This window comes from Schistocerca piceifrons, chromosome X (assembly GCF_021461385.2).
Source record: "Schistocerca piceifrons isolate TAMUIC-IGC-003096 chromosome X, iqSchPice1.1, whole genome shotgun sequence".
NCBI lineage: Eukaryota > Metazoa > Arthropoda > Insecta > Orthoptera > Acrididae > Schistocerca > Schistocerca piceifrons.
Window position 1 is genome coordinate 904,880,061 of NC_060149.1, and position 144,179 is coordinate 905,024,239.

The following is a 144,179-nucleotide window of genomic DNA, read 5'->3' on the forward strand; positions in this document are numbered from 1 at the left end:
TGAAATACATCTTATTAATGTCATTCATGTTCTGGTCTTCGCAATATGACAGCGATTTTTATGAGTATGAAGTGATTACGGATGGAAGTGGTAACAGTTTTTATTTAGTTCTTTAATAACTTTTATGGTATTTGGTATAAAACATTCTTAACATACGTACAAGAAAACAATACATTTATGTACCAAGCCACTTCACTAAAGCTGTGAATAATGCCAGATACGTTTATTAGGTACACTAAAGAGCATATTTATGATAGTCACAAACAATGGTCATATACATATTACATAAATAGTATGGAATATCAATGCCTAATTTAAGTATTGCTTACCTGTGAACACTATTTGCTTTCCCTCTTGCAGAAATTATATTACATTGCCTAATGCAGAGAGAAATGTAAAATACAATGATAGTTTGACATTGCATGAAAAAAACTTTTACACATTGTATCTCTGAAAACATGATACAGATAAAAGAAACAGATATTTAAGCATAGTTATGTATGAGTGTAAGGCTTCTTGTGTTGTTTATTTCAGATATGTAATGTATGACTTTTACTTTGTTACTGCAGTAGAAATGATGACAGTAGATTACCGTGCCTGTTACACAAAATGAAAAAATAACTAAATAAGTGCCATGAATTTATTTACCTTGCACAGCAAACATCAGCTTCTGATAACTTAACTGTCTAATATTTTCTTCATCACTTTGCTACTTTATTTATTGTTGACCCAGAGAGAAATATTAGTACTAAATTCCTGAGTACATGAGTTGTACACAGTCACCCTGGGGAAAAGAAGAACCTCTAGACTGGGATTGCTTTCGACAATTATTTTAAATAAAAACACTATCCCTTTCTTAAATCAAATGTAACAAATACCATATTACTATTTATGGCCTGTTAGACAATCTGTGGGATTGCAGTTTGTTATTAGCAGTCTATACATTGTCTTTCATGTATTACATTTAATGAATACATGTTATGGGTATGCATAAAACTGGAAAGAGAGTAACATATTTTCAGTTACTACCTTTGTGAATACTGTTACTGGAATAGTAACTGTCCAGAGAAAATAGCTTCATAATTATTACTTCAGTACCTAAAAATAAAAACCTACTTTAAAAATAGATGGTTGGATTATTCTCATGGTATCTCCAATGATACAATGCATGAAACTTTGGTAGTGCATCAAAAAGTGGTTTCACATAAAATCGAAGAAAACTGAGATTTCTTTTTAATTTCTATATTTAATTTAGTAGTTATACTTCTCATTGTTAGTGTGGCTGTATTATAATATTGTTTGTGTTCTTGTTGTCTTTAGCAAAGTATAAATGTTGAATTATTTCATATGTTGTCTGAGAGAATTTTTATCTTGTTAAAAAATGTTGTCATTAACCCATTTTGCATGGAAGGTTCATAAGTCATCTGTATTTGATACCCGTAAGGTTATATTATACATACAAATATTATAAGAATGTCCTTTTTATTTATTTTAGCTTCTTTGATTTTTTAAGAAACAAAGTTTTATTAACATCATTTTACAAATTTATTATTCTTTTTTTGTTTTCCTTTAATATAATAATATGGAGTAAATATTACAAAAAGTTGTACCTAATGTGCGTCGTTCATGTATTTTTTATTCTATTTCTTTGAATACACACTGAACTATCATATAAATGGTTCCCAAGTTTTGCTTCAAAACCCAGGACTTGTAAAACAGTACAGCAAACTCTAAATACCACAGTGAAATTGATTTTACACGTTTTCCAGGAAGAACATTCACACATCATTCCCTTTTTTTCTTATTTTGTCTCCCTATCACTCTCTCATACCAACATAATCCGCATTCAGGCGATTTCACAAACACACCATATTCAACATCCTTTTGAAAAGTAATATAGCTTATATTGTTTAAACAGGTAACAGCCACACAAGTTACACCTGCTGAGGAACTGATATTTGGTTGAATAGTCATGACTTCATATAGAAAAGGGAACTGTGAACAAAATGTAAATGGCAAACAACAAAATGTAATTAGTACCTTAGCCATCTTTGACTTACAGAATGGGTGTTAATAGTGATAACACACCATCGTTTCCCTGTGTGCAGGCAAATGTTTTTACATACTTCACAATTCAAAGATGGCTATTCAGTGTTACAATGTATTTGACAGTGAATCAAAATGCAAATGTCTTACTTGCTAATAACACAAAAAGTCAACTTGCAGAATTTTAGTATATTCACATATGCAAAATAATTAATATAGAATAATTTTGTCAAAGTGCTTTCCATATGCTTTATAGTAGTAGAAGAACATCAGTTTTTAAAACTAAAATGAAATAAGTTTATCTCTCAGACAAAAAGGGAAACATAATTATTTAATTTTTGAACAACAGGCACTCCAGGTTGTGGAATATCAACAATATTAGGAAAGCAAAAGATCACTAAACGCTGTGTTGCAGATAGGCAACAAAAACACAGTTACACATTTAGTTATCAGCTAAACCTTTCCTCAGAAAAAAACACACATACTCATACAAGCAAGAACTCTTCACACATGACCGCCATCTCCAGCAGCTCAGACTGGTCCTAAATGCCAGAGGTGGGGCAATGTGTGTGTGAGGTGTGCTTGTTTGTGTGAATGTCTGTGCATTCTCTTTTCTGAAGAAGGCTTTGACCAAAAACTAAATGTATAACAGTCTTTTGACACTGAATGTCTGTAACTCAGCATGCCATCATTACTATAAGAAGTGGTCTATCCCTTCCCTAATATCGTTTATTTAATTTTTATACTGATAATGAAATGAAAAACACTTTTTTTCACATTTTTGATGTAAGGAAAACTGAGCACAAATGGAAATTGAGAAAAACATTTCTCACAAACATGTCTTCGATAAAAATTACAGTGTACACAATGAATACACAGTTACCTCTTTCAATAAAGGCATGCCTGATTAATAGTTGATTTGCATATAACATTAAATCAACACCTACAGTATAGTTAATTTACTTAATCAAGACAGACTACAATACAATGTATAAGATAAACTTATGCAATTTTTAAGGGATCCCAAATAGTCTGGCTAGACTTATCTGTAACTCTTTCATGTTCTGTATATCACTCAGACACCCGAATTTTTTTCTCAAATGAGTAAAAGAAATCTATGAATAATGCATGAGAATATGTGGATACTGACTGCTGGGTAAATGTGGTTTACAATAGTTATAGGTACATGAATGAAATACAGAAAACGTCTGCCAGTGAAACACAATATAAATTTGGCAGATTCATCCATAAAACAGAATTCACCCAACTGTATATCTGTTCATACTGGCTGACTACCTACTATAAAGAAAATAGGAATTTTATCTGCTTTTAGGAAGTGTGCTATAAATAAAATCAAAGAAATGTTTTAACCTGTATGTTCCACTAGTGCTTAAAATCATGTATGAGTTTTCTCAGGTGCTTGATATTTTAATTGTTAGACAGTTTCTTTTCCTTTACTGCTGCAGTCAAGAGTGTTTAGTAATTTATGAAACATGATAGTCTGCAGCATGTAAGATTTCGTGCACGAAACACAAAATGCTGAGGTCACCTGCAAGATAATGTTTTTGTCTAAGTAGAGGGATTTATTACGATAAAGAGTACTTAGTCCAACTGGACAACTGAAGTTGCGTATTAAAACTGAAGTCATTAACAACAAAAATAACCATTGTAGATTAGAGGAATTAATAGCATTATGTGATGCAGAGAGATGTCATCCACACATTTTACTGCTTATTTATGTTGTTGGAGACTTAGAAACATATTTCAGATATCTGAGTCGTAGCCCAAATCTACAAATGTGGCTAAGACTGACCATAGGACTTGAGTCTGTTGATATAAACAAATAATAAATATGTCTTTTTTTGAAGACAAACAGAAGATATTCAGACATTACAGAAATAAGGTATGTTACACTACTTTTTCTGTATGACTAGCAGAATTCATGTTGGTATTGATATAAATAATTATGAAAGCCATGTTGTGAGCCAGTTTGTGATCCATTTGGAATGATGGGGACTGAAGTTCTGTTTCGAATTTTTTATATTCATCCATAATAAATGTAATCTTTTCCAAGGAAATGCAGATTAATAACTATTTAAAATGTCATATGAATGAAGTAGAATGTGCAGCTTGTCAAAAAATATAAAAATTGTTTCTTATCTTGTATGTGCCCAGTAAAAAATGTCATTTATGTACCCAATAAATAATTACATGAGGTATACTAAAAGTTGAAATTGCAATCCTTCAAAATATCCCAAATACATTGGCATGATTTTAAGGAAATCTGACTATATACCTGCTGCTATCATTACAATCATTATGATCTGAATAAAATATTCTGACATATTCTCAAATTAGAAAAAACAAATTCATTACAGTAATTTTATTTATCATAAGGGCGGAGAAGTTTGGTTATATTTTATGTAATTGTCAAAACCAGTACTCCTTACACATGAAAAACAGTGAAATAGTGTGTCTCCAAGAATTTGTTCATGTTTTCACATTTTTTGTGCAGAATTTCGAGAGAGAATTTCGAGCAGCATTAATAATTTTCCCTAATTTTAGGTGGCATTAACTGTAAGTAGATTCCTGCAACTCTGATAAACATTACATAATATTTTTAGTATAAGCAAATTAAGTAGTAACAGAAAAATAATAAGCAGATTTCTATGAATGGAATCTTAGTAAATATTGAAACTGATAAGCTTTATGGAGGAATATGAGATCTGTCAATGAGGAATTTGTGAACATGTGTGATGGACCACTTGAAACAATATAGTCTTCTACTTTCATTATACAGAAAAGGACATTTTGTAGTAAAAAAGTATTGTTAAGTGATTTTATGAGCTGTGGAACACTTCTCTACAGGTATATGCATCCCAGGTTTGAGTAATAAAAAACACTTTCCGTAAATTCACAGCTGCACAGCTGTTAGAGATGGTCATAATTCACAGAAATATGAAATGTTACAAGCTGACGATTGTATTGTATTCTTTTGAATGCAAAGTACTCGGTCTTGTTAGTTATGGAGGCTACAGAGAAACTTACATAGTGTAGCACTATTAACTTGCCAATTTCGGCTTCAGTGATTATGAGGACATAACAGAATAATACAAAAACTTCATAATGAAAATGATTAATATGTAATGTTAGTCTTAATATAAACTTCTAGTCCAGCCAAAAAGAAACAAATGCACAAGTCTTGGTATGATAATCTTTACTATATTTCATTTCCTTTTCTCCACTCTAATAATGGCCACTTCTGCACTAAATGAATCCAGCAGTAGTACAGGTTTCAGGCAACTTAAAAATTCTTGAGGTAGTATTTAAATAATGTTAATGATGTTGCACGGAGACAGACAGAGAGAGAGAGAGAGAGAGAGAGACAGGCAGACAGATAGACAGAGAGACTGAGAGAACGAGATAACATATGGATTTCAGCCTACATGTTGGAGCACATTTTCTCATTCCAAATGATGGAAATTATTTTATTTTAATGGGCAATGAGTAAGGAAAAAATGAGAATACAAATTAACAGAGACAAATTTATATAAGTATGAAAATCTGCTTTATGCTGAGAACAGCCTACAGAAATACAGATAAATTGATAAAATTATATAGATATTTGTTGAATCTCATGAAATGAAACTAAATATTAGTTAATACTTTGAATGGAGTTTAATAATAATAGGTCATCAGAAGTGTGTTCATATTTCAAACATTGTATCATAGCTTGTGGACAGTCATGTTCAGTTCCCTCTCCCTCCCCCCCCCCCCTCTCTCTCTCTCTCTCTCTCTGCCCCCCTCCATCTCCACACACAAATGTGTTCACACACACACACTCATTCTCACATTACATTTTATGCAGACACAGTGGTTCAGTAAAATGGAGAAGTATGCACATATAAAAGAACAGATGTTTAAAACTCTACCGCTTGTAGTTTCTTCTTTAGACTGAACACTAATACCTCATTCTTATATTTCAATATAACATGTTCTGAGTTGGTGAATCACTAGAGCAAACAAGTTTCTTATGAAAACACCATCTTAATGACACTGAGAACATTGAAAAAAATTTCAAAGTACTGATGTCTGATAATTGCTGTTTTCCCTTAGAACTGTTCTTTAATGAGTCTTAGCCCAGTCACAGGAAAAAAGTAAGAGGGTTATATGATCCTAGGTCACATTAACTATACACTTTTAATATGTTTTTACTGAAATGCGTTATGAAACATTATACATCCCTGATAACCTTCACCTCAAATTTAAAAAAATCGTTGAAATTAGTGGGAAATAATTATTATCTTTGCAGGTGATACATGCAGAAGTGGAATGAACACATCAGAGTGTTTCAAACAGATATAAAGTGAGCAATAATCACTTTCTACTCTTTTATGGATGAATACATTGCCATAAATTACGATATAAAATACGATGTTTGTATGGAAACTGACAAACGGGGGTGTCAAATGAATTGAGATCGTAAAAGAAAAAAAAAATCATAATCTGATGGCTAGATAGTGTAATACCCAATATAAATAAGACAAAATCTACAGCTTCAGTAACATCAGAAAAGTGACTTACATGTTTCTTAGATCAAACTTATCTTCACCCAGAAAATGGTATTTATTGTTTCCCTATGAGCATCAAAAACCCAGTCTCATAGGGTGTTTGGTTATTTGTTTTGCTTAGGAATTTTCCAGAATATAATTATGAAAACTTAAGTATATTAATTGAGGCATTGACATAGGAAAGATAGTAACTGCCACTAGTTGTTTTTTTATTCGTGCATATGGTACCAACAGCGAAGGCCAATTGGAATTAGAGCAGCTTGGAAAGGTTCCAGCTAAATAGCTCCGGTACCATGATGTGGAAAAGGTTGGAAGTCCACTTCACCCAAAACAAGTTGCCACGTGTGTTGCTCGGATATGGTAGTGAACTACACCTTCACAGTGCCTAAAAGGCTACAAGCAATCTGAACAGTGGCAACATCAAATCATGTATGCCCTCAAGTGCATCATCCACTTTGAATATCGACATGCAACAAGTTATTTTCATTCGTACACTAACACACTCCAACATATTTTACTTTCGGAAACTTTCAAATTATAACTTTTGATCTCAAAGTCTTCACGCAGGGTGCAGTATGATGTGCTTGTGGCACAAGGGCAATGGTGGACATGGTGGAACCAGGTCGCTTCTTGTGTGCTGAAAGTTCTTTCCTCCTGTACCACAACAAAACGAAAATTGCAAATATGGTTAGACAACTGTGGAGAGAAGAACAAAAATCGGATTATGTTACTGGTTAAGACTGATGCAGTTGCAAAAATATATGTCGATACTGCAGAATTAAAATTCTTGGTTTCTGGTGTCAGAATAAGTAGCTGAAACGATTTGCAGTGTTGAAGTCTTCCGCCCTGTGAAGTACTTATCATGAAACGTAAAGACTTTTTTCACTTAACTGCAAAAACTGATAAATTTTTGTATGTGATTTCTCTTAAAATAAGCACCCTCAGCTGGATTCGAACTTCAAGAGATTTCCCTATGATAAAAACCAGTTGTTCAGTCAGTCTGGAAGAAATATAAATACATTCAAAAGACATCACCCACTCAAAGCCATTATCAATCTTCGCAGTTTGTAGCCGCAGAAGGAAGACTGAGTGTCAATGAGGCAAAAAAGTGCATCAGTGATGGACTTTTGTGGATGAAAAGTTTAATATATTTTAGAGGGAAGCTTCAGTTTAGGAAAAAAGAGTTTTATGTAGGAGTATTGAGTGTGTTGAGCTTTCTATTTTGGTACTGTACAAACTAGTAATTTACCAACCACACTATGACTAATCGTTAAAAACTCAGGTTACGGTATATTAAGTAATTGGACTTCTTGAGTTGGGAAATAATAAACTGAGTGTCATAGTCACTACAAATAGTTTTTGTTCTTCCCGAAAAATTTCATTTTTGGTACATACTACCTTTCCCAAGTAAGTGCCTCAGCCACCAAAGAGAAATTTATTGATTAAATGTTACTTGTGTGGCAAAACTAACAAGAGAGACAACAATGACATCGGTTTCAAATGGATAATACAAATACAATATATTATATGATGATAAGGGATCATAGAATTTTAAATGACATTTAATAAATATATATTACAAATGTCTGAAAACATCATGAATTTATTGGTTATGACATATGAAAGACAATGTAAAATACAATGACATTATTATGATACTGAAAGTAATATTACAAAAATCCTTCAGGTCTGCATATCAATGACGTGTGGTCCTTATATTATGCAGGGCATTGGATCATAATATGTATATATTCAGATTTTCTTTACAGTACTTCAACATATGTTTACAACCTGTACTTACTGACACTCAGGCATGCACCCCTTCATGACATGGGCATTATGTTAATGTTTTATGATTATGAGGAACACCTATGTTATAAGACACATCCAATTTAATCCTAGCCAAAATATAAACATGCTCAAAAGTAAGGAAATTGTTCATGGGATGTTACAAATGCAACCACTGAATACATCTGTGCACATGTTTAGCCAAAGTTTATCGAACTGTTATAGGTGAGTATTAATTCACACTTCTCAATCTAAGACTGTTTCTTCAATGTTCCAGTAGAAGAGTTTAGATAGTTTTTAATACCACAACATCTATAAATTCCCATTTGACTGATGGTGAAAAATACTGAATAAGAATACTTGTTAACTTTTTCATATAAGGTTTTGTGTGGTTATGGTTCTGTGGCTGTTTAATTTCTTGTCTAATTTGGTGATGTGCATATGCTCTAATGGACATGTTGGTACATTGATTCAAGGATCTTTGTAAATGTAAGAATGAAATTTTATGGGGTAATTCATATGGTATTTGATATATGCACATAGTTTTCTATTTTTTAAATATGTTTTCATATAATTACAGGAATTTTGATCATGGTCACATTAGTTCTGTACAATTTCCTTATTTTCACATGATTTATTAGACATATACCAGTTTACATCTATATATGTCACTTTATATTGTATCATAAATGCTATATATTATTAATATGACCCGTCATGCTTTTGAAGACTTAATTTGTTGCTTATAGCACTTGTACACAGCAAAATGGCTCACACACTGGTCTGAATTACTTTAGAACAATTATAAAGTAAATTATAATACATCAATTGTTAACAGCTTGTAACTTTTGAGTTACCCTATTACATATCAATTGCCTTTTTTTCTAAAATTTGATTAATAAATGAATTTTAAAATAGCTGGGAACATTTACTATGTATTTCATATTCAGACCACCAAGAAAGCATGCCTACTTTTGACATCAACAGGCTCTCCTACATAATAAGAGGCACATGTATACACATTCAAAATTCTTTGTTTTTAATCGATCTTTATCTTCCAGGTTTTAGTATATTAAAGTTTGTAAATAAAAGACAATGTGCACATCTAAAGCTTTGTTAGTAAATAAGACACACCAAAACTGAGTGGAAGCTCATACGGGACATTTCTCCATAATGACTGAATTGTTGAAAAAGAAACAAGAATTTCAATTAAAAAAAAGGTTTCAGTGAATCCCTTAGTGATGGATACACAGAATCTGTTGAGATATCTCAGTCTGACAATTGTTTATTAAAGCTGTGTTTCGTTTGTGTTTATGGGAGGGAAAAATCTCCTAACGTCTTGTCAAAAACAAGGACAAGGAAACTGTCTCACACACCAGTGTCTTTACTCGTAATTCTCTTCGCAAACACTCTGTTCAACTCTGTTTATTAATGCACAGATTTTCTCTTCACTTTGGTAAACGTAACTGAGTCCACATTATTGCATCCACACTGTTAGACTACGTTAATAATAACAACATACCAATATTCGCATTGTGTGCTGCAATCTTGAAGTATGGGTTATCAATACACAATACACATCGTTCAGGAGAAAATCTCCGGTCACAGTACAGTCATCGATTTTATATTAGAAAATAATAGCGCATTTTTAATTTAAAAAATTACTCGATGTATTTAGCACAAATTCAGTAAACTGGTTTAGAGGTAAGCACTAAACTACAGGGCTAAAATCTGTTGAAAATGAAATTACAACAATGAAATGCACTTTTCGAAAATTATAACTTCGTGGCGAGAAGATCTGACTGGATAGACTGGTGTTTTAATTTCGCAGTAGAAGTATGGTATTCTATTGTCTCGAATAGGATTTTTTTTTCATTTGCAGTCTAAAACATGTATATGCACGATGCATCACTTACTGCTCTGAAATAATATTCGTATCTACTTGAAACATGTTTTGTAAAACGATTTCACAAGGATCAGATTTTCAACGTTCGTAAGCTGAGCTTACTGATCTCGCAGAGTGTGCTAAAAGAGCTCTATCTTTATGTTCAATACATAGTTTTGCCATCGTTAGTTTTGTTACAAAAATTCGACGTACTACGTTGAGTCTAAATCTAAAAGTATTGTCTTAACCACGACAAGGCAGATGACGAGCGGTAATATCTAAAGTTGATCGGATCGAAATTCAAACAACACAGAACGTATAAAGGATTTTTTTTACGTAGGGTCTGTAGGTATGTGGAGCGCTCCTTTTACTATTCTGCGAATGTCCGGATAAAATACCACACTTCTAATATGCAACTACTGCAGAAAGCTTTTCTGATGACCAGCTCCCTTCGGACATGTACCACGACCGTGCTTCCGCGTCACGGGAGTTTGTCCGTATGCGCATTTGTGTGACACGGTGTAACTTCCGCAGCGTACAATTTGGTCGTACTAAGATAACTGGTGTCACTTTCGGTAACTGCTCAATGAAAACCATTCGCAGATAATACGAGCGAGTGGGTAAGTCGGAGGCGTTCTCCACTCTTATTATCCGTCTCGGTGGGAACAGATCACACGGCCGATGCCTTCACGGAAAATGTCTGTTGGTAACGGGAGTGCGCATCTGGAGCGCCTCCCTGTTCGGCTCCTATCAGTTGTAGAATCCGCGATTCATTGCGCACCGGTTGCGGTTGTGCCATTTACACGTCAGAATACGGACGTAGGTGCGCCGGAAGGACGCGTTGCAGAGAGCGTAGCACACGGGGTTGATGGTGCTGTTGATGTAACACAAGTAGTAGAAAAAATCCCACAATTCTTCCGGTATGCACCCGGTGCAAGCGGTCAGAGGCTTGAGCAGGACTAGAATGTTGTACGGCGTCCACGTGATGATGAAGGTGAGCAGGATGGCGGAGAGCGTCTTGGCCGCCTTCTTGTCGGCCTTCTTCTCCTGCGTCTTCTTCTTCTTCTTGGGGTGCTGCTGCAGCTTTGGGCCCGCGTTGGTGAGCAGCGCCTTGGAGCCGGGCGCCAGCTGCTTGGGGATGATCTTGGCGTTGAGCGGAATGCGGATGTCGGGCATGTGCGAGGGGCGGCGCGCCGCGGCGGGCGACGGGAAGGCCGTGGGCGCGCCCGCGGGGTGCAGGCTCAGCGAGTAGTCGCCGCTGTCGGCGCGCGCCGCCGCCGCCCGCCCCCGCAGCGGCGTCAGCGTCGCCGCCGCCGCCGCCGCTCCGCCCGCCCCCGCCGCCCCCGGCGCGCCGGCCGCCCCCGCGCCGCCCAGGCCGCTCGCCGCCGCCGCCGCCGCCGCGCCGCTGCCGTCGTCCGCGATCATCTTGATGGACGGCTGGTCCGCCGTCGAGTCGCAGCTCGCCGAGTCCGGCGGCAGCCGTATCAAGATCGTGTAAACCTGCAACATATGTCCCGCCTCTTAAGTAATACCCTCTTTGACAACAGGTACATCAGCAACAGCTTTCGACAGCTATTTATTTTATATTTATTCGGCTGGGAAGCTTCGACCTATAGAATCCGTCGAAAGGAGAAAAACAGGAAAAACACGAATCTATGAAATGTATGGGATGAAAATAATACTGCAAAAATAGTAACGGTAAAAATAAGGAAGTAACGGAACAAGAATTTATTTACTTTTAGAAACTTCAGCAACAGGTAAGAAAAGGCGAATAAATTGATGTTGGGCTGTTAGTAGACAACGTTCACGAGCAATGATTTATTTATGGAACCAGGTATCGGCACACAATCACATAAACTGAGGAGACAAAAGTTATGGGATAGCGATATGGACATATACAGATGTCGTTGGTTACCACGTGCACGTGGTATAAAAGGGCAGTGTATTGGCGAAGGTGTCATTTGTGCTCAGGTGATAAATGAGGTAAGGTTTCCGACGTGATTATAGCAACACGACGGGAATTAACAAGGACATTCTGTTTCGGAAATCGTTAAGAAATTCAATATTCCACCATCCACAGTGTCAATAGTGTGTCGAGAATATCACATTTTAGGCATTACCACTCACCACGGACAACGCTGTGGCCGAAGGCCTTCACTTGGCGTCCAAGAGCAGCTACGTTTACCTAGAGATGTCAGAGATAACAGACATGCAACACTGCGCGAAATAACTACAGAAATGAATGTGGGACATATGACGAACGTATCCGTTAGGGCAGTGGGCAGTGCTGAGAAATTTAGCGTTAATGGGCTATGGTAGCAGACCGACGAGAGTGGTCTTGCTAACAGCACGACGACTGCAGAGCCTCTCCTGCGCTCGTAATCATATCGGTTGAACCCTAGACGACTAGAAAACCTTGGCCTGGTCACACGAGTCCCGATTTCAGTTGGTTAGAGGTGGCGCAGAACCCACGAAGCCATGGAGCTAAGTTGTCAGCAAGGCACTGTGCAAGCTGGTGGTGGCTGTGTTTACATGTAATGGACTGTGTCCTCTGGATGTTCGGCCACTTGGAGACCATTTGGAACCATTCGTGGACGTCATGTTCCCAAACAACAATGGATTTCTTATGGCCGGCCGAAGTGGCCGTGCGGTTAAAGGCGCTGCAGTCTGGAACCGCAAGACCGCTATGGTCGCAGGTTCGAATCCTGCCTCGGGCATGGATGTTTGTGATGTCCTTAGGTTAGTTAGGTTTAACTAGTTCTAAGTTCTAGGGGACTAATGACCTCAGCAGTTGAGTCCCATAGTGCTCAGAGCCATTTGAACCATTTGAACCATTTCTTATGGATGACAATGCGGCTTGCCACTGGGCTACAACTGTTCGCGATTGGTTTGAACAAATCTGTGATGGTCCACTGGACATTACAAGTGGCGGGTCACTGTTATGTGTTTATCACAGACGGCAATGCGTGCTCTGCAACGTGCTCCCATTCTGTCCATAAGCTAGTAGGGAGCTGTTGTGGTACGGCGTTCCATTCCTTCAGCAGTACGATTGACAACTACTGGATGATTGTTGGTACAATGGACGTGCTGAAATACGCCTACCCAAAACATCCAGCGCGTGCTCTATGAGATTTAAGTCGGGGGAAGGGGCAGGCAAGTCCTTTCGCCGAATATCCTTCCATTCTCTCATCTGGCGAGAGTTGGGGACACGTAAGGCACCTAGGAACATCGTCGAATTTGATCATTTTGATGGTACAGGCATTGTGGTGGTGGTGGTGGTGGGGGGGGGGGCATAATGTCGAATGGCCTTCTGAGCTTCACATTTTTGCCGGCCTGAGTGGCCGAGCGGTTCTAGGCGCTACAATCTGGAACTGCGCGATCGCTACCGTCTCAGGTTCGAATCCTGCCTCGGGCATGCCTGTGTGTGATGTCCTTATGTTAGTTAGGTTTAAGTAGTTCTAAGTTCTGGGGGACTGATTACCTCAGAAGTTAAGTTCCATAGTGCTCAGAGCCGTTTGAACCATTTTAACTCCACATTCCTTAATACGGTACACTCGCAGGTCGACGTTATTTTGACACTGTGCTCCACATGCGTCTTTCCACGTGAGTATTCGTCCGTGACTTTGTATGAATGACGATGCGTGGCGGCATCGACCTGCTCAGGTGGAGTAACTCTTGGAAAGAGAGTATATTCGGTCGGCAAATGGACTTGCTTGCAAGTTCCTCCGAGTTAAATCGCATCGAACAAGTGTGGCCTGTGTTGGGGAGATGTACTACGGCACACCCACATGCACCAATGACCATCCAGCAGTTCTCAGTAGTGCTAATAAAGGAATGGAAACCTCTACCTCAAGAACTCGTTATCAGCCTGCTGCCAGCGTGGGAGCACGTTGCAGAGTATCCACTGCCGTCCGTGGTGATCACACACTATATCGAGGACTGTTTCGCGCCTTTTTTAATGTCCGGGCGACCATCATAAATCGGCGTGACTTCGGTGTGATTATTGTCTTTGAAGAAAAATGTCATTTCTGTTCATCTTGTTGCACGTTTCTGTCAGACGCCTTCTGTGCTTTACTGTAGCAGCTCTTTTTATGTATGGTCCAAGTTGCATCGAACTATGCTGCTTGGCAGTGACATTATCCCAAATCTACTTTCGTCTTTAAGTTTTGCTCATCATTGTACCCGGGTACGGTTTTACGAGGACAGGACAGGCGGCTGGCCGTGGCCTTGCTGACGGAATCGTCCAGGCATTGTGCGACACGATTTCGCAAAACCACGGAAAATATGAACAAGGATCGCTGTACAGAACAAACTCCATTCTTCTGAATACGAGGTCGGTGTCTTAACAGCTGCACACTTCATCTTTTTATTGTTCCCCCCGGTTATAAAGTTTCTGTCATTTTGCACTATTTGCACACGATAATTACTATTTATTCCCGCACACAGACGCTGGTGAACCCAGGACCACAAACATCCTGCTTTGCCTCTTGCACTCCCTTCAGTCTCTAAAGAAAACAATCTCTGGGCCCGTAAACATGCTGCCATGCCCCATACACGTCTTCGTGTCTTCCCTTCGGTCTATCTGAAAAACTGAGTCAACATCCTCCTTTTACTAGTGAGAAGTTGAGCACAGGAGAATGACGTGACGTGACTATCACGCATTATAGGTCTTAGCACATGATTTTCTTATAAAAGCAATTCGTCGTGATAGTGAATTGTAATGCGACATGGTGTTGCAGCTATCATCTTTCGTTGTTAATCATTATTCTGAGTCTAAGTAATATTTATTCATGAAGTATGCATTACTTATGAAGTACATTTTACCTGTCTGTTTAAAAAGACGTATTTTAGAAACCTTTTTCCTTTACTTGGGGAACTTACTATACTTTATTCCCTGATAAAAACTACTGTTTTGAGTTTTTCTTCGTTTCCATTGGTAAATACACTGAAGTGACGAAAGTCATGGGATAGCGATAGACACATATACAAACTGAAGTAGTATCGCGAACACAATATATAAAAGGGTACTGCATTGGCGGATCTGTCATTGGTACTCAGGTGATTCATGTGAAAAGGTTTCCGACGTGATAATGGCAGCACAATTTGAGAAATTCCATTTCTGAAATCTTTAGGGAATTCAAAATTCCGAGTTTCACAGTGTCAGGAGTATGCCGAGAGTACCAAACTTTTGGCGTTACCACACATCACGGACAACGTAGTGGCTGACGGTCTTCACTTAACGACTGACAGCAGGGTCATTTGCGTAATGCTAACAGACAAGCAACACAACGTGAAATAATCGTAGAAATCAATGTGGGACGTACGGCGGACGTATCCTTAAGGACAGTGCGGCGAAATTTGGCAGACGACCGACATGAGTGTCTTTCTAATAGCACGACATTGCCTGCAGCGCCTCTCCTGGGCAAGCGAGCGTATCGGTTGGAACCTGAACGACTGGAAAACCGTGGTCCGGTCAGATGAGTTCCGATTTCAGTTGGTAGGAGCTGATGGTAGGGTACAGTGTGGTACAGATCCCACGAAACCATGGACCAAAGCTGTCAGCAAGGTACTGGTGGTGTCTCCATTATGGTGTGTACTGTAGTTGCATGGAATGGACTGGGTCCTCTGGCCTAACTAAGCCGATCGCTTACTGGAAATGGTCACGTTCGGCTACTCGAAGACCATTTGCAGCCATGTTCCCAAACAGCTATTTCATATCACTGGGCCACAATTGCTCACGATTGGTTTGAAGAATGTTCTGAACAATCCGAGCGAAAGATTTGACCAGACAAATCGCTCGACATGAATCCCATTGAACAGTTATGGGACATAATCGATAGATCAGTTCGTGCACAAAATCCTGCAACACTTTCGCAGTTATGAACGGCTATAGGGGCAGCATGGATCAGTGTTTCTGCAGGGGGATTCCAACGACTTGTTGAGTCAATGCAACACTGAGCTGCTGCACCATGCTGGGAAAAAGGAGGTCCGACACGATATTAGGAGGTATACAATGAATTTTGCCACCTCAGTGTAAATTCAAACTGGCTGTTGTTCCATGATTATGTATAACACTATTAGCGAGATATTAATTTTTTCCCTGATGTGCACAACAGATTGATAGGCATACTCGCTTGGTGCAACAAGGATAACCAGTTTTTAAATAGTTTTAGTACTAGCTCGACTACTACATTTACTTGTACTATTACGGCTCTTTTTTGTAGCTGGACCCCCAAAAAGGAACAGAAAAGGTAAGTCTGAAAGACTGCAAGCTTGTATGTTCTCTATATGCATAGCTTTCATTCTTTAAAATGCTTTTTAGTCATGTGATATTTCAGTTTTTCCCGACGTGGTTCATTAGTAGTGCGCATACGCATTTCAGGCGAACTGTTCGTTCCGTATTTCTTACTCGTGTGCTGCCTGGGCTGCAACCAGACTGTCAAGTTTTATCTAAAATGATGAGCCTCGCCTAAGAATTATTCACCTATGAATAGGAATGGGTAATCGGGTCGACAAACTGAGCCGGCGCTGCAGTCAAAACCAACAATTTCGGACGAAGAGGTTGAAACTGAGAAAGAAACAGAAAACCATGGATCGATTATCTGTCCTACAGCGGCAAAATTTCCAGAAAGATCGATAGACTTCTATGTAGTTAAGAAAGATAAATGTCTTCTTTGCAGTGTGGTGGTGGTGGTTAGTGTTCAACGTCCCGTCGACAACGAGGTCATTAGAGACGGAGCGCAAGTTCGGGTTAGGGAAGGATTGGGAAGGAAATCGGCCGTGCCCTTTCAAAGGAACCATCCTGGCATTTGCCTGAAACGATTTAGGGAAATCACGGAAAACCTAAAGCAGGATCGCCGGAGACGGGGTTGAACCGTCGTCCTCCCGAATGCGACTTTGCAGTGTCTCCAGAAGTCAGGTGAGTACCTCACTCAGCCGTTAAGGGGGTGAAACATCCCCTCGAAAATACCTGAGTTAAATATTTCTGAACGAGTACCGTTGAAAGGGTAACAGATGAAAAAATATTCAAATAGTTCTGTCGTTTCTAATGTACGTTACAACGGTGCACCCAGATCTGTTGAAATCGTAATTTTTTTTTTTTTTTAATTTCCCTGTTCTCGTTGCCGGCTATTGTGGCGGAGCGGTTCTAGGCGCTACAGTCTGGAACCGCGCGACCGCTACGGTCGCAGGTTCGAATCCTTCCTCGGGCATGGATGTATGTGATGTCCGTAGGTTAGTTAGGTTTAATTAGTTCTAAGTTCTAGGGGACTGATGACCTCGGATGTTAAGTCTCATAGTGCACAGAGACATTTGAACCTGTGCTCGTTGCGCAAAATCGAAGTGCATTCAGGTCTTTTTGGTCCAAGCAATTCTACAATATTTCAAAGTTGCTACAATAACGTAAAAAGAATTTCAAATATAAAATAATTTAATCTGAAAATGTTACAACTGGAAAAAATATGGAAAATGTAAAAAGGAAACACAAATAAAACACAAGATTGAAAGACAAACAAAATTAAAAGAAAAAAATATGTATAGAAAAATATATGTGCAGTATACATTTAGAATATATTTATCTGGAAAATACTTATTAAACAATCCAACACAACAAATGGCATTGAAGTATATACATACGAGCAGAGATGTAGAGATATTTCTGGCTGACTTCTGCCAAATGCGTCTTTGGACCACCACTTCACCATATATGACTAAACTTGGTATTAACGATGCTATACGTCTTGCTTCTTGTCAAATGTCGAAATGAGAAACAAAATAGTGGGCGGGGGGGGGGGGGCGGGGCGGTGAACTATCAAAAAATGGCTATTTCGACAAATATTGGTGCACCGCTTTTAACGTACATTAAAAGCAATAGAACTTCTATTTGAAATTTTTTGAAGTGGGTGTTTCAGCCCGTTAACGGCCGTATGGGAAGGTATAAAAAATATTTTGTCTTTTATTTTGCTCTACACTACAACAAATTCGAAACCGACCAAAATCGAAGTGTATCCTTTGGGTATGTTTGCCTGTCAGAATGCCAAGGGGAGCATGCCTACTCCTCATAACCGATTTCATTAGAATGTGTGGTGTATGAAGGGCTTGGCCAGAAATGAAAGTGACGGAAGTGGGAGCTCCAGGTTGCCGAGAGTTTAGAGAAAACAGCATTTCTGACGCGTGTCGGGCCGTGTATCAACTGTTTATATTAGCGTAGATTCCAGACAGCGGTTGGCGCAGTGTGAAGCGTACAGAACGGTATGTGGAAATAGGTGGGGTCGAGTCCCTATATGGTACTGTTTTTTCATTTTCAATTTGTTACCTGCACTGCAAATAAACTAAACTAATGTTCAGTCTATTGCATTTATTAATATTTTCACTAAAGACATGATAAGGAAAGGCAAAGGAAAATCTGAGTCGGAAGTAAGTTACCAGGGAGGGATCAAACGCCTGTACGAGCACTTCGTATACAGGGTGTTCGGAAATTTCACTACAAACTTGTACGACTTGTATAGGGAAGTGAGTACGTAATATTTTGAATAGGAACCCGTGAACGGATTGATTACGCGTTTGCAGAGTACACCAACATGATCCTCCTGAATGGCGAGGCTCACGGTGATCGAAGACCTGCTCGTCGCGTTCATCAAGATCGTTCTCCACAACGTCCGACTCCATTGCATACCCGTTTCACCACAATTACGCAACGGCTTCCAGGAAGGGTACCTTCGCCGTCAGCAGACGTGACTGTGGTGCTCCAAGGAGATGCCGTGCTCCCGAACTGCATCACGTTGAAGAGAACCCGGTAACAGGTACAGGAGCAATTCCTTTGGCTGTTGATGAGTGGAACTGTAAAACATGTGATGTGCTGGATCACGCCGAATTAACTACTTTTAAAAATGTTCGCGTTACCAACATGTTATCAAATGGTTGTAGTATGGAAATGGTACGTTTCCGGACGTGGGATCGAATTCAAAATATTAGCTACTCACTCCTCTTTCCGAATTCTAGGAGTTTTCGGGAATTTCCGAAAATCCTGTATAAAACTGGATAATTTTGTTACTTTGAAGTTGATGATTTACACGTGTTAGGGTGATATTCATCGTCTAGACAGGGAAAGCGCTTTCGAGGCAACGGTTGAAGCAGCGGAAAGAGTACAGAACGGTTGTCGGAGGGTCTTGGGATCCGGTCCCTATATCGAAACTTTTTTTATTTTCAGTTTTTTACATTACATTGCAAATGAGCCGATATATGAACAAAGTAATCATAACTTACACAGTGCAATATGTTGTAAGTCTTCTTGGGAAATTATTGCCAACACTCAGCGTATGTCTATGTCTACATGATATTACCGGTCCTTTGGACCCGAGGATTCAGAAAACGGTCGATGACTTCGCGGCAAAATATAGAAATACTTACATTACTTCGTCAGAATCGGAGAACTTGAAACAGCTTTACACAAAAAAATTGAGTTATGTGATGAATCACTACGTGTAAGAGAACAAGTTCCTTCTGCTACTTGACTGGTGGGCGAAGACAAACAATACCCAACTATACGACTTACATCTTTGTGGCATCGCTATTAGGACATATCAAAACACATATCTTTCGTTCATGATGAAAAGTCATCCATGATAAATTTTAGAACATGTTGCTACCAATATCCAGAAATGGTATACTTGTCTTGATGCATGAATACACTGAAACGGTAAAACGCATCTAGCCATAAAAAAAAGGTGTTATAATGGTTACTACATTTGAGGTAATTAGTAGCGAAGATTTTTTTTTCAGAAGAAGAAGAAAATAGCTGTATGCGAGCAGACCTCAAAAAGTGAGTAACACACGTCGTCGCACGGAAAGACCATTCCGTAATGACAGTGGTGCTTTGCCGGATGAGAGTACGTATTCTCGATCTCCCGCAGAGACGATTCTGCTGCCGTACGTGTAAGAAGTGCATTACAATGTGGTAGTCAAATGGCGCGGCAAATTGAGACATACCCCAAACATGAGTACGTGGAACAATGTGATCCTTGCGGACGAAAAATCTAAATTGCACGAAGATTCACGGTGATGCACTAAATGCAGTGTCCAATCGTAGTGAAATGTTGCCAACAATTTGACCAAGGCCGCACACATGTAGGTGATGCTGATCGGGAAGGAAGGCCACCGACATCAATCAAAGGCGATGATACCCAGGCGATTGACGAAATGATTCACAGCAATTGCAGGTCTTCCGACGATGAGGACGTTCACACAGCGGTTCCCGAATAGCTGCGTGACAAAGGAACGGATGTGTCTCGTCTAAGAACTGAACCATCGATAGAACTTTCCGACCGTTGTTTAGACTTGTATTCGACTCACTTTGAAGCGTAGTGCAGGATTCAGTAAAAGTTACATGGCCTGCCGAAGCAATGTATAACTTAATTTTTTAAATGCCAATGGCCTTGGCGCAGTGGTAACACCGATTCCCGCAAAATCACCGAAGTGAGGCGCTGTCGGGCTTGGATGGATGGCCGTCCGGTCTGCCGAGCGCAGCGGGGTGCACTGAGCCTTTGTGAAACCAATTGAGGAGCTACCTGACTAAGAACTGGCGGTCCCTGTCACGAAAACTGACAACGGCCAGGAAACCGATGTGCTGACCACATGCCCCTCCATATCTGCAGCCAATGAGGCCTGAGGGCTGAGGACGACGCGGCCGCAGGTCGGTACTGTTCGGCCTTCAAGGCCTATTTGGACGTTTGTCTAGTTTTTGAAGTCCCCTCGTAAGTGGCAGTTCTGAGTGACGTTAAGACTGTGATTATTCACACAGCCGTTGACAAAATATGGCACTTCACAGAAAATAATATTAACCTATTCGAGTTACGCAACAGGTCCTCTGGACTGTTTTACCTTACTCATTTTGATAATATCGTTCTTTAGCACTTGGAAGGAAGAATTATGTGATAGGTGAATTCAGAAAACACAACAATGGAATGCTTATTACATTTGTTCCGTAATGAATTTAGTATTCAGTATTCAATTTTTGTTTGAAGATCTGAGGACGAATGTCTCCGACATTTCTCATTGTGTCTGGCTGACAAACTCAGTGTTCTGCTCTTAACAAATAATGCTTTGTAGAACGTCGACAGGTTTACTAAAGCCTCCTGTGTAATAACTTGGTTTCGCAGTTCATGATGTAGCACGCTCTTGCGTGAGTCAGTTACATGCATATTGTCTCTTGTCATGCTTCTGTTATCCACAGTTTCTGGGTCAATAAAATCTGTTAAAATGTAAAACCATCTGCCTTATACATTACTATGAGCATTCGTCTTTACTACCCGCTCCGTTTTATACTTTTTACAGGAAGTTGGTTTACTAAAGTACATCTGTAATTCTGAAAAAAAATGTAATCAAAGTTTCGGGATCGATCGTTCTCCGCGTAATGCCTGTTTAAAGAAAAAACTCTCCAGAGATTTGATTATTTATTACGATTTTGAGTAGTTACAAGTTGACTAACCCTGCTGAAGTAGAAGCTATAGATGTAAGTCGTACAACACAATTTGATTCAGAAAGGTGTCTGCTTACTGACAGGGTTCCGACACTTGTACCCTGCTCGGGAGAGGTTCGGTTGCCATGCTGGTTCCGTCATCTAACGTCGATTTCTCCATGGCCCTGCTCCTGTGTCCTTCCTATTCCAGCTGAATTATTTGCGAGGTCTGCCATAGACTGTACATGTAACTTTCAATGAGTTAATGGGATGCATGTGTGTAGATCTCTCGCGTGTTCACAATCTGTTAAAACCACCAAGTGATTCCTGAAACTCCGAAAATTTGTATGTGAGCAAGCTACCAGTCGGCTCTGAGTTGCGTTCAAACTTCCTAATGAATGTTTAAGAAATGGGAACTTGGTGGTCAACGTAACCACATGCTTAAGTAATAACCTTCAAGCCACGTCCCTCGATTTACCAAACGTCGGCGAAACTGAACTCACTTCAACAGTTTCCGGGTCGAACATACAGTATCCGGTGCTACAGTGCAGTGTTGACGTTAAGATAGAATATGTAACTGTGACGAATTTCATACAGTTTTTATGTTGTTTTAAGAGCTGAGATATAGCCGTGGATAACGAACGTGATCAAGGAAGCATAAAATTTCATTCTTTAAATAATGAGAAGCCCTGGAGGTTGTCTTCCTACGGTCAGCACTTGCCTATGCCGCATTCCGAGGCTACTCCTACAGAGGTTGCTGATTAAATTCCTCAAGCCGTAACTTTTGTTCGATCGACCGTTTTTATTATTTGTTATATTACTTTATGCAGTTTTAATACCTCATTAAACTTGATACGTGGGTGTATTATTAGTGTTACCTAGAGTTACCACCGCAGTTTTTCGGCACCACATATTCTCACTCACAATTTCCTATTTAGTAACTAAAAAAAATAACTACACTTAAGGTTTTTCATGTATTTCATTGTATTACTGAAACAATTTTCATGTATTTTATTTCTAGAATAATTTTTAACCTGTTTTAATCTAACTAAATTTTACATACATATTTGTGAAATACTGCGATATGTTTGCACTATTATATTTGTTCGACGATGCAAAACTAATCTTTTTACGTATTCTGACGATACCACTTTGATTTAATCATATTAGGATAATATTTGTTTTAGTGTCAGCTATGTTTCATCAAATTATTAAGTTCGTCTTTGCTACATGTATGAAATCAGCGTATGCCCACCCGGCTAGCCGTGCGGTCTAATACGCTGCTTCCCGAGCTCCCGGCGGATCGGAGTCGAGGTCCGGTGTGCCGGACAGCCTGTGGGTGGTTTTTAAGGCAGTTTTCCATTTACCTCGGTGAATGCTGGCTGGTTCCCCTTATTCCGCCTCAGTTACACTGTGTCGGCTTTTGCTGTGGAACACCGTTTCCACATACGCATACACCATAATTATTCTACCACGCAAACATTTGGGGTTACACTCGTCTGGTATGAGACGTTCCTGGGAGAGTCCACTGGGGCCGAACCTCACAGTAATCCTGGGTTGGGCGTGGGACGGCTGTGGAGTGGGTGGACTGCAGTGGCCTGTTGCGGGGTTGTGAACCACTGAGGGCTATGGCGGGACGAAACCTCTCTGTCGTTTCTAGGTCCCCGGTTTAAGACATACATACATACAAATCAGCGTATTTTCGATTGGTTTTCCTACCTTTTAAAGACCTGAAGATGGTCATTACGGACCGAAATCGATAGTCTGGTTTTTGAGCAGCGGCCTCCATCTGGGCTGGCAATATTTCATCAGATAGAAAAAAAAAAATGCCAGACACTGAATTTAGTTCATAAACCTTGATATGTAGTCCCTAGATTCATTAAACTGTATGGTTTTCCTTTATTGCCATGAGGAAATTACCCCTAAGAAAAATACACGTGCCGGCCGGTGTGGCCGAGCGGTTCTGGGCGCTTCAGTCTGGAACCACGCGACCGCTGCGGTCGCAGGTTCGAATCCTGCCTCTTGCATGGATGTGTGTGATGTCCCTCGGTTAGTTAGGTTTAAGTAGTTCTACGTTCTAGGGGACTGATGACCTCAGATGTTAAGTCCCATAGTGCTCAGAGCCATTTGAACCATTTTTTGAAAAATGCACGTACCAGAACTACACTGACGGAAAAAATTGGAACACGGAGGAAGAGTTGAGTGACATAAATGAAAGTTGATAGACGTGTTTCTACATCTGAAAGATGACGTCTATTCAGATTTCTCGCCAGTCGCACAACAATGGCGCTAGTAGCGCCACTATCAGGATGCAGATCAGGTTCGCTTTAAATATACGCTGTAACGGTCGTGAGCGTTAGTTGCCTTTGAGACTGGACGTGCTGAGTTGATGTTAGTCAAGAATGCCTTTAAAGCGACCAAGACGCCATTATCAACACTTCACTGAGTTTGAACGAGGTCGTTCAAATGGCTCTGAGCACTATGGGACTCAACTTCTGAGGTCATGAGTCCCCTGGAACTTAGAACTACTTAAACCTAACTAACCTAAGGACATCACACACATCCATGCCCGATGCAGGATTCGAACCTGCGGCCGTAGCGGTCTCGCAGTTCCAGACTGTAGCGCCCAGAACTGCTCGGCCACTCCGGCCGGCCAACGAGGTAGTGTAATGGAGCTACGATAAGGTGAATGTTTCTTCTGGGGTAGTGCGGAAAGACTTGGCAGGAATGTCGGCATTGTGCATGGTCTCGTGACCACCGCTACTGGCAGCGGTGGTCATGAGCATACGATTCGCAAGAATACCAGGTTCCGTACTGCCACGTGTCACTATCGAGAGGGAAGACCATCTTGTTCGGCGTATGGCTATGGCGCAGCGTACTGCCTCTGCAGCAGCTATCTGAGCAGCAGTTGGCACCACAGGTACACAAAGAACCGTTAAAAACAAAGATTACTTCAAGGACAGCTTCGAGCTCCGAAACAGGCATCCTGTAGCGCGCATTACACTGAATCCAAACCACTGCCATTTGCGACTTCAGTGGCGTCAAGCGAGAGCTCATTAGAGGACAGGATGGAGGTCTATCGTGTTTCCTGATGAAACTTGGTTCTGCCTTGGTACCAGTGACGGGCGTGTGTTGGTTAGAACGAGGCCAGTTCATGGCCTACAGCCAACCTTTCTACGTGCTTGACATCCTGGACCTACACTTGGAGTTATGGTCTGGGATGCGATTTCGTGTGTCAGCAGGACCACTCGTGGTTATCCCAAGCACTCTTACTACAAATATGTACATCAATCTGGTGATTCGATCCGTCCTGCTGTCATTCATAGACAGAATTCCAGGAGTGTTTTCCAACAGGGTGACTCTCGCCCACACACGGCTGTTGTAACCCAACATGCCATACACAGTGTCGTTATGTTACCTTGGTCTGCTCGATCACCAGATCTGTCTCCAATGGAGCACACATAGGACATCATCGGACGAAAACTCAAGCGTCTCCCACAAACAGAATTAACCGTCCCTGTACTGAACGACCAAGTGCAACACCTATTAAACTCAATCCCACAAACTGAGATACGGCACCTGTACAACACAATTCATGCGCGCTTGCATGTTTGCATTCAACATTCTGACGGTTAAGCCGGTGATTGAAGTACGACCTTTCACATTTGTAAAGGCTAATCTCGTGCTTACAATAACCTTTGATCTTGCAATATTAATCACTTAAATATGTTACCTAGACAAATGTACTCCCGAAATTTCATTAACCTACAATAATTATTTTTTGGTGTTGCGATTTTTTCCATTATTGTGTATTTGCATTCAGTTGAACGTCAGAGGGTGACCAACGGCAATGACTGTGAATGAGGACCTACAATTGCATATATAACAGGTCAGTATATATCATATTTTAGTTAAGCACTCGCACATGTTACTCATTTTAGTCTACAGTCATCTTCAGAACAAGTGCAAGGTGTCAGGCCATACAGGTACTTACCAAGATAGGGCATTAATGGCAACCAGTATTTACAGAGCATTCTTGTATTAGAAAGTAAGTCTATTTTGATAACTTCCCTTCAATACCAGTATCCTGCGGAGCCAGTATTTCTGGCATGATTGACCCATATACAATGCCCGAAATAAAAAGTGAAACATCCAGAACACATGCTTGGATGACACAGTAACTTCACACACATAACACACGATCGACGTATACATAAACTTAAAGGGTTGCAATTACGCTGAAGAGGCAAAGAAACTGGTACACCTGGCTAATATCGTGTACAGCCTCCGCGAGCACACAGAAGTGCCGCAACACGACGTGGCATGGACTCGACTAATGTCTGAAGTAGTGCTGGAGGGAATTGACACGTTGCAAGGCATCCCAGATATGCTCAACAACGTTCATGGCTAGGGAATTTGGTGGCCCGCAGAAGCCGCTCTGTAGCAATTCTGGATCTGTGGGGTGTAGTATTGTCCTGCTGGAATTGCGCAAGTCCCTCGGAATGCACAATGGACATGAATGGATGCAGCTGACCAGACAGGATGCTTACGCGTGTGTCACCTGTCTGAGTCGTGTCTAGACATATCGGGGGTCCCATATCACTACAACTGCACAGGCCCCATACCATTACACAGCCTCCACCATCTTGAACAGTCCCCTGCTGACATGCAGGGTGCGTGGATTCATGCTGTTGTCTCCATACCCGTACACGTCCACCCGCTCCGTACAATTTGAGACGAGACTCAACCGACCAGGCTACATGTTTCCAGTCATCAACAGTCCAATGTCAGTGTTGACGGGGCCAGGCGAAGCCTAAAACTTTGTGTCGTTCAATCATCAATGGTACACGAGTGGGCCTTCGGCTCTGAAAGACTACATCGATGAGCTTCGTTGAATGGTTCACACGCTGACACTCGTTGATGGCCCAGCATTGAAATCTGCAGCAATTTGCGGAAGGGTTGCACTTCCGTCACGTTGAACGATTCTCTTCAGTCGTTCTTGGTCCCGTTCTTGCAGGATCTTTTTCCGGCCGCAGCGATGTCGGAGATTTGATGTTTTACCGGATTCCTGATATTCACGCTACACTCACAAAATGATCGCACGGGAAAATTCCCACTTCATCATTACCTCGGAGATACTGTGTCTCATTGGTTGTGCACCGACTTTAACACCACGTTCAGACTCACTTAAATCTTCATAACCTGTTATTGTAGCCGGCCGGTGTGACCGAGCTGTTCTAGGCGCTTCAGTCTGGAGCTGCGCCACCGTTACGGTTGCAGGTTCCAATCCTGCCTTGGGCATGTATGTGTGTGATGTCCTTAGGTCAGTTAGGTTTAAGTAGTTCTACGTTCTAGGGGACTGATGACCTCAGATGTTAAGTCCCATAATGCTCACAGACATTTTTTAACCTGTCATTGTAGCGTCAGCAACGGATCTTCAAATGGTTCAAATGGCTCTGAGCACTACTTTCTAGCTTAAGCAAAAATGCTCTGAAGTCGGAGTTAGGGGACCTATAAACAACAGCAATTAGAAGTTTAGTTTCACTAAATTCAACTAATGCTGCACAACTTTCAAATATCTGTTCAGTGCAGTGTCGTGATACGTCTATGTACTCAAATGAAATACTGTTTTTTGCGTACAGAGCCACTCCCCCACCCCGCAAGGAACTCCTTGAGAAACAGCCAGCTAATCTGTAGCCTGGTAAAGGAAGCCTCTGAATTATCAAATTATTTAAGTTGTGCTCTGATATACCAATAATTTCACAGTTAACATCTATTAGCAGTTCACTAACTTTATCTCTAATACATCTTATATTTTGATGAAATATGCTAATTCCTTCTCTACTTGGAAACATTACATCCTCTGGAGGTGAGCCCTTAGTTAGAGGCACTTCCTTTAAGCAGGTATACCTATCAGCTGACTTCAGTCTAAAAAAGGTGCAGCTCTAACACCAACTACTACAGGAATTTTTCCATGAGTGATACCACTACCACCACCACCACCCACTACACTGTCACCTATAAGCTTAGCCAGCCTCCCCTTCCCATACCTATTGAGGTGCAGGCCATGCCTAGTGAAACACCATCTACTGATAGACCCAGCTGGCACCACTGAGATGTGATCCATGCCCTCCGCCATCAGTGCGCTCCCCAGCCCCACATTAACGCGCCTAACAGCCGCATTAGGGTGAGGCCGATCATGACGCTGAAACAGTTGCACGAAATGCACATTAGTGCCACCAGTTTGAGTAGCTATCTTAACCAAGTCACCACTGACATCATATTCCCCGTCCCTATCGAGACTGTTCCCTGCTCCACCCACTATCACTACCTGATCCTCTTTCGTAAAATTCTTACGTAACTCCCCTATGCTTTCAGTCACCTGAGCCAATCCTGCACTAGGCTTCACAGTGCTGGTGACCTGGTACTCACTCCCCAACACTTCCTGCAACTGCTGGCCCACACCTCTACCGTGGGAACTACCTATCAGCAGAACCTTCTTTCTGCTAGACTTTGCAACTAACCTAGGCCTCCTAATTGCTGAGGACTGCTGCAAGTTACCTACATCTACGGCCACACGAGGCTCCACTCAACTCTGACAGTTGGTCGTATCTATTGCATGTATGTAAAGTAAAACTGTCTGAATACCTCCTCTTCCTAGCTACCTTCTTGCCAACTGCCAGTTCCCATTCCCCACCACCCTTCACCCTCCTCAACCTATCTAGTTCCTCCTCTGCGCATTGTAACTGCACATGAAGGGCACAGATCTTGCGCTCCTGCTCCTCTATTAACTTGTTTCTACTACAGATTCTACATTCCCAGGAGAGGATCTCCCTAAAATGACCACTGGCTTCCCCACTGCATTCCCCCCAATGAAAATACCTTGAACAAATCCCACACCGTAATCCACTACTCACAAACCTACGATAGAGCCCACACGTGTCACTCATGGTAAAAATTTTACAGTTACTCAAAAAAACTATACGTCTACGTTACCAAAGTTAGTTACACCAGTAGAACTATTTAAGAACTAACAATAATGGTCTCGAAATTCTCTGCCTACGAAGAAAGCAGCTACTTGTATTAATACTACTACAACACAGCCGATACCAATACTAGCAAAACTTCACAAAATTATTAGCTAAAACCAAAAAATTAAAACGACCACTGTAACACTAAGCGAAGTTAAAACACTAAATGAAAATTTTACTGAAATATTTCACTAGAAAGAATAATAAACGTCAGTTGAAAACTAAAGCACGAAATTTACTAATGACTTCAACACACTGAAAACTAAAAAACACAGCGAGCGAACGATTACAAAAGTTTATTAAGTCGTTATTTCGCCACAAACGGCACGCAACACCGCTGAAATCTATTAAATTTAATAACCAGTTTCTTTGGCGCTTCAGTGTATCTGAAACAGGAAGAATGGCTGCCACATTGTATTAGTGTTCTTCGTGTTTAGTGCCGTTAACAGGTCTGGTAGGATATAATGAGGCGTGAACAGCGACAGAAGTTAAGTGATCACTGTAAATGGCGCGGAGATGTCGCGTACTCGTCGGAGACATCTACATCTACATCCATACTCCGCAAGCCACCTGACGGTGTGTGACGGAGGGTACCTTGAGTACCTCTATCGGTTCTCCCTTCTATTCCAGTGTCGTATTGTTCGTGGAAAGAAGGATGGTCGGTATGCCTCTGTGTGGGCTCTAATCTCTCTGATTTTATCCTCATGGTCTCTTCGCGAGATATACGTAGGAGGGAGCAATATACTGCTTGACTCCTCGGTGAAGGTATGTTCTCGAAACTTCAACAAAAGCCCGTACCGAGCTACTGAGCGTCTCTCCTGCAGAGTCTTCCATTGGAGTTTATCTATAATCTCCGTAACGCTTTCGCAATTACTAAATGATCCCGTAACGAATCTCCATTGGATCTTCTGTATCTCTTCTATCAACCCTATCTGCTACGGATACCACACTGCTGAGCAGTATTCAAGCAGTGGGCGAAAAAGCGTTCTGTAATCTACTTTTCGGATTGCATTTCCTTAGGATTCTTCCAATGAATCTCAGTCTGGCATCTGCTTTACCGACGATCAACTTCATATGATCATTCCATTTTAAATCACTCCTAATGCGTACTCCCAGATAATTTATGGAATTAACTGCTTTCAGTTGCTGACCTGCTATATTGTAGCTAAATGATAAGGGATCTTTCTACGTATTCGCACCACATTACACTTGTCTACATTGAGATTCAATTGCCATTCCCTGCAGCAAGCGTCAATTCGCTGCAGATTCTCCTGCATTTCAGTAGAATTTTCCATTGTTGCAACCTCTCGATATACCACATAATCATCCGCAAAAAGCCTCAGTGAGCTCCCGATGTCATCCACAAGGTCATTTATGTATATCGTGAATAGCAACGGTCCTACGACACTCCCCTGCGGCACACCTGAAATCACTCTTATTTCGGAAGACTTCTCTCCATTGAGAATGACATGCTGCGTTCTGTTATCTAAGAACTCTTCAATCCAATCACACAATTGGTCTTACTTTGTTCATTAAACGACTGTGGGGAACTGTACCGAACGCCTTGCGGAAGTCAAGAAACATTGCATCTACCTGCGAACCCGTGTCTATGGCCCTCTGAGTGGGTTTCACACGATCGGCCTTTTCGAAACCCATGCTGATTCCTACAGCGTTATTATCACCTGTTATGAGAGTTTGAAAGGCACCTCACTGTGGGTCTCCATTTGGCCCGCTGGACGATTCACGTAGCATCCACATCTGTGGGATCCCCAGATGCGACAGTAGTTTGATAGTGAACTGCAGGGGATCGTAGGGACAGGAATATTCGTCATCAAGTTTCTAGTCTACAATGTCCGACCGCCACAAGGGGCATCGTCAAATTGTACACCAAACACATTGTAACCTTTTCACATCTGTGCCTGTCTTTCGATAAATAGTAATAGAATCCCAGCAATATTTTTTGCCATCCTGGATTAATAGTTGGGGACTAGCAGCAGTTGGACTAGCGAATTGCAGTTATGGTCGAACACCACAGAGGGCACACACAACACGGACTGTATTACGCTACCACATTATGCCAGTTATAAACTGTATTTGTCAAAACATGTGAAGTACCCCAAAGACATTTTCGGAGGTCATTGTAACATCACTCCATCGGCAGATATGAAATGACTGAAGTTACAGTTCTCTGAGGCAGGCGGAATGGCCACCATGGTGCGTTAGTGTAGTTCGTGTGTAGTATCATTCCCAATCTTAGTAGGGTACATAAGGGGCGTGGACAGCGTCAGATGGAGAGTGACCAGTGTGAGGGACTCACAGATGTAGAGCGCTCGTGTGAGACAGCGTTATCAGCGCCTCATTGTTTGTCTCCATATGGACTACTGGACGGTTCGCGTAGTGTTCCGATTTGTTGGGTATTTGCGTGCGACAGCAGCCCAGGCGTGGACTGCATGGGAACGTGAGGGCAGGCATACTTGTCGTCGAAGATCCAGGCGAGCACCCTTAACCACCACAAAGAAAGATCGCCTTATTATGAACCAAGTACATCATAACCCCTTCACATCCGCGCTTGCCATCCGAGATAAGTAATGGACTCCCTGCCTCCTGTGTTATTATTACTGATGGTCAGAGATTAACAGCAGCTGGACTAATGAATTACCATCCCTTGTGTAGGCTGCCATTAACACCATAACACAAATGCATTTGGGGTGGTGCCATGGTTAGATCTAACATTAACTAATTCTATTTAGAAGATTGTATGTGTGCGTGTGCGTGCGTGTGTGTGTGTGTGTGTGTGTGTGTGTGTGTGTGTGTGTGTGTGTGTGTGTCTGCACGTGGGTGTGTGTCCTCTGAGGGCAAAGGTAGAAGGCCACCCCATATACACTCCCAAAACCTCTTTTCCACAAACACAAACACACACACACACACACACACACACACACACACACACACACACACACACACACAAAACCTGCGACCTTCTACATAGAATTAGTTAGGCCTAACCACAGATTTCCAACAGTACAATTTTGGAGTAAATAACTGTTTTTTGTTAAGTTCTGTATGGCTGCTGAGGACAAACTCTGAAAGAAAACAACTGCAATAAAAAACATGCAACCCGAGGAAACCGCAGCATGTGGTAAATACTGTCTTAAAAACTCAAATTATATGCGTATAAGTAGTAAAGAGCATTTGTTGTTCTTAATATATAGGAAATAAAAGCCCACTGACGATGCTGAAAGTTAATGTGGGAAATAGAAGAAAAGATAAATTTGTGGTTTGCCCAAGTGCGGACCCTCTCCAAAAATAAATCTGTTTGTAAGCAAAAACGGAGCTTCAACCTGGCAATGAAGTTTCATTTAGTTTTCTCTTAGCCCTCTGGGTGCTTCACTTTTTTATAATGCAGTGTAGGGCCATGCTTAGCACGGGGAATGAGTGAAGTTGCAAGTAAGCCGTTATGCGATTCAAATGTCGTGGCCGGTGGCTTCTATCGTAGACTTCAGTTTATCTCATCCACAACCTTCGTGCACAAATGCCGTTAAGCAGCACATAAAATAGCTGCTGACAATGATTATTATGCTGCGGTCACAAAATTCCGTCGGCTGCGAGGAAATAGATACAGCGTTTATGCGGCAAATGCCATGCTGTGTCTTAGGAGGAGGAGGCGTATCAGCAGAGACCGGCAGCGGAGAATTGAGTGGGCCCACAGCGGGTGGTCACGCCTTTGATGTCGCCGCGACGTTATCTCCACTGTGCAGAGCCACGACGTCCTTCCTCCTTCCGGGCCGCCTGGCCAGGGCAGCGGACCTTATAATGTCCCATTACCTGTCAGAGACCACAATCCGGGCTTAGGAACTCATATAATACCACAACGTCGACCTTCTGCCAGAGGACATGATAGCTTCCTATGGATCTATCCTTCTACAGCTTCAGTAGCAGTACATTCCTTGGAATACCTATTTAAAATAATTTCCTTATAAATAGATATTTTCTTTCCCTGTATTAGGACTTATCGGCTCTAATTAAATTCAAGACGAAAAATAAACTGATGAAAAAGAGTTGCAACACCAAAAGGTAATTAATGTAGAGTAACGAAATTTCTGGAGTACGTTTGTCTAGGTAACACATTTAAGTGATTAACATGGCAGGATCACAACTTAATGCAAGCGCGAGATAAGCCATTGCAAATGTAAAAGGCTGGTACATTAACCGCCAGAATGTTGAATGCAAGCATGCAAACGTGTTCGCATTGGGTAGCACAGGTGCCGGATTTCGGTTTGTGGGATGGAGTTCAATGCCTGTTGCACCTGGTCGGTCAATATAAGGCCGGTTAATGTTGTTTGTGGATGAATGCTAGAGTTGTTGACAGATGATGTCTCATATGTGCTCGATTGGAGATATATCTGGTGATCGTGCAGGCCAAGACAAAAAAATGGTTCAAATGGCTCTGAGCACTATGGGACTTAACATCTATGGTCATCAGTCCCCTAGAACTTAGAACTACTTAAATCTAACTAACGTAAGGACAGCACACAACACCCAGCCATCACGAGGCAGAGAAAATCCCTGACCCCGCCGGGAATCGAACCCGGGAAACCGGGCGTGGGAAGCAAGAACGCTACCGCACGACCACGAGATGCGGGCAGGCCAAGACAACATGTCAACACTCTGCAGAGCATATTCGGTTACAACAGTGGTATGTGGGCGAGAGTCGTCCTGGTGGAAAACACCCCCAAGAATGCTGTTCACGAATGACAGCACAACAGACGGAATCACCAGATTGACCTACAAATTCGCAGTCAGGGTGCGTGGGATAACCATGAGTGCTCCTGCTGTCATACGAAATCGCACCCCAGACCATAACTCCAGGTGTAGGTCCAGTGTGTCTAGCAAGCAGACAGGTTGGCTGCAGGCCCACAAATGGCCTCCTTGTAGCGAACACATTATCAACACTGGCACGGAGGCAGAATCAGCTTTCATCAGAAAACACAACAGACCTCCACCCTGCCCTTCAATGAACACTCGCTTCACATCACTGAAGTCGCAAATGGCGGTGGTTTGGGGTCAGTGGAATGTACGTTGCAGGGCGCCTGTCTTTGGAGTAATCAATTCGTAACGGTTCCTTGTGCCACTGTGGTGCCGACTGCTCCTCGTATTGCTACTGTAGGTGCAGTACGATGTAAAAACTCATATGCCGAACACGATGGACTTCGCTCCGGTTTTCTTGCGACCGTACATTCTCGAGACTACCGCTGCCAACAATCATGTACGGCTGTTACATTCTGGCCAAGTCTTTCTGCAATGTCGCAGAAGTAACACCCAGCTTCAAGTACACCCATTATACGATCTCTTTCAAACTCAATAAGGTGTTAATAATGGCGTCTTCATCACCTTAAAGGCATTCTTGAGTAACATCAATGCACCAGATTCAATCTCAAAGGCCGGCCGTTGTGGCCGAGCGGTTCTAGGCGCAACAGTCTAGAACCGCGCGACCGCTACGGTCGCAGGTTCGAATCCTGCCTCGGGCATGGATGTATGTGACGTCCTTAGGTTAGTTAGGTTTATGTAGTTCTAAGTTCTAGGGGACTGATGACGTCAGATGTTAAGTCCCATAGTGCTCAGAGCCATTTGAACCAATCTCAAAGGTAACTAACGCTTACGGCCGTTACAGCGTGTATGTAAAGCAGACCTGATTTGCATTCCCACAGTGGCACTACTAGCGCCACTCTTGTGCGACTGGCGCGAAAGTGGAACAGACGACCTCTTTTGGAGGTAGAATCACTCCTACCAACTTTCGTTCATATCGCACAACTCCTTCTTGGTGTTGCCACTTTTTTCTGTCGGTGTATTTGGTCTGGCAGCGAAAGATTGTTTTCCATGTAAAAAATGAACTTATTTTTTTATGTAGTTCCATTTAAGGTTTATGATCTATGTCCAGAATTCTAACAGCGCGAAGGTTCTGCCAACCTACAGCGATTCTGGAATGTCTGCTAAACACACAAATACGGTTGTTGTGACATATCCATCATTGGTGCAAAGCACTGACACAGATTACTTACGATAGAATGGAAAGACAGCTAGAAGCGGATTTCGGGGAAGATTAATTTCGATTTCAGAGAAAAGTAGTTACGTGTACGGCAATAGTGATACTATGACTTATCTTAGATAACAGACTGAAGGAAGATGAACTTATGTATGTAACATTTGTCGATTTAGTGCAAGCTTTTGTGAATGTTGAGTGGGAAACTCTCTTTGAAATTCTGAAGGTAATGGGGATAAAATACAAGGAACGAAAGGTTTTCTAATCCTGTAGAGAATCCAGGCTGCAGTTATAATTGTCGAAGGTCACGAAAGGTTCAAAAAATGGTTCAAATGGCTCTGAGCACTGTGGGACTTAACTACTGAGGTCATCAGTCCCCTAGAACCTAGAACTACTTAAACCTAACTAACCTAAGGACATCACACACATCCATGACCGAGGCAGGATTCGAACCTGCGACCGTAGCGGTCACGCGGTTCCAAACTGACGCGCTTAGAACCGCACGGCCACACCGGCCGGCGACACGAAAGGGACATAACAGTTAAGAAGGGAGTGGAACGGGATGTACCTTATCCCCAACGTTATTGTATCTGTACAGTAAGCAAGCAGTAACAAAGACCAAGTAGAAAATTGGAAAGGGATTTAAAGTTTAAACGGAAGACGTAAAAACTTTCTCGTTTCTTGATGACATTGTAACGCTGTCAGAGGGGGCAGATGATTTGTAAGAGCAGTTGAATGGAATAGAATGGATAGTGCCTTGAAAAGAGATTATGATACGAATACCAAAAAAAAAGTAAAAGAGAGGTCTTGAAATGTAGTCAAATTAAATCAGGCGATACTGAGGGGATTAGATTAAAAAATGAGACTGTAAAAGTCGCAGATTACTTTGGTATTTGGGCAACAGAATAAGAGACAATAGACGAAGTAGAGAACATAGTAAACGACCACTGAAATAGCAAAAACAATGTTACTGAAAAAGAAAAATGTGTTAACATAAAAAAATGTATTAGGTAGTGTTTTCTGAAGCTATTTATCGCGAGTGTAGTCTTGATACAGTATTACCGACAACAGCCCACTGATTAGATTTCTATTTCTTTTCTAGCGTTCCTAACTAAAATCAGATGTAACGCGTTGACGCATGCTACATATACATCTAATCTACATCTACATCTACATTTATACTCCGCAAGCCACCCAACGGTGTGTGGCGGAGGGCACTTTACGTGCCACTGTCATTACCTCCCTTTCCTGTTCCAGTCGCGTATGGTTCGCGGGAAGAACGACTGTCTGAAAGCCTCCGTGCGCGCTCTAATCTCCCTAATTTTACATTCGTGATCTCCTCGGGAGGTATAAGTAGGGGGAAGCAATATATTCGATACCTCATCCAGAAATGCACCCTCTCGAAACCTGGCGAGCAAGCTACACCGCGATGCAGAGCGCCTCTCTTGCAGAGTCTGCCACTTGAGTTCGTTAAACATCTCCGTAACGCTACCACGGTTACCAGATAACCCTGTGACGAAACGCGCCGCTCTTTTTTGGATCTTCTCTATCTCCTCCGTCAACCCGATCTGGTACGGATCCCACACTGATGAGCAGTACTCAAGTATAGGTCGAACGAGTGTTTTGTAAGCCACCTCCTTTGTTGATGGACTACATTTTCTAAGGACTCTCCCAATGAATCTCAACCTGGTACCCGCCTTACCAACAATTAATTTTATATGATCATTTCACTTCAAATCGTTCCGCACGCATACTCCCACATATTTTACAGAAGTAACTGCTACCAGTGTTCCTTCCGCTATCATATAATCTTACAATAAAGGATCCTTCTTTCTATGTATTCGCAATACATTATATTTGTCTATGTTAAGGGTCAGTTGCCACTCCCTGCACCAAGTGCCTATCCGCTGCAGATCTTCCTGCATTTCGCTACAATTTTCTAATGCTGCAACTTCTCTGTGTACTACAGCATCATCCGCGAAAAGCCGCATGGGACTTCCGACACTATCTACTAGGTCATTTATATATATTGTGAAAAGCAATGGTCCCATAACACTCCCCTGTGGCACGCCAGAGGTTACTTTAACGTCTGTAGACGTCTCTCCATTGATAACAACATGCTGTGTTCTGTTTGCTAAAAACTCTTCAATCCAGCCACACAGCTGGTCTGATATTCCGTAGGCTCTTACTTTGTTTATCAGGCGACAGTGCGGAACTGTATCGAACGCCTTCCGGAAGTCAAGAAAAGTAGCATCTACCTGGGAGCCTGTATCTAATATTTTCTGGGTCTCATGAACAAATAAAGCGAGTTGGGTCTCACACGATCGCTGTTTCCGGAATCCATGTTGATTCCTACATAGTAGATTCTGGGTTTCCAAAAACGACATGATACTCGAGCAAAAAACATGTTCTAAAATTCTACAACAGATCGACGTCAGAGGTATAGGTCTATAGTTTTGCGCATCTGCGGGACGACCCTTCTTGAAGACTGGGACAACCTGTGCTCTTTTCCAATCATTTGGAACCTTCCGTTCTTCTAGAGACTTGCGGTACACGGCTGTTAGAAGGGGGGCAAGTTCTTTCGCGTACTCTGTGTAGAATCGAACTGGTATCCCGTCAGGTCCAGTGGACTTTCCTCTGTTGAGTGATTCTGTTGTAGTGTCGGTCGCTTGACCGACACTGTGGATTTGACTGCTGCAAAAGAAAGCTAAACTAACGCTGTGGCCGATAGTGCACGAACGGCAATAAACATACGGGCGTGAAGTCTGGAACATAAAAACTTATGAATGAATAAGACGAAAAGTATGTAGATGCTTTTTACTTAACTTTTATTTATCCTTGGAATACATCTCTCTGGAATACTCGTACGCTATAGGCACTGATACAAATGGCTCCTTGCTAGTTCGTAGCCCTTAACTTCTGATGGCTATTGTGTCTCTCGGCTAATGAGAGAGAAAGGCTTCGTACAACGGGGCGATAGCTAGGTTCGCGTACAACTGGCCGGTAGCTTGGTTCTCGTACAACTGGGGGTCGAGTCCACTCTCGTATCACGAGACCTGCCTAGGTGGTGGCGCTAGGTCTGCGATCACAGTGGCGACACGCGGGTCCGACATGTACTACATGGACCGCGGCCGATTTAAGTTACCCCTAGCAAGTGTGGTGTCTGGCGGTGACACCACAGATTCCAGTTGCTTTTCTATTCCTTGGACACTTATTTCGATGTCAGCCATTTTTTCGTTTGTGCAAGGATTTAGAGAAGGAACTGCAATGCGGTCTTCCTCTGTGAAACAGCTTTGGAAAAAGGTGTTTAGTATTTCAGCTTTACGCGTGTCATCCTCTGTTTCAATGCCATCATCATCCCGGAGTGTCTGGATATGCTGTTTCGAGCCACTTACTGATTTAACGTAAGACCAGAACTTCCTAGGATTTTGTGTCAAGTCGGTACATAGAATTTTACTTTCGAATTCACTGAACGCTTCACGCATAGCCCTCCTTACGCTAACTTTGACATCGTTTAGCTTCTGTTTGTCTGAGAGGTTTTGGCTGCGTTTAAATTTAGAGTGAAGCTCTCTTTGCTTTCGCAGTAGTTTCCTAACTTTATTGTTGTACCACGGTGGGTTTTTCCCGTCCCTCACAGTTTTACTCGGCACGTACCTGTCTAAAACGCACTTTACGATTGCCTTGAACTTTTTCCATAAACACTCAACATTGTCAGTGTCGGAACAGAAATTTTCGTTTTGATCTGTTAGGTAGTCTGAAATCTGCCTTCTATTACTCTTGCTAAACAGATAAACCTTCCTCCTTTTTTTTATATTCCTACGAACTTCCATATTCAGGGATGCTGCAACGGCCTTATGAACACTGATTCCCTGTTCTGTACATACAGAGTCGAAAAGTTCGGGTCTGTTTGTTATCAGTAGGTCCAAGATGTTATCTCCACGAGTCGGTTCTCTGTTTAATTGCTCGAGGTAATTTTCGGATAGTGCACTCAGTATAATGTCACTCGATGCTCTGTCCCTACCACCCGTCCTAAACATCTGAGTGTCCCAGTCTATATCTGGTAAATTGAAATCTCCACCTAAAGCTATAACATGCTATCGCACTATCGAATTTCAAAAGAGTACAGATGACGAGGGGTAGTAGCATTAGTCGCTGCAGCTACCCACTCTCATTCTGTTTCTATTTGAGATACCTTGCAAGCTCTTGTTCAGTGGCGGAGATATAGTATGCAAATAAAATCGGAAAAACCACTAAATGTGGGATAATTCGAGAAGTATACAAAGTTACCCGCATGAAATTAAAACAAATTGTTATACTACGAAAGGTATTCAATAAACAGAGGAAGACGCTTTTCCCTCCGCCAGTTGTAATTGAAAAGATGCGGGATGTGTTGTGTAGCTTCGCGGAATATTACTGCTTAAGCCCCTGAAGTCTCATAGAGGTCCGATAGGTGGCTGCGCTATACGTAGACCTCAAAATAGCTTCTGTAACGGAGGTGCGTTCCAAGCAGACAGCTGCCATTGAGTTTTTTTTGGTGGATAACCAGAGCATCGCAGATATTCATACGCACTTGCAGAATGTCTACGGAGACCCGGCAGTGAACAAAAGCACGATGAGTCGTTGGGCGAGACGTCTGTCATCATCACTACAAGACCGCGTAAACCTGTCCGATCTCCCGCGCGCCGACCGGCCACACACAGCTGTGACTCTAGCAGCGTTGGAACGTGCAGACACTCTCATTCGAGGTGATCGACAGGTCACTAGCAAACACCTTGCTGCTCAAATGGACGTATCTGTTGGTAGTGCTGACAACAGAGACGTCCACTGGGTTGGGTACTCAACGGTGTTTTTCCGCTGGGTTCCTCACCGCCTAATAGAAAACCATTAAGAGAAATGGAGGATTGTCTGTGAAGAATGGCCTGAGCGTTACGTGGATGACTAATAAATTTTTGTCGAATATCGTAATAGGCACTGTAACGTGGATTCATCACTTCGAAACTGAAAGGAAACGGCAATCCATGGAGCGCCGCTGCACCACCTCTCCCCAGAAGAAAAGTTCAAAGCCGAACCCTGAGCCGGTAAAGTCGTAGTGACGGTCTTCCAGGAAACTGAAGGTTTATTCTGTTTGATGCCTCCCTCATGGCGACGACGACGGTTCAATCCCGTCTCCAGCCATCCTGATTTAAGTTTTCCGTGATTTCCCTAAATCGTTTCAGGCAAATGCCGGGCTGGTTCCTTTGAAAGGGCACGGCCGATTTCCTTCCCAATCCTTCCCTAACCCGAGCTTGCGCTCCGTCTCTAATGACCTCGTTGTCGATGGGACGTTAAACACTAACCACCACCACCACCACCCTCATGGCGTAACGATAAACTCTGAAGTGTATTGTGCTACCCTCAGGCAACTGAAGAAACGACTTCATCGTATTGGTCGCCGCTAAAATGCAAAATAACGAAACATGCGCACCCGGGAGGAGTCCACAAAACTTCATTGGACTGTTCTTCCTCATTTACCCTACATCCCGGGCCTCGCACCTCCCGATCTCCATCTGTTTGGCCCAGTGGAGGATGCACTCAACGAGAAGCAGGGGTACGTGGTTGATGGGGAGGTTATTTACCAGCACATCCCGGGCCTCGCACCCCCCGATCTCCATCTGTTTGGCCCAGTGGAGGATGCACTCAACGAGAAGCAGGGGTACGTGGTTGATGGGGAGGTTATTTACCAGCAGAGTGGTATCATGCGGGCATACAGGCTCTCCCAGAAAGGTGGCGTATGGCAGTCGCATTGAAAGGAGATTATGTTGAAGAAGAGGGTTTTGTAGCAAAGAGTGTGAGCAATTTTGGTATTGCAAATAAAACCAACCTGCTTTCAGAAAAGCGTATGTTACATTACTTAGTGAACACGCCTCGTAACACAAGATTAAGAAAAATCGATTGAATCCTCTCAAGGATTTGAACAGTACGCAGTGTTTCCTCATTGTAACGGAACTCGCAATGGTAAATATACCAGAACACAAAATCCAGAATATTCGAGTTCCTTACACTTACAAAATTTTTTTCCACTAGTATTGAGGACATAGAGACTCAGTAATTTTCAGAGATTCCATCCCACATTAAAATTCACTGAAAAATATTTGGATGTACCGAACAAAATGCTTTTACAGAGAACCACGACACGGCACTTCCTTCCGTGAGTGTAGATAATGAAACATTTGGACTGATAGAAGTTTTAATGAGACCCTACGACTGTAAGCAGTTGACTAATGAAAACAACGATATTTAACAATCGGATAACTTTAGCAAGTAGCTCTATTGAGTGTACTTTTGGTGAAGCATGTAAGAATGTAGGGAATAAAACATCGCCCGTAAGATATCAGTGTGGATTTTGCCGAAGACATTTTAGAAGATAAGAGATGAATCTTTTTTTCGTGAGTTATTTAACTCAGAGAAAATCAAAACCAATTATTCTCAAGCGCTCCGTCTGCTAATTCTATTTTTAATTAATTCCGACGCTATATTCCAAAATGCAGCCTTTTTTTCTACTACATGAGTTAGTAGCTCGATCTCAGTACTCCAATATTCTCACCTTTGGTGTCACTCATTAAAGGCAACATGCAAAAGAGTACGTCTAGTCAGGACGGAAAGGCGTGGTCAACGGAACAGCATACTGGCGCTATCCATCTTTACAACTGACCTTCAACCTGCGTTCGTCTGCGTCTAGAGATTTTTTTCTCGAACGCTGCGTTAACTCTCATATCATCGGTTGTAAGTTGAATGTTAGATTTTCCAACGCGTGTCTGATTTCCGTCAGCTGAACTTAGCAGGATATGTCCTTGCAAAAAAGCTTTTAAGTTTTTTTAACACGAACCCAGCATTATATTTGTTTTTAGACAATATTCAACAAATGCGACAGTTGATTCAATTTATGGTTACTGTCAGAAGTAATGTACAAATAATAAAGGGTGTTTGACAATGTTTTGACGATTTCAGATTTTAATAACACGTAAACTAATAGCGGAATAAAGTTCTACACTTATCCAAGGTACAACATTTATTCACGTTTACTTATAAAATACTGCAGTGGAAAAATGACGACTATTCGCAGCTACAGAATAAGCGAGGCGTTTCACCCAGTTTTTGAACACATCTTTCCTAACTGCAGGAGAAATTCTTGAAATTTCATCATGAACTCGATATTTTAACTCTTGCAAGCTTCTCTGCCGGTGGGAGTCCACTTTCACTTTCAAATAACGGCATAGGTAAAATTCTGGCACGGTTAAAACAGGCGAGCGATGCGACCACTCGACATAAGCCCGTTTGACTTACCAAACGCTTCACCGAGAACTTGCAAGGTCATGTTGGATGTGTGGCATATCGCGACGACTTGCTGGAACCAAGTGTTCGTAACGAACCACGAGGGCTTGCCTGTAAATCACTATGCAGACGTTCGATGCACTCGGGAGTTTGGATGGTTGATTTTCGATTCGATGCACTGACTGTTGCACGGAAGTTTCTTACCCAGTTCAATATTGTTTGACGAGCAGAAATTGGATATCGCTGAATCTTGAGATATTTACAAATCGCACGTTGCACGCGCCTGACAGACTCGTCGTAGCGAAAATAGCCCTCCACCGCAAACGCACGATGTTGCCTCCATCAATACGGTTTAAATGGCTCTGAGCACGATGGGACTTACCTTCTGAGGTCATCAGCCCCCTAGAACTTAGAACTACTTAAACCTAACTAACCTAAAGACATCACACGCATCCATGCCCGAGGCAGGATGCGAACCTGCGACAGTAGCGGTCGCGCGGTTCCAGACTGTAGCGCCCACAACCGCTCGGCCACTCCGGCCGGCCCGGTCTCGATTCCTCATTTTCCTGAGCCTTTGAAAGACATCTTTGTAAAATACTTGGTTGACAGCGTGTTCTCGGGGTACAAGTTCTTTATGCACGATACCTTTAATGTCAAAAATGCATATCAGCGATGTTTTGATATTTGATTTGTTCATTGAGCATTTTTCGGTCTAGGAGATGTCTCAGTGTGCCACTCTCACTTTGCCGCATTGTCTCAGGACGGTAGTCAAAAATTCAGGATTCATCACCTGTGATCACACGACTGAACCATTTTTGGTCATTGGCAATCCTCTCAAAAATATAAACGCAAACGTTTCTTCGATAGTCCTACTGCTTGGTTGTAAGGTTTTCGACACCATTTTGGCATAAATCTTTCGGATGTGCAAAAATTCGGTCAAAAGAAGAAGTAGGGTGAAAGTGATTAACATCCTTATTGCTAAACGTCGGTCTGATTTCACAAGAGCACGCACACTTTCAACTTTTCTGTCGGTTTTGAAGTTGAATGTCTCCCTTGACTGAGTTTCATCTGCAAAGTGTTCCCGGCCTTCCACAAATGATTTGTATTAGCGGAAACTTGTACACTTGATAGAGAATGTTCTCCATAAGCTTGTTTCAAATTTCAAAAGCTACATTCGAAGATAGCCTCGTTTAGTACAAAACTTGACGGAGCAACTTTGTTCTAAATTCCGCTGTTCCATTTCCATAACGCACAACAAAAACACAACTTCACTTACGGGACTCTAAAAAATAACATGTTCACTGAAGATGCAACAAAAACACAACTTCACCGACGGCACTTTAAAAATTCACATGATGGCTGTACGGTGCTGAAACTCGGGCTGAGCATCTGGAAGGGATGGACACAAGTAGCACAACACAGTGTTGTCAGATCGCTCATAGTGTTCTCAGCCTCATTATTTTTCTCGCACACCTCGTACACGGAACGAAACTTTGCACTTCGCAGTATTAAAAGACGGCGTCTCGTCGTTGTATCTTGTTTTTACCGTGCAGGATTGAAATTTGAAATCGTCAAAACAATGTGAAACACCCTGTATATTATATTTTACTTGGATTTTACGTCGACATGCTGGATGTCTAGCGCGCGCACAGGTCAAGCAATTCCCGTAAATTACGGGACGGTGGTTCGTGGGCCTGGATCTGGTGCCCGATAGCATTACAGATGGGTTCCATCGGTTTCATATCAAGCGACGTCAAAGTGAGTTCACTATCACGCTCCTCAAAGAACTGTGGCACGATTCTGCATTTGTAACACAGACAGTAATTCTCCTAGAAGATGCCATCGCTATATGTACTTCAGCATGGAGTACTGGAGGTAGTTCACAATAATAATCAATTAGTTCACAGACGTCAGGGTGCAAATGATTAGTACCACAGGTCCCATGAAATCTCATGTGCACGTCCCTCATAGTGTAACACCAACCCTACCGGTCTGCGTTCGTGAAGTGCAGCAAGTTTTGAGCAGCCGCTCTCCTGGATGATGGCGTATCTGGGCTCGCGTATTGATCTGGTGTAACAAGAAACGTGATTCAGCTGACTCGGCGATATGTTTCGATTCTCGATGATCTCTACTCCACTCCAGTCGTAAATGAAGATGTTGTTGGTTCAACACGGGAACATGTAGGGGGTCTTCTAGTGCCGTAGCCCCATGTCCAACGTACGTTAACGGTAAGGGTACGTACTAATTTTTAAATGATGGTTTGTACGACAACAGTGTTTAGGATTGTGTTTGAAGTTAATCTTTTGTCTTCTTGTTCTTTTACTTGGCGATTATCCAGTTTCTGCTACTCAGGTTTTAACAGATATAATTCACTTAACGTTGCCGCCGGATGCCCTTCCTGTCGACTCAGTCGTCAGTTACCAAAAGGAGGGATGTCGTGTGCACCACCTGTCTGTAAATTGTGTAAACTGTGTTCTGGTCGTGATCGTACTTTAACTGCTTGTGTATCGCATTTTCTGAGACGAAAAATGCATAAACGAGCATGGAAAAACCAGCTAAAAACCACACTCAGGCTTACCGGTGTACCGGCTATACTCGTTAATTCGATGCACGATTTCTATGCTGGTGTGGCCCACATTCTCGTTTGGGAAGCCAGCGTGCTGCGCATTACGATATCCGAACAAGCAGATTAGTCCTCTGTAAATTTCGTTATTTGTATACTTCTTACATTCAATTTTCCAGTATAATTTAACATGTTGTCGTTATGTGCGAGGGCGTGCTGAGAAGTAATGCTTCAAAATCTTTTATGTGGAAACTCTTAAAGACTTTTAAATACAACAAACGTTATTAACATTCTACACCATTATTCTTCATGTCTACGTATTTATATCCCAGCATAGTCATCCTGGTTACGAACACGTTTCACCCAACGACAGACCAGTTTGTTGATATCGACATTCCTGAACGTTTTATCTTGATGACGGAGCCACAACCTCACCTCTGTTTGCACCGATTCACCAGTATGACAGCGAAGTCCACGAAGATTTCCTTTAATTTTTGTAAACAGGTGGAAATCGGATATGGCCAAGTCGGGACTATATTTTCCAACTAGGGTAGAGGGGAACAGTGGCACAGCCATAAACAATATTTTTATTCATTCTTCATTACTAGATGGGCATTCTTTTAGTAAAAGGGTGAATGGCCTTTCAGACCATGATGCACAAATTTTAACACTAAAAGGCTTTTGTACTCAAACAAATATCACATGTAATTACAAACTATGTAGGTAAATTATTCCGAGAACAATAGAGAGTTTTTTTAAACCTTGTCAAGGAACAAGAGTGGCAGGATGCTTCGCCGGCCGCGGTGGTCTCGCGGTTCTAGGCGCTCAGGCCGGAACCGCGCGACTGCTACGGTCGCAGGTTCGAATCCTGCCTCGGGCATGGATGTTTGTGATGTCCTTAGGTTTAAGTAGTTCTAAGTTGTAGGGGACTGATGACCACAGATGTTAAGTCCCATAGTGCTCAGAGCCATTTGAACCATTTTTTGGCAGGATGTTTATAGTCCTGATAACATAGATAACAAATATAATGCTTTCCTTAACACATTTATCATGCTCTTCGAGAGTTGCTTTCCATTAGAACACTCTAAACGGGGTGCTAGAATTAATAGGTAGCCCGGGTGGCTGCCTAGCGGGATAAGTATATCATATGGAACAAAGTGGGAAATACATCAGAATGTTAGAAGTAGTCACAATCAAGCTACAGTAGCCCATTACAAACAGTATTGTAAGGTGCTTAAAAATGTTACTGGAAAGGCAAAGACTATGTGGTATGCAAATAGAATAGCTGATTCACAAGATAAAAGTAAAACCATTTGGGAAGATGTGAAGGAAGTGTCTGGTCAGCAGCACAAGCTTGACAATATAAAGTCAGTTCGCAGTAAAAATATTTCTGCTACTATTCAATCAGATATACTTACAGTATTTAACAATTAGTTTCTGAGCATTGCTGGTGAATTAAAAAAAAACTTTAGATTCTACAGGTAATCATATAACTTTCTTGGCAAATGCCTTTCCGAGATTGACGTCTGAAATACTGCTCTGTGATACAGACAAGGGGGAGATTGAGTCAATAATCAAACCACTGAAGACTAAGAACTCCCATGGTAATGATGGAGTGACTAGCAGAATATTAAAGTACTGTGCTGCAAATGTTACCCCTGTGTTTAGCCATATTTGTAATTTTTCCTTTAGGCATGGTCAGTTTCCTGGACGATTAAAGTACTCAGTCGTGAAGCCGCTTTATAGCAAGGGGAAAAGGGATAATGCAGACAATTTTAGACCTATTTCTATGTCATCAGTGTTAGCTTAAGTTATTGAAAAGGCTGTGTATGTTAGGATAATTGATTATTTTACATCACACGATTTGTTGTCAAATGTACAGTTCGGCTTTAGAAGTCGTTTAACAATTGAAAATGTTATATTCTCTTTTCTCTGTGAGGTACTGGATAGATTAAACAAAAGGTTTCGAACGCTAGGCGTATTTTTTGATTTAAGTAAGACGTTTGATTGTGTTGATCACAATATATTGCTCCAGAAGTTGGACCATTACGGAATGCGGGGAGTATCTCACAATTGGTTCACCTCTTACTTTAGCAACAGATGACAAAATGTCATTATTCATAATATTGAGACTGGCTGTGATGTGGGGTCTGAATGGGGTACAATCTAGTGTGGGGTGCCCCAGGGATCAGTGTTGGGGCCACTCCTGTTCCTTATTTATATGAATGGTATGCCTTCTAGTATTACAGGTAACTTTAAAGTATTTCTGTTTGCTGATGAGACTAGCTTGGTAGTAAATGATATTGTGTGCAGCATTGGCTCGGTTTCAAATAGAGCAGTACATGACCTAAGTTCATGGCTTGTAGAAAATAAACTAACGCTAAATCACAGTAAGACTCAGTTTTTACAGTTTCTAACACACAGTTCAACTAAACCTGATTTTTTAATTTCACAGAATGTGCATATTATTAGTGAAACTGAACAGTTCAAATTTCTATGTGTTCAGATAGATAGTAAAATGTCGTGGAAAGCCCACGTTCAGGATCTTGTTCAAAGACTTAACGCTGCCATTTTTACTATTCGAACGGTATCTGAAGTAAGTGATCGTTCGACATGAAAATTAGTCTACTTTACTTATTTTCATTCGCTTATGTCGTATGGTATTTTATTTTGGGGTAACTCTTTCCATTGTAAAAGGATATTTTGCTCGGAAACGGGCAATAAGTGGTGTAAGTTCACAAACCTCTTGTCGACCCCCTGCTCATGAGTCTGGTTATTTTGACATTGGCCTCTCAATATACATATATATATATTCCTTACTGCCATTTATTGTTAATAATATTAGCTTATTCCCAAGAATAAGTAGCTTTCACTCAGTTAAAACTTGGCAGAAATGAAACCTGCATTTGGATTGGACTTCCTTACCTCTAGTGCAGAAAGGTATGCAGTATGCTGCTGCATCCATTTTCAATAAGCTACCACTCGAATTAAAAAATCTTAGCAGTAATCCACGCGCTTTCGGATCTAAACTGAAGAGTTTCCCCATGAGCCACTCCTTCTATTCTTTCGAGGAGTTCCTTGAAAAGTTAAGCTCATTCTTGGTGTACTGTCGATTGCGTTTACTTAAACTTATGGACTGACTTTTTTTCGATTCATAAACATTTTATTTTGATTTGTTATTATTTTTGTATTGTAATTTCATGTAATGACACGTTCCATGACCTTGTAGATTTGCTCCTCCATTGTGGTTCTACGGAACTTGACGTGTAAATAAATAAATAAATGGCATATTCCTATAGGCAGGATACGATACAAATTACCCTTCAACTGGACCACACCCGACAACATGCTCTCAAAGTTGAGCATTTCCTTCCAGACGAACTCAGAATGGATCCATTGTTTATTGTGGGCATACATTTGTCCATCACGGCCAATATTGGTTATGCAAAGATGACATCTGGGCCGTGTACACTCACGTAGTCAATGAGTACGCTGATGCTCGTAAGTTCAAACTCTCAGACGGTTATATTGGGGCTGTCACAGTAGACCAGGCGAGACTTGCCTCGCGTATTCGTCGAGTATTTGAGCTTCCTTTTGAAGTGCTGGAAGATGTTGTCAAGCCAGCTTTTCGTCCATATTGCAATGCCATCAGTCATACGGCGGAAAAGTGGCCAACTTTCGAAACGTACGAAGTCGACAGCTGAGTACGTCAGTCGAAAATCGACTTTTCGAAACATGTCCCATCATACCTGAACGTAGGTGGATGTCGTGCCATCATCATCTACGATGGCCAACCACAAACGTGTTCCGACAGTGGACAAGTACTCCATGTTAGGTCTGTGTGCCTTCAGCGTCGTCTTACGAGCTCCTCAGCACAGGATGTTGTCATATCTACGGAGATGTGTCAAGTCCACCATACTGCTCTTGGTGGACGGTGAAAGGATTCATGTGCCGATGGAAACTCTAGCCACAGGAGAGCAGGACGCCACGTCACATCTTCCGACGACTCTGACGACACCTACTGCAAGTACAGAGCATCAGCCAGCCATCTGTGGTTGTATCTTTGGCGGAGATGGACATGGGTGCCAGGATTGTGCCTTCGTTGGCCTTTCTTATAGATAATGAAGTATCAACGGAACGTCCGCTGCACGCCAATACGAACGTTTGTCCGTAAACATGATCATGTCAGTAACACAAGAAATGGCGGTGGGCTCCTTTTGGCAAACGTCTCCTTCGCGCGTCTTGTCCGGAAGAAACGCCGAATGACGATACTAGATGACTGGTTCCCAACCTTTGTCATGATACTGGTATCACCTCGCTCTCCAGCGAGGCTTCGGCGTCGGACGACCAGGACGGTGATCCTACAGCACCGACCAATGACTTAGCAACCCACGATGAAGGGAATTGCGAGTCACCCCTCATAAAAACACCAGCTATTGTTCCATGGGCTGAAGACGACGAGATTGCCGGTGACGTGGCGATGGGGGTGGCAGAGAGCCATGGTATTTCATCTGCCACCTCTGACCACCAGCCCCGTTAACTGGGGTTGTAGGGTGTGAAGCTCAGGGATTTTGCTCCCACTTGTCTACTATGACGATATGTCCAGCTAGCAGCCAGACAACAGACCTTCCGTCTAGCCACTGTCAACATCAATACATATAGACATAATCTGACCTTGCTCCAATAAATTCTCACGGTATCAAATGTTGATCTTGCCTTCTTACAAGATGTCCATATAGCAATCTTCTCAGACCTCTGTGGATATACGGATTGTGTCTCACACGCATCTCTCATTGACAGCGGGGTTGCCACCCTTCTATAGGAGGGTTTGACGGCTACCAATATGTGAAACCTCCTGAATATGATGGACATGGTCGTTATAGTCAATGCCGTGCATTTCGTTGACTTCTACTCTTCTTCTGGTTCAGGACAAGGGAGAGAACGCTCAAGTTTTTTTTTTTTTTTCACAGAGGATACAGCGCAACTCTGCCAGGGTCGGCTGGATGACATAGTAATAGCTAGCGACTTCAGTTGTACGCAGGCGCCTACCGACCAGCTGCTATGCCGTTCACCTTGCCTGGAACTCGAGGCCCTTATACGGGATCTTTGTCTGGTCGATATGTGGTGACACACATCTGGTGACACCCCTGGATTCATCCACCTTACCAGCGGGATGGATCGGTTTTACATCACACATAATGTAACGGCGGCAATAAGTGGTGCTGAAGTATGGGCTACGGCCTTCGTCGAACACATGACATAGCCCTCTGTCCCATCGCGGCGCGGGATTAGCCGAGCGGTCTAGGGCGCTGCAGTCATGGACTGTGCGGCCGATCCCGGTGGAGGTTCGAGTCCTCCCTCGGGCATGGGTGTGTGTGTTTGTCCTTAGGACAATTTAGGTTTAAGTAGCGTGTAAACTTAGGGACTGATGACCTAAGCAGTTAAGTCCCATAAGATTTCACACACATTTGAACATTTTTTCTGTCCCTTCGATCTGTGGAGGACTCGACTCCCCTGGAAGATGTACAGGGACCAAATCGCTTCACAGGTATGTAGTGGAGACTGCGTGGACCATGCCGTCATCGGTCGTGCTCACTTGTGATCGGCATTAACTTAGTGGATAAAATGTGCCAAGCCTGCTCTCTGGTGGACACTAATGGCATATCGCACGGATGCAACAACATGGAGATGACACAATGACGACTTTTTTTATAATATCCTGCGACAATGTTCCAATATGTTACCCTTGCGAGATTACCCATTGCTGATCACTTGCGCCTAAGCTAAGATCATCGTCCTGGTGAGCCTTCACCTACATGGTTCCAGTGAACGGGTGCGAGGTAATGACGGTGTACCTCAGGAATGACCTTCGATGCATCATGTTAACTTGGAGAGTAAAAAGCGAACAAGAGTGCTGGTGCATAACTCCATTATTGACGACGGCTGAGTTGTATAGGTGCAACGGGACACTGTATGAAACTCCTGCCACATGCATTTTTCGCTCATCTATGGGGCAGAGTGTCCAGATCATACGACGGTAACCAAGGTTTCTGTATTATTCCATGATACGGTTCCATCGGACATGGCAGCAGACTTACTGCAGGATGTGACGAAAGAAGAAGTTCACGACACTATCCGTAAAGAGGCTGCAAACAAATTGCGAGAACCCGACGGCCTACCCTTGGGGTTTTACAGGACTTTCCAGCAGCTTTTGATTCCATGTTGGACTGAGATTTGTAGAGAATTACTGTCCCCAACATGTACCCATCTGAGGCTATCCTAAGAGGTCTTGTAGTGTCAATACACAAACCTAAAGGTGAGAACTGAAGACAAGACTACCGACCTTTGACGATGCTTAATAGTGAGTTATAAATTTTCACACAGCTACCAGCAAACCATGTACGATGTTCAATCTGCCACGTCATCTCTACAGACTAGACTCCCCTATGAAGTTCATACAATATCAGGTCTGCTCTGTGAAAATATAGGGACTTAATCTCCCGAGCATGGATCGAGCGCTTCGCATGCGGGCTGGCCTCACTGAATTGTAGTCAGGCGTGTGATCGTGTCGACCAAACCTCTCACACTGCAGCGCTGTCCAATATGCAGTACCCAGATATCTTTATTGATGCGATCAAATGCCTCTTACATCGAGCGCCGCCACGGGTACTCGTCAATGGCCACCTGATGGGTATCCTCCATATCAAACGTTCAGTGAACCAGGGCTGTCCATTATTTACAGTGCTTTACGATTTTGGCCTTGGAACCTTTGCCATGTGGCCTGCACCAGCAATTAACAGGACTCCAATATACCGGTTGAGCTTATAAATTCACGGTGTATGCTGACGATGTAATGTTTGTCGTCCGTGGAGCCGATGACATGACTGATGTCATGCCCTGGATTGCAATATACGGAGCCGCAATGGAAAGTAAACTAACATTGATAAGTTGCTCGCACTGCCTATAGGGTCGGGTTTGTCACGAGAGTGTGTTCCCCCCTTGAGCTTATCGACGCACTACAATGCATGAGGGGACATCCGGTGCACGATAACACTGAGCTATAGACGCCTATTGAACCTGACATAATGGATCGAAGCTTATGGTCACTCAATGTCGTACAGCAAGCACATTATGCCAATGTGTACTTAGCATCGCAGCTTCCACGTGTCGCACAAACTCTGTCATCATGCACCCACTGGTTTATAGCATTACGGCCGATTACTGTTCCTTTGTAAGCAAAGAGATGTTTAAAATTAGATACGATTCCCTCACTCTACCCAAGGACAGAGAAGGCCTCGGGCTCGTCAGTGTCTGTTACAGGATGGTGGCCTTCTAATCAGTACTCACGTAAAGCTGCGTCGTAAATGCCCGTTGAGGTTTACGAACACGTTACTGACAGCGATGGAACCGTCCTCTCTGGACCCACCGATTATGTTAGGAGACCTCTGGGCTCCCTTCAGTCACCTTAGGCGATTTTATTTGGGCCACAGCTATCTACACCAAGTGACCGCGACCCTGCTTTTGGTGACGACGAAACGAATCTACATTGCACTACAGTGGTACCGCCAGCTCGAATCTAAATACCCAAATACGCAGTGGACAGTGGTGTTGAGAACGGTGCACCATCTCTTACTTAACTCTGACGCACAAGCTTCGGAGTAAGTAGCTATGAACAGGAAGTATGTGACACACGAACGCCTTTATAAGATCCACATGAGGATTTACCCACTTGCCTGACATGCCGCGAGGTAGATTTTAGGGTATATAATACGTGCAACACTGCTCCATATCGGTGCATACATGATTCTTCTACTGGATGTAGCGCTATACCCCAGAGCTCCGGAAAATGCAGTCTGGAGGATCCGCGGCCAGGTCATGAAATATCTCTACTGTGACGACCCCAAACACGTTCTCGATTTCTGGTGTTACCGCCATGAGCGGTACCACACCGTTGTTCACCGACCACAATACGATCAACCTTTTTTAAATTACCTACGGAGTGTCTTGCACCATTCACAGAGTAGTTGGAATGTCCCCAGCGAGGGAAGCTGATATGGCTGAGAACGAACGTGGAACAACACAGACTAAAACGAGAGGACACGGTGGGTGACCGGGCGTCACGCACGATGGTGCGGCACTTACGTCTTTTCTATTACTATTGTGCTTTTATTTTTCTCCTCAATGTGTAACACGCGATAGAAGCGCCATTTAGTTCTTCACCGCCGACTTAGCAAGGCTTACTATAAGTCTCCTCCTTTAGTTTTTCATATATACGTAAAAATAAAAGTAAATAAATGAATAAAAAATTAATAAATGAATAAAAAACACAATTGTTGCTCTATGACTATAAACAAGTATATTTTTCTTTTTGCCTTTGCTTTTGGTTTGTCTCAAACAAATGGTGGCACAACGGCTAATGTCATGGGCTCTCACTTTCGCGCCCTGTGTTCTAAAACTAATTAATGTTTATTTATTTATTTTTTTAATTTACCCAACTATGTCCGTAGAAGGTTACGGCAAGAATGATTCTTATCAAGTTAGGGGATACAAAATCGTCATACTAATTGTAGAACTACAACTGGATTTTACAGTAAATGTCATATCTATTGTATAATATATGTGTGTGGTATATTTCCAGCGATCACAGGCTCTTTAAATTCTCATATTCTTATGTTTCATTCTTATATCAATTCTTGTAGTAATTATTTTATTCTTTTGTTTCAGGAAGATTTGGTGCATTTCCGTCGATGATAGCGATCGCAGAAACATTCGAAACATAGAAGTACCATATACTACGAACATCACGCGAAGGCAGGTTCATCACAGCGACATTTCTTCGTATGGATCTCATCCGGGAAAGAAATATCATTAACATTGCTGAAGATTTCACGTGTTGGCCATAATTTCGTGGCAAACCAAGTACAACGGATCAGTTTTCCGAAAACGGCAGCTTGCGATTGATTACGAATCAAGCACACTAGAGGAATTTCACCGAAAACAATTTCAAATAATTTTGTCATTCGTTAATTTTTTTATTCCTTCACCAGACATACAATTATTATACAAATAAGGACAACTTAACTTCAATATACATTGGAAACATTCGTGTAGTAATCTTCTTCGGTCATGGGCAGAGAAATGAAAAGCAAAAATAAAAATAATAATCGGCTTTCGAACACGGGGTGCAAAACTCTGCAGCCACGACGCTAACAACTGTGCCAGCCCTTTGGTTGAACTATTTATTCGCTAACAGGCACTTAAAGTACCTCGAAAACTTTGACCACCGTTTCCTCGGAAACGGTCGAGTATCTACGGATAAGCTGGGCACGTGTTCGTCTATTTTGAACGGTCTTCCACTGAGCGAAGTTTCTGGAAAACCTCGTTACGGCACTTGCCACGTTCTCCTCGTTAGTCACTGCAGTACATGATTACTGAAGCGTCACTACGAGTCTGCGATAATGGGCACGGGAGGACAAGTGTAGTAATACCGTCGTCGGGTAATACTCGTTTTTGTGGTTTTTTGTTTGGTGATGGATTCGTCCGCTATTTTCGTGTCAGTGGTGTCCAGGATGATTCATCATAAAGGTACGGTCAGATTTGCGTTTGAAAAGTCCACCCGTAATCAACAGCTACGTCCCCTCGAAATTTATGCTTGGTCAGTTGAAATATTTGTATTACTTCACATCAGATTCACACCGCGTATTTTGACACTGAGCTTTGTCTTTTTCGTAAAATTAACGAGCACCCTCCTAGTACACAGGTTTCTATCCACCGTAAGGATTCTGCGCCGTGTGCTCCCCCGTGTCGATGCTCCGGTGTTGCAACATAAGAGACCCAGCTCTGTCCGATGCGGAATCCCCCGTGTCAACCCCTGCTGCATCAAGTGTCTCTCTTGGTGATACAAGTTGCGTAATAGTCTCTTGTCCTCCTGTGGAGGCTGTTGGGGCGGCGAATTCGAGCGTTTGTTTGGTCTTTGGCGTGCGTGTATCTTAAGCAGTCGCATCAGGGATCGAGTGTGTCTGATCTGTCCCCCCCTCCCCCTCCTCCTGCTCCCAAGGATATCGGGATATCGCAGTCTGACGGACAGCAAATCCTCTCTGTTCCGTGTCGCCCTCTGTCGACGGCCCTTCAGTTCCACAACGCTCGGAGCTCCCGCCGTTGAACCCCGTAGTGCAGGCGTCGCCCCAGGTTCTTTTCCATCTTGTCGCGTGCTGAGCCTGTTGTTCTGTCCCTGTCTGCGATGCAAGATAATCCCCCAGCGGAGCAGGCTACTTTTCCTGGTCCAGCGCCGGTGGATTCAGATCTTGCGTTTGATCTCTCTAATCTTCCGGCTGCCGAGGCGATTTAGTCTCACGGCCGCGTCCAACCGGATTGCCCTGTCTCGCGCAAGAAATCACGGTGCAAGAGTCCTGCAGATCGTGGGACTGATTCCCCTCCCTCAGAGTCGTCTGTTTACTCGGCAATGGATTGATGGTCGTAATGTGGCACACATGGACTTTACTTTTGTCCCACTTTGGTAGATCAGTCAGTCACACACCCTTGTTGCTTTGAATGTCGATCGCATTGAATTTGAGTTACGTCTCGCTGCTCTTCGTACATTTATTTATGATTCTAGTGTAGATATTATATTCGTGGAGGAAATATTCTTTTCCATCCATTCTCTTCCGGAATATCAGACCTTTTTTTAAAGTAGCGCCAGAAGATTCAATGGATATTGCTCTATTTTTCGTGAAGTTATTCCTGTCACTGACATTGAAGTTCTTGATTCTGGCCACGGAATTGGTTGTCGTCTTTTAGTCCTTACTCTGGTTGTGCCTTATCCAGCATCTGGCACGAGTCAAACGATGGCACCCTCGAAATTTTACAAAGAGGAGCTCCGTTATCTTTTGCGTGACTTCAACTGTGTATTGCATCCCGCTGAGCAGTCCCTTCATCTCAATTTTAACCGTGATGTCCGTGAATTGGTTCGTACGATGCCTTTGACAGATGTTTTGGAAAGAAAATTTCCGACGTTGGTAAAAATCATTTTTTTATTGCGACGCCTAGTAGCAGACTTGACAGGTTTTACTTGGCCGAAGTTTCGTGTCACCAGATTCTTGCAGTTGACGTAATTCCTGCACCTTTCGCTAATCACTGTACTGTTACTGCGTCTGTCAACCTCGCCCGACAATCCATGAAATAATGTCGTGTTCAGTGGATGCTCAACGTTTCCCATCTTGCTGATGCGTCCGTTGATGCCGTGACTGGTGCTGAGTGTGAGTTTGTCTCTGCTTGGTAGAGCTTTACCCATCCTTATTGGGATGCAGGTCTGAGAATGAAAACCCGCGAATCCGTAAAACGCTGATACGTTATTGTGCTGCAAGGGCGAGATCCCTACGAATACGAATGAGTTTTATTATACCGTTCTTCGTGAATTATATATAAAAGCAGGTGAAGCACCTCTAAGGATAACAGACGTTCGGCTGATCAGGGCTAAGTTGCTGCAGATAAAGAAGCAACAGATGAAAATGTTGAGGATAAAGTACAAGCCACGTTCTCTCATTAACAAAGAACTGACATCCTTGTGCCACCTGCTTCGCCATCGCTCTCTTATTACCTCCTTAACCCCGTACATGATGACCGTCAGTTGACTACTTAAGGTGAGGTGACTCAAGCATTACATCAATACTATGCGCAGATGTATGTATCGGAAGATACGGTGCCCCCCCCCCCCCCCCTTCTGAAGCTCATAGGTTTGCGACCCTCGGTGAGGTGATTATGCCTGAATAGAATGTTGAGTTTATAGCGGATTTTTAGGATGATGGAGTATGTGATTTTATTGCTAATTCCACCTGCCATAAATCCCCTGGTCCGTATGACCTCCCTCTCCCTCCACCCAGGGGCCCACAGTCTCTTTTGTGGGTACATGTGTGGTACACACGAGGTCCCGAGCTATTGCAGTCTCCTTCCTTTTTCCAGACGGCATTAGCGTCTCTGTTCCTCTCCTTCCCTGTCCCTGCTCCTTTCTCCCAGCCCCCTCCTTTCCCTCTTGGTGGAATTCTTTATATCGGCCTGGCTATCTTCCTGGCTTTGTTTTGGCGTGTGCTATTGTTTAATTTGCTGTTTGCATCTACTTTTCGGCGTTTTTGGTCCTCTTGGGGTAGACCTCCATTTCCAACGTTTTCCGCTCATGCACCCTGCCCCCCTTCTTGCTAGGTCACCAGCACGGTAGCCAGTCCGTGTGGTGAGGCTGTTAAGTACCCACTTGGCTGAGCCCCCTGACAACACTGGGATCACACTGCTATTACCTGAGCTGTTAACGCCTCGTGTGTGCCAAGGAGTCGATGCTCATCACTTTGGGGCATCAGAATTCCCGGCAATGGCCGCTGTGCCAGATGGCCCTTGCTGTGGTTCGTTTGTGCCCACGGGGCGAGCCCCTGGTTGGAGTGGATGGTACTAGGGCAGACGCTTTGCACATGAAGCGACAAAAGCTTCAACATCCTGACCATTACGTGGCGGTCTCTAAGAGCGATACAAGACATGACACTACTTCTTCTTATCCTTTGACATTCCCCTCCCTGACCACCCCCTGGGAAGAGGGTCAAGCTCACTGGCTTGGGTTGAAACCTTTCCCTCAGTACCTGGTTTGTACCAGGACGAATGGTGAAAGTTTTGCCATCACCAAGCCTTTGTTTTTCGAGGAGATGATTGAAGATAAGTATGGCGATGTGGAATCCATGAGTATAATGCGGTCCGGTCCTTTGCTCATAAAGACATCCTCTGCTGTCCGATCTGAAGCCCTGTGTGCTTGTGACCATCTCAGTGACATCTCAGTCTCCGTCGCACCCCACCAATCTTTGAACTCGGTACAGGGCATCATTTTCCACTGGGATGTTCTCCAAACTGACGTGGAGCTCCGTGAAAACCTCGTGCAGCGAGGAGTCAGATTTATCCGCCACGTACAGCGAGGCCCTAAAAACAAAAGCATGGATACAGGCGCCTTTATCCTGGCCTTCAAGGGGGATATCCTCCCAGAGACGGTAAAAGTGATGGTGTATCGGTGTGATGTAAAACCTTACATTCCACCACCGATGAGATGCTTTAAATGCTTATGGTTTGGACACGCCTTCCCACTGCACCAATGATCCCCTCTGCAGTGACTGTGGGCGCCCCCTCCATGAGGGGAGTACCTGTGCTCCCCCGCCAATGTGTGTAAATTGTAATGCACAGCATCCTCCCCACGCTCGCCAGCATGACCAGTGTATATGAAAGAACGACGGATTCAAGAGTACAAGACCTTACATCGACTTACCTACACTGTGGCTTGTCCAAAGTATGACCTGCTCCATCCCGTGCCTACAACTTCTACTTTTGCTTCAGTTACGTCCATTCCCCCTCCTTCCCCTCCTCTTCCCATCCCCACCCCATTCGCCCCACACCTTCTGTCACACATTCACTCTCCCACTCGTCCTTCCCCTCCCTATCAGTACCCATACCCACCCGTTTGGATGCTGCTCCACCTCCTCTGCCGGAGAAGCACTCCCCTTCTTCGGCAGCCGCCGGTACTGGAGCTCCCTCCTGGGACTCCTCTTCCTGGCACCCCCCTGAAAGGCGATCTGCAGCTCCACATTGGCTGCGCGATCCATGGCCGGTGGGGGTCAAGATTGCCAGATGTAATTCCGTGTTCAATCTCGCTGCAGTCTGCCCTTCTCTTCCTTCACAAGAGAAGAAGCAAAAACACAAGAACAAGGGCAAGGCCCCTCCGGTAACCCCTGATGTGCCGCCTTCTCCTCCTCCAGCCAATGAACGAACAGAGTCTGACCCCACCTATAAGTACATAACCCCATTTTTATCGGTGACGGATGGCGACTCGGTGGCGTGACCGGCTCCAGTCCGTTCACTTCCCATTTGGACTCCAGTTTGAGAATCTTCCAGTGGAATTGCAATGGCTATTTGCGTCACCTCCCGGAGATGCAGCCCTTTCTTTCCTCCTACTCTGCGGCTTGCATTGCTCTCCAGGAGACCCATTTTGTCAATTCTTACTCATCCACCGTTCGTGGGTTCCACACTTTCTTTCGAAATCGAATTGGCCCCTTGTGGGCTTCTGGTGCTGTTCGCACCTTGGTCCGCAAGCACATTGTTAGTAAATGCGTTCCCTCCATACCACTCGGGAAGCAATTGCTGTCAGGGTCCATATGGCCACTTCAATCACAATCCGTAATCTCTACCTCCCACCTGACAGGCCGCCCGCACCCCTTCCCCTAACCATCCCTTCTTCAACAACTCCTTTCTCCCTTCCTGCTTCTAGGGGACTTTAATGAGTGCATCTACAGGATGGCACACGAAATGTGTCACAGTTTGTTTCGCACATAATATATGAGTCATCATAGATATCCTGTGGGGCAGGGGCAACCAAGATTTCGGTTCGAGGGCCGTGCCGGGGCCTGAGTGCCAAAGAGTTCAGCCTCGCCCCACACTTCCCCCACCGCCACGCCACACTGTCTGGGCGCGTGGAGGGTGAAGAGGGGAAAACTGCTAACGCGTCGCATTTAAATGGCAACGCAGACGCACTGCATATGGCTTGGCTTTATATTTAACACTTGTCAACAACATAGATCACAAAGAAAACAAATTTTCAGTATCAGGCTTTTTATTTTTGGCGCTAAAGATATAATATACTTCTTATCTGGTACAGACTGTCAGCATAAAGACAATTTCAGAGAGTTTTGTACTCAAGTTGCGATGTAATCGTGACTTATTTTAGTTTCGTAATGGAAAAAAGGTCTTGCACACAAATATGTCGATCGAAATATTGCAGCACTTTTGCGACCTTATTATGGACACTTGAAAACTCTACTTGAGGAAGGCAATGTAGATGTTCTGGACAGTTTAACACAAAAAGGTTTGTCATTATAACTGGAACTGCGTTGCAGATTAGTAGGTTACACCCGCACCTGCACAGGGGCCCTTTCAACTGAAACTGCAAAAGGTCTCCAAAACAGCTCGATAACAGGTGTAAGATTGACAGTGTCTTCAAAATCTTTATAAAATTATCCTTTTAATTCGTTCAAGACGACAATGAATTCTTCAGACCTAGCATTTCCTTCAATGCCAGTCAGCTTAGGCAGACTTTCTTTGTCAGAATTTGTCCCTTCTGCAACGTGATTTTCTTTTTAAGTTCATCCCCATCAAATCAGAAAGAAATTATACAATGTCTTACCGTGGGCACTGTCTAGTCAAGTCTACTTAAAATGCGATGTCGGCAATCCATTCTGGATATTCGAATTTCGTTCCCACACTCCTTTTTCCTTCGTAAATTCAACAATAGCGAGTTTTAAATCGAAAAATCGTCCCAGACATGCCCCTTGTCTTAAACAACGTACTTTGTAGTAATATATGAAGTCTCTATACTCTTCGTTCAGCTCCACTGAAAACTGTTGCAACTGAGAATAGAATAATACGTGTGACTTCAGAAATTTTACTGTTCGTACCACCAATTTCTTCACGTGCTCTAAGCCTGCAAATTTAGCACAAAGTGTTTCTTGAGGTACAGTACAATAAGTCCCATCTGTCGATCGTTGTCAATTTCTGTTCTTTCATTGTCAATTAAATCTTTAAATTCTTTCTGTACGGTACTGTAGTGTCGTTTCATAGCAAATATTAAGTATCCGTCGCTTATGCGTAACGACAATTCTCATACCTCTCTTCTTCTGTCATTCCCATTCATTTTAAAGGATTCGATAGATCGCTAGATGGCTTCTTTTTGTGCAAACAGCCACAGGTCCTGTTCATATCACGAACAAATAGCGAAGAGTAAACAGCGCTGACACCGCGATTCTACCGAGCTCAGGGAGCTGTGCCGAGCGAACAATGCCGCAATGCTAGATGAATTGTTGCGCCATTCCGGGTACTTTCGAGAAGGACTGAGCAAAGCCGAGTGCCTGGCCGGGTCCACACACGCAGCGCGAATGAAGTGTGGCACACCGTGGCCGCCCTGCTGCGGAGCATCTCACCAGCAGTAGCAGTAGAGTTTGGAGAAGCAAATGAGTTACGAAATAAAGTGGAATTCGTGATAACGTTGCTAGGAGAGTAGTGTTTACAACATGGCTGACAATGGACGACTAACCATGCAGTAGCTACCGGGAGTTGTGTGAATTTTTCACGAAACAAAAAATCCTGTTGCGCCTTAGAGGCGGTTTCGACGACAGTTTAGTTTGCGGGGGCCCCCTGGCAAGAGAACCATTCACAGGCTGTATTAGCAGTTTGTATGAGGAGGATCAATGTTGAAAGCGAAGAGACCTCAGCCGAAGCCTGTTTGCTCGCCAGAGGATGCTGAAGTGGTACGAGTTGCTCTACAGAGAAGCCTTGGCAAATTGTGCAGAAAGGCAACAGTGCAGCAGGGCATATTTAGGTGTTCCGTGAGCTCCAGAAGTGCCCGTACAAGATGACCTCAATTCAGAAGCTCACTGCAGAAAACAAACGGCAGAGACCACTGTTCGCCCGCTGGCCGGAGGACAGCCAACAAACTCTCAACAAAGTATGGTTTTCAGACGAGACGCGTTTTCATTTGGACGGTGTGGTTAACACGCAAAATGTATGCTTTTGGGCTACGGAAAATCTGAACAACATCATGCTCCAAGGATTATAGTGTGGGTCGCACTTTCCAGTTACGAACATATCGGACCTTTTTCGTTAAAGAAACAGTCAACAGTGCGCGTTATTTGAGCATGCTCCGCAACAACTTCGTTCACGAGCGACATGCGGCTCATTTAACTCGGGTTTCTGGGTCGTTTCAATGGTGAACAATTTATCGCCCCCTCCCCCCCCCCCCCTAATAATAGTCCACACCTCATCCTATATGACTTCTTTGTTTGGGTGTACCTAAAGGAAGAATTTCCCTGAAACGTCCACATTATTTAATGGAAATCAGACGCCTTATTCTTCAAACTTGCAGTGACATCACAGAAGACATGTACCGCAGGATTATCGCTAACATCAGTGATCGTGTGAAGGAAGTTTGTAATCAGATTGATTGACGTATTGAAAATGTGCTGAGTTACAACAGTTCTCCATAGAATGTCTTCCATGGTAGTATAGGTTCCTTTGCGTTCGTCTTAACAGTAATGTGTTTATTTCAAAACAAAATGGTGACACATTTCGTGCGCCACCCTCTACCTACAAAGGTAATATGGCAATCAATAAACGGATTTTGTAACGCTTGACAAAGCTCATTAATATAAAAGGGGGATGAGTGGAAAAATAAGAGCAATTGTGACCTATTGTCGTCTGGCAGACAACGTTTCAGCTTGTATTTCTAGCTACTGTGCCTCCTTAGCGCTCAGTGGATTCCATTCTTTTCCTCCCAACAAGGAAAGACTCTAACAGACTGAAAGACTGAAAGACAAGTTCTGTTTTTTTTTTTTTTTTTTATTTCCAAGAATGTCTACGAGATCCCGGCAACGACAAGGGCAAATAAGAAAATAAGTATGAAACTGTCAAAGAATAAGCTTGACAGTTCATGTATCCAAATTACTAATGAGTACAAAAACAAAACAATGGAAGAGAGAATTGAGTATTAGTTACAGCACGATTAGTTGTTCTTTGGCAAATAAAACGAATCAGAAAAACAAAACAGACTTAAGAAATCCAAGACACATTCATAGGACTTCTCCAACTAGAAAAAGCGTCCGACACTGTAAAATGGAAGATGTTTGAAGCCCTCAAGATTATAGGAAAGCAATCGACAACGTGTACAAGATCCAAGACCGCACAACATGAATAGGAAACCAAGAAACAAGCGCTCGGATTGAAAGGAGCTGTAGGCAGGCATGCAGTCTTTCTTCTCTATCCTCAACTGTTCAACCTATGTATCTAAAAAGCAAAGAAGGAAATATACGAAAAGTCCAGAACTACGATTAAATTCCAGAACGACACTACATCAGTGGTAAGATTCGCTGATTAAATTGCTATTCTCAGTGAAGGTGAGGAAGAATTAATGAACCTGTTGATTGGGATGAATGATCTATTGAGAACGGAATATGTATTAGGATTAAACCAAAGAAAACCGAATGTACTGAGGAGCAGAATAAATGAAATTAGTAAAAAATATAATATCAATACTAGAGTCCAAGTACTCAAGAAATTCTGCTACCTGTGAACAAAGAGGACGTTATAAACAGACTAGCAGAGACAAAGAAAGAATTCAAAGGCAAAATAAATGCACTAGGGACTAAGCATTCGCGTTTACTTGTTACAGAAGTACGCTGGAAATTAAGCCGTTTCATAAGAAGTGACGATCTGTGAAAGGAGAGTGTAGAAACCACTAACCAAAAGAACACAATGCGTTACAGAAGGGAGTAGCAGTAGCAGCAGCAGCAGCATTTGTAATCGTTATTAAGGTGTTCATTTCGAAGATAGGTCTGATGCAGCTTTCCACTCTGCTGTGTCCTATTGAAGTCTATTCACCTCTGAATAATTATTTCGACCTACATCCATCTGAACCTGCTTACTGTAGTCTCTGTCTATAATAAATTGCATCACCTGACAATGTTACTTTACAATTATCATTTCCTACTTCATACCAAATGAAAATGTATTCCTCCCCATTTATTTTCATCCTTCTCCTAGTATTAATAGAAAGTAGCTTGTATGAATAAATAATTCCATAACGTATCTTCTACAGTAATCCAGTAGACTTTGATACACGAAATGTCATCGATGCTATTATGTTTCCTATGGCTTTAAGACCTCCATCAATAATGTTTACTCCCTCACACTTTCCTCCAATACCAAACTGACAATTGCGTTATCAACCAAAGTTTAGTCATAAATTTCTATTGCTCGAAATTTGATTCAGTGTACTTTCATTAATCACGCAACCTATCGATCTGATCTTCAGCATTCTCCTGAAGCACCTCATTTCAGAAGCCACTAGTCTCTTCTTGTCTGAACTATTTATCATCCATGTTCCACGTCCGTACAAGGCTACACATCAGACCTCCACAAAATACTTTCCAACATTTAAATTTATACTTGATATTAGTAAATTACTCTTTTCCGAGAAAGCTTGTCTTGTAATTACAGGTCTGCATTTAACATCCACTGCACTTCCACAATCGCCGGTAATTTTGCTGCACACCTGTTACCTTTAGTGTCTCGCTTCCTAATACAATTCCGTTTATATTGGCTGATTTAATTAGACTACATTCAATTATCCTTGCTTTAGTTTTATTGATATTATCATATAAACTCTTTTCATGACACCATTAGTTCCATTCAAACGATCTTCCATTTCCTTTGCCGTCTCTGACTGAATTACTGTACCATTGGCAAACCTCGAAGGTTTATTTCTTTGCCTGATAACGGCATGATTATTAGAATAGATGCACGAAAATAGCTGCTCATAATAACTAATCTTCACTCACGACAGACTGTTTTGGCATTTACCGCCATTGTCAAATACCTACGATTACAATTTTGGTGAAAACGTGTATAAATGTGAATGTCATTTATATTAAAGTGACTATATTGTAGTCACGTGTAAACTAATGTAACTTCCATATTACGTCGTTAGTAAACTGTCTTTGTTTTAGTAAGATGCTAAAAGATGAAATATAATATACTGAACATAGAACGTTAATTACGGCGTGACAGATGTTTGACATTTCCAGTGTTACGATGCTATATGTTTACAAAGATTTTGCGGATGAAGACGAATATTATTTTATTTTTATGATTGTCTTTGGTTGTTGCATATGTTACTTCCCTATTTATCCATTGTTGTGCTCTAAAATTTCAATAAAGTTTTTCAGGTAGTAGGCGTGTCTAAATTTCTTGAGAGTATTTTCTCGTATGTTCTCCAGTTTTCTAAGGATGTTCATTGCAAGACGTTTTAGTATTGTGTGCAGAACATCACGTACGCAGAAAATAAGATACGTAGCAGCAGTCTACCTGGGTCGACTCTCCAACAGAGTTAATGCACTTTTTAAAGGCACAAATATTCAAGTAGCCTTTCGAACCAATAACAACCTTTCAACAAAATTACGTTCCAGCACCACAAGAACATCGAAATATGATAACCCAGGCAAATATAAAATCACATGTGGCAACTGTATTACCTTTTACATTAGCCAAACAGGAATAAATTTTAATGTGAGATATAACGAACACATTAGAGAGAGCGAAAATAATCGGCCGAGCTTGATTCTACACTTGAAGAATCAGAACCACACTGGTGATACGATTTAAAATACAGTCTAAATCCTGTAGAGAATAACAAAAGGTTTTGAAAAGAAGATTCTTGAAGAACTGGAAACCAATATACACACGAGAAAATACCCACAAGAAATATTAAACAAACATACAGAATATAGACACAAGTAATACCTCAAAAACTTCACTGAACTTTTATAACACGAAAATGGATAAAACGAAGTAACATATGCTACAACCAAAGACAATAGTAACAAATTTTAATTAATAAAATAATATAACTGATCATCTGTATAATCTTTGTATATGTATCACGTCGTAAGAGTGGAACTGCCAAACCACTGTCAAACAATAATTATCATTTTATTTTCAATATATTTACATCATTTACCATCTTACGTAGACAGTGGCAGATATGACAGTTCACTAACGACGTGATATGGATGTCACATCAGTCTAGACATAAGTAAAACATAGCCACCTTAATATAAATGACATCCACGTTTATACACGTTCACAGCAAAACTGTAATCGCAGGTGCTTGTAATGGCAATAAATGCCGCAACAGTCTGTTGTGAATAAAGATTAGTTATTATAATCAACTATTTTGGTGCACCTATTCTAATAATGTCATTATCAGACATATATTATGCTAGTGGCCCTAAAAAAGGAAAAAAAATCATTTCTTCTCCCTGAACTTCCATTATTACCAAAATTTTTCATGTGTTCCTTTGACTGATCGTTCAGTATACAGAGCAGCAAACATCGGGGACTAAATACAACCCGTCTCACTCCCAGCTTTTTTGTCATGTACACTGACTCATAAATGCAGTCTGGTTTCTGTCAATACGGCAGCTGGCAGTAGAGGGCACAAATAGCAGAAAAGGACGGAGATTAGATTATGTACAAGTAATTCACTACGTTGGGTGCAAGGGCTAATTTGAAACGGAGATACTGGCTCAGGCGAAGAAAAGAGCGGTTGGCCGCAGCGAGTCATTCAGAAGAGGAAAGATAAGACTGCACGGAAGGCGATACTCACCGAGTCGCTGGAGACGGAGCGCGCGGCGAGGCGGCCGGCGTGGGCGTGGCCGTGGCGCGTGGGCGTGTGCACCGCGCTGAAGGGGTCTCGGATGACGTTGAGCGAGGTGCAGCGCGACACGCTGGACTGCAGCGGCGTCTCGACGCTGACGGGCGTGGCGTAGCCCATGTCGCTGGGCGTGTCCTCCAGGTCGGGCGCGCACTCCTCCTCGCGGCTGGAGCTCCACCACGCCGCGCACCAGGCGCGCACCCACCGCCACGTGAACGGCGCGCCCTGCAACAAGTGTCCTCCTGCTATAGGGCGGCGTCGCCAGTCCACTGGCTGGGGAGATGTTGCAGCGCATGTCAAAATAATGTATACGCAACGAAGAGATTAAATAATTTATCCCTTGTACAAGCTATTCAGATTTCTTTGCCTACTTATAAGAAATGTTTGCGTTCAGTAATTTTGCTGAAAGAAGATTTCTTATTTATCGTGTCTTGCAAGGGTTAAGGGATATCCATCCCACCGCCATTACTCGAGACAATGAATCCATTAGTGAGAAAAAAAATACAAGAAGTTTATTAAGGAGTTTAGCAATGAATACATCGTTGGTGTACCAGAAACGTGGTTAATAATAAAAATAATAAAAACGCACCACGAAGGAATTATGTCAATGGAAATCGGTTTTTGTGTACTGTACCTGCACAGGTAAACAAATGACTATGATTTCAGAAAAATTAGATCATTTCTCGAAGAGAAAGAGCTTCACAAATAGAGCAAGTCAATAACGCTTTGGTCCATCTCTTGCCCTTATGCGAGCAGTTATTTGGCTTAACACTGATTGATAGAGTTGTTGGATGTTCTCCTGAGAGATATCGAGCCAAATTCTGTCTAACTGACGCGTTAGATGGTAAAAATCCCTCGCTGTATCGACTGACCTGCCCATAATGCTCCAAACATTCTCAATTGGAAAGACGTGCGGCGACCTCGCTGGCCAAGGCAGGGTTTGGTAAGCACAAAGCCAAGCATTAGAAACTCTCGCCGTGTGCGGACAGGCATTATCTTGCTGAAATGTAAGACCATTTGGTCGCCATTCACGGTAAGCCATTCTGGGCTTACATTTCAGCGAGATAACGCTCATTCGCACAAGTCGAGAATGTCAACTGTTTCTGTTGGTGTTTATCAAATCCTACTTTTGCCAGAAAGGTTGCCGAATATTTCCCCAAATGAGAACGTTTGGAGCATTCTGGGCAGGGTCCTCCAACCATCTCGTGATTTTGACAATCTAACGCGCCATCTGGATAGAATTTGGCACGGTATCCCACAGTAGCACATCCAACAAGTCAATCGATGCCATGCAGACTAACTGTTTGCATAACTACCACAGGTGGACCGACGCATTATTGACTTGCTCAATTTGTGAAGGTTTTCTCTTCAATATAAAATCAAATTTTTCCTTAAATTGTATTCAGTTCTTTGTCTGTACATCTAAATCACTTCTACAGATTTCCGTCTCAGATAATGTCTTCGTGAAGCGTCGTTTATTTTATTTTTTTCCCTATAACGTATTTAACACCGAGCTATGGATAAACGATTCATTCAAATAAAATGATACAATACACTGGAGCTGAAACACACACACACACACACACACACACACACACACACACACACACACACACACACACATACGTCAAGCACAAAACCTAGATACCGAAACGTAAGGGGTTGCCAGGAAAAGAAAAAAAAATAATTTTAATATGAATATTAACTGTAAGGTATGCAATTTACTTAGAGACGAACAATGCACGCCGCTTTCAGCTGTCCATTACGAGGTCTAATGTATTAGAAAACCGCTGATTTCACGCTCACTGATCGCGAATTGGACGTAAAAAGTAACGCAAGCACGTATCATATGCTAGCAAACAGTCTCAAGTGCCGTATGTAGAGACCCTCAAACGTCAGGCAAGGCACAGTCCAGCGATCAGGAGAGTTCCAACTTCAGATGACCGCCGGCGTACAGCGGATCCCATGTGAGTGTGCATTGCCATCAGTTAATTCTCATACACTAAGAAGGACGTGCAGAGCTTGCCTGCACGTACTTCTGGATTAGGATTATTTTTTTACATCGTACATTTCCCTACACGCAACAATGTCAGTATGCCACTTGCACTGTGACGAGTACTTGAACCTAAGGGTTCGATAACAGCAAAAGAATCTGGCACTTCCACAGTTTTACATCTACATCTACATCCGTACTCCGCAAGCCACCTGACGGTGTGTAGCGGAGGGTATTTTGAGTACCTCTATCGGTTCTCCCTTCTATTCCAGTCTCGTATTGTTCGTGGAAAGAAATATTGTCGGTACGCCTCTATGTGGGCTCTAATCTCTCTGATTTTACTCTCATGGTCTCTTCGCGAGATATACGTAGGAGGGAGCAATATACTGCTTGACTCCTCGGTGAAGGTATGTTCTCGAAACTTCAACAAAAGCCCGTACCGAGCTACTGAGCGTCTCTCCTGCAGAGTCTTCCACTGGAGTTTATCTATCATCTCCGTAACGCTTTCGCAATTACTAAATGATCCTGTAACGAATCTCCATTGGATCTTCTCTATCTCTTCTATCAACCCTATCTGCTACGGATCCCACACTGCTGAGCAGTATTCAAGCAGTGGGCGAAAAAGCGTTCTGTAATCTACTTTTCGGATTGCATTTCCTTAGGATTCTTCCAATGAATCTCAGTCTGGCATCTGCTTTACCGACGATCAACTTTATATGATCATTCCATTTTAAATCACTCCTAATGCGTACTCCCAGATAATTTATGGAATTAACTGCTTTCAGTTGCTGACCTGCTATATTGTAGCTAAATAATAAACGATCTTTCTTTATATGTATTCGCAGCACGTTACACTTGTCTACATTGAGATTCAATTGCCATTCCCTGCACCATGCGTCAATTCGTTGCAGATCCTCCTGCATTTCAGTACAATTTTCCATTGTTACAACATCTCGATATACTACAGCATCATCCGCAAAAAGCCTCAGTGAACTTCCGATGTTACCCACAAAGTCATTTATATACACTGTGAATAGCAACGGTCCTAAGACACTCCCCTGCGGCACACCTGTAATCACTCTTACTTCGGAAGACTTCTCTCCGTTGAGAATGATAAGCTGTGTTCTGTTATCTAGGAACTCTTCAATCCAGTCACACAATTGGTCTGATAGTCCATATGCTCTTACTTTCTTCATTAAACGACTGTGGGGATGTTTCCAGAATGAGATTTTCACTCTGCAGTGGAGTGTGTGCTGATATGATACTTCCTGGCAGATTAAAACTGTGTGCCGGACCGAGACTCGAACTCGGGACCTTTGCCTTTCGCGGGCAAGTGCTCTACCAACTAAGCTACCCAAGCACGACTCACGCCCCGTCCTTACAGCTGTGGAGAACTGTATCAAACGCCTTGCTGAAGTCAAGAAACACGGCATCTACCTGGGAACCCGTGTCTATGGCCCTCTGAGTCTCGTGGACGAATAGCGCGAGCTGGGTTTCACACGACCGTCTTTTTCGAAACCCATGCTGATTCCTACAGTGTAGATTTCTAATCTCCAGAAAATTCATTATACTCGAACATAATACGTGTTCTAAAATTCTACAACTGATCGACGTTAGAGATGTAGGTCTATAGTTCTTCACATCTGTTCGACGTCCCTTCTTGAAAACGGGGATGACCTGTCCCCTTTTCCCATGTTTTGGAACGCTACGCTCTTCTAGAGACCTACGGTACACCGCTGCAAGAAGGGGGGAAAGTTCCTTCGCGTACTCTGTGTAAAATCGAACTGGTATCTCATCATGTCCAGCCGCCTTTCCTCTTCTGAATGATTTTAATTTGTTTTTCTGTCCCTCTGTCATCTATTTCGATATCTTGCATTTTGTCATCTGTGCGACAATCTAGAGAAGGAACTACAGTGCAGTCTTCCTCTGTGAAACAGCTCTGGAAAAAGACATTTAGTATTTCGGCCTTTAGTCTGTCATCCTCTGTTTCAGTGCCATTTTGGTCACAGAGTGTCTGGATATTTTGTTTCGATCCACCTACCACTTTGACATAAGACGAAAATTTCTTAGGACCTTCTGGCAAGTCAGTACATAGAACTTGGCTTTCGAATTCATTGAAGGCCTCTCGCATAGCATTCCTCACACTACAGTTCGCTTCGCGTAATTTTCGTTTGTCTACAAGGCTTTGGCTATGTTTATTTTTGCTGTGGAGTTCCCTTTGCTTCCGTAGCAGTTTACTAACTCGGTTGTTGTACCACGGCGGCTGTTTTCCATCTCTTACGATCTTGCTTGGCACACCCTCCGCCTCGTGCGACGCGAACGCCGCTGAACCCGCCACTCCCTTTGGGGAGAGGGTGGCCCAACTGCGGCCGGTAGCCGCGAAGATGTTTCGACGGCAGGGATCGTGGGTGAAGCATTCAACATCTGGGGTGTACCATGCGAGGCACCAGACTCCCCACTGCCGCTACACTCCGAGGCAGCAGCCTGAAGACGGCTGACCGTGGCCATCAACACGTTCAGCTGTTCGCGAACAGTGGCCAGCTCCTCCTGCAGTCACACATCCTATCCATCCTAAGAAATCAACAGTTTACTGTAGAGAGTTAATCAACTTTTAACTAGACTGCTAATTCACTAAAGGCGGCTGATACCTGACTAAACTGTGGTTACTAGACACTTCTTGTTGGAAACAATGAAAATAAACACTACCTGTCTCTGTACTGTATTCAAAACAAACACGAAATCTATGGAACACTATTACTAGTACTGGAAAATTAAAGCCTCCTAAAAGCAAAAAGACACGGAAAAAGAAGTGACAAATAAGAAAAACACAGTTAATACTTAAATATACGTAGCTTGCTGCACAGCAGATGTGAAGTAGACGGCAGTTACGACGATTCGTGATTTGTAGTACTAGACATTACTGTGTGTACCCGAATCATACTAAAGTTATAGTCCGGGACGGCCTTTTGTTCCGGTAATTTATTGGAGAATCTAGAAAGCCTCATTTGTGTTCTAATAAACCAATGTCTGTGCTCTTCTGCCTGTTCATTGCTGACAAGTGACGAAGCAATAAAAACCAGACCAGTTAGCCAACCCAGAGTTTCATTTCCCTGTCATCACCGTATCTACATCTTCAGCCTAATACCCAAGATTTTAAAAGAAGAAACCGCCATTTGACTGTGTATTACTATATTTATTTCTTGTACTGTCCATATTTCGGCCTTTATGGCATTATCGAGTACAACGCTAAAAGTTGTTTGACCATCATTAAGTCATGTCTGTTAAGGCAGTCCAAGACCTGAAGACAAACACCTGCTTTTGACTGCCTTAACAGATATGACTTAATAATGGTCTAACAACTTTTAGCGTTGTACTCGATAATGGCATAAAAGCCTAAATCTGGCTAGTGTAATAGATAAATATAACAATACACTCTTACTCTGTAAAAAATTATCCTTCTATACCAGCCACAGAGACCTGAAAAATCTCAGCTTGACCACTTTACCGATTCACTCCTGTACACAGCCGCTCGTGTACCAAGAAACGAATGACCTTAAATCTCGCTTCACCTCTGATCAGAGCGTGAGCTTCTAAGTAAGGATTTCGCTCCTCACGTCGCCTTACGACAGAACGTTGTCCCACAGCAGCTACTCATACTGGAATCGCTTTATGAAGGGCCTAACCGTGGTGGAAATGACGGAGTATGCAGTAAGGGAGAGTAATGAGGAGACGGGCTCACCTCGTAGAAAGCTGTTCTCATAATGGCTCGGCGGCAGCGATGGAGACGGCCGTATAACTCGACTGAGGGCGGAGCTCTAGGTATTGAGCGCTAAGGGTATAACAAAGCGACGATGGTGCCCTTATAACATCGCCGTTCAAATTTTTCCACTGAACAGGTCTCACACAGTCTGCCTGCTGATGCCAACTATTTATTTTATTTTGCCGGACCGAGAGTCGAACACGAGACATTTGCCTCTCGCGGGCAAGTGCTCTACGACATTTTGTTGGTTTTTTATTTTTTTTCCCTTTTTTCGCTTGCATTAACGACTTTTTATTTCTTATTTGTTTATTTATTATATATTCTGTACCTCCAAAATTTGCGGAGACAACTGCACTACAAATAGTTTTTGTTAGTAAGAAGGCATTGTAAACAAGTTAAAGGACATAAACAAGGGCGTACGCAGGATCTGAACTAGGGGGGGCAGGTCATACTAGTCTCAGGAAACAAGGACTCGAGACAACATACAGCACTTCTTATTAAATAAAACAGTAAACCAGTAAAAAACTGCTTTTAATAAACATTTTAAATACAACAATGCAACTGTACAATCCGAGAAAACATGCAGCATTTCTTATTAAATAAAACAGTAAACTAGTGAAAAACTGCGAATATCTTCTAGGGGGGGGGGGGGCAGCTACCCGCCCCCCCCCCCCCCCGCCCCTCGCTGGGTACGCCAATGGACATAAATCTTCTCAACATGAAATATTTTTGCTAACCATGTTTACTTCGTATGTCCTCATTCCAACACACGGGTGAAATCAACTTATGCTGGGGTGATTTGGAAACAACAACCCTTGACTTTTCCCTTACTCATGACAAGGGCGAGGATCTCTCACAGTTGACTAGACGTGGACATATAGTATCGAAAGCAGCAGAGAGATTTTGTCTGGTACCTTTGGCGCCTGGCTGTTGGGACTCTACAGGGCAGTGGTCGTCAAATTGTTTTGCTAAAGAGCCAATACTGACATTGTCGGACGCACCATTGACCGTTTATGTACCGATCTTATTATTAATTGGTAACGTACAGAAATTAGTATTTTATGAGCCCTCAGTAGACATGAGTACGGTAGGTTTGCCGCTGACCTCCAAGTCCGAATAGTTGAAAAGACGACAGCATTCTGGAATCTTCGTGTTGACTGTCGTCTGTTTCCGATTACTGCCTCCCTTACCGACTTCAATTTTTTTTTTTCCGAGTGATTTCGTGATGCCTTCATCTGGCATTCTCTTCATTTCATGTACGATAGCACAATTAGGCCTTAGGCCTGACGAAGTGTTCTTGGGTTGTCCTTTGCGAGCAGATGATTAATTAATTAATAACAGTCATTGTACTAATATTTAAATGCATTATGCATCATGAGACACAATCATAAATGTTTCCTAAATGTTTTTAACGTCATTTCCTTATATTCATGGCATATTACTAGAACAACCTTAATTTTAATTCGTACTCCTTGTTACAAATAGGTACTGCATTTGAAGCTGACCGTCTCCATAACGCGCATTCACGAATCCATGCTAAATCCGTGTCAAAATTTATACCACAGCAGCTGATCGCTACCAATCGCGCACGCCAGTGAACTGTCAGCACTGGAGGACGGACAATAAACATTCCCCCGTCTCACATCCACTAACCCTTCAATAGCAGCACTACTTACCCCTCTGCCCTTGAGGTAGGCGCCGACTTTACTTAACTCATGGTCCATATCACCAACGTCAGTTACAATTAAGCACACCATAAAACATTACTACCTCTGTAAGTATTTTTGTTTGTTACTGAGCAGGTAGCTCTTAGCCTTAGTTAGCTTCTGTCTGTATGTACGGGCTAATCTCAGAAGCTACTGTCGGAATATTGATCCTATTTTGAGAGAAGGACTAAGCCACGAGAAACGTCCGCACATATAATTAATAAATATTTCGTGGAGAATGAACTACGATAAATTAAATTCTACTGCCGTTGTGGAAACGATGACTTTGCCATCTAGAGGTACAGCCGCCCCAACCGAAGATAACAGCGAAGCTTGAACAGAATCCAAGTCGGGCATAGTGGTCAAGCACGGCCTTAGAAGCGAAACGTCGCGAGATCGAATCCTGGTCGCTCAACCGACTCCTATCTCTGTTTCCTAACCTAGCAAACACCTCTCAATGATGGTGGATGTTCGTCAGAAACGAAACGTGTTTCTGATTCTACGTCCAGCTGTAGGTCGTTTTTATCGGCTGGATAACTGGCTAGGGAGAAGCAAGTTGACGAAGTAATGCCCCGTTGAAAGACTTGCACCAGAATATGGAGCCACACGAAATTATTTTTACTACCAAAATCTACACTGATCAGCCAGAATATTATCACCACCTACTTAATGGCCGGCATGTCCACCTTCCGCACGGATAACAGCGGCGACGCGTTGTAGCATGGAAGGAATGAGCCCTTTCTAGGTCGCTGAAGGGGACTGGCATTTCATCTGAACACAAAACTCACCTAAGTCCCGTAAATTCACAGGTGTGTTCGATCAGGTTCAGATCTGGCGAGTTGGGGGCCAGCACATCAACTGGAACTCACCATTGTGTCCATCGAACCACTCCATCGCACTCCTGGTCCTGCGGTATGGCGCATTATCTTATCGAAAACTACCACTGCCGTCCGGAAACATGATCGTCATGATGGGGTGTAGGTGATCTGCAACCAGTGTAAGATACTCCGTGGCCATCATGATGCCTTGCACCATCTCCATTAGATCCATGGATTCTCACGTAAATGTTCCTCAAAGCGTAATGGAGCCAACGTCAGCGTGGCTCAGTCCCGCAGTACAGGTGTCAGGGAACTGTTCCACTGGAAGACTATGGAATCGTGCCCTCCCATCGGCGCGATGAAGAAGGTATCGGTATTCACCAGATCATGCTACCATCATGCCGATGGTCCCGTGGCCATTTCAGTCGTAGTTGTTGATGTCGTGGTGTTTAGCATGTGTCGTCGGCTGCGGAGGCCCATCGTTAGGAGTGCTCGGTCCACTGTGTGTTCAGACATGCTTGTACTGTGTCCAACATTAAAGTCTGATGTTAGCTCCGCCACTGTTCGCCGTCTTTCCTCTTTTACCAGCCTGCCCAACCCTACGACATCCGACATCTGTAATGAGGGGTGGCCGCCCAACCCCACGACGTCTGGACGTGGTTGCACCTTAGTTTCGCCACGTGTTGAAGACACTCACTATAGCACTGCACCAACACCCGACAAGTCATGCAGTTTCTAAAATGCTCGTGCCGAGCCTCCGGGCCATCACAATCTGCCATCGGTCAAACTCAAACAGATCGTCTGCATTTCCCATTCTACACACGGACAACACGCTCACTAATACCACACGCACTGTGCGTTTGGTTGACTAGCAGTCATTCCTCGCCGCGTGACGCTGCTGTCGCTTGGATGGGTTTGCATCAATAGTAGGTCAGTGGTCATAATGTTTAATGTACCCACACGTGAATAATTTCTCCTTCTGTACATGACATTAATTAGAGACTCCAGTCGCGCTTTTCTATCTGTAAGTCCTTGTATTCGGCTGGGAGTTGTTATATGCATCTCTTTTCTTCATGTATAGACTGAAGTTCCCCGCTAGCTTCTGTCTCTGTATACGAGCTACTCTCAGAAACTACTACAGGGATGTTGATGCTCGCGGCGGGCTAGTGCGAGGGTCCCGTAGACAAGGGAGCGGCGCCTTTGATGCACGGCTGACATAGCGGATTGTGTTGGGGCAGTCCGCTCACGATTTAAAGCGCTTAAGTGCACCGGTAAGTGGCGTTTGCTACTTAAATCGTTGAATTTGTATGAAAGCGGTAACATTCAATTACCCAATTTCTTCTCAGACTCTTAATCATGACTGTACGGAGTGCCCTGCAAACAGAATGACCGTTATGCAGACGAGTCTCCTGTCATTAGATACTTAGTTCTACCCGTGCAGTAGCCGGGCCGGGTCGCTAGTATTATTATAAAGTAAGGCTGAGAATCGTAGGGACGCAGTTTGACGACCACTGCTATAGAGTATCTCTCAGTACAACCGCTAAAATTGGCGTCCTTTTTAACTTCCTAAGACTTTCGAGGCAGCTTTCGCACCATTATTTCCTACATTACGATTTATTCATTTAAAAGTGCTATTGATGTCGCACTTCATGGGACGAAAGTAGAAGTGACGGAGAGTTTAGGGCCGTGAGTAGCTGTTCCGGCACTTTACATTTATTATGTGTAACTGGCCTTTTAAAGATCAGTATTACAATGATAAGCCATTTTTTATTAATTAGTTTCCATTATATACCACCGATTAACCCCTTTAATTGGCAACCATCTCTTAATTATTATATTCAAGCTATGTGAGCAATGCGCAACAAGAATGACGTATCATCAGAAGAGATGACATATTCCGGTTTTCTTGCAGACACCGTTCTGCTGTACGAATAACAGGTGCATCACAGTGTGTGAGTGGAAAGGTGCGGGAACGAACTCCACTGATAATGTACGCGGAAGTATTACTCGTAGGGTCAAAAAGGCTAAACAGCACACAGATTCACTGGGAAATTCAGGTGATATATGGATCAATTGCAATGCGCGTCCAGCCATAATGAAATAATCCTAACAATTTGACCACGGCCGCACAGATGGGTGATGTCGATCGAGAAGAAAGGTCATCGACGTCGACCACAGACAAGAATATCCAGGCTCTCGAGGAACAGCAGTCGAAGGGGATAGACCATGCGCTAGGTTAAGACAGGCTCCGCATCAGCAGTACATAGTAAACCACACATCTACAAACACAGACAACGAATCGCATGCTACATCACATGCAGCGAGTGAAGACGAGATAAACATACAAACAGAGCAAAAGTAAGCTAAGGTTCTCCAACACTAAATCGAATCAAACTGAAAACGTAACTCTCTAGGCAGTTGATTGTTATACCATTTCATAGCATGTTACACTATACGAAAATGTGACATTTTTTCTTCTTTCGCTACATCATGTGTGACTAGCTCGAAGTCTTACCTAGCCCTCGCACCTAATGCATTTGACTATGACGTTTTAAATCGACTCCCAGTCTCCACTGTTACCGTGATAGATGTCATCGTGCCAAGAAAGAACAAACTACATGTAGGGGTGGACATGTCCTAAGGGTAGATGCATATTTGTGTTGATCCATTGTGCCTTCCACAATTTCCGGCCGCGGTGGCCGTGCGGTTCTGGCGCTGCAGTCCGGAACCGCGGGACTGCTACGGTCGCAGGTTCGAATCCTGCCTCGGGCATGCGTGTGTGTGATGTCCTTAGGTTAGTTAGGTTTAAGTAGTTCTAAGTTCTAGGGGACTTACGACCTCAGATGTTGAGTCCGATAGTGCTCAGAGCCATTTGAACCATTTTGAACCTTCCACAATTACGAGATCACCCAAGGAATGCCACGAAAACATTCCCCCGACCTCAACACTTCCTCATCCGTCCTGAGCCTTCCGACAATTGTTGCAGGATCTTTGCTTTCAGATATTTCACGCCGTACGCTACTACAACCATCTGTCCGATGAAGCATGAAAAGGCCACCGGTCGCCACTCAGTTGCGCTGCTGGCGTGCAAATTCCAGCAATCCCCGCCAATTATTAGCTCTCAAAATGGGTGCATGAACCAGGCACCTGCTGCTGAAGCCCATACGCAGCACGTTCGCTGAGCGGTCGAACGGTCGTGGAGGAGACGCTGCTGGTAACCCCTCGGTTCATCTGGGCTGTCAGTTTCCCCTCAGTTGTACGTCTGTTCGTCCGTACACATCGCAGCAGCCGTCGTTCATCCCTGTCGTATATGGCATGTAGTGCATCACTGTCGCCATGGCACCGGTTGTGGATAGCGTCATTTTGCCATGCACCGTATACTCTAACCACGGCGGCACGAGAACGGTTTACAAACTTTGCCATTTCGGAAATGCATGCACTCCTGTCTAGAAAGCCCATGATGATGCCCTCCTGAACGGCACGCATTATATACCTTCCACTGCTTGTGCTGCCACCTGCAGTCTGTCAGCTATTATTGTGTTATTGAACGTTGACATAGGTGGTGCTTACATTAATGTGACTGAACAGTGTCTATGGCTACTGTCAGCCCTCTATCGATGCGACTAATCGTTTCCATCTCTATACTGCTGCCCGCTCGTGGAATACCCTACTTGGCGTAGACACGTTAAGGTGATGGTACAGAAGTCACTAAAATATTGCAACTTCAGCAGTTGGCTGGCTTATGCAGAGAATGGTTCAGTCCTGGAGCCAAGACACTTCACACAATTTTCAAACACGTAGCACACTCTTTCATCGTCAGCCCTAAATGAGGTTATGTCGCTATTTCAATAACAACCTACCCAACAGTCAGAATACACACTTCTGGCTATCAAAATTTCAACACCATTAAAGACAGCTTGCAGCAAAATTTCACTTGTTCTGCCTACACGGTATATTGGGAAAATATATAATTAAATTTGAAGGTGTTTTAGAATGTACAGGTTTCAAAATTTAGTATACACAGCTGCTACCTCTTGAAGTAACAACGCCTCTAAGCGGCTTGAAATCAAGTCGAATTGAACATGGATGACAGATATGTGTACATCGTTCCACGCTGATTCTACTCTTCGTCAGAATATATCAATCGCACTGACAGCCCATGGCCAGACAAATGGTTCAAATGGCGCTGAGCACTATGGGACTTAACTGCTGAGGTCATCAGTACCCTAGAACTTAGAACTACTTAAACCTAACTAACCTAAGGAAGTCACACACATCCATGCCCGAGGCGGTCGTGCGGTTCCAGACTGTAGCACCTAGAACCGCACGGCCACCCCGACCGGCCAGGGTCAAACATTTTCAGTGGTTGAGTCATCTGGATAACTTGACGCTTCGGAAATAGTCGAACACTCTGACAGAGGTCAGGACGGCACCGGCAAAATGTAAGTGAAATGTGCACTACTGGCTGTGAGGCCCCATCTTCGATGATTGTTCGGCTGGTGTAAGTCTTTTTACTTGAAGCCACTTCGGTGACTTACGCATCAGTGATGATGAAATGATGATGAGGACAAAACACACACACACAGTCCAGAGCGGAGGAAATCCGCGACCCGGCCAGGAATCGAGTCCCGGACTCCGCAATCGAGTTAACAGACACGAGCGACAATATCTTGTTCAAAGAAAGCACCGTGGCTATCACGAAAGTAGTCACAGCCACCAGCCTTAAAACGTCATAAATGTAACATTTGCTGTCGATACACTAAGGTCGCAAAAGTCATAGGATAGCGATATGCACAAATACAAATGGCGGTAGTATCGCGTACGCATTGGTGGAGCTGTCATTTGTACTCAGGTGATTCGTATGAAACGGTGTCCGACGTCATCATGGCCGACGACGGGAATTAATAGAATTTGAAAGCGGAATGGTAGATGGAACGAGACGCATGGGCATTCCATTCCGGAAATCGTTAGCGAATTTAATATTCCGAGGTCTACAATGTCAAGAGTGTGACGAGAAATTCAAATTACAAATGGTTCAAATGGCTCTGAGCATTATGGGACTCAACATCTATGGTCATCAGTCCCCTAGAACTTAGAACTACTTAAACCTAACTAACCTAAGGACAGCACACAACACCCAGCCATCACGAGGCAGAGAAAATCCCTGACCCCGCCGGGAATCGAACCCGGGAACCCGGGCGTGGGAAGCGAGAACGCTACCGCACGACCACGAGATGCGGGCTTTCAAATTACAGGCATTACCTTTCACCGCGGACAATCCAGTGGCCGCTGGTCTTCACTTAACTACCGAGAGCAGATGCGTTTGTGTACGGTTGTCAATGCTAACGGACAAGTAAAACTGCTTAAAATAACCGCAGAAATCAGTATGGGACGTACAACAAACGTATCTGTCAGGACAGTGCGGCGAAATCTGGCGTTAATGGACTATGGCAGCAGACGACCGACGCGAGTGCCCTTGCTAACAGCACGACGTTGCCTGCGGCTCCTCTCCTGAACTCGTGACCGTATCGGTTGGCCTGGTAAGATGCGTCCCTGGTGATGGCTGATCGCAGGGTTGGAGTGTGGCGCAGAGCCCACGGAACCATGGCAAGCTGGCGGTGACTCCGTAACTGTGTAGGCTATGTTCACATGAATTGGACTGTGTCCTCTGGTCCAACTGCACCCATCATTGACTATATATGGTTATGTTCGGCTACTTGGAGATTGCTTTAAGCCGTTCATGGACTTCTTATTCATAAATAATGGTGGAATTTGTGAGGGTAACAATGCGCCATGCCACCGGGCCACAGCTGTTCGCGATTGGTTTCAAGAACATTCCGGACAATTCGAGCGAATGATTTGCCCAGACCGACCAACATGAATCCCATCGAACATTTATGGGACGTAATCGAGAGGTAAGTAGTGGGAACATATACAAATGGCACTCATAAACAGTTTTCAAACCATAACTAAGGTTTAGAATGAAAATTCCGAGAGGAAGCCGCAGAAGCATTATGGATAAAGAACACAATGAAGTACTGGGTGCGACGGAATAGACATTACAAACTAAAAATATTTAAAAGGAACCCATTTATATAACGCACCAATAGGCTCCGCGCATAGTAGTACGCGATAGCAAGCCATGCGGGTCACAAAAACGAAAAAGTGGAGAAAAATATGCGAGCATTATCGCATAAACATTAATTACAACGACAAAACCTATTTGCCACTTAAAAATGTAAAATTAAAAGGGTAAAAGATTATAGAAAACTGAAAATATGACGTAAGTGGGTCTACAGGATGAAAAGCAGGCATAAAAGAATTGACATCATTTAGAAAAATGGGGAGGAGTACCCAAGGGGAGAAACTAAATAAATGCACAAAAACAAGTGCCCATAATTAAATGGGTAACATAAGCAAAGGGACCTTCGGCATAAAAAGTGGCAGGAAGTTTATCATCTAAAAGTACATATTACAATGACAAGGTATAAATGATTTAAATGTAGACTAACCAAAGCTAATAAATCGGTTAAGTAAATATTTTAAAAATTGACATCACGGCGTCAAGCTAGTTCTGGATTTTACTATTCAGCTGATCGTTAAACAGTTATTCACTAACCTCGCACATATGCTGGAAAATTTCCAGTTCTTCCACAATCTAAAATTTCTTGCCGTTTTGGGCATAATGCAAAATATGATCATTGAGCGTGGGTGGTTGGTGCCCCGCTGACTTCAAATGCTCAGCAACGGCTGAATGCCGCTTTATATGGCCTTTTTTGTTTAACAGGTGTTCGTTAAATTCAATCTTAAACTTACTACCGATCGGGCCTGTGTAAAATTTTTGGCTATTATGACACTCCTTCTTTCTAAATGTCAGTTCTTTTATGGCTGCTTTTTCTCCTGTAGCTAAACTTCTGTCATATTTTTAATCTTATAAAACTTTTGGGCTTCTGATTTTTACGTTTTAAGTGCCAAACAGGCTTATATCGTTGGATTAATGTTTATGTTGTCATAGGCCTACTCACATATTTTACTCTACTTTCTCCTCTTTTTAGTCCACGTCCCTTACTATAGCCTACTGCTATGCACGCGATCTGTTGGTGTGTTATGCAAATTTTTCTTTTAAATCTTTTTAATTTTTGTGTGTCTTGTCGCATTCATTTTTTCGTTAATGTTCTTTATCTCTAATATTTCCGCGGATTAATTTTGGAATTTTTATTATAAACCGTAGTTATGGTGTGAAATCTGTTTCAGCGCCATCTGCATGTTTTCCCGCTTTTTTACTGTACCCCCCTCAGTCTAACGCACGACAGTGTTCATGATCAGATGGCTTAACATCTCAGGTCATCAGTCCCCTAGACTAGGAACTACTTAAACCTAACTATCCTAAGGACATCACACACATCTCTGCCCGAAGCAGGATTCGAACCTGCGACCGTGGCAGCAGCGCGGTTCCGGACTGAAGCACCTAGAACCGCTCGGCCACAACGGCCGGCGTATTCATGATCACGTCTTCGACTGGGATAACTGGTTTTCAGTACATTATGTTTAGTGAAGCAAATGTGTGTCATTCTTTAAGTGTGGTCCTGTCGCTGCACAACTGCACCTGCCGTCATGACTGTATCAGAAATATTGTTTTGCATATCTGCCTCACCACTACGCCATTATTTCTTTAATTTTTGGCTGGATTATAAATTCGTGTTCATTGTCTACGCACATGCCCCGGTTAGTTCCATATGAACGTATGCTCATTCCACAGCGTAATAGGTCCTCGAATGTCTCTTAATCCATGGTTCTTAAAAGTTTCATTAGATTTTTATTACACCTGTGTACAAAAGGGAGAATACGTTAACCACCATTGCTGATTCACAGTTCTTTTGACCATTCTAAAAGTTAATTGTGTTCTTGCGTAGATATATGTGTTTCAAATTCTAATAGAAAGAAAAGGTTCTGCTGCTAGGTAGTTCGCATGGCAGAGGTGTGGGCCAGCAGTTGCAGGAAGTGTTGGAGAGTTAGTACCAGGTCACCAGCACTCTGAAGCCTATTGCCCGGTTGGCTTAGGCGACAGTTAACATAGAGGAGTTAAGTGAGAATTTTACGAAAGAGGATCAGGTGGTGATTCTAGATGGAGCCGGGAATAGTATTGAAAGGAACGGAGAGTATGATGTAGCTGGTGACCTGGTAAATATAGCTATTCAGACTGGTGGCACCGACGTGGACTTCGTGCAACTGTTTCAGCGCCATGATCGGTCTCATATTAATGCTGCTGTTAGGCGTGTTACCATGAGGCTGAAAAAGGCTTGGATTGTGGACGGCATGGCTCACTTTGCAGCCGTGTCATTTGAGTCTATCAATAGATCGGGTTTCATTGGGCATGGCCTGCACCTCAATATGTATGGGAAGTGGAGGCTGGCAAAGCTTATCGGTGACAGTGTAATGGGTGGTGGTGGGATCATGCATGGGAAAATTCCTGTAGTAGATGGTGTTTGAGCTACACCTTTCTTAGATTGAAGTCAGCTGATAGCTATACCTTCTTGAGGGAAGCCCCTCTAACAAGGGAATCACCTTCAGAGAAGGTCAAGCGTCAGAGTAGAGAAGTAATTAGCATATTCCACGAAAATATAAGAGGTACTAAAGATAAAGTTAGTGAAGGGTTTATAGATGTTGACTCTGACATTGTGGTATATTGGAGCACCACTTAAATAATTTGACTACTCAGAGGCTTCGTTTACCAGGATACAGATTAACTGGCTGTTTTTCAAGGAGATCTTTGCTGAGTGGGTCAGTATCCATGCACGAGAAAAATAGTATTCCATTTGAGTCCGTAGATATCACGGCACTGCGCTGAAGCGGTATTTGAATGCTGTGAAGGGGGCAGTTAAATTAAGTGAAACCAAACTTCTAGTTGTTGTTATTGAAACGTCCCATAATTCTGACTTCAGAGCGTTTCTGCTAAACCTACAGAGAGTTCTTAGTTTACTTTATAGAAAGTACCAAAAATTAGTTATATGTAGCGACTTCAATATTAGCTTTGTATATGGTTTTGCAAGAAAAAGGATGTTGCCAGATCTCCTAAACCCATATGATTGGATGCAGACTGTGTTTTTTCAACCAGGGTGCAGGGGAACAGTAGCACAGTCATGGGTAATATTTTTATTCGTTCTTCATTACTAGATGGGCATTCTGTTAGTAAAAGGGTGAATGGCCTTTCAGACGCTGATGCACAAATTTTTACACTAAAAGGTTTTTGTACTGAAACAAAGGTTACACATAGTTACAAACTACGGAGAAAAGCTAATCCAACGACAATAGTGAATTTTTAAACGTCGTTAAGAAACAAGAGTGGCAGGATGTTTATAGTGCCGATAACATAGATGACAAATATAAAGCTTTCCTCAACACATTTCTCATGTTCTTTGAAAGTTGCTTTCTATTAGAACGATCTAAACAGGGTACTACGAGTAAAAGTCAGCCTCGGTGGCTGTGACTAGTGGGATAAGGATATCATGTAGAACAGAGTGAGAAATATATCAAAATGTTAGATGTAGTCACAATCAAATTACAGTAGCCCACTACAAACACTGTTGTGAGGTGCTTGAAAATGTGATTAGGAAGGCAAAGAGCATCCGGTGCGGAAATAGAATACCTATTTCATAGGATAAAATTAAAACCATATGGTCAGTCGGGAAGGAAGTGTCTGGTCAGCAGCACAAGGTCGACGATATAAAGTCAGTTCGTAGTAAAAATATTTCTGTTACTGGTAAGTGAGATATATGTAGAGTATTTAACAATAATTTTCTGGGCATTGCTTGTAAATTATATAAAAATTTAGTTTCTACTGTAATCATGTAACTCTCTTGGAAAATGCCTTTCCGAGACTGATCCTGAAATACTCGTCTGTGATACAGACAAGGGGGAGATTCATTCAGTAACTAAATCGCTGAAGCATAAGGACTCTCATGGATATGATGCAGCACCTAGAAAATTATTGAAGTATTGTGATGCACATGTTAACCGTGTATTTAGCCATATTTGTAATTTTTCCTTTAAGAATAGTCAGTTTCCCGAAAGATTTATGCACTCAGTAGTAAAGCTGCTGCATAAAAAGGGAGAAAGGGATAATATAGACTGTTTTAGACCTATTTCAATGCCATCAGTGTTTGCTAAAGTTGTTTAAAAGATTTTTTGGGAGGATAATTAGCCATTTTATTTCACGTAATTTGCTTTCAAATGTACACTTCGGATTTAGAAGTGGTTTAACAACTAAAAATGTTATATTCTCTTTTCTCTGTGAGGTACTGGATGCATTAAACAAAAGGTTTCGAACGCTATGCATCTTTTTTGATTTAATTAGGCGTTTGATAGTGTTCATAACGAAATATTGCTCCAGAATTTGGACCATTACGGAGTACAGGGAGTAGCTCACAACTGGTTCACCTCTTACTTTACACACGGAAACTAATCTACTTTGGTTATTTGCATTGACTTTTGATGTATGGTATTATTTTTTCAGCTTCCATCATTATGGTATGGTATTATACACTACTGGCCATTAAAATTGCTACACCAAGAAGAAATGCAGATGATACAGGGGTATTCATTGGACAAATATATTATACTAAAATTGACATGTGATTACATTTTCACGCAATTTGGGTGCATAGATCCTGAGAAATCAATACCCAGAAGAACCACGTCTGGCCGTAATAACGGCCTTGATACGCCTGGGCATTGAGTCAAACAGACCTTGAATGGCGTGTACAGGTACAGCTGTCCATGCAGCTTCAACACGATACAACAGTTCATCAAGGGTAGTGACTGGCGTATTGTGCCGAGCCAGTTTCTCGGCCACCATTGACCAGACGTTTCCAATTGTGAGAGATCTGGAGAATGTGCTGGCCAGGGCAGCAGTTGAACATTTTCTGTATCCAGAAAGTCACGACATGAGGTCGTGCATTATCCTGATGAAATGTAGGGTTTCGCAGGGATCGAATGAAGGGTAGAGCCACGGGTCGTAAAATGTCTGAAATGTAACGTCCACTGTTCAGAGTGCCGTCTGCGCGAAGAAGACGTGACCGAGACGTGTAACCAATGCCACCCCTTACCATCACGCTGGGTGATACGCCGGTGTGGCGATGGCGAATGCACGCTTACAATGTGCGCTCACCGCGATGTCGCCAAACACGGATGCGACCATCATGATGCTGTAAACAGAACCTGGATTCATCCGAAAAAATGACGTTTTGCTTTTCGTGCACCCAGGTTCGTCGTTGAGTACACCATCGCAGGCGCTCCTCTCTGTGATGCAGCGTCATGGGTAACCGCAGCCATGGTCTCCGAGCTGATAGTCCATGCTGCTGAAAATGTCGTCAAACTGTTCGTGCAGATGGTTGTTGTCATGCAAATGTCCCCATCTGTTGACTCGGGGATCGAGACGTGGCTGCACGATCCGTTACAGCCATGCGGACAACATGCCTGTCATCTCGGCTGCTAGTGATACGAGGCCGTTGGAATCCAGCACGGTGTTCCGTATTACCCTCCTGAACCCACGGATTCCTTATTCTGATAACAGTCATTGGATCTCGACCAACGCGAGCAGCAATGTCGCGATACGATAAACCGCAATCGCGATAGGCTACAATCCGTCCTTTATCAAAGTCGGAAACGTGATGGTACGCATTTCTCCTCCTTACACGAGGCATCACAACAACGTTTCACCAGGCAACGCCGGTCAACTGCTGTTTGTGTATGAGAAATCGGTTGGAAACTTTCCTCAGGTCAGCACGTTGTAGGTGTCGCCACTGGCGCCAACGTTGTGTGAATGCTCTGAAAAGCTAATCATTTGCGTATCACAGCATCTTCTTCCTGTCGGTTAAAATTCACGTCTTTAGCACGACATCTTCGTGGTGTAGCAATTTTAATGGCCAATAGTATATTTTGGGGTAACTCTTTCCATTCTCAAAGGACATTTTTGGCTCAGAATCGGGCGGTTCGAGCAATACGTGGTGCATTTCGCGAACCTCTTGTCGACCCCTATTCATTAGTTTGGGTATTCTGACACTCGCCTCTTAATATATATATATATATATATATATATATATATATATATATATACATACACTCCTGGAAATGGAAAAAAGAACACATTGACACCGGTGTGTCAGACCCACCATACTTGCTCCGGACACTGCGAGAGGGCTGTACAAGCAATGATCACACGCACGGCACAGCGGACACACCAGGAACCGCGGTGTTGGCCGTCAAATGGCGCTAGCTGCGCAGCATTTGTGCACCGCCGCCGTCAGTGTCAGCCAGTTTGCCGTGGCATACGGAGCTCCATCGCAGTCTTTAACACTGGTAGCATGCCGCGACAGCGTGGACGTGAACCGTACGTGCAGTTGACGGACTTTGAGCGAGGGCGTATAGTGGGCATGTGGGAGGCCGGGTGGACGTACCGCCGAATTGCTCAACACGTGGGGCGTGAGGTCTCCATAGTACATCGATGTTGTCGCCAGTGGTCGGCGGAAGGTGCACGTGCCCGTCGACCTGGGACCGGACCGCAGCGACGCACGGATGCACGCCAAGACCGTAGGATCCTACGCAGTGCCGTAGGGGACCGCACCGCCACTTCCCAGCAAATTAGGGACACTGTTGCTCCTGGGGTATCGGCGAGGACCATTCGCAACCGTCTCCATGAAGCTGGGCTACGGTCCCGCACACCGTTAGGCCGTCTTCCGCTCACGCCCCAACATCGTGCAGCCCGCCTCCAGTGGTGTCGCGACAGGCGTGAATGGAGGGACGAATGGAGACGTGTCGTCTTCAGCGATGAGAGTCGCTTCTGCCTTGGTGCCAATGATGGTCGTATGCGTGTTTGGCGCCGTGCAGGTGAGCGCCACATTCAGGACTGCATACGACCGAGGCACACAGGGCCAACACCCGGCATCATGGTGTGGGGAGCGATCTCCTACACTGGCCGTACACCACTGGTGATCGTCGAGGGGACACTGAATAGTGCACGGTACATCCAAACCGTCATCGAACCCATCGTTCTACCATTCCTAGACCGGCAAGGGAACTTGCTGTTCCAACAGGACAATGGACGTCCGCATGTATCCCGTGCCACCCAACGTGCTCTAGAAGGTGTAAGTCAACTACCCTGGCCAGCAAGATCTCCGGATCTGTCCCCCATTGAGCATGTTTGGGACTGGATGAAGCGTCGTCTCACGCGGTCTGCACGTCCAGCACGAACGCTGGTCCAACTGAGGCGCCAGGTGGAAATGGCATGGCAAGCCGTTCCACAGGACTACATCCAGCATCTCTACGATCGTATCCATGGGAGAATAGCAGCCTGCATTGCTGCGAAAGGTGGATATACACTGTACTAGTGCCGACATTGTGCATGTTCTGTTGCCTGTGTCTATGTGCCTGTGGTTCTGTCAGTGTGATCATGTGATGTATCTGACCCCAGGAATGTGTCAATAAAGTTTCCCCTCCCTGGGACAATGAATTCACGGTGTTCTTATTTCAATTTCCAGGAGTATATATATATATATATATATATATATATATATATATATATATATATATATTCTTTGCTGTTGTTTATTGTTGACAATATCAGCTCATTCCCAAGAATTTGCAGTTTTCACTCAGTTAATATTAGGTAGAAATCTAATCTGCGCTTGGATCGCACATACTTGACTCCTGTGCAGAAAAGTGTTCAGTATACTGCTCCATTCATTTTCAATAAGCTACCACAAGAATTCGAAACCGTTAGCAGTAATCCAAGCACTTTCAAATCGAAACTGTCAAGAAATTCCTTGAAAAATTAAGGTGATTCCTGTCTTATATTGCTGGTTGCGATTACATAAACTTATGGTTTCTCTTTTTTTGGTTCATAAACATTTTATTTTATTTGTTATTACTTGTACGCTGACACGTTTCATGATCTTGGAGATTTGCTCCTCAATTTGGTCCTACGGAAGTAGACGTGTAAAATTGAAAAAAAAAAGAAATTCATTTAAAAGTTACAGACCTTCATACAGTGCTTTGAGACTCGATTTAATTTTATATTTCTTAGCATGGGTTGGGTAGGATTCCGTAATGACGTCTAGCCGAATGGATCCTACGTTCGAGGGCAGTACCCTCACATGGACAGTTCAGAAAACTTTCAGCAATCCGAGTGCGGATATTTCATGGCCGTGGGACGTTTGATTAAATTTTGATGGATTCTTGTGAAATACTGCGTAAATGTTCCTTCTCATATGTAAGTCATTTCAAAATAAACGTTCACGGTACACATCTCATGGACCGGTTCAGTTTCTTTCACTTGCTTCTTCCATTCCATTTACGGCGCTAAAGATTAGAAACATGTCATTTTCTGTCGACGTTAAACGATATGAACGTCATATATCTTCCAGAGATTACTATGAAAGGTCTTCGAACACCTACTCAACAATTTCGTGATAACTGCACCAGGTAACTTCGTATCTACGTCTACGGCACTGAAACCCATTAAACTTTTCGTTTAACCGTACCAGTGGACGATCCCTAATATTCAGTAAATGCTGAAGAACAGATCGAGTAAGAAGTTTCTTGGTAATGTTCCATCAGGAGCTCTCTTCTCTAGGTTTTCGCTGAGCTGGAGTCGTTCTATTCACTCTGTCCTTAAAAATTTTTGGATAGTACGTTGAATACTAATATTATTTCCTCCGTTTTATTCATTTTTTATGATGATCCAACTCCATACCGATTAGCAACGTTACTCTTATACAAGGCGTTTCAAAAATATTTCTACAAACGATGGGGACAGGTGCCTCACACCAAAACAAGAATAAAATGTCTAGTACACATGGTGTCTAAAATGTATACGGTACTTTAAGATCTATTAGCACTCTTTCCATATAAGAGATGTCTCCGTGCAGCGGTGATGAACAAGTGATCATAGCTGTTAAGGTACCGTATGAATTTTAAGGTTCATGTATACGTGTCAGTTTTTCTTGTTTTGGTGTAAGGAACCTGTACTCAAAGAGCATGTAATATCAGTGACCGGGCTGTGCGCGAAATGGGAGGTGCGCGATCTGTCTGAGATTGACCGAGGGCAGATTGTGATGGCCCGGAGGATTGGCACGAGAATTTCGGAAATTGTACTACTTGTCGGGTGATCGGGGAGTGTTGTGGTGAGTGTCTTCAGCACGTGGCGAAAGCAAGGTTAAACCACGTCCAGACATCGTGGGTTGGGCTGTCATTTCTCATTACTGATATCGGGCGTTCATAGGCTGGACAGACTGGTAAAACAGGACAGGCAGCGAACTGTGGCGGAACTAACATCATACTGTAATGTTGGGCAGAGTAAAAGTGTGTCTGAACGCCCAGTGCACCGAACACTCCTAGCGATGGGCCTCTGCAGTCGACGACTCATGCAAGTGCCAATGTTAAAACCACGATATCGGCAACTACGACTGAAATGGGTACGTGACCATCGGCACGGGATGTTGGCACAATGGCAGAGCGTTGCATGGTCTGATGAATGCCCACACCTTCTTCACCATGCCGATGGGAAGGCGCGATTGAGTCGTCTTCCAGAGGAACAGCTCCTTGACAACTGTACTGCTGGACGGAGACAAGCTGTTAGCGTCTCCATTATACTCTGGGGAACATTGAAGTGGGCGTACATGGGACCAGTGGAGCTCCTGCAAGGCATCATAACGGCCAAGGAGTATCGTACATTGGTTGCAGACCACGTACGCCCATTCATGACGATCATGTTTCTCGACGACATTGGCATTTTTTAAGAAAGTGCGTAATGGAGTTGTTCGAAGAACATAGTGACCAGCTACAATTGATGAGCTGCCCCGTCCCAGTAACTTGCCATATCTGAACCCGATCGAACACGTCTGGAGTGTAAGTGAACGCGTCAGGGTTCATCGCGCCCCTCCTCGTAGTTCATGGGAATTATTTGTATTGTGTGTGCTTATGTGGTGCCAACTCCGTCGAGCGACCTACCAGGGCCACATTGCTTCCATGCCACGACGCGTCGCCGCTATTAACCGTGCCAAACGTGAACATACCGGTTGTTAGGTAGGTGGTCATAATGTTCTGGCTGATCCGTGCGTAGTGTAGCAAAATAAGAAATAAATGTTAAGAAAATATAGATGCACACATGGCCCATGTATGTTCTTTATTGACAGACCCAATAAACAGTTGAAAAACTTACACCACTTTAACGCGATGTCAGATGTTGCGTGATCATTGTGAAGGACGCGTTGATTCGGCGTACTCGTGCGGGACAGCGTTCTCAGCGCCTGACAAAGTTGGAAAGGCTCCTCATTGTTGGCTTCCCTTTGGTCGGATGGTCGAATCGTGAAATATGCAGATTTTTGGGGCATTTGGATGTGGCAGTGGCCCGATGTGGAACTGAATGCTGACGATAGGGCAGGCATTCTCGTCGTCTAATTTCCGATCGGCCACGTCCGACCATCAAAAAGAAGGATCGCCGTATTGTACAACAAGTACATCGTAACATCTTTATTACTGTGCCCATCATCCGAGAAAGCGTAATGGACTCTCTGAAATGGTTTGGTCGGAGACTGGCACGGATAGCCTGTCATTAACGACAGAGCAGAGACGGCTTCGTTTGGAGTGGTGCCGTGACAGGGAACTGCTGATGAATGGTGTCACAGTGCATTCAGTTACGAGTCACGGTTCTGCTCTACCTCGGATGATCATCGTGTCGAATATGGCGCAGTCGTGGGAGGAGGTCCCACTCTTGCAATATTTTGAAGAGGCACAACCGTGTTACTCGTGGCGACACTGTGTGGGAAACCCTCGGGTATGACCTCAGGTCTAGCGGTTCTAGGCGCTCAGTCCGGAACCGCGCGCGACTGCTACGGTCGCAAGTTCGAATCCTGCCTCGGGCATGGATGTGTGTGATGTCCTTAGGTTAGTTAGGTTTAAGTAGTTCTAAGTTCTAGGGGACTGATGACCACACATGTTAAGTCCCATAGTGCTCAGAGCCTTTTGAACCATTTTTATGACCTCAGGTCAGGCTTGTAGTGAGTGAGGAAGTCTGACGGCATACTGATACGTCTTCAAGTGTTGCCCTTCATTTAGCATTATCGTGGTGCTATTTCTCAACAGAACAGTGCGCGTCCACAAATGGCCTGCGTCCTTACGAATTGTGTGCGTGATGTTGAGATACTCCCGGGGCCAGCAAGATCCCCGTCTGACCATGTGTGGAACCAGCTCTCACGTCAACTCCTTCCCAGTGACAGTATCCAAGAGAGCAAGGATCAGTTACAACAGTTGTTTGCCAGATTGAGTATACAACGGCTTTATGACACCCTTCCCAACAGAATTAGTGCGCGTATTCAGGCCGGAGGTGGTGTCTGGCTCATAATGCCAAGTCCTTCATAAATTTGACTGGGCGCTGTAATCACTGCCCTCTCAATTCGTGATCCGTTTCGTTTCCTCCTTCCCTCCTGGGTGCCTCACTTGTCAGGCAGTGTATATTTTAGTAAGCACAATGTAATAGCTGATTTTATCACTTACAATTCATACACTATAAATTTAACATTGTTTTGTGGCGGTGTTCGTAGCGACAAACACTTGGCTGTAGAAATGGCTTACGAAGTCACCGCCACACTTTTATAGCGGCCGACCGGTCCGCTGGAACAGTAAACAGAAAGATGAAACCCCAAACACTCTGATTAAATAAGTCGGTACTTATCTTTATTCATGAAGATACAGAAACACAGTAGTGAACTCCGTGTCTACAGAAATCTGTCTAGTTCGAGTCGGAGCGGCTAGGTCAGCGTCGGCTGACGACAAACAACAACTCTGCTGCGATGAACACACAACCGACTAGCAAGTACACGATTCGGTGGCGAGTATACAACTGAGCGGCGAATACAGACTGTCCTAGCGCTCGCGACTCCAGCGCTTAAGAAGCCAAAAGCCAGCGGTGGCGCGCGCAGACTTGCGGCGATTTGCTGTCTCGCTGGCGCTGCTTATGCGGACGGCGTCCGGACTTTGATGCTGCCAACCTTTTGGCAGCGGGCTCGGGTGGCATTACTGGCTAGGACATAACACATTGTCATATATTTCTTTCCGTAGTATGAAGTAAATTACGCAATAAAAGTCACTACTTCTGTAGATAATACATTAACTTTTCACGTTAAGCACTCATCAGCACTTCTTGCTTTGTTATCTTATGTTTTACATACAAAATCTGTTTGATATAATTACTAATTTCTATAAACTGTTTCGCAATTAAAGAATAATGACGTAAAAGTAAGATAGTACAGAAAACCCTAGGAACCTGTAGATGCAGACACAGGTTTCTCTACGAAAGTGTGACCAGGAAAATATTTATTTCTTTATAGTTTCATTGATTGCAGTCACACGTGGTCGACAAAAATAGAACTATAATATATTTATGTTTTCATGGACACGATAAGGTATCCTTTCAATGTCTTCGTCAAGGCTAATATAACAAAGACCCAATTTCTGCCAGGGAAAAGCTCATTAATCTTTCTGCCACCGGTTTGACGTTGAAGGGTTAGCCGACATAGTCGACGACGTCTTACTGTTAGCACAATCGAGAAATTGTTTATACGTATTGCACCATTTGAAACACAAGAATGCAGATTATGATGAAACGCGATTATTTTTCCCTGATGTATAGCTACAGATCTCCACAATAACAAATTATTCAGAAACGCATTTATTTCAGCATTCGTTTATACCTAGAGCTCCCCTCAATAAATTATTTTCAGTTTTTAGCGGCTGTGGAAGTGTGCCAGGTCCGCAGCTGAGCGTCGTAATGTTTGGTTATCGTGGTTGCATTAGCACTTTTTAGGGCCGGATTCTTTTTCTGGAGCGACAATGTCACTTTATTGTGAGGGGACGGATGTCGTGTAAATTGTCTCAGTTACAACTGTATACCAATCTAGTTGGACGTGTGTTCGGAAGAACTGATCTTCAACTCGACTCCCATCCATTCATGTTTTCATTTACGTTAGTTTCCTCAATTTGCTTAAGGCGAGTGACAGGACGATTTCTTAAAATGGTCCTATGCATCTTCGAAAAATCAACACTCTACAGCAGAAATAGACACTAATCATTACATTCTCCATAGAGCCGAACAACGAAGCTACTTGAGCATCTTGGATGAAACAGAAATCTACACATGATAAGAAAAATAGAAAAAGAAAAAACAACAAAACATCAGGCATAAAAAATATATCCAAAACTTAGACAAAATTCTTATCGATGACAAATAATTCAGAAAAAAGAGTAACCAAAATGTTACGTACGATATAAATAGAATTCCCTCAAAGAAAAAAATTTAAAAGCAAACTTTTTTCCTGACAGATAGACCGATAGTGTAAAAAATCCATAAACAAATATAACACAAGAAAAATACATCATATTTGAAAAAAAGTATTTACGATATTAATGTGTAGATAAAAAATTACAATATAACCAAATATTACACATTTACATGTTTTAACACTGAAATTTCTGGAATACGTTGGCTATGCAATATATTTAAGTGATTACCGTTGCAAGGTTAATGTAAGAGCGAAAAAGCCACTGCAAATCTCAAATGCTGGTAGATCAATGTGTAACCACCAGAATGTTGAATGTAGACATGCGAATATGCATGCATTGTCTCGTAGAGATGTTGGACGTCAGTTGCTGGGCTAGAGTTCCATGCGTGTTGCATTGTTCGGTCAATACAGAGATTGTTAATGCTGGGTATGGATGACGCTGGAGTTGTCGTTCGAAGATGTTCCATATGTGCTCGTTGGAAACGTATCTAGTGATCGAGCAGAACAAGACAGCATATCGATACTCAGTGGAGCACGTTGTGTTACAACAGCGGTATGTAGGGCGACCGCTATCCTGTTGGAAAACACCCCCTGGAATGCTTTTTATGAATGGCAGTACAACGACTCGAATCACCAGACTGACGTACAGATTTGCAGTCAGGGTACGGGAGATAACCACGAGAGTGCTCCTACTGTCGTACGAAATCGCACCCCAGACCCTAACTCCCGGTGTAGGCCGAAGACAGGTTTGTTAATGGCGCTCATCTACATCTACATCTTCATGATTACGCTGCAGTTCACATTTAAGTGCTAACCAATACACGGCTATCACTGGCATCGAAGCGGAACCGACTTTCATCGGAATACACAACAGATCTACACTCCTAGCTTCAATGAGCTCTCACATGACACCACTGAAGTCGCAAACGGCGGTGATTTGGGGTTAGAGGAATACATGCTACAGGGCGTCTGGATCGGTGCTCTCCCAAGTAATCGATCTGTAACGGTTCGTTGTATCACTGTGGAGCCAACTGCTGCTCGAATTGCTGCTGCAGACGCAGTACGATGCGTCACATCCATACGCCGAAGACGACGGTGTTCCCTCTCAGTAGTGCCACGTAGTCGTCTGGAGCCCGGTTCTCTTGCGTCCGTACGTGACCATCGCTGCCAGCAATCATGTACAGTCGCTAAATTTCTGCTAAGTCTTCTGCAATATCAGGGAAAGGAACATTCAGCTTCTTGTAGCTTACACGACCTCACTCAAACTCACCGAGCTGTTGGTAACGGCCTCTTTGTCGTCTTGAAGACATTCTTAACTTATATAAACTCGTTTTGTCCGATCTCAAGGGTAACTAACTCTTACGACGGTTATAGCCCATATTTAAACATTACCTGATTTGTTTGTAGCGCCACTCTTCTGCTACTGGCACGAACTCTGAGTAGACAACATCTTTCTGTTGTAGAAACACGCCTACCAACTTCCTTTATCTCGCACTACTCCTTCTTGGTTTTGGGATTTTTCTGTCAGCCTACAGAGATATATGGGTTTAAAACACATTGATTATATTCAGGTTCCACTAGAAAGTGAGCCATGTTCGGAACAGATGACAATAAATAAAGAAATATGTAAAAAGGTGCTCTGGTGGACTATCATTGCAGTGCATTTCTTATGATCTGAAAATTATATTGTTAATATTTGCAGCCATTTATTCTCAGCTGATACTTCGATCCGTCTCTAATGATCTAGATGTCGACCGGACATTAAACCCAATTTTCCGCCATTTTGATACATCGATTATGTTCGCCACGTATACCTGAATAGACAGTGTTCGATTTTTTTTTTTTTTTTTTTACAGAAACATGACTCGCCTGTTCATATTAGGCATCATTATAAAGAGCGACAACTGTTTAACTACAAATACACTGTGTATCGGCATAGTAAGATATAATCTAAATTTGCTACCAGGAAACACTATATATGGTGTGATAAATGTACGGCACAAATTGCAGGCAACATTCCTCACACCAAGAAATTATATGCACCTGGGTCTGGAATCGCTTTGTTTCCATGTTACAACTCATTTTTTCCAGCTCATTAAACATGGGAAAACAAACGAACATAACGCAACAGCATACCACAGTCATCTCTTTCTCACAGATGTTCAAAATTGCACTTCTTGGGCGTTGGTACATGCATCAACCCGCCATCGTAGTGAATCCCGAATGAGCCGAAGTATCCCTGGAGAACTGCGTGTGGTTTCACAGCCTTCCATAATACGGGCACGGAGACTCTGAACATCTCGTACTGGGGTTTCCCACACGAGGGCTTTCAAATGCCCCCACAAATAAATGTCCTGTGGATTTAGGTCCAGAGAGCAATGAGGCCAAGCAATTAGTGCATCTCTACCTATCCAGCCGTCACCGCGCCTATTATTTAGAAGCAGACGGACATTATCACTAAAATTAGGTTGTGCTTCATCGTGCGTGAAGTATATGTTTTTTCGAACAGCTAAAGGCACATCTGCAGACAGATCAGGTAGAACATTCTCTACGAAAATACGGTAACTTTCCGTTGAGACTGGGTGCAAGAAACTGAGGCGCTACCAGTCACCAACTATGCCAGCCCAAACATTGACACAAAATCTTTGTTAATGACTTGCTTCAATAGTTGCGCGAGCACTAACTTCTGGCCATATACGCCGTTTGTGAAAATGTACTATCTGATGTCGTTGAAATGATGCCTCATATGTGAATGTAAATGTAAATGTCGTGTGACTAGGGCCTCCCTTCGGGTAGACCGTTCGCCGGGTGCAAGTCTTTCGACTTGACGCCACTTCGGCGACTTGTGCGTCGATGGGGATGAAATAATGATGATTAGAACAACACAACACCCAGTCCCTGAGAGGAGAAAAATCACCAACTCAGCCGGGAATCGAACACGGGCCGTTTGGATTGACATTCTGTCGCGCTGACCACTCAGATACCGGGGGCGACATCTGTGAATAGCACCGTTGCACTAAAATTAGGACCGACACTTTGTTGAATAAACCAGTCGAAGGAGAGTACCCGCGTAGGAAAATCACCTGCTGAGAGTACCTGCACAGGCTGTAAATTGTATGGATACAGCTGGTTCGCGTGTCACACTCGCCCGAAAGACATGTGGTTAACATTCAGTGTTGCAGCTACATGTCTTGTACTGACACTAGGGTCATTGTCAACTACATGAAGAACTGCCAACTCCCACAGCGGTGTCCTCGTCCTTCTAGGCATCCGCCGGTCGTGATTATCAGGCTTAAGTGCTCCACGATTCCTAAGTCGAAGATCAGTAGCTCCAGACGTTTTCATGTCCGGGCACCTTCGTCCTGGAAATCCCGCCCGGTAAAAACGTTGAGCACGAGCGCCGCTGCCGCCAGCTAACCCATACATCAAATGGGCAGCTGCCATCTATGCATTTGTGTACACTGCCATTGCACGAGCCGAGTCTGTGATCAGATCTACGTAGTAGCCCGTGTGCTTGCAGCGGTTGTTCTGATCGCTGGAATCTGTAGACAAGCAATGACGCACATCGCATGGGAACGGGAACATGTAGAACGAACACTGGTGGTGCACAACGTAAGGCTTCACCAAGAGTGCATGTTCCCCATGATTATAATTTTGTGTTCTTGTCTCTTTCCCATGATTAATGAGTTGGTGACAGTGAGCTGTGACAAGGAAACAAGGAATTTCCGGGTCCATATTCATTTAACATAATTTCTTTGTCTACGTGTGAAGAATGTGTTCTGCAATTTGTACCGTACATTTTTGCTACATCTAGTATACATCATAACAAAATACTTACAGTTATACAATTATAACTTGCTTTATAGGCTACTGATGATGCCTAACAGGAATAAGTGAAACATGTTTGGTTAAAAATAATAATAAACATCAAACTGGAAAAGAATGAGAACATTTTTTTCTTATATACTCTCAAACCATAATTAACGTATTAATTTCAGTATATGTATGCCATTTACCATCTTATTCAAACAGTTACGGTTGTAAATCAGTTCACTAACGACGTAATATGGACCTCAGATCAGTCTAGACGTACTTGACAATGGCAATAAATGCCGAAACAGCTGGTCGTGAAGAAAGGTTAGTTATTATAAGCAGCTTTCTGGTGCATGTTTCTAATAATCATGTCATTATCTGACAGATATTATGTTGCTAGCCCTAAAGAAGAAAACTTCAGCAAATATTGTTTTCTGTATTTCTTCCTGTCTTCGACAGTGCACTTACTGTTACGAAGAAATGTCGGGTCTGAGAGGACGAGGGAGAGAGGGGTCCATATTCATATAACATAATTTCTTTGTCTACGTGTGAAGAATGTGTTCTGCAATTTGTACCGTACATTTTTGCTACATCTAGTATACATCACAACAAAATACTTACAGTTATACAATTATAACTTGCTTTATAGGCTACTGATGATGCCTAACAGGAATAAGTGAAACATGTTTCGTTAAAACATGCCTAAACATGTGTCTGAAAAATCCTACGTGTTTTGTCATCCTTGCGACAAAATGCATCATTGTTCGCTTTGTTTAGCAGCCGTGGTGGAGTTGTCATTATCTTGAAGGAACAATGTAGCGCCTGAAGACTTCCTTCCGGCTGTCGAGACTCTTGGCGTGGAACTGCAATTTAACTTCACGATAGGCAGTTCTGGCTGCCTGCACAGACGTTAAGTGCCACGGTTTTCCTTTCCTGAGTCTACTGCTTGCAGTTTATGAGCAGTAGCTGAGAGATTTCACGTAATGTTACCATTTTATGGAACTTTGCACTCAGTTCCCTTAAAAATTAATTAACAAGGGGGGTTAGGTCAGTAAAAGGAATTAATAATATTGTATCACATCACTACTTCCCCGTTTCCTCTAGCTATTCTACATGTTTTTCATCTTTCCAAGCAATATAACAAAATGCGAACAACATTAGGTGCGATTGTGCTTACATGATTCGATAATATATGCGAACTTGTCGTGAGGGGATTCCTTACGAGAAATAAATGTAGAAATATATTATAACGTAACGCAGAGACTGTTTACAGAAAACAGTGGAATCCATTTTGAATTAGATTTTTTGTTGTTTCCTTACTTTGGCTCAAGGATCGTATTGTGTTGTATTGTATTGAACCGGGGACCTAGAAATGACGGAGAGGCTTCGTCTCCGCCGTAGACCTCAGTGGTACACAACCCCACAACAGGCTACAGCAGTCAACTCACCCAATCGCCGCCCCACACCGAACCCAGGGTTATTGTGCGGTTCGGCTCCCAGTGGACCCCTCCGGGAACGTCTCACACCAGACGAGTGTAACCCCAGTGCTTGTGTGGTAGAGTAATAATGGTGTACGCGTACGCGGAGAAAGTGTTTGCGCAGTAATCGCCGACATAGTGTAACTGAGGCGGAATAAGGGGAACCAGCTCGCATTTGCCGAGACAGATGGAAAACCGCCGTAAAAACCATCCATAGACTGGCCGGCACACCGGACCTCGACACTAATCCGCCAGGAGGCTTCGTGCCTGGGACCGGCACACCTTCCCGCCCGGAAAGCAGTGCGTTAGATCGCACGGCTAACCGGGCGGGCTTGACTCAAGGATAATGCCGTGGTCGTTTATTTCCAAACGTCATCCGCGATATCCTACCCTAGCATTCTCCAATCTGAACTAGCACTTCATCTTTATTTACCTCGTTCTTGATGACGGGTTAACTCTACCGTCCTTTAGTGATAGTCATCCTGGAAAGTTGTGACCGAGAATGTGTTCTGAACCCATAGATCTGGAAATCACTTACTATTAAGCAACAAAAATGTGAAACAGTCGACATTTCATTAAGGTTGGTTACCACACAAATTGGCTAAAAAGGAAGTATATAATCTAAACCCTTATTGAAACTTCGTGTCAGATTAAAACTGTGTGCCGGACCGAGACTCGAACTCAGGACCTTTGCCTTTAGCGGGAAAGTGCTCTAACTAGAGCCTTCGAGTCTCGGTCTGGCACACAGTTTTAACTCGGGACCTTTGCATTTCGCGGGCAAGTGCTCTAGGTAGAGCACTTGCTCGCGAAAGGCAAAGGTCCCGAGTTCGAGTTTCGGTCCGGCACACAGTTTTAATTTACCAGGAAGTTTCATATCAGCGCACACTCCGCTGCAGAGTGAAAATCTGATTCTGGAAACATCCCCCAGGCTGTGGCTAAGCCATATTTCCGCAATATCCTTTCTTTCAGGAGTGCTAGTTCTGCAAGGTTCGCAGGAAAGCGTCTGTAAAGTTTGGAAGGTAGGAGACGAGATACTGGCAAAAGTAAAGCTGTGAGGACGGGGCGTGAGACGTGCTTGGGTAGGTCGGATGGCAGAGCACTTGCCCGCAAAAGACAAAGGTCCCGAGTTCCAGTCTCGGTCCGGCACACAGTTTTAATCTGCCAGGAAATTTCATATCAGGGGACACTCCGCTGCAGAGTGAAAATCTCATTCTGGTAAATCCCGATTATCGACCACTGGTTCTGCAGGCCTCTGTACCATTTGAGGCACTGTCATAACGCGTGTTGATAATCAGCATATTAAAAGCAACACCAACAGACCACCATACTAGTATCCCCCAACCCCTGACGGTAATGCAGAACTCTCATACTCAGTTAGGAAGCAGCGAAGTGTTTGTCTGGAAGATAGGTGACTCACACCGCAAAATGAAGTGCAGTGCGCCCCAAACGACTGCTTCGTTTAAGAGTTTGCCTAAATGCAGTTAACGCCCAGTTAGTAAATCGTGATAATGTGGGAAATCGGAAAAAGACTTATACCAGTATAACGATTTACTGCGTTATTTGGAGTACAAAGATTTTACTTCGTTGCAACATATGCTCTAAGTGTGAAACGCGTATCAACCTCACAGCGCGTCTGTTAGCCTTAGAAATAAGTTTGGATACCAAATCGTGAATGTATTTACTTAATTATTGGTCCTAAGAATACTGATCAAATCATGTTGACATACGCAGGGTTACGTGAAATGTATTCGCAGTTGTGAATAGGAACAACCATCAGCTGTATAAGGGAATGACGTCAACGAAAATTTGTGCCGGACCGGGTCCCGAACCCGGGTTTCCCGCTTCACACGAGTTGTCGCCGTACCATTGGCTCTCCGTGCATGGCTCACGGCCACACCAAGACTTCCATATGTCGTCAACAATGCGTCTACAACCTGTAATCGTACATCCATTATGTACATTCCCGTACATGGAAGACATTTTACTTGAAAGTCGCTTGCCCGGTGTCGGCAGATAAAAACAATATTCCAGTGCCTGTGCTAATCCGAAGTACTATGTAAAGTTCCTTCGGACACACATGCATGTCCGAAGGAACTTTACATCGTATTTCGGATGCACTGCAATATCGCACAAACTTCCCTATGTCGTCATTCCTACGACGTCTCAACGTTTACTTCTCGTGTCTCATTTCCTAATCTAATTCCCTCTGCATGGCCTGATTTAATTCGTCAACATTCCATTACACTCGTTTTACTTATGTTGATATTCATCTTATACCCTCTTTTCAAGATAATGTCAATGTTGTTCAACTGCTATTGCACGACATTTGCCGTCTTTGAGAGAATTACAACGTGTCAATAAGTAGTAACTATATCGGTATACAAGATGTAATAACTCATTCGCTTTTCATCCAGTGCTTGTACGACGAATCAAAAAGACTTACGGGAGAAAAATGGTATAGGTTAAGGCCCTGCCGATATTCTGGTCATTAGAGACGGAGCACTAAGTGTGTCGGACAACGACGGGCAAAGAAATTAGTCGTGGTTTTGTGTAGGGTATTAGCTGGACATTTGCCTCCAACAATTTAGGAAAAACGCGATAAAATTAAATCAGTATGTTTACCCGGAATTTGAATCCTGTTTCAACCAACGACGATTTCATTCTTCTTACCACTATGACACCTCGTTTGAAGATTACGCAATCGCAACGACAACTGAATATTGTCTCAGTTTCGGTAGCGGACTTTGAAATCAGCTCTTAACCTTGGAAACATAGATTTATAAAGTTCGTATTAGAGAACACTGTTAGTATTCTGAGTAAGTATTACATGTTTACTTACTCATTACTTATATGATATATGTTAAAAGTATATATGATGAACGCCACTCATATGGAAGCGCTATTCGCAAAAAAATCAAAATAGTACATTGAGCCCAGAATTAATATAGCACTATTTTTCGCATATCTACGACGCAGCTCCCGTTTTCGCTTGCCAAAATGAAAGATCCGCTAGAAGGTTATACTCTCTATTACACCGTATGGCTTGAGTTATTTCCTGAAACTTTAAGGCCAGCATACCAGTTTTCTTGCAAGCAAGTTTTATTTTCGCTCAGTCGGTAACCATTTGTGTAAGACTACATGCTTTTTGGTGAATTTTATTAATGCACTGTCCTAGCTATGTATAAAATCGCGATTGACAAAAATTAAAATCCCAAAAATATTGTAAGAGGCAACACAGTGTGCAGATTCAACTGAAAACTCTCACTCAGATGTCATATCTGACATGAATATTACGAAGTACTGTCATTGACATACGCTAGTGAACTTTACGTGCGATGCAAGTCACATTACAATGAATTGAAAAATAACATATCCATAAAATACCGATACATAAACTGTAAGTAAAGTACTATAATAAATATGAGTCTTTTGTGTAATAGAGATACCGCTGGTGATGGGAAACGCCCGAAACTAGTCCGGTAAAATAAAATACTACCAACAAGCAGCTTGTGTCAAACAATTGATTAATAAACTGACCGACAGTATTTAAAATATCTTGCACTGATTGTCGTGTTATTAAGAGCACTAAACTCCCTCAATTTAAACCAAATAGAGTCTTTGTGAGCACGTCGATCGGGCGTCCGCACAATGCCCCCTCAAGCGAGAAACCCAGTGCAGCTGGGGCGTTACTTAAGTCGGCATGGCGCCAAATCCTTGTCGGCAACCACCACAATCTCAATGACTTCTCGCAGCTGTCAGCTCTGCAGAAGATGGTTATTCAGCCTTCAAAGGTGGCCACATTAATGTTGCTGGACACTGAATGTGTGTGTTGTCCTTAGCGTAAGTTAGTTTAAGTTGGTTAAGAAGTGTGTAGGCTTAGGGACCGATGACTTCAGCGGTTTGGTCCTTTAAGAATTCACACACATTTGAACATCTTTATTCTACCGATCGGCCGCAGAGTAAGATTTAACATTACGGTTGCACTACTGGAGTTGGATGCGGTCAACACATCACTCATACAGCCGTCAATATCATATAAAGAAAGCGAAACAGCGAGCTATCCTTCAGAAAACTCCTTTGTACGAGGGTAGTTCAATAAGTAATGCCCCACATTTTTTTAAAAAAAGTCATTAATATACATAGATAAATGTCCTTGTTGGTGCTTCACATTTGGTGTTTTTTCTTTGCACCGGTGAAGTTTCGAACCGTTCTGGGGGATGGCAGAGCCGTAGTACAGCGTCAAAATGGCGTCTACATACGGCTCACGTTACCAGCAGCGTGTTGTTATTGAATTCTGGTGTGCATAAAAAGAAACAGTGGTGAACATCCATAAACGTTTGTGTGCAGTGTATGGCGATACTGCAGTTGATGGGAGTACAGTTGGGTGATGGGTAAAGAGCCTTACAGACTCAGGAAATGCAGAAAGAGAGCTTCATGATCAGCCACGCTTGGGACGACTTTGCGCCGGAAACGAAAAGGCAGTCCATGGAGTAGCATCGTCCTCATTCACCACAAAAGAAGAAAATCAAGACAACCTCTCTGCCGGAAAAGTCATTATGGCAGTCTTCTGGGATTGTAATGGCGTCATTCTCGTAGACGTGATGCCAAAAGGTCAACCACCAATTCAGAGGCATACGTGAAGACGCTGAATAACCTCAAGAATAGTTTCAGACTTGTTCAATCTTACAAGAATACAGTAAAAGTCTTACTCCAACACGATAATGCACGATCACACACAAGTCTGTGAACCCGGGAACACATCGCCAAATTGGGTTGGACATCAGTTCCTCATCCTCCCTACAGTCCAAACCTGGCACTCGCGGACTCCCATCTTTTTTGCGCCGCTTAAAGAATCTCTACGGGGAACACACTTTGAAGATGATCAGACTGTCAGTCATGAGGTGAAGACATAGCTGCGCCTACAGGGCATGAGTTTTTACCAGCAGGGAATACATGCTCTTCCACAACGCAGGCGTACGGCCATAGAACGTGATGGAGACTACGTAGAAAAATAGGACATGGACAAGACATGTTGATGTATATTGTCACCAAATTCTGACTCTTAACAAAAAAATATGTGCTGAGAAAAAAAAACGTGGGGTATTATACATTGAGGGACCCTAGTAATCGCGAAACTGATTACCTCCTCTATCACTCTCCCAGCCAAGATAAACGCTAAGTCTTCCACCAATATTGGGACCGAAGACTGATCTTTCCTGTCAAAAACGCTGACCACTCAGCGGCAATTCCAGACAGCTTCACTTACAATCTATGGAAGGAATGACAGAAAAAATATAAAAAAAGAAAAAGTAAATGGTCATAACTTTTGGGAAGTGGTTTGTCTAGAATTAACAAATACAAATATTAGACAAACATATGACGAGTCTTTAAATGACGTTCAAATTCATGTACAGAAAATGAGATGCCATTTGAGAATTTAGAGTTCAATGTTTGACTTCACACATCAATGGTGTCTCAAGGCCACGCAGCAACAGACTGCACAGTCTACATAATTTATCAGAAAAATAACCTCTAGCACTCTTTAAAATTCTAGGCTAAACGTTGAACTTTAAATTCCCCATCAGCAACTCATTTGCTGTACATGACTTCGAGCCTCATTCAATGGCAAATCAAATGTTTCTCTAATCTACTTTATTTCTTAATCTTAGACAAATCAATCCAAAAAACCTTTGACAGTTTTTATTTTTTTTATTTTCAAGGTTTTTGGCAGTTAAATATCACACCAATGTAACTGTTCATGCGAAAAGTACCTAATCCTCGGAAAGATAAACATTCTGACACTTGATTTAAATAGCCAGCAGCGGCTGTTCACGAAATATTTCAATTTTCCTTCCAGTCACTAAGTATGTTTCTCTTAATTACCTCAATCATATCAAACAATTAAATCTTTCTTTACAAAAATAGTGAAGCTGGCCAATTTGATACCTCATTTGCCGTTTTCCCTCACTTCTTTGGAGCATGAAAATTCGGAGCAAAATCCATTGTGTAATTTCTAGGGAGTCTTGGTTTCGCTCCGCTCAAACATTTCACCAAACAATATTAAAATATATACTCTTTCAAATTCTGAAGGTGGCAGGGGTAAAATACAGAGAGCGAAAGGCTATTTACAATTTGTATAGAAACCAGATGGCAGTTATAAGAGTCGAGGGGCATGAAAAGGAAGTAGTGGTTGGGAAGGTAGTGGGACAGGGTTGTAGCCTCTCCCCGATGTTGTTCAATCTGTATATTGAGCAAGCAGTGAAGGAAACAAAAGAAAAATTCGGAGTAGGACTATGTGAAAATCCATGGAGAAGAAATAAAAACTTTGAGGTTCGCCGATGACATTGTAATTCTGTCAGAGACAGCAAAGAACTTGGAAGAGCAATTGAACGGAATGGACAGTGTCTTGAAAGGAACATCAAAAAAACATCAAAAAAGCAAAACGAGGATAATGGAATGTAGTCGAATTAAGTCGGGTAATGCTGAGGGAATTAGATTAGGAAATGAGACACTTAAAGTAGTAAAGTAGTTTTGCTATTTGGGGAGCAAAATAACTGATGATGGTCGAAGTAGAGAGGATATAAAATGTAGACTGGCAATGGCAAGGAAAGCGTTTCTGAAGAAGAGAAATTTGTTAACATCGAGTATAGACTTAAGTGTCAGGAAGTCGTTTCTGAAAGTATTTCTATGGAGTGTAGCCATGCATGGAAGTGAAAAATGGACGATAAATAGTTTAGACAAGAAGAGAATAGAAGCTTTCGATATGTGGTGCAACAGAAGAATGCTGAAGATTAGATGGGTAGATCACATAACTAATGAGGAGGTATTGAATAGGATTGGGGAGAAGAGAAATTTGTGGCACAACTTGACTAGAAGAAGGGATCGGTTGGTAGAACTTATTCTGAGGCAACAAGGGATCACCAATTTAGTATTGGAGGGCAGCGTGGAGGGTAAAAATCGTAGAGGGAGACCAAGAGATAAATACATTAAACAAATTCAGAAGGATGTAGGTTGCAGTAGGTACTGGGAGATGAAAAAGCTTGCACAGGATAGAGTAGCATGGAGAGTTGCAGCAAACCAGTCTTAGGACTGAAGACCACAAAAACAACCTAAGGATCTAAAAGGTATGCTATCAACGTGAGCTTGAAACACGTATACATTACGTGTCGTGACAAGACTTCCATATTCGGCGGTGACAGGCGATGTCTGGCGTAGCATCCTCCGAGAGACGATACGCTCGTCAGGAGAGGTGGCAGTGCTGAACCGTGCAGGACAGGTAGCATCGTTCAATCCTGAGCTTTGGTAATGGTCTTGTGTTAAATCTCCCTTTACACCAAACCTATTTTAAAATTCTATTTCAATTTTATATATTCTGTCACGTGGAAATTGTAATAAAAAACACTGGATCATAATTGTCTAGTGAAAATAACATTATTTTATTTCCGGTTATGGGATACATGAAACAAAATTTGATACAGATATGTGAAATGACTTACATACATCAGTAATAATCCAAAAAATGGCTCAAAGGGCTCTGAACACTGTGGGACTTAACATCTATGGTCATCAGTCCAATAATAATCACCTATGAGTTTTCACTCTGAAGCGGGTGTGTGCCGAAATGAAACTTCCTCACAGATTAAAACCAGGTTAATCTGCCAGAACGTTTCATCAATAACACTGGTGCATTCCGTATGCTCGTTTCTTTATACAACGAAGAAATTAGTGACCCTTAGCAGTAAATACAGGACATACAGAATACTCAGGAAGAAAATGCTTGTGCTGTTGACCATGAGATCTTTCTGTAGATGCAACCCAGCGTTTTCAATTTTTACGTGCGGTAGTACATTCTATTAGATGACTTGCGTGAGGGATACCTGTCATGATATTTGTTTCCTTTTCACTCTGCTCAAATTATTTCTCAATGTTTTACGTGACTTATTTGTTTGTGTTAACATCATTTATTCCTCCAAGTATGGAAAATTTCGTGTATACGACTACCGTACTTTATGGAGAACGTACCTCTTAGTCACTGCTGGTGACGAAAAGTTTCAGTCTCAGTTTTATCAAGATCCAGACTACCAAGTTTTGCTTCGGTTTCACAATTACCGCTGACTGTTGGCGCTGAGGACGTATTCGGTTTTTCGCGCATTTGTAATTGGTTGCTGCAGCACTGTTTACTGCAAATAAGTCTTAGCTTGAACAAATTTTGCTGAACAAATCGCCTCGACAGTACTTTAGACTATAAAGTTTGTAGATTCATGACATAGCATAAATGCAGATTTATTGTCTAAATTAAGACATTAATATTTATTGTGCAGTTTTATCTAATCTGGCGTAATGTGTGTTTCATGTTTAACTTCTTGCACTTGATGTGGAAAACAAATCTTAAAGTATGTAAATTTGTAGTCTACGTTGTTGTTAGTTCAGGATTTGTCTCCTGAATGAGCTTTAAACCAGAATACGTAGGCCTACCTATGTAAATATTTTGTACGTTCCCTATATTGAACGCCATATATTGTTAGTGTAAATAACGCCAGGGAGATGTTTTATTGGTACAGTAAGATACAATAGTTCAAAACATGTTTACTAGAATATTTTCCAAAATTTGATTTTACGTTTTTGCCTCAGTGGCAGAGGTATAACAGGGGAGTTTGCACTCGGCTTCCGTCTGTTCGTAAGTGCCGCCATAATTTAAACACGACTCGTTCCGTGTGACATCTAGTGGCGGAGCAGGGTATCTGGTGACGTAACTTTATGAGACGCGACTCCAGAAAGCTCAGGATTTAATGCCGAGTGCTACGTGAAACGGCCACGCGGGATTGTCAGTCTTCGGCGCGACCCGATGTACTGTTCATCTGAGCAAGTGTCATGTTAATTTTTTTAGCATTTCTGTTATCTGTTTGCATCGCGGCAGCTATATGAGGTACAGAAAAAACATGCAGTCTAAATAAAAAATGGTGTTTATCTTTCTGGAAACCGGTATCAATCATAGCTAGACCATTTTCAGACCAGTATGTAACTCCAATGGTGACCCGTGGAGCCAATGTGCCGGGCCGTTGTTCGGACTAAGAGGCACCTGTCATCAAGTGGCTTGTGGACAATCGATGTAGAGCTGCCACTATTGACTACTGGAAAAAATACTAAAATACTTAGTCAGTACTGGAAAATTGCTCGTATAATACTGTAACATCTCCTTTACTCTATTTGGAAATGAGGAGCACCACACGAAGTTATACTGTATATCTGAATGTTGGTGAATTCTGCTGGATAGATTATATAATGGAGAGTGACAATATAAAGTGTTTTGCGTGGCTGCCTAGTCGACTTATATCCAAGCGAGACTCGTATTCGTAGGGAGTGCATTATGTGAACTAACAGCTGTAGTGTTACATAAACAATCAACGTATGATGGCAAGAAGGTAATTAAGCAGTGAGGTTTGTTTTTCATTGTCCACTTTTACGTCAAGTTTCGAGCAGATGACATCGCTGAGATGTCAGAATATCTTCAGTGGACTAATACACTCCTGGAAATGGAAAAAAGAACACATTGACACCGGTGTGTCAGACCCACCATACTTGCTCCGGACACTGCGAGAGGGCTGTACAAGCAATGATCACACGCACGGCACAGCGGACACACCAGGAACCGCGGTGTTGGCCGTCGAATGGCGCTAGCTGCGCAGCATTTGTGCACCGCCGCCGTCAGTGTCAGCCAGTTTGCCGTGGCATACCGAGCTCCATCGCAGTCTTTAACACTGGTAGCATGCCGCGACAGCGTGGACGTGAACCGTATGTGCAGTTGACGGACTTTGAGCGAGGGCGTATAGTGGGCATGCGGGAGGCCGGGTGGACGTACCGCCGAATTGCTCAACACGTGGGGCGTGAGGTCTCCACAGTACATCGATGTTGTCGCCAGTGGTCGGCGGAAGGTGCACGTGCCCGTCGACCTGGGACCGGACCGCAGCGACGCACGGATGCACGCCAAGACCGTAAGATCCTACGCAGTGCCGTAGGGGACCGCACCGCCACTTCCCAGCAAATTAGGGACACTGTTGCCCCTGGGGTATCGGCGAGGACCATTCGCAACCGTCTCCATGAAGCTGGGCTACGGTCCCGCACACCGTTAGGCCGTCTTCCGCTCACGCCCCAACATCGTGCAGCCCGCCTCCAGTGGTGTCGCGACAGGCGTGAATGGAGGGACGAATGGAGACGTGTCGTCTTCAGCGATGAGAGTCGCTTCTGCGTTGGTGCCAATGATGGTCGTATGCGTGTTTGGCGCCGTGCAGGTGAGCGCCACAATCAGGACTGCATACGACCGAGGCACACAGGGCCAACACCCGGCATCATGGTGTGGGGAGCGATCTCCTACACTGGCCATACACCACTGGTGATCGTCGAGGGGACACTGAATAGTGCACGGTACATCCAAACCGTCATCGAACCCATCGTTCTACCATTCCTAGACCGGCAAGGGAACTTGCTGTTCCAACAGGACAATGCACGTCCGCATGTATCCCGTGCCACCCAACGTGCTCTAGAAGGTGTAAGTCAACTACCCTGGCCAGCAAGATCTCCGGATCTGTCCCCCATTGAGCATGTTTGGGACTGGATGAAGCGTCGTCTCACGCGGTCTGCACATCCAGCACGAACGCTGGTCCAACTGAGGCGCCAGGTGGAAATGGCATGGCAAGCCGTTCCACAGGACTACATCCAGCATCTCTACGATCATCTCCATGGGAGAATAGCAGCCTGCATTGCTGCGAAAGGTGGATATACACTGTACTAGTGCCGACATTGTGCATGCTCTGTTGCCTGTGTCTATGTGCCTGTGGTTCTGTCAGTGTGATCATGTGATGTATCTGACCCCAGGAATGTGTCAATAAAGTTTCCCCTTCCTGGGACAAGGAATTCACGGTGTTCTTATTTCAATTTCCAGGAGTGTATACAGGGTGTCCTTATTTTATCCTTACAACTTAAGACTTTAATAACTTTGAAACTATACAAGATATTAACAAATGATTTTCAAAATGTGATAAGACTTTTTACCATCCACGTGATAGAACTCTAATGCAGAACTGAATAATATGTGGACGCCACTGGAGGAAGTGAATGTGTGTGACATGGTTCATACGATTCGATATCCGCCACGATTCCCTCACCTCACCTCACCTCACTCACACCGCTAGGCCTCTTCTTGGGCGGGCTTGAAAGGGATCTGGTGCGCCGAAACAGGGTTAGACACCTACAGAACTTGAAGTGAGGCATTCGCAGTGCAGCTGAACGTGTCACCGGGAACATCTAGAATGGTACGTCTAGAGACCGACCAGACATATCCGTGCCACTTAAGGGTGCACACATTGATGTGTATGAATGAGGAAACAAAACTTCATCAGTTATCTTATCACACGTCGCAAACCACTTGTTAATATCCAGTATAATTTTAAATATATTAAAGTCTTGGGCTGTATACATAATTTATGGACACCCTGCATTTTTCCAGTCATACAATTATGCAATGTGCAAATAGTGACGCCGGAAGGCACAAAATCTGGTGAACAGGTTTTATGTTACTGCAGTTTGTGGTTCAGATCCCTCAGTTTTCCTATTTTCAAGACATCATCCATTATCCTGACGAAATTACTTTGTTGCGCAACTGATGGCTCTTGTGGCGTATTTTGTCATCTGAATGGTACAGAAAACGTTCGTGTTATTCACCAGTTATTCTTTAAACTTTCGCATGGTAATAAACAAGAATAAATGTTTTTACTCCTCAGAAAATTCTGTGGACAACGCTTTCCGACAAGTGCATTCAGCTTAGCTCGTATTTTGTGCAGTGTTACCGGCTTTTACCCGTTCACTTTTGAGAGACCAAGGATCCATTTTCGTTCCATCCAATCCTTCACAGCATAATATTTTTATCAACGTGAAATATAATCACAGCAAGAGGGATATATCAGATCTCGTAAATTTCACAGCATGCGTACCCTACCATCGGCGGGTATTTACATTTATTGCGATTCATCTATGCCACCACGTTTTTCCTAAATACAGTTCAACCCCAACACTACACGAAGTGGTCAACCATTGTATAGGGTGGTGGTTTCCGCAAAAAAATACCACGACAGGCGTCTAAATAGAATGGCTGCTCAAAATTTGTTGTTATACGCCCACGGCACTGTGTTTATAGGCAACCAGTTGTTCTTCTTGTCGGTATACACACTGTTTCCTGTGAAAATCCTCTTCCCATGCAATATCTGAGATATTGCAGCCGAGACAGAGTGCGCTAGTACGTCACCTCTTGCCTATGTTACAAGTGTTGGTAAAATCTACCTTACTTACGTAGCAACTGCATACGTTTGTTTGCAGATCAATTAAACTACGACAAAATAAAAACGGATATCGAGGCTGGGGGAAGGCAAAACTCGGATGTTTACAGACGGACTATGTTTCAAGATTTCTAGAAGCATATTCCATTACACACAATGAATTAGACATGAATTAAAGAAGATACATGCAGGGAATGGGTATGCTGAGATCCACAGCATAAGGATTGCAGTTTACTGCACCATCGTTACCCCAATTGTACTTTACGGCAATGAAATGTGACTTACTAAATAGTTCTATAGAAAATCTCCATGTCTGGGACAGAAGGCTGATGTCGCAAATACTGAGGTCTACGGTCTGCCACAGATGTGGGACAATGCAGGCAGCGCACAGACATGGAAGTAGATACAACGTAGGAAACAAGCGGATTGAGTGGACATTTTTAGAGGGAATGTCTGGCAAAGGCGATGACTAGAATTCTCACGAATGCTATAGAAAACGCTTTCCCTTGGCTGACATAGACTGAACTGGTGCGATGAGCTGCAAAACGGCCTAAACCAGTCGGATCTGTCACTAGACTGGGTAAATGAAGTTATACACAGAGTGAGGTACCATGTAAAGGCAGCACACCGTCTGCAGTCTTGTGATTACTGGTTGTTGATGTTCGAGATCAATCGCCCCATAATGGACTTGATTTAAGTTATGTTTTCAGAAATTTTTGGTGTGAATCATATAATACTGTTATGCCGTTACTGGATTTCATTTTTCCGTTGTTTTCCAACTTGTTTTCAGCTGTCAATGGGATTTTGTTGATATATTTTATAGATACAGACACACTAAATCGAACAAAATTTATAATGGAGAGGAAGTGGAATCAGTGCTTGAGGTTGGAATAAAAATCTCTCTACCTGTTGCCATTCCTTTGCATGTTGTGCACTAAAGCCTCTTACCGCTTTATATTGTACTAGCTCTAGTAATGAAGCAATTTTAAAAGCCGTCAATTGTTCTCAGATTAATGTATAGTAGAGCACTTGCTCCTCTGTTCATTTTCTATTCCAGCGCCTTGTATACAAGTTAGTGGGCGACGCACCAGTATAGTGAGCACCTAATATGGTATCGTAGTTTCTCTACGACAGCAAAACAATTTCGAAGCTTAATTGTGACAAGAAATCCTCGTTTCTGTACTTCTGTTGTACCTGGTACTCAGATCGTGCGTAAAATAATCATTTTCAAGTTTTTTTCATTACCATGGGTCTTAAGTAGATACCAGTACACCCCAATTCGCATCTCCAACGTTGAAATGGTTTAGGAGTCGTTGGCGGTTGTTGAGCGTACAGAGGCTTAGTGCACTGTTGCACTCTTGCGGTCTGTCGAGTGTGCGGGCACTTGTGTTTGGCTCTTTTTACGTTCTGCGTCTTTGTTTTCAACGAGGCCATTAGCGAAGACCGTTTACTCAGGTTCCGTAAACACAGGAGAAGAAATTGATAGCGACATTGATTAATGAAATGCTCAGTCCAGCGTTATTAGTGCTGCTATGTATAAGGCTGGTTAATTCGACAGGCAGACTGATGCCGTTTAGATGCATATTAGTTATCACATGTTCCTCGGCTTTCTTTTCCAGAGTAAATCCCTGATGAATAGAATATAAATCGAGCACATACGCGTTTTATAAAGGCTACGAAGTCTTACATTTTATCGTATTCTTAACTATCACGAGGAATTATTGGGACGATAAACTTTGGAAATAAAAAGTTAAAGAGAGATACTGTGTTCATATAAATAGCACTGATGCGTCTATGAGCAGCATACTACAAAATAATTTCTGACGAGCGACAAATATTGCTATTCTATTTACGTAAATCTGTTACTTAATCTCAGGGTTTTGTATCAGGCATTTTCAATTTTTCTGTAAATGGATTTAGGACGTGACAGAAAAGACTAACCACACATGTGTAGACGCTTCAGTTCAATTAAAAATTCTCTTTTCTAGCGCAAAACAAAAGGGTGATGCATGTGTACCTTGTTCCTGGAACTACGGGAATGCGGGTATGCTTCCTGCAACACATATTAGGGCAAGGATAAAGATTCTCGTCATAGCGTTGAAATAGTCTTCACAAACACGAAATTATGATTTTATTATTGTGGCGTATAACGCTCGATAACCTAGGCTGAGTATCAGCTTGTCCTGTGGAATAGTTTTATAGTCGTTGTGCGGCGAATTACTGAAATAAAATTCTTGTTTGTGGACTGTGTATCCCAAACGAAACTCAATCAAATTCGATAAAGTTTTAAGGAAGTCTGCTCCTTAATTTTCTACAGTGACGAAATAGACGGCTGAATTCATCTAGGCAGTACCTTTATGAAGGTAATTTGCGTGAACAACAACCAAAAACTGTGATAATAATTTCAAATTTGAAGAAAGTGAAAATATGGTATTTACCACACTGGATAATCGGCGATTCTAGGTGCATGATATAGATAACGCAAGTGGAATACCAGAAGAAAGATTATCACACATTTTAGATGACCAAGTAACTACAAAAATGGATGATACATTTATCAATGTCAATCTGAAAAACACAAAAAAGCAATTTCCAAACGCAAATAACAAACAAATTTCTAAACAAAATGTTAAATAGAATCCAAACGATTTTGGTTACCGGTCTGTTGTAGACGGGAAGTAGGTTGATCTTTTCATGCAAGAAACGAAACAGCAATCACGGTAGTGAGTGGGAGTCAAATGAACACGTGTGAGTACCACAGGCGACGTCTGTTTTATGTGCCAGTGACCTTACCGATTATTTTTAAAATGGTAAAGAAGATCTATAGATTTTTGTGTAAGTCTTATGGATGAAGCTGATGTAGAAATATTAAAGAAGTAAGCTGGACTAAAGAAGAAAGAAATATTTGGTGAGGAGAAAATCACCTGCACACAGCGCTAATTCATCAGTAGAAAAATGTGGGAATATATTGAGAACGTCCACCCTATTTACAGAAAGTGGCACTCTCTCATTCCCACTTATTTTCACATTAAAGAAAGATGGAGCAAGAAAGAATTTACAGGTTATGTCAGCCATATGAGTATTTCGAGAGCTTTCGCAAAAGGAAGGCATTTTTGACTTAATAAACACAGTCTTTTACTTACAGATTCAATTTTTTTTATATAAACGCGCGTACATAGAGCACACTTCATTGACACCAATCTCACCCACTTATGGCCAACAGGTGTTGTTTTTGGCTAGATCCGATTAGAAAAGCGAGTAGACGAGTCAGGTAGCAACTATACTGTTAATAATACTACTCGTTATGTGATACAGAGTATCTCAAACAAGTACTTTTCTGCCATACGTCACAGGACGCTGCGAATAACGTCAGCATACCAGTACACCAATGAAGCCGTGGCAGAACACACCGAGATGACGTAAGTTTAGCATGATGTGTCACAGCAAGGTAACACAGCTCGATGAAACTTTTAGCATACATGGAAATAGCTGTTACAGTATAGTACAGAAGGTAACTCAAAGAAATACGCAACGAGACAAACAGAAATAACACTTTTATTCGAGAACAATAATTATCACCGGGGTCATAGTGATTCATGATGGTCCCTTGAACATTACAATAGGTGGAACGTGGTTCTTACTATGGTATGTGATCACCACGAACGACATGCTGTGCAACGTGGTCCTATGCTGGCCGTAAGGCTGTTGCAACAGGGCGCTCCATTCCTCCATCAGTGCGGTTGACAGCTCACGGACGGTCGTTCGTGCATGTGGACGTGCTGTGATACGTCTTCCCAACGCATCTCACTCGTGCCCGAAGGGATTTAAGTCGGAGGAACGGGCAAGTCAGTCCATTCGCGAAATATACTCTCTTTCCAAGAACTGCTCCACATGGGCTGTCCGATGCGGTCGCTCCTTGTCATCCGTAACAATGAAGGTAGGTCCGAATGCATCCCTTAAAAGACGCACGTGGGGAAGGAGTAGAGTGTCAGAATTATGTTGACCGGTGGGTGTCCCGTGTTCAAAGATTTGGAGGTCAGTACGTGAATGCAGCAATGTACCTCGCCACAGTATAACACCCGGACCGCCAGAAGGATCGTGTTGGGCAATAGTGGACGTACCAACATGTGACGAGAGGTAAGAGCCCGTAATCCATCCAGGAACATTCTCGAACATGGTGGTCCAGGTCATATAGTGTGGGGAGGCATAATGTTTCATGGACGTTCAAAAATGGGTCAAATGGCTCTGAGCACTTTGGGACTTAACTTTTGAGGACATCAGTCCCCTAGAACTTAGACCTACTTATACCTAACTAACCTAAGGACATCACACACATCCATGCCCGAGGCAGGATTCGAATCTGCGACCGTAGCGGTCTTGCGGTTCCAGACTGTAGCGCCTAGAACCGCTCGGCCACTCCGGCGGGCTTCATGGGCGTACTCACCTTCAAATCGTTAATTCCGCAACACTCACTAGTCACTATACTCCTTCCACATGTGCTTCTTTTGAGAGTGGGATTCGGACCTGACTTCATTTTTATGGATGATAATGCTCGACTGCATCGAACAGTGCAAACGAAGGAACCCTTGAAACGAGAGAATATTCTTGCGAAGGGACTGTGCTGCCCGTTTACCCAACATAAATCTCATCGATCACGTGTGCGAATCATTGAAGAGACGTATTGGGGACGCCCTACTACTAGATCTGCTTCCCGACCTTGTGGCCAGCACGTTTCAGAGTATGCACTGCCGTCCGCCGTGATCACACACCGTTTAAGAATCATGTCCTGCATTTTTAATGTCCAGAAGCTCATCATAAACCGAGGTGACTCCGCGTAATTATTATCTTTGAATAAAAGTGTCATTTCTGTTCCTCCCATTGCGTATTTATTTCAGCTACTTTCTGAACCATACTGTAGGACGTCTTTCCGTGTATGGTCTAGGTTTCATCGAGTAATGTTACTTGGCAGTGACGCATAATGCGGAAGTTACTTTTGTCAAATGGTTCAAATCGCTCTGAGCACTATGGGACTTGACAGATGAGGCCATCAGTCCCTAGAACTTAGAACTACTTAAACCTAACTAACCTAAGGACATGACACACATCCATGCCCGAGGCAGGATTGGAACCTGCGACCGTAGCGGTCGCGCTGTTCCAGACTAAAGCGCCTAGAACCGCGAGGCCACACCGGCCACCTTACTTTTGTCCTTACGTTTTGCTCACCAGTAGAGTACCCCAACGACGATGTAAGGATATGTTGAAAACCACATGAGCTGATGAACCAGTTACCGGTTTGGTCCACTTCAGTATGTATTTGAAATTAATCGTATAGGTATTGCTAAATGGCAACGATAACCTACCTGTTTGTATGTCGCATCCTGCTACAGAGGTCAATTAATGCTTCGGAAGTATATACAATTCCGCCTCTCCCGTTGTGTTTCAGAATTTATTCAAGAAAATCGTGTAAAAGTAAAGATACTTACCTGAGACATTTTCTAGAGGGATACACCTGTCGAATAGTATTGGGTCAGTACTGTGCTTCTGATATATTGTGTAATCAACTACTATGGTTAACGTGTGCATACGTTTAGACTAATGTCTCTTGTCATTTACCATTAATAATCCGACTGCAAGCGAGTAGAGTTAGTTTAATGGGGTTAATGAGATTGCAGTGATTATACACTGAATCGCTAAAGATGCTGGTATAGTCATGAGTATTCAAATAGAGAGATATCAAAAGAGGCACAATACGGTGATGCAGTCGGCAACGCCTGTATAAGACAACAAGTGTCTGGCGCAGTTGTTAGTTCGGTAACTGCAGCTACAATGGTAGGTTATCAACATTTAAGTGAGTTTCAGCGTGGTGTTGCCGGTCGCGGTGGCCGAGAGGTTCTAGGAGCTTCAGTCCGGAACCGCGTGACTGCTACGGTCGCAGGTTCGAATCCTGCCTTAGGCATGGCTGTGTGTGATCTCCTTAGGTTGGTTAGGTTTCAGTAGTTCCAAGCTCTAGGGGACTGATGACCTCAGAAGTTAAGTCCCATAGTACTTTGGAATGCCAGCAGTACAATGCGTCACCCTTCACGTCCAGATTTTCTACAGAGTGGCTGTAGGAACACTCTTCTGACTTTAAACACTTCCACTGGCCACCAAATTTCCCAGCCATGAACATTGTTGAGGATATCTGGGTGCCAAACTGCCTATTGGCTTCTGTCTCGGGTTCTTCGGCCGACGTTCATGTAATGATATGACTGACGTTTCGCCAGCACGAGTGGCTGGCATTGTCAAAGCTTCACGCTCCACTGCCGGTGGTGAACTGGAGCCGAGCTCGTGGCCGCAGACTGTATGTACCTGGCGCGCGCGAACGTCCGAGTGCTTCTCCGCGGTCATTTCCGGTGCGGTTCTCCTCTTGCTGCCTGCGACGGTCGTTCGCTACAGTACGGGAAGCCAGGATCCGTTTACCTTAAGGCTTTCTTCTTTCTTGTTGAAGCTGTTCGCGTGTTTTTGTATTTCTAGAGCTTCTCTGAACAAGAACCCGAGACAGAAGCCAATAAGCAGTTTGTCAACAAGTGGCCACGAAAGCCTTAACAATTTTGTATATCCGGGCACCTTGCAACGTGCTGTTCGGAAGAGATCTCCACCCCCTCGTACTCTTGCGGATTTATGGACAGCCGTGCAGGATTCATCGCGTCAATTCCCTCCAGCACTACTTCAGACATTAGTCGAGTCCGTGTCACATAGTGTTGCGGCACATCGGCGTGCTCGCGGGGGCCCTACACGATATTAGGCAGGTGTACCAGTTTCTTTGGCTCTTCAGTGTATATGCTTATTTCATTTTGTCCTTTTAATGGTGTGTACTCGAACATGGTATTGGCTATATCAGTTTGCTTTTACAGGCGAGCTCTGGAAGTAATAAGTGTTGTGAATATGAGACAAGTGACTTTTAGCGAGATTCGGTGTGATAATTCCCAGTAAGCTGAGGGTACGTGGGCCTTCGTAGAACTATGGGGGAAGAAAGTAGCAGGTAGAACTGCCTCGCCTTCGTGGGCAGAAGATCGTTTTTGTGAGTGATGTAGTGGTACAGAGGCTATTTATTCAACTGGTTTACTGTAGATGGCCAAGTTAAAAGCATTCCTTCTGGAGGATAGATCTCTGTCAGCGAGAGGTAGGCGAAGGATCATGCTAAGAGAAATACTTTAGCAGATAAAGATCTCCTGGCCTTCTAAAAAGCATGGAAAAACAGCACTGAAGTACTAAAGGTTCAGAAGTTGCAGAAGAGTCGGCGACTATCCACGTGAACAGTTTTTTTTTTAGCATTTCTCAGGATCTGTAATGCGGACCTATCTGGTGACCGAGAGAGCACCAATTGGTGTGATGGCCGCAAGGCGTAACCATTAGTGGGAAGATTTCTTTTCCTTTTTAGAAAAGAGGAGACGAAATTCAGTTTATTGACATTTCGCCTTTTCTTGGAGGTGTAGTTTGTGTAAGGAACAGCTATATCACTGGCAGGGTGCAGTGACTCTAGAGAGGATTGGTGGTAGAGTTTTGTTGGGAAGAAGGGAGTAAGCAGCTTTTTATGGAGGTGAAAACGGTGACTTCGTCATGGGGCTTCGAACTGAGCAGATCGGAGCTCTGCAGGCTATGTTGTCAACTGGGGAGCTCACTGGTGTCCATTGCTCGAGTCCTCATCAGACCAATCGCAGTGTCGAACTTCGTGGCAGAGATGCACAGCATCTCCTTTCTGCTCGTATTATACCAAAGATTATGGCGAGTGTTGCTTTGAGCTCCATCATATTAGGACAAGTGAGAGTTTGTAGTACCGAAACATGATAGGCTTCACGGTCTCATGTTCATCAGTGCATCTTTACGATTCTTCGGTTCTTGATTTAGACAAACAGTCATTGTAATCGTCCTGTGGTCAGGATGTGATACATTTCACAAATTCAGTTACAAGATAATTAAGCAAATCCAACTCGTCGAGTAACTTTGACAACTGGTAGTCATAGTTTTACAAGTTTCATGTGGAACGTATGTCATAGTAGCGTTGATAAATTCATAACTGTTTTGAATGCCTTATGACTTCAGTGCTTTTCATACCAAACCGCAGAGTGCATTAAATCTCGAATTTATTGCCACATTCAGTCCTTTTCAGTGGTAAATATTATGTCAGTGCCGCACGTCAAGATTCACTGCTAACGCCAAAATAATTTACAGCGTTAGTGCACATTAATTTCAGCACTGAGTCTCAAGGGCGTACCTGTTTCACGATTAATTCTGAGTCAGTTATATTCACTTACACTCACAAGGATTTGCAAACGTGCTGTGAATAGTTCTCAAATTTGAAATACCATTTAATGTGAATCTCTCTCTCTCTTTCTCTTTCTCTTTCCTTCTATCCCGTTCCCTCTCACACGAACCGCGACTCTGATTAGCCATTTTACACGATGTCGAAGGAGTAACATTATCGCAATGTGAGGTGCATTGTTTATTCTAGCTTGGGAATGATGTTCCCAGAGAAAGTACTTACGTCATGATGACCACTGCTATGTATAGTAGGAAAGGGGAACGTGCTAATTCGTTGCAGCGAGCGAGTAGCTATGCCACCCAGAAACAACTATGATGGAAAGGTAGATATTATTATTTGAACTACTTCTGTAGGTTTTGCACAGTGAAAACAGGTTGTGGAACAACTAGTCTCTGTGACTACGAGAACCATTCAGATTCTGGCAGTTGATTGGGATGCAGCAATTCTTATATCACTTGTGTTAAAATGGGAGCCTTCTCAGTGCTCACTATTCTTGGCAGCAACGTCATTCCTTTATGCTATAAGAGTTCCTCTTAAGAAAAATGATCTGCCTAATTAGAAAAACGGCAAGAGCCTTCGCAGATTCCTTACAACGGTTGCGATTTTTTGTCTGTACACCTTTGATCACTAGCCCCAAGATCCTGGATTGCACGAATGAGTATACGTCAGTAAGCGTTTGAATAATTACCTTGAATTATTTTAGAGGAAGGAATGGTATCTAATGGTTTTACAATGACTCCTCAATAAGCGCAGGTCGTCCTGATCACGGATTTCTTTTCAGTGTTTGCCTATACAACGCCTTAGTGACGGCTATGAGGAGTGCTCATCATAGCTAAACAACAGAACTATCTTTTTGGAATGTGTCGAAGCATTATTGGGTTTAGGAGACTGACGTGTGAGCAAGACCGTGTGATACGTGGTCATTATGCAGCACACGTGTCTAGCAGGGTAGTGTGACACCTCCATGTATTGTGGAATAACTTAAGATTTTTCTTGAGCAGTCGCGGATGTCCTGTATAAAGGAATCTCTGGACTAAATTATTTTAAATTGAAATATTCCGCATATTTGCCTTTTGTTTCACTCTTTGCTCTCTGTACTAGCCGATTTTCTTCATATTTTAAGTTTTTGACCTACTTCTATTTTAAACAATAAAGAAAAAACTTCTATTTTATAGTCTTTTCCCTAGGTTCGACCTACAGCAGCCTCTTTCGGCGACCTGGGGTGGCACAATCTCTTGTAACATAGAAGCCGCTTCGCCTGCATATTGAAATTCTCCCGGATTTAATCATCTGCGATAGGCAATTTTTTAATATGTTCCGCAATTCATTGGAGTTTAGATTTTTATACGTTTTTGAGATCGATAACGTATAGCGTGTAGATGAGTTCCTTGTTATGACCTTCTTATGAAGTATAAATGCAACAAAAACATTAACACAAAATATGGAAAATCATACATTTTATACCAGCTATTCGGTGACAATTTTTCTGTATCTGCCTTGTTATGACCTTCTTATGAAGTATAAATGCAAACATTAACACAAAATGTGGAAAATCATACATTTTATACCAGCTATTCGGTGATAATTTTTCTGTATCTGCCAAACACTCCACCGACTACACACAAAAATTTTTTAATATGGTTTGAATTTTTTTTTTCGAAAGACTATGGAGAGAGTTTATAAATGTGCTACGAAGATGAGTGAAACGAGAACCGTAACTACACTACCTTTATATATCATATACAGGATGAGCATCAATAAAACCGACAAACTGCAGGGACGGAATCCTAACTGGAAATGGCGGAAGAAGGGTCCTACGTACATGTGTCCAGAAATGGACGGTGTACGTGCAACGACAACAAATCGTTCCGGAACACAGTACAAAGCTGCATTGCGTCCACATGACAACAAATGGTCGCGCGGGGTAGCCGTGTGGTCTTCGGCGTCTTGTCACGGTTCGCGTGTCTCCTCCCGTCGGAGTTTCGAGTCCTCCCTCCGGCATGGGTGTATGTGTTGTCCTTAGCATAAGTTCGTTTAAGTTAGATTTAGAAGTGCGTAAGCCTAGAGACCTATGACCTCAGCAGTTTGGTCCCATAGCCCTTACCTCAAATTTCCAAAATGGTTCAAATGGCTCTGAGCACTATGGGAGGTCATCAGTCCCCTAGAACTTAGAACTACTTAAACCTAACTAACCTAAGGACATCACACACATCCATGCCCGAGGCAGGATTCGAACCTGCGACCGTAGCGGTCTCGCGGTTCCAAACTGAAGCGCCTAGAACCGCACGGCCACACCGGCCGGCTCAAATTTTCAATTTCACAACAGATGTTCAAAGTGGCCCCAGGGCATGCATTGCAGGTGTACACACGTCGCATCATGGACTGCCGCACTCTTTCACACGTTCCGGCCTCTCTCCGAATAGTGTCACAGGCATCGTGAACACGCTGTTGGAGGAGCTGTGCACCAGGAACTGTTTCAGCATATTCAACGCTTCTCAGATGCACCCAGGCACAAAATCCGGATGTCTTAAGTCCGATTATCTAACAGGCTATGCTACAGGGCTTTCGCGCCTTATCCATTGTCCGGGGACGATGATGTTGAGGTTTTGCCGAACTGTAATGCACAAGATGAGTAGTGATCCGTCATTGAGAAACTGCATAACTTTAGTACTGCCAAACGTAAATTCTCAAGCAGCCCAGGCTGTTTATTCCAGAGGAAGACCAGGTACGTTTCTCCTTGGAGGCGTTATGGGATGATAACTGCACCAAGTACGTGGTCACCAAGAATCCCTGCCCACACATTGATGCTGAACCTATGCTGATGAGGTGCCTCAACCATTCCTCGAGTATTGTCTGTAGCCCATACATACAGGCTCCCAGGTAGATGCTATTTTTCTTGACTTCCGGAAGGCGTTCGATACAGTTCCGCACTGTCGCCTGATAAACAAAGTAAGAGCCTACGGAATATCAGACCACCTGTGTGGCTGGATTGAAGAGTTTTTAGCAAACAGAACGCAGCATGTTGTTATCAATGGAGAGACGTCTACAGACGTTAAAGTAACCTCTGGCGTGCCACAGGGGAGTGTTATGGGACCATTGCTTTTCGCAATATATATAAATGACCTAGTAGATAGTGTCGGAAGTCCCATGCGGCTTATCGCGGATGATGCTGTAGTATACAGAGAAGTTGCAGCATTAGAAAATTGTAGCGAAATGCAGGAAGATCTGCAGCGGATAGGCACTTGGTGCGAGGAGTGGCAACTGACCCTTAACATAGACAAATGTAATGTATTGCGAATACATAGAAAGAAGGATCCTTTATTGTATGATTATATGATAGCGGAACAAACACTGGTAGCAGTTACTTCTGTAAAATATCTGGGAGTATGCGTGCGGAACGATTTGAAGTGGAATGATCATATAAAATTAATTGTTGGTAAGGCGGGTACCAGGTTGAGATTCATTGGGAGAGTGCTTAGAAAATGTAGTCCATCAACAAAGGAGGTGGCTTACAAAACACTCGTTCGACCTATACTTGAGTATTGCTCATCAGTGTGGGATCCGTACCAGATCGGGTTGACGGAGGAGATAGAGAAGATCCAAAGAAGAGCGGCGCGTTTCGTCACAGGGTTATTTGGTAACCGTGATAGCGTTACGGAGATGTTTAACAAACTCAAGTGGCAGACTCTGCAAGAGAGGCGCTCTGCATCGCGGTGTAGCTTGCTCGCCAGGTTTCGAGAGGGTGCGTTTCTGGATGAGGTATCGAATATATTGCTTCCCCCTACTTATACCTCCCGAGGAGATCACGAATGTAAAATTAGAGAGATTAGAGCGCACACGGAGGCTTTCAGACAGTCGTTCTTCCCGCGTACCATACGCGACTGGAACAGGAAAGGGAGGTAATGACAGTGGCACGTTAAGTGCCCTCCGCCACACACCGTTGGGTGGCTTGCGGAGTATAAATGTAGATGTAGATGTAGATGTAGATTATGCCGACTGACGATGCCAATTCTGGTAAAGGTTGCTTCGTCGGTGAAAGGACTGATGACTTAAGTCCCATAATTGCGATGGTCTCTTTTCCATAGAGAGAATTCCGCTGCTGATAGTCCTTGCACTCATTGAAAGTGACAGGGATAGTAGCGGCTGTCATGCATGATACACATAATCGTACTTACACCATGTTGGCGGGCCACTTATCTGGAACTTGTATTAGGCTTTGTCTCAGTATCCTGTAGAACTAGGACCTCCAAATATGGTGTACACACAGTCCGCCGCCTCCCTGCATTTGCGTGTGACTGAAAGGACCCATGATCACATAAATGCACCAGGAGGGCTTGAAATGTGTGATATGGTTAGTGTCTGTGAGGCTACTTGTTTTGGATAACCGTCCTGGCTCTCGACCGCTTTAACAGCGACTCGCCTCGTTCCGAAAGGGATACCGAACCATTCTGCTGCTTACAGTGCGTTGCGTCAATCACACAGCTTACCATACACAAGAAACACACGGCATATGAGCAAAGGGATTTTCATTCGTCAGCACAATCTGCCGTTGCAACGCTGCATTTCCGGACACATGTTCGTAGGACCTTTTCCCCTCCTTTTCCAGTCAGGTATCCATCCCTGCAGTTTGTCGGTTTTATAAATGCCCACCATGTATTCTGAGCACGCACCCCAAAGCCATATCAGTTTTCAACGTAATCGCTGTAACTCTTAACGAACGTTCAATAGCTCTCATATAAGGCCTAAATTCTCGAGGGAAAAATTTCTTTTGGGAATCCGTGCAACCACTCGTGCATCGCGTTGAGTACCTCTTCATCACAACAGAGCTTCTTGCACTCATTGCTTTTCTCAGTATTCCAAATATACGGTAATCGTTCGGGGGAAGGTTTAGTAACTATGGCGGATAAGGTAGGGTCCGCAGCTCGTGGTCGTGCGGTAGCGTTCTCGCTTCCCACGCCCGGGTTCCCGGGTTCGATTCCCAGCGGGGTCAGAGATTTTCTCTGTCTCGTGATGAGTGGGTGTTGGTTGTTGTCCTGAGGTTAGTTAGGTTTAACTAGTTCTAAGTTCTAGGGGACTGATGACCATAGATGTTAAGTCCCATAGTGCTCAGAGCCATTTGGCTCTGAGCACTATGGGACTCAACTGCTGAGGTCATTAGTCCCCTAGAACTTAGAACTAGTTAAACCTAACTAACCTAAGGACATCACACACATCCATGCCCGAGGCAGGATTCGAACCTGCGACCGTAGCGGTCTCGCGGTTCCAGACTGCAGCGCCAGAACCGCGCGGCCACTTCGGCCGGCTCAGAGCCATTTGAACCATTTGATAAGGTAGGTATTAAAAGTCCAGGTCTTCAATTATCGCAATGGTGATGTTCCAGAAAAACATCTGCAAGCAGAAATCGACATTGATTCGATTTGTATGCACGCTCAGGATGATGCTTTAGAAGGTCTAAGTGTGATGCACTACTGATTGTGGACTCACGCGAAGTGTAGTACGTGCGAAAAGGATGACATTATAACTTACCATGCTGACAGCAGTGTTCAGACCTTTATTCGTTTAGCTGACGTGGAATGGCGCTTACTCACTCTCTCCGTTTCTCGGTGGTGGACCCATGTTTCTTGCAAGGGTGTCATCACTTTCTTTATCAGCACACCACAGAACTTGTCTACACACATCATTACGTTGTTGTTTCAGTCCAGGAGTCAGATTTCGGGGCAACCAACTCACAAAACTCTCAATCTGGAGCAAATTATGCACGATGTGACTAGAGATTAAATATGCTGCAAAACAATCCAGTCTCACTCGGCACTTTTCCATCTTGATGTCTTTGACGGCAATATTGTTTCCTGGAATCCCATTGCGACGTGTTTGATGCGTATGAGAACATCGGTGGCAGACATCCCACCATATCTGTTTCCATTTTTAAATTTGGTGTTGCAACAGACTCGCACCGCCCACTGTACCTCGATTCAGCCATCTTCCTCCGACGGACTGGAGTCTCGTGAACAGGACTCTTCATGCGACCCCACAAAAAAAATTGCAAAGGGTTTAAATCTGGGGATTTTGGTGGCCAAGTATGTGGTCCACCTCGACCGATTCACCTGTCCCTGTAGACTACTTTCAGACAGTTTCAGACGCGAACTGCAAAATGTACCGCCGCGCCATCAAGCTGGAAGCACAATTCTTGCCGAATGTCGAATGGCACATCTTCCAAAAACTGTGCCAGCACATATTGCAGGAGAATCCAGTACCTCGCACCCACTATGCGGAGGAGGAAGCCGATGTACGGCCCCGTCACGAGACCATCGCCGGTACCTTCCTAGACAATGATGCCCTAAGTGTGCTGAAATCTTCATGTACACGTGGCTTTGGGGTTTTCTTGATCCCAAATGTGGCTATTTTGAGTGTTCAAAACACTTTCTCTCTTACATTCCGCGCGTCTGTGAACAAAATTCGCTTTGAAAACTGAGGAAAATCTATACAAAGGTGTGAAAACCAAGTACATAAATTGACACGTGGCACAAAATCCGCCGGGAGCATGGCGCGTTTCTTTTGAGGGTGATATGGTTGAGTTGCTGTTCACGCAGAAAACGCCAGACACACGAATGAGACACATGTTATGTTACGTGCAATGGCTCGAGGTCTCGTCGACTGGTTATCTTCAACCTCACGAATCACTTCGTCTACCAATAAGACAGTGCGCCGCCGTCTTGGAGCAGCACAGTTTGCTCTATTATGAATTTCCCATTTTTGCGCTGCTCTGGCAAACATGGGATGAGATGGAGACACACGAGTTGGAAAGTACTCGTGGTACAGACGTCAAGCTTCTCTACCATTACCCAAAATTAACAGCATATCCGTGCACTCTGAGAACGTGTCTAGTGGTTCTAGGCGCTCAGTCCGGAACCGCGCGACTGCTACTGTCGCAGGCTCGAATCCTGCCTCGGGCACGGATGTGTGTGATGTCCTTAGGTTAGTTAGGTTTAAGTAGTTATAAGTTCTAGGGGACTGATGACCACAGATGTTAAGTCCCATAGTGCTCAGAGCCATTTGAACCATTTTTTTGAGAACGTGTACTGCAGTACTAGTCACCGTAATGTCAACTGTCGCATCTTCAGGAAGCATGAAGGAAAGGCAGATGGTAACAGAGAACGTCACGTGACATCGTGTCATCGTACCCTTCAGCAATGTGGGTAGCCTAACATAACAGGCGAAGGGCATAAAAAACATCTCGTGAGCGACTGAGTAGCTCTTGATTTCCTTGTAAAACGGAAACAAACCGTTTTCGGATATGGGTTTCCATGTAAAACTTGATCTACTAAATCCCCTCTACAACCTTTAGAAGTGTGTACCGTGACCTGCGAAAACACCCTGTATATGTTCTACACTTTCCTAGGGTTCTCCCAATACATGAAAGTTGACCCTTCGCCTTCCTTACAGACGACATTACGTGCTACTTCCATTTCACGTCACTTGGCAACATTAAAGCTAGGTTTTCTAATCGACACGACTGTCACGCAGCACAACACTAATATTGTATTCGAACGTGACGCTACTGTTTGTCCTATTCATCTGTATTAATTTAAATGTGTTCAGATTTAGAGCAAGCTGCTATTCATCATAACAAACAGAAACTCTGTCCAAGTCATTACGTGTCCTCCTACAGTCACTAAAAACTGCGCTCTTCTGTACACTAGAGCGTCATCAGCAGAGGCAGATTGCTGCTCGCACTATCCGTCAGATCGTTTATTTCATGATGGTGCCTTTGTCTCCAATGGACACTCGCCCTCGAGAAAAACGCACTAGTCTCCATACTTAAGAAATTTCGAGCTAATCACATATCTGTTCCGTACGCTGGAACCTGCAACGTGGCACTATGTCAAACGTTTCCCGTAAGTCTTGGACTATAGGATCTGCCTTTCGCACGTCACCTATCGTTCGCAAGGATATCGTGCGAGAAAAGAGCAAGTCGAGTTTCGCAACGAGAGATACTTTTAGAAACTGTGATGATTTGGGGATAGAAGCTTTTCTCCCTCAAAGAAATATAATATATTCGAAAGTAGAAGACGCTCAAGAATTGTTATGACTGCACCTCCCACCAGAGTGTGTCCTGACAAAATGAACCATTCAACAATCCTTGAAAGGAGTGATTAGCAGGCCCACCACCTTCCATCCACTTCGACAACACATGCTTTTATCTCCTTGCTGGACTCCAAATCTCCGGCTTATGGGAAGTTCTGTTCTTGGCTACGATAAGTTATGAGGAAGCAAATCACATGAGAAAATACCAGCTGTCGCTGACACACCTTTTCTCACGCTTTCCCTACCTAAATTTTACGTATGTAATTGATTTAAGTGCTGAGCAGAGTGTCATTGACAGGATAATTGACGCAAAATTGAAAGCAGAGACGATGCGAAGGCTGAATCATTGACCTCGAGCTAGTGCCGATGTCCACGAGCAACGGTGCAACCGGAAGCCGACGTGAGGGGCTTTCAATCCACAACACATATACAGAACGCAACAGCAGTGCAACTGGTGCAAGCGATTCGCACTTTGTGACTCCCATGAACACTTGACTCTCTGTCTCTGTGTCCCCTCCTCCTCTCTTCCCCCTCCCCCATCCCTCCTTCCCTCACCTTCCCCTCTCTCTCCAGGGAGTAAAAAGTGGTGTTGTGCCTTCAACTTAGCCAGTAAATCACGTTTAGTAAATCAGAGGTGTCTGACTCCATCTTTCAACTTAAGTGGCTCTAATAAATACCTGCCACTTGCGAAAAGAGCTATTGAATTATCCCATGTCCTGATACCGCCATTTACTCCGACTTACGAGTGTAACAACGTACGAGACATTTCGCTTTACAGGAGGAACGCAACGCCTGGTTTATGTAGGGAGGGGGGTCTAAAAATAACGAAAATGCCTTTCGCGTAGGCGAAGGATTTTTCACGAAGTGCTTCTGTTACGCTGCGTTTTAAACCAGCTGACCAATCACCTTTCAGATATGTCGAACCACTTCTTTTATGAGTTGCGGATATGACAGAACACACTCTGTTTACCGGCAGGGAATTAGCAGCAGAAAACTTTTCTGTGACCAGAACCCGAGCAACAACGGAGACAGTGCAAGAACACTTCTACAATGGGACTCAAAAAGACGAAACTGATGACAAACAAGTTGAAGTTACATTTGTTTGTTTTTTGAAAGGAGGATAGTGCGTCACGATTTTGTTCTCCAAGGTACGAATGTTTACCAGTATTACTACATTCATGCGCTAAGGTGGCTGAATGAGGCACTGCAGGAAAATTCGCTACCACTGTAGCGATCAAAGGACTGGTTCCTCCACAACGCCAACACCTCCACTGTGACATTAAGAGCGACGAGTGTGCTAAGCATTATATGTGTATACACAGTATTCGGTCCAGCGTCTGTAGCTGGCAAGTTGCAGTAATGTGGTCCAGCACGGTGAATCAGGCTGAACGTAGAACAGAGCGGCCGGGTGGCGGAGGTAGGAGTTGAAGTATGTCCGCCGCTGGGTAATAACAGCGGGTCGGCAGCTTGGAAATCCCAGCGAGCAAGATGGCGAAATGATTGAACACATAAAATTAAAACCTGATATGTTCACTAAAACGTCTAAACTATATACAGACAAGCTACATAAAATCTAAAGAGTGTGTCGGATTTGTGATAGTGAGGCGAGCGCATTAAAATTCTTCTCATGTTTATGAGACTAATATTAACGAATGCGTTAAGATTTGAAACTAAAATTGCTTATAAAATCCGTAAGTAATGACACGAACATGTAATACAAGTATATGTCATGCCCTAATGAAATTCTCGATGCCTGCTATGGAATGAACGAGTCTCTATTACTATTAAACACATAAGCAAACAGTTATAAATTATTTAGTGAATTACCTGAAAAGGGGAGCCTGGGGGATTATTTATCCACATCTACACATTTCATTATTGCCACAGTGACAATCCTATACTATTAACCTATCAACCCACAAGTTTATTTAATGATGTTTGGTTATCTTTATATGGGTAATACTGTCATTTGACAAACACAGGACTGCACCACCAATGTGTGTAGAAACTTAGTATTGAGTAGCTTTCGCAGCAGCTCCGGATATGGCGAAAAACATAAATAAAGCGGACTGTTAACGTTAAATGTAGAGAAAACATTGTAAGACGAAATCGTAAATTTAATCGAGGGTATTTAGTATGTATATGTGTAAATATTACAAATAGACAAACTTCATGAATGTCTGTCAGGTTGAAAGACACTCTGCTGGTTAATGCAGTGTCCATGTGGCTAACAAGGGAAGTGTTCTATCCGACTTGTCAAAACCTGCCCTGATGTTTCTTTGTGCAGGACGAATATTCCACTCTCGAACAGAGCGCGGAAAGAACGACTACCTATACCTTTCCGTGAGAGCTCTGATTTCCCTTATTTTATCATGGGAATTGTTTCCCCCTATGTATGTCGGGGTCAACAAAATATTTTCGCTTTCTGAGGAGAAAGTTTGTGATTGAAATTTCGTGAGAAGTTTCCTCCGCAACGAGAAACGCCTTTGTTTTAATTATGTCCACCCCAAATCCTGTATCATTTTAGTGACACTCTCTCCCCTATCCCCTATTTCGCAATAATACAGAACGTGCCTATCTTCTTTGAAATTTTTCGATGTACTCTGTGAGTCCAATCTGGTAACGATCCCACACCGGGCAACACTATTCTAAAAGAGAACGGACAAGCGTAGTGTAGGCATCCTCTTTAGTAGATCTGGTATATTTTCTAAGTGTACTGGCAATAAAACGTAGTCTTTGATTAGCCTTCCCCACAACATTTTCTATGTGTTTCTTCCAATATAAGTTGTTCGTAATCGAAATTACTAGGTGTTGAATTTACGGCCCTTAGGTTTGACTGATTTATCTTGTAATCAATGTTTAACGGATTCCTTTTAGCACTAATTTGGATGACCTCACACTTTTTGTTATTTAGGGTCAATCGAAAATTTTTGCACCACATACATATCTGTTGTAAATCGTTTTGCAACTTGTTTCGATCTTCTGATGACTTTACTAGTCCATAAACGACAGCGTCATCTGCAAACAACCTAAGACTGCTGCTCAGATTGTCTCCAAAATCGTTTATATAGATAAGGAACAGCAAAGGGCCTACAACACTACATTGGGGAACGCCAGAAATCACTTCTGTTATACTTGATGACTTACCGTCAATTACTACGAACTCTGACCCCTCTGACAGCTAATCACGAATTCAGTCAAATAACTGAGACGATATTCCATAAGCACGAAATTTCACTACAAGCCGCTTGTATGGTACAGTGTCAAAAGCCTTCCGAAAATCTAGAAATACGGACACCATCTGCAATCCCTTGTCAATACCACTCAACACTTCGTGCGACTAAAGAGCTACTTTTCCTAAATTACTGGTATTAATCCCTAAAATCGTACAGAGAAGGTTACAGATTCATCACGGGGACTTCCCACTACATAAATCTTGCGCTTTGTACCTTATGTCTATGACAGTAAAAGTGAGGCATAGCTATACATAACAAATGCGAAGTAGCTCATCAAAGTGTGTTGTCCAAATTGTAGATAGTTCTTGTAGTTGGCCTGAAACTGCTTCGTGACTCACTGCGACACAGATAAGTGAATTACCCGAGAGTAAGACGAAGCAGTAACTACATAAGGAACTAAGTAAGTGCTACTATGGTGTTACATACGGTATTATTATTATTATTATTATTATTAGAGTGATCAGACACAAAGCATTGACAGCCTGAAGTCTTTCAATTTTAGCCATTTCGGATGTAATGAGTACAATAATTAAGTGATTTACAAACTGTAAGTATAGTGCACTCATTTTAACTTAGTTTTCTTTTCTGAGAAGGAGTTATAGGTTGCACTCATGACTCACTGCTACATCCTTGATTCTAACACACACACACACACACACACACACACACACACACACACACACACACACACACACACACACAATACTACTCGAACATAACACATGGAAAATAAACGTGGTATTCAAGCTTTATAGATGTAAAAGAAGAATTTTGACTACGATAGCAATGGAAATGAGAACAACGAACTGAATGGATTTGGAGCAGGATTTATGATGTGCATTGACTGAGAACAACCCATATAAAAAAGAGGTTCTGAGACATAAGCAGTACTAGCCGTCTCATTGTCTCATAAGATCTTGGCTTAATTAAACATCTCCAAGAACTAAATAACATCGTTTTAAAAATATCGTTGTTCGAAGAAAGTTTAGTTAGACACTGAAACTGATTATATTGGGGGGAGCGGAGGGATGTTTGTTGGAAGGGGGTGGGAGATAACAGCTAATAGCTGACTACACTCAGGGGTAATGGTCTAAGAATGTTTGGGAACCACTGTTGTAGAGTGGGCCTAATAGCTTTCAGTGAGAAAGAAAAGGCTATAAATATTTTAGTTAAACGAAGGAAGGAGAAAACGCTTATACATAAGCAGTGTTCAAAGCCAGTTCCGTTACGTAAAATTTGAACATAAATTTTATAAATGAAAGAAAGACTTACACGAAGTATGGGCGAAAATGAAACTCGCAAAAATGTGAAACACAAACTATTCGAAAGACTTACAGTTGCTTTTGAGAGTCAATGCACGATTACCGAGGATGATCTACAAGACTTGCTGCTCTGATTTGCAAGTGACGTGAACATAACTGATTTCCAGGCTTTTCCGACTTGGTTAAACAGATTCAGGAAGTTACACAGAAGAGGAAGTAGCAGAATTATGTAGTTTACCTCAAGTAAACGTGTAGAGGAGTTGTTATTAATAGATAATACTATAGAGAAATTCGTAGATGACGTGAAGAGGAAACTTCATGTTATGTTCGCCGGCCGCTGTGGACGAGCGGTTCTAGGCGCTTCAGTCCGGATCCACGCAGCTGCTACGGTCGCAGGTTCGAATCCTGCCTCGGGCATGGATGTGTGTGATGTCCTTAGGTTAGTTAGGTTTAAGTAGGTCTAAGCCTAGGGGACTGATGACCTCAGATGTTTAATAAGGGTCACTGTGTTTTTTCGCGACTATGTCGCAGCTTGTGAAGTCAGATGTTTAGTACCATAATGCTTAGAGCCATTTGAACCATTTTTGTTATGTCCTAAAATGATGTGTATAAAGCCAGTCAGTCAGGTTTAGTGCAAACTGCACTACATCATTTCGAGCGAAAAGAGAGATAGTCGCTTGTGCAGTTAATGAACGTTGTGAGGCATTCGTATACAACAATACCAGTAAGAATTATCAGTGGATTACTGTTTCCATAGCTTTATATCTTTTTTTAGCACCATCAAGATGGATTAGGACCAGAAACTTAAAAACGGACTGTTTACTCGAAAAAAATCTTGTAATCGCTGGAGCAAAATCTGGAAAAATGGGAGAGAATAATTGTCAGTGTTGCACCTGAAACGTGTTCTTACCATTTCCAGAAAGTAATTCATTGCTTTTGTTGGATTCTTAGCCTGGATACAACGACGCCTCTGTCTTTAGGACGACGACGAAAAAACTGTTAACATAATACGGATTCCACCCGGAACAAAGAGTGTGAGTCAGCCTCTAGATAAAAAAAATTTTTAACAGTCTAAAACATATTTCAGAAAACTGTCGGTCAATGTAATTTCCGTTATCTCTTTGTCATTTAAGGTTTATCAGCAGAACAGTATTGTTAACATTCAGTCAGTTGTGCACTGTCAGTCTGCATCATCATATTTTACGAATGTGATCAAATATGCCCGGTACGCTGCAAAATATGGACAGCAACGGCCAAAACCATTTCTTACTCCATTCCTGTGCTGTCTAAATAAAACTAGTAATTACTGTGAAGTGCTTGAATGCATTAATTTTTCTTTCATCAGGTGTGCCTGGTGTAAGGAAGATGTTTGCTTTCGTCATCCAGTACACACTTCGCGTTTTCGTTACGACTACAGGGAATAAACAAGGAACTGTTTCATTGTTAGCAAAATAAACATCGTTGTTATAAGCGGTTCTTCGTGCGGCACAAATGAGTAACTTTAATTTTTTTTTAAATAGTTGCACTGAGCCTTATCAGCTAAAATTTTGTCAGTGCATTTCTTTCGGTGTACTTGTCACGTGTGAAGTTCCAAGGTAGATTTCGACATGTCGGATTGAACAATTCTCTTGTAAGATTTAAAATCGACACACCAAGCCAGAGCTCGAATTCTTTTGTCAGTGTGTCGCTGGATTGGTCAGGGGTTGTGAAGGTACTGTACGGCTACAGAGCCACTTGTGTTCAAGTGTGCCGTTTCGCACTTAGAGCTATTTTTGTATCCAGTAATTCGGGACCTACAATGGTTTGAAATTATGTATGCTGATGAACTCAGATTGACAGCCCGGTTACCAGTCATTGAAGAAATTTCATATTTTTCCTGCAAATTTAGTGATATTGTTGCTCGGCTCCAATCATTTAGTACACACTTGTTACTGTCTGCGAATGCTTTCCTTGCACTACGAATAATCATTATGTGCTGTCATAAATCAGTAATGTGCTGAGTTAACAATCAGTGACAGACCATCATTCGGATATAAATTTGTGTGTTATTATTTGAATTAACATATAGTCAAGATTAACCCATCTGTTGCAGCTCACTTTGTTATCCAACGGGATTACTTCTTAATGTTTTCCCTTAACTAGCATTATCCATTGATTATTTATTTAAATATTTCGCTAATGTCTATGGTAATGAATGTGCTTCATAAGTGATAAGAGCTTCTGTAAATGTTTAAAGCAGCAGTACATGACCGAACTGCTTTCGACTAAGTGAGAAATATTAAAAATCTATGGTCGTGTACGTACCCTCTGATCGTTAGGGAACAAATAATTGATATAGACTAGAAATTAATCTTATTTTAGGGGTTGCCAAAGCCGCAGTGAAGTTGCAACAGTCACACAGCGTTGACTGACAGGAATTTTTTGGCCAGAATCGAAATGACAATTATTTCACACTCGCCTTCACTAAATGTAGCGCCCTGTGATTACTAGTTGCCAGAATGTAGAGAGACTAAAATGCAAGTTTTTCAAGATGTAGAAAACGTGAAACAAAAACCTCTGGAAGCGCTACGCGTGAAGATTTCTGACGAATTTAAAGATTGTTTCAGAGAATGTGTGGAACGGTGAGATAAACACATGAGATCGAATGGACACCATTTGAATAATAACGCAATTCTGTGAAACAGTAAATCTATAACTGAATAATTGTCAACACTTTTGGTCTCCCATAGCGCCGTGGACTGTGAACTTTGTTTCCAGAACAGCAGTAATTCTAAAAGATATGACAAAATATGAGCATCGAAATAAGACAGTTTCAACACATATTTAACAACGAGACGAATAATTCGGAATCTCTCTTAACGGTACCGGAAGCAAAATCAGTCCTTCTTGGTCGATATCGCAGTAATGAGAGAGTTTCATTTTCGTTTTCGCTTGTTTATGCCTTCTTTTCTTTTGGTGTGATTAAGAAACCTCTCGGCGGCAAACAGGCGCTGAACAATTGGGAAGAACATACTGTTTTATCCTCACTTTGGCTACCAATGCAATGTTCCCATACTTTATTTTTGTCGTGCATCTTGCGATACAGTTTTGCACACAGAAACTGATAAATTACGTTGGACTGGTTGTGGTATAAACGAAAATCATGTATGACTCCTCTTAATGTTAACATTCAATCGCAGTCCACAGATTTTCGTACAATTCACATCTGTCTGCACAACATACCAGTAATATGGGGAAAAAATATAATTTCAAGAGAGCACGAAAGGCTTTTTTGGAATAATACTTTTAACAGGAAACACAGGAATAAAATAAGGTTTTGTTTCTACTACTATGAATTTAAAATTAACTTTTACCCTTAAAACTGTTTGGCACAGTGGTTTCTGCGTTAAAGGAATGTGTGTCAGACTGGATAAAATTTAATGAAAACCAGGATGTATTTATCATCGATTTAATTACAGCGCCACACCATGGTTGAAATCTGCAATTAAAATGCCAACACATACACGGGCTAGCGTCATTTTAGCCTTTTAATACTGTCGAAGAGAGTCTAGACTCTAGAATATTCTTCTACATCCTAGCGCCATAATACCTCGAGAAAAATTTTCTGTCCTTAATATTCATTTACACATGACGCACAAGTCAAACCTGCGTGAATAATTTAAATTTTTCTTGCGTATACTGTAGATAAAAACTATAATGTTAGTGACAAGTTGTCTGTCTAAGGCAGATGTGAAAAAGGGGATGATCTGTTTAATGACATGGCGAAATCATATTCATGAAGGTAATCTCGTTCTTATTCTAGTTAGATAAATAAACACTCGCACCTACCACTATGGACTCATCGCAAGGCTGTGAAGGTCCAAAGGATGTCTACCAGTCGCCGTGACATCCTATGCCTTGCGGCGTCTTGCAGATGTGGTATGGAATGGAATGGCATCCTATGCCTTGCGGCGTCTTGCGGATGTGGTATGGAATGGAATGGCATTAAGTCAGCATTCATGTATACTGCCGACCACTCAGTTACGGAGGCGGACTTGCCGCACATATGCTCCACATTATACGCAGTCATTTACAAACTAAACGTAGCCACGTGTCCTGACGCTTACTCTGATTTAGAATTCGGATACGAAGCAGCCCAAATCGCTTACTACGCAACGCGCCACGTTTCCGATGGTGTTCCTTATTTATAAATAAGGTGCCCGATGCTTCGCTCGCGTAGACTGTATGGCCTGCAGAGATAATTTTCTTTTTATTTAAGCAAATTTTTATGTCGTTCTCAAACTGCAACATCTTCTTTTTACGCATAAGCATGGTCTTTTCCGAATGTACTTCTGATCAAAAAGCGATTTTTGTAACTGTAGTCCGAAGTTTTTGTTAATCATGCCTTTTGCGTTCTTGAGGAAGATATTTCCATAGCAACTTTCATCCCTAGCAAATGTTTCTTTATACCTAACCGAGAAATAAAATACAAATTTTCACAAACTTAGCTTTAAATTGTTTTTTTAATGTAACGAAATATTTTCTTAAAATCTTTGATCCTCTATAGCACTCCTTTAGGGGGTGAATTTCCAGAAACATTGAAATACGAATTTTTTTATTTCTGACTGAGTAGTGAAATCCAAGTTGTCATACATGCACTCTTTACAATCCTTTAGTAGTTATTTTGTAACTATTTATTTTCAAAAAACCTTTCACCCACTATTTTATCTTCTTAGTGGTTGAATTTCCAAAAATGCTGAAACACATATTTTTTTATTTTCTTACTGAGAAACCAAATACCACTTTTCGTAGATCTAGCTTCATAACTCCCAATACCAACATATTTTTAAAAAACTTTTCATCCCCTATTTCACCCCCTTAGGGGTGGAATTCCGGATAACCCCTTTTTAAACGACGCAAACAGTATAAGATCCACACCCTATGCAAAGTTCAAGTTTCTATCCTCAGCGTTTTCGGCTGGGCATTGATGAGTCAGTGAATCAGTCTGATCCTTAGAGGCAGTGTTTCCAAAAACAGTGAAACACGTACTTTTTTCCTCTATAACCGAGAAGCCAAACACCAATTTTCAAAGATTTAGCTTAAAAATGCTTTTGCAGTGAAATATTTTCATAAAACTTTTCACCCTCTGTTTCTTCCCCTTAGGGGTTGAATTTCCAAAAACAGTAACATGTGTATGTTTTGCGATCTGAAGTTTTCCCGGCGTATTTCCAATTTGAACAGTTCTCGGGTATCCGACCGCGTAGCGTCGTAATTTCTTCACAATATTTCGGCAGACGTACACGCTGCCATCTTCAGGTGGTGCATGACGAATGCTGTGCCGTTCCTCTCGGCGCTTTATATATACTAGCCGTTACCCCGTTCACCATTCCTCTCCTGGTGTCTTCGGTGCGGCCGGCGCGGCGGCTACTGGAGGTGGTAGGGGAAGCGGCGCCTGGGTCTGAACTGGGGTCTGCAGTCTCCCTGCTGCCACCGTCGGGGGCGGTCCTCGATCTCTGGGACCGCATATTTCTCTCCAGGCTGAGTGCAGGGTTCCAAGCCTGACTAAGTTGAAGGCCGCTGTCTTTTTAATTAGATCATCCTGTAGTCGAATTTCGATGGCCTCTTTAGTAACGCAGTCCCAGAAGTAGGAGGATTGACAGAGTATTTTTGTTTTATCATAGTCCATAGTATGGCCAGTCTTTATACAATGGTCGGCCACGGCTGATTTAGTGGCCTGGGGTAATTCGGTATGGAACTTGTGTTCGCCAGGCCACTAAATCAGCCGTGGCCGACCATTGTATAAAGACTGGCCGTACTATGGACTATGAAAAAACAAAAATACTCCGTCAATCCTCCTGGGATTGCGTTACTAAAGAGGCCTTCCTCTAACCGGAAAGGCTCGAAGTAGTCCACCAAAGGCAAAGGGTCTCCTCCTTCGCCGATTAAAAGATCCTCTTCGACGATGTCGCCACGTGATATCATCGCCCAGCCAGCCTCTGTGTCGCCAGGGCGCACCACCTACCGTTTTTCTCCGTTGGACTCCGCAGACCGACCGCACCAAAAAGCCGATGTTTCTGTGGACCTCATGGAGCAGGACCTCCTGCCTCTGTGCCCTGCAGCAGTGAGTCTTAGCAGGCTGGCACTCGGCAGCCGTCGAGGTGACACCCCTTCATTTTTTCCTAATCATGACTCCTCGAATGGAACGTTCGCGGCCTTCGATCCAACAAAGATGATATACAGCTGCTTTCAGAATCACAGCGTTCCCTTGTATTCTGCCTTCAGGAAACAAAATTGCGTCCTCACGACCGCTTTGAGCTTTTGCATTTCTTCCCGGTCTGTTTCGATCTCCCCACTTAGGTCGGCAATCCATCTCATGGAGGAGTCATGCTCCTCACACAGGATGACGTTTATAGCCAACACATCTCCCTGACTACCCGTTTTCTATTTGTACCATTAATATCCCGCTGTCATTTGGTGTCACCAGAGCAGACTTCCTCCAGATTATTGGGCAGCTTCATAACCCATTTCTGCTGCTCGGTAACTTTAATGCGCACCATCCCCTCTGGGGTTCTCCCAGAACATGCTGGAGAGGTGCCCTCTTGACTGACATTCTTAATCAACTTAACCTCTTCTGCCTTAACACAGGAGTACCTACATGACAACTGAATCTCAGTGTAGACAAGTGTAATGTGCTGCGAATACATAGAAGGAAAGATCATTTATCATTTAGCTACAATATACTAGGTTACCAACTGGAAGCAGTTAATTCTATAAATTATCTGGGAGTAGGCATTAGGAGTGATTTAAAATCGAATGACCATTCAAAACTAATCGTCGGTAAAGCAGATGCCAGACTGAGATTCATTGGAAGAATCTTAAGGAAATGCAATCCCAAAACAAAGGAAGTAGGTTACAGTACACTTGTTCGCCCACTGCTTGAATACCGCTCACCGGTGTGGGACGCGTACCAGATAGGGTTGATAGAAGAGGTAGAGAAGATCCAACGGAGAGCAGCGCGCTTCGTTACAGGATCACTTAGTAATCGCGAAAGCGTTACGGAGATGATAGATAAACTCCAGTGGAAGACTCTGCAAGAGAGACGCTCAGTAGCTCGGTACGGCTTTTGATGAAGCTTCGAGAACATACCTTCACCGAGGAGTCAAACAGTATATTGCTCCCTCCTACGTATATTTCGCGAAGAGACCATGAGGATAAAATCAGAGATATTAGAGCCCACACAGAGGCATACCGACAATATTTATTTCTACGAACAATACGAGACTGGAATAGAAGGGAGAACCGATAGAGGTATCAAGGTACCCTCCGCCACACAACGTCAGGTGGCTTGCGGAGTATGGATGTAGATGTAGATTCCTTTCCGACTCCTCGCACACCTATTTCCATTTGGACCCATCCTTCTGCACTGACCACTTTGGCCATCGTCTCGAGTGGTCCGGTCTTTCTGGCACCCACTCGAGCGACTATTTCCCATGTTCTACCTGTTTGCTGACTCCTGCCCCACCTGCGTGCACACCCAAAAGGCAGCTTATCAAGACTGACTGGCGGCATCACTCCTCCCTGGCGACCTTCGAACAACAAGATTTCCTCAACTGTGATGACCATCTTACAAACGATATCGTTACAACTGCAGAAAGTTCCATCCCTCGCACCTCCACTTTAACACGCCGTGTCCCAGACGTGCTCTGCGCCTTTTCAACCGTCATCCTACGATGATAAACTGCATTCATTATAAACAGATGCGTGCACAGTGTCGTCGCATTTTTTGGGATAACAAAAAAGCTAGATGGATTTCATTCACTAGTTCTTTTAAGAGTTCCACATCCTCCTCTGTCGTGTAGGCTAACATCCGACCACTCTCTGGGACCGAGATCCATTCCCCAATTTCCTGCCTGACAGTAGCCAACGATGTCATCATGGACCCTATTGCTATCTACAACACCTTGGGCCGCCATTGCGGAAATTTCGATCTCTTCCCAGTATCACCCTGCCGTCCTCCGTCGGAGACGAGCGGATGAGACTCGGGCGATACCTTCCTTTTCTCAGAATGGTGAGTTCTACAATGTCGCATTTACTATGAGGGAGATAGATTATGCTCTCAGTCCATTCCTATCCTCCGCCCCAGGGCCAGACGTTGTTCACATTCAGACGTTACAGCACCTTTCTCTTGCGGGCAGTCACTTTCTGCTTAATATGTACAACCGCATCTGCGCAGAGTGCACGTTTCCCAGACGCTGGCGTGAAGCCAGGCTTACCTATGCCTGGTAAGGACAAACACCAGCTGTGTTTCCAAGGTCATGGAACGTATGATTCATGCCTGGCTGGTATGGTGGCTCGAGTCTCGCAATTTACTACCCAGTGCACACTGCGCAGTGCGCGCCGTTCTACAGTTTGCCATCTCTTTGTGCACCCATGTCATGAGGTGTCAGGAGGCAATCCCAGACTGTGGCCGTGTTTTTCGATTTGCAATAGACCTACGACATATGCTGGAGAACTGGTATCCTCTGTATACTCTACACGTGGGGCTTCCGTGGCCGCATGCCCCATTTCTTCGAGGAATTTTTAGAAGACCGAGTTTTCAAGTTGCATGTTGGTTCTGCCTCATCGGAAACCTTTATCCAGGAAAATGGTGTGACTCAGGGTTCCGTCCATCCACGCGGGATTAGCCTAGCGGTCTGAGGCGCTACAGTCATGGACTGTGCGGCTGGTCCCGGTGGAGATTCGAGTCCTCCCTCGGGCATGGGTGTGTGTGTGTTTGTCCTTCGGATAATTTAGGTTAAGTAGTGTGTAAGCTTAGGGACTGATGACCTTAGCAGTTAAGTCCCATAAGATTTCACACACATCTGATCATCATCTCGTTCCGTCCTGAACGTCATCTTCTTTGCTATCGCCATTAACTCTATACAATGGCCTATCTCCCGCCGGGCATCTCCGGCTCCCTTTTCGTTGACGATTCGCAGTTCTTTACGCACCTGTCTCATTGAGCGACGTCTTTTCCACTGACAAAACCGTCTGTATGATTTTCTGGCAGCGCAATTGGTTTCTAAATGGTACCAATTGCTCTGAGCACTATGGGACTCAACTTCTGAGGTCATTAGTCCCCTAGGACTTAGAACTAGTTAAACCGAACTAACCTAAGGACATCACACACATCCATGCCCGAGGCAGGATTCGAACCTGCGACCGTAGCGGTCTCGCGGTTCCAGACTGCAGCGCCTAGAACCGCACGGCCACTTCGGCCGGCCAATTGGTTTCTCACACCATCTTTACATCTTGGGCCTGTTGCTCTTCCGTTCGTTGAAACTACGAAATTCCTGGGGCTCATGCTCGATAGGGAACTCTCCTGGTCCTCCCATGTGTCTTACCTGGCAGCCCGTTGTACGCGATCCCCCATTGTCGTATGCGTCCTCAATGGTACTTCCTGGGGTGCAGATCGAACCACACTCCTCTGTTTGTACCGGTCCCTTCTCCGTTGGAAACTAGACTTTGGGTGCTTTGCTTATGCATCTGCACGTTCGTCCTTCTTACGCCATGGGCGCTGATGGCCGTGCTGTTTGGCGCCCTCCACCATAAATCATCAACTTACGCCATCTCAATACTATCCACTATCATGGCATCTGTTTGGCCACTACACCTTTTACACTAGCCCGGGTGAGACACTTTATGCTGAGGCTGCCGAACTACCACAGTCCTACTGCCGTGAGTTTCTCCTCAGCAGGTATGTATGTCTGCCACCCGTTGCCATCCATCTTATGGCTCCTGCTTCGATGACTCCTTTGATTGCCAGTATGCAGACGTCCCTCTTTGCTTTTACCTCCTGGAGTCCGCTTTTGGCTACGGCGGCTTAACTTCACTCTACCACCAACTTTTCCAGTGGGTGTGAACCCTTCACCATCTTGTTTTCGTGTAGCGACCCTTATTCACCATCGCCTTCATTTGCTTCCTAAGGACACTACTCCAGCCTCGCTCTATCGCCTTCAGTTTCACGACTTTCGCATGGGACTTCGCGATAGTACCTTTAAGTACACTGATGGCTCTCGGACTGGCTATGGTGTCGGGTGTGCCTTCGTCTTTGGCGCCGACATTTTTCGGTATCGGCTTCTGGCACATTGCTCAGTAGTTACAGCAGAGCTCTTTGCCCTGTATCAGGCCGCAGAGTACATCTGGTCACAAAGGCTTTTCGATTGTGTCCTCTGCTCCGACTCTCTCAGCCCCCTCCAAAGTCTCTGTGCGCTGTACACCGCCCATCCCTTAGCGCAACGGGTCCAGGAAAACTGTCATTCGCTCACTCTTGATGGAGCCACTGTGATGCTTATGTGGGTTTCTGGTCATGTCAGTCTACCAGGAAAAGCGGCTGTTGGCTCTGCTGCCAAGGCTTCAGTCCTCGTCCCTCAGCCCACTGATGATCTTTGTGCTGCAGTCTGTCAGGAGGTGGTGTCACTTTAGCATCTCCGTTTTGCCTCCCTTCATGGGAATAAGCTCCGGGTTATTAAACCTCTCCCAGCGGCTTCAACGACCTTCTATCGGCCCTCCCGTCGGGAGGAGGTCATTTTAACTAGGTTGCGTATTGGGTACTGCCTTTTTAGCCATCGTTATTTGTTGAGTGGCGCTCCCCCACCACTTTGTGCACCTTGCGCCCAAGTTTTAACTGTCTGCCATTTCATGACCGAATGCCCATTTTGAAGGCGTTTACGTTCCCGTTTCGGTTTTCCGTCTGAGTTATGGGCCGTTTTAGCGAACGACGCACGACCACGTTTTACTTTTTATCCGTTGTAGCAGTACGGCGAAGGCCATTTAATTTTTAATTCTAGATCTCCGTTTCTCTATGGTGTATTTTACAGACCTTTCTCCGCTTCCCTGTTTTTAGCTGTCTTCTATTACGTCGATTGGGATTGGCGTGTGGCCTTTCTTAACTCTTCTCTGTCTTCGTGTTCTATTGTTTTGAATTGGGTGCGTATGATCCCAGTTGTTTTTGCGCCCTCGAACAAAACAAAGCAAACAATTATCAAGGAATCACCCTGTGTATACATACATTTACAGGCGCCAGCACCTATATCATTGACGCTCTGCAGCGTCGTTGGATGACGTTTCCGGACATGGGTTAGTGTTCGTAACGGGGATTTCCGAAGACCTTGTATAACAGCATAATCCACGAAAAGTCTCACTGTACTTCCGACGCTATTAACAAGGTCGTTTACATATATTGTGAAAAACTTCCTTAGGATGAGCCAGTAATTACTTTTACGTCAGAAGGTTTCTCTCCGTCAAGAATGACATGCTGTTTGCTAGTCCAGTCACAAAACTTGTCTGATACGTTCGTATACTACTCATTAGGCAATAGTGCAGAACTATATCGAACGCCTCCTAGATGTCAAGGAACACAGAATCAACCTGAGTGCCGGTATGTACTGCCTTGTGGGAATCGTGGGCGAACAGAGCCAAGTGATCGCTGGTTGCGGAATGCGTGTTGATTCCTGCAGGAGAGATACCCGTCTCTAGGAGTGTCATAATGCGCGAGCATAGAACATCTTCTAAATTTCTGCAACAGTCTGACGTCAGCGAAATACGACTATAGTTTTGTGCTCCTTCTTGAAAACGGGTGTGACCTGGGAATTTTGCCAACACCTGGGAACGCTTCGCTCCTTCAGTGACTTACGGTACAGTGCTGCTAGACGAGCATTAAGTTATTTCGCATTCTCTATGTATAATCAGTTGTATAAATGTCCCATCAATTCCAGTCGCTTATCGTCTGTTGAGAAGTTTCAGTTGATTCTCTATCCCGCCGGCACTATTTTCGTATCCGTCAGTTCGGTGCTTGTGTGCCGATTTAAAGGACGAACCGTCGTATCATGTTCAGAAATGAAACCATTTTGGAAACAGGAGTTTAATATTTCAACCTAGCAACGTTTATTTAATTATTTATCATTTTAAATTTTCTGGTAACACTTGGGGAAAAAATTCACACCTATATGCAATTCCAATTACTCATACATTGATTCTGAAATGTTACTATTTTTTCCCTGTTCAACTTTTATTCTGATCTAATGTTTACTGTCAATATCTTACGTGACATGTTTCATCAGCTTTGGACATTAATGC

General features: G+C 43.2%; 1 protein-coding gene across 1 annotated transcript; it reads right to left on the reverse strand.

Annotated features, from left to right (window-relative positions):
• Positions 1-10,999: 10,999 nt before the first annotated feature.
• LOC124722766 (muscarinic acetylcholine receptor DM1) lies at positions 11,000-116,690 on the reverse strand. Its single transcript, XM_047247903.1, has 4 exons — positions 116,682-116,690; positions 65,920-66,240; positions 11,700-11,790; positions 11,000-11,612 (listed from the first exon to the last, which is right to left on the reverse strand). Exons 1-4 carry the CDS (start codon positions 116,688-116,690, stop codon positions 11,041-11,043), a joined length of 993 nt encoding a protein of 330 aa, XP_047103859.1. The 3' UTR covers positions 11,000-11,040.
• Between the last annotated feature and the right edge of the window lie 27,489 nt (positions 116,691-144,179).

Bases quoted from the DNA above. Each gene is read 5' to 3' on its own strand.
- LOC124722766 (XM_047247903.1), bottom strand. The intron at 11,791-65,919 runs GTGAGTATCGCC...CATATGTTGCAG, and splicing joins GCTCCGTCTCCAGCGACTCG to GTTTACACGATCTTGATACG. The intron at 11,613-11,699 runs GCAGCGGCGCGG...GGGCGGGCGGAG, and splicing joins CAAGATGATCGCGGACGACG to CGGCGGCGGCGGCGGCGACG.